This window comes from Lissotriton vulgaris, chromosome 1_1, assembly GCF_964263255.1.
Source record: "Lissotriton vulgaris chromosome 1_1, aLisVul1.2, whole genome shotgun sequence".
NCBI lineage: Eukaryota > Metazoa > Chordata > Amphibia > Caudata > Salamandridae > Lissotriton > Lissotriton vulgaris.
Genome location: NC_141685.1, coordinates 742,897,876 through 743,042,054, shown reverse-complemented (window position 1 = coordinate 743,042,054; position 144,179 = coordinate 742,897,876).

Genomic DNA, 144,179 nt, shown 5'->3' with positions numbered 1-144,179 from the left:
ATATGGGAGATACAGTACTTTTACACCTTGTAACCATCATTGTCTTATGTAAACATTTCCTATGATTTGATTTACATAGTTGTATGATTCATTTTCTGTGTACAAAATGTGAGTATGATGTAAATCGCATTGTCGCCCAACACTCGGACACATAGCGCTATAAAAGAAATTAAATAAGAAAATAAATTATGCCTGTCCCCTACATACAGGGGTTGAACAGAGTCAAAAAGCTGCTTTGAAAGTGGAGTGGTGTAATACTTGCTCTGCATTCCTGCGAGCAAGCAAAGCGAGTATGCCTAACTTCAAGGAAGGTTCATGGTGTGTCTCCCCCTAAAAAACTATTTAAATAGGAGGTTAAATATTGTACTTTAGGTTTAAATCTTTTTATTGAATCAGCTGCCAGAACAGCTATGTGCATTGCAAAAAAGGCTCTGCATGTGGGTTACGCAGAACCCAAAGATAAACATTTAGCACCGATAATAACAAGCAAAGTTAGACGTAAAATTAATAAGAACTCTCCCACCCCCCCTTCCCCATCCACTCCCTGTTAGGTATAGTGTTGCGTCGTGAGGCGTCGCTGCTATAACGGATCCTGACGGGTAGTCGAATCTATGAAGTAAATCATAACAGGTAGAGATATCTGGGGCATATCAGTTCCTGAAATTCTTAGCCTAGGAGAGACAAGAATGGCTGCCAGAGCTCGCTAAACATCGAGCCTTTCCCTGCCAGTGTGAGTGAGATCTTTTCCATCCCTAGTATGTGCCACAGCCTCTGCAGCCAACCTGTGTGTGGGGGTTCCTCCAATGTAGTAGTATGTTCTGTGTGGCTGTACCCAAGGCTATTGTTATCTATTGCCCTCTTCTGGACTTTAGAGGATGTGTGAGGGGATTCAGGACGCCCAAGAGAACATAAGCTGGAAACCTAGGGAGCTTTGTGTCGAGGTGTTTGTCAATTTCATCTTGGATTTGAGACCAGAAATGTTGTAAGTGCTCGCAGTCCCAAAGGAGATGGACCAACTTTCTCTTTTTCCCACACCCTCTCCAACAGTCTGCGCTGTGCCTGGGGTCCACCTGGTGTAGTCGTTCAGGGGTGTAGTATCAATAGGATGCTAATTCGGTTAGTGTTTCTGTGAGACCCATATGGTTCTTGGTATATCGCACCCTGTAGTATACCCCTTCACCTTTTTTGCTGCTAAGTTCTCGGCTATAATCCCTCTCCCAGCGTGCACGGCCTGCATTGTATATGTTGTGCATGTATCGAGTGAGTAGCATTTTATATAGGTCCGAGAGCAATTTCTTGTTTGAGGACTGTGTAACCAGCCCCCGTTCATAAGGGGTAAGATGTTTTTGCGCCTGCGGCCTAATGTCCCGGTGTAATGGCCAATGTCTTAGCTGCAAATATTGCAGCCTCTTGGACTCAGGGAGGCCATAATCAGATCTAAGCTGGGTGAAGGGGATGATGACTTCCACATCAAATAAATGGCCCGCGCACGACATTCAGAGGCTCTACATTGTGTAAAAACTTCTTGCCTATCCCAGGGCTGAAGTCGGGATTGTCGAAAAGTGGGGTATGGGGGGAGGGGAAGGTAGTCTGTCCATGTATGCTACTGGTCTGGTCCCATGTAGATAATGTGGTGCGGGTGATATGTGAGGTGTAAAGATTGGGTGGTCTCCGTGATTTCTTAAGGAAGGGGATCTTCATAAGAGAGGTGCACAGCACTGCTCCGTCCTGGAATAGCCAGTGCTTCTCAGATTCAGTGCGGCTCCATTCGACAGCAATTGTGCAGCTTTATAGTAGAGTGTGATGTCTGGAATCCCCAGTCCCGCTTCGTTAGGTGGCAGAGAGATAACCGTCTTCTCATTCTTGGTTTGCGGCCTTGGCAGATGAAGAGGGAGAGTTCCGACTGTACACGGGGCAGCCAGCCAGTAGGTGTCTGCAAGGGGAGAGTCTGAAAGATGTAGATGATTTTGGGTAGGATAGTCATTTTGATAGCTGCAATGTGCCCCAGCCAGGAAATAGGGTAGTGTTTCCATAGCTGCAAATCTGAGCGGATTTGCGTATGTAGTTTGGCATAATTTACCAACGCTGTGGCCTGTAGCATGGCTGCTAAGTGAATTCCCAGGTCGTTAGACTATTGTATGGGATGCCGGCTTTGGAGGCATGTCTGTGCCTGTGGTGACTTTGACATATTTAAGGCTGTGGATTTTGTGACATTTACTTTGAAACCAGAGGCCTTTGCAAAAGCGTCCAGTTCCCCCAGAAAGGCTCCTAAGGCGGTCTCCGGGTCCGCTAGGGTAACGAGGACGTCGTCCGCATATAAGCTAATAGTGTCGATGTCGCCTCCCAAACGGATGCCTGTGATTTGTGGGTGCCTTCCAACTCACTGCGCCATCGTCTCCATGTATAAGGCAAAGAGCAGGGGCGACAAAGGACACCCCTGTTGTGTGCCTCTACTGATGGGGAACGGAGCTGAGGTGTGTCCGTTAACTCTCACTGAGGCTTTGGGGGAATGGTAGCAATTTAGGATAAGCATCCTCATTCTCTCTCCCAGGTCTATGCGGATCATGGCCTGCACTACGTAGGGCCAGTGGACACGATCGAAGGCCTTCACGGCGTCGATGGTGAGCATCATGTAGTCTCCGGGAATGCGCAACGCCTTCTCTATGAGATGCAGGACCCTCTTGGTGTTGTCACAGGTCTGTCGCTGGGGGATAAACCAGGTCTGATCGGGGTCTATGAGCCCGGGCATATAAGGAGCTAGCTGAGCCGCTAGGATCCCTGTGTAGAGTTTCAGATCGATATTCAGGAAGGAAATCGGCCTATAAGCCTGCATGTAGTCTTATCTTTCCCTGGCTTAGGGATGACCACAATCGCGGCCTGCAGCATAGATGAGGGAATCGCCCCTGGGGACGCAAAGGAATTAAAAAGCCTGGTCAGGGGGGCAGAATTGTTTGTAGAAGGCTGCGGTGTAGCCATCTGGGCCGGAGGATTTAGCTGGCTTAAGTCTTGAAATAGCTGCTATAACTTCCAAAATGTGTATCTCCCTTTCTATATGCTCTGCCTTCCCCGGAGTCAGTGTGGGAAGGCGACCTGCGTCAGGTACGCATCTATGTCCTCCTCCGCCAGCTGCTGCCCGTTATACAAGTGTGCATAAAAGTCTAGAAACGTCTGGGCAATGGCAGCACCATCCGAAATCACTGCCCCCCCTTGGTTCCTAATCTCTTGAACCCCTTGGAGTTGTTGAGCCTCTCTTAATTTATGTGGTAGGAGCCGCCCGCACCTGTCCCCCCCAAAGTAGAAGGAGTGGCGCAAGAGTACTGCAGCATACTCGCCCCATCCCGGTTGATGGCCACCAGCTGTGCCCAGGCTGCTGTCAATTGGCACCAGGTGCGAGGGGCCCCGGTGCGTTGATGCATTTGTTCCAGTTCCCTCACTTTCTGTGTGAGGTCCTCTCATTTTTTTTGCAATCCGCATTATCCGCGGACGATATGGCGATTAGTTCGCCCATGATTACTGCCTTTGGGCCTCCCACCTGGTGGACATGAGCATGTCAGGGTTGTCATTATGTCTTAAATACTCTTCAAGTGCTTTTTGTATCTGGGCAACCACGTCTGCTCGCTGTAGAAGAGTGTCCCATAGACGCCACTGTCGTGCTGGCCGTGGAATGGGTGGTAATGTCAGAGTGGCCACCACCACCACATCGTCCGACAACGCTGCTACTAGAATTTCTAGTGTCTTTGGGATGTCACGGAGCGCCATAGAGCCTATCAAGTAGTCAAGGCGCGCATAGGTTTTATGGGTGCTAGAGTAGTAGGAGTATTCTCGGAGCTGCGGGTGAAAGCATCTTCAAAGATCTACGAGGCCTAAGTCATCTAACCGAGCCAACCCAGCGTGGGACAGAGCGCCAACCTGACCTGTGCATTGGGCAGCCCTATCTAGGTTGTTGTCGAATACCAAATTAAAGTCGGCCCCTAGAAAAATTTTCCGCTCCGTCGTCGCAGTAGCCTCAGTCAGCGCAGCATGCAAGAACCGTTCCTGTCCTCCATTGGGTGCATATATGGACCCTATGACTAGAGCGTGTCCCCTATTGTGAACTGGTACGTAAGCAGCCTGCCCTTGTTTTCTGCCACCTTTTGTGTCACCTTCCCTTTGAATGTCCAGGAGACTAAGATCGCTACCCCTGCTGTCTTTGAGAGCATCGACAAGAAGAATTGTGTAAGGAACATGTGGGACCTGAGTCGATGACAATCTTTCGGGAGAAGGTGCCTCTCTTGAAGGAGGCAAATATCAGTGCCAGAACTCTCCAAATAGGAAAGGATTGCCCGGCGTTTGATGGGGTTATTAAGCCTTCTCACATTAAGCGTGAGATCTTTGAGTGTGTTAAGCGGCATTTAGGACGTAAGGCCCGCCATGCAGTGGAGGATCCTGGAATAAAAACCGGCACTTATTGGTTATTGTGCAACTATAAGATGCACCTAATATACCCATGGCGTGGCTACAGAGATCGGGGGATAGTGGATGGGGAACTCCAAAAACGATAGAGAAAAGCAAAAACCCCTATAATGATTGAAGCAACGGGCACCAAAAACAGTTTGAGAATCATAGTTCAGTCCATCATCCATAGACGATCGGCAGTGTGTCTTCATGGGAGCCATGATGAGGCCGAGGTCGTCCCCCTGCCCCTCTCGCCAGCCGCCCCAGTGGCAAAGTTAGGAAAAATCGGTGAACCATATGCCAATCACGGGGTCTGCGTCTTTGCCAGGGCCTCTGGCAGGGCATCCAACACCGCTTGTTGCCCTTTTGAGATTTCCGTAGGATCGGGTCTTTTGGTGCAGCAATGCCATCTGTGTTGCCGCCAGCGTGGTTGTATGTATCCTGGCTCATGAGAGGGGCTGCCACTACCCTCTTCGTCATCCAGGATGTCGACACTTAAGAACTGGCTTGCCTCAGAGAGGGAGCGGGGTTGTTAGAGCTTGCCATCCAGTCGGAAAATGAGTCGAAATGGGTGACCCCAATTGTATGAGATCTTGCGCTGGCATAGATGTGCAGTAATAGGCCGGAAGGTCTTCCGCTTCTGCAGGGTGAGTGCAGCTAGGTCCTGGCACAGAACAGGGTTTTGGTTGCGGAATGTAGTCAGATGCATCAGTCTGGCTCTGTGGAGAATCTCCTCCTTATTGCGAAAGTCTTGGATGAATTCTAGTATGTCCGATGGGGAAGCTTTGTCGGAGCGTGGCAGACCCACCCTGTGTGCCCTGTCTAATGTCCTCGAGATGTGTTTGCAGGTCCACTTGCTGATCGTGAATGCAAATAACCTCTTGCTTTAGGGCCGTTTCTCAGTTTCCCTACCGTCACTTTTATCTTCCAACGCTGCAACTCTCTCGCCAGTGCCATCCACATCCCCGCGTTTGTCCTTAATTTCAGAGGTGAGGTCGCGTTTGACCATTTGAAAATCGTCCAGGACGGCTGTAAATAGGGACTCAAGGACAGCCTGTTTCACTGGTTCCTCTTTGGGTTCATCCATCTGAGAGGAGGAGGCATCTCCCAATGATGAGGAGTCCGCTGTGGCACCAACCTGGGCACGTGCAAAGAGCACCTTTAGCATTTTGTTTTTCTTCCCTTGGGTAGTGGACATATTTTTCCCTTGCAGAATGGAATGTGCAGTGATAGGTCAGGGCCGATCAGTGCCCGCTATTGGATCCCCCAAGCTATAACGTGGAGGCGTGGAGACTCCACGTGGCGTCTCTCTGAGTGTATGACACGCTGCTGCTTTCCTGCCCCATCTTTACCTGCCTCTACTCGCGTTTGGGAATCCCAGTGCGGGTCCTGGCGAGATCAGTATGTTGCAGTGAAATGCTGATAGGCTACAGCGACCTCTCTTGTGTACCTCTTCACGTTGGCAGGCACCAACTGCTGTAGGGGTCCCTGCTGAGGGTTGCCAGGTGGTGCCTCTCCTCTGGGCCCCCAGTCTCTGCCTCCCAAAGCGCCCATGCACCTCATGGCCAAGGGTTATGGAGCCTCACCCCTGGTAAGGGTGGTGGTATGTGGTGGCTGGCTGAATGCTACGTTGATCCAGCCCCGCTGATGGGTCTCAGACCCACGTTCCTCTTATTTGGTGGTCGCCCAATTCCAGTGGAAGGGCTGCAAGCCAGTGCTCCCCAAGACTCCAATCCGGCACCAGGGCAGAGCGGGGGGCCACACGGTACACCCAAAAGCTGCACCCGTGCCTAGCCAGGCTGCTTCCATAGGCCCACGGGCCCCACCCTCGGCGGCCTCCTCTAATGGCGGCCACATTCTAGAACACCTGGTCTCAGCCGTGGACTTCTACATGGATGGGCAGCTGTCCTATCAATGCCAGGTGTGTCCAACAGATGGGAGAACCACCGCAGTGCTGCAGGTTGCCCCACCTGGGTGCTACAGAGGCTATTAAGACCGGGCACACCACGGCCGGCGTCTGGTCTGCTGGGTAACCCCAATCGCACTGTGCTCAAATGCCCGCACTCCCCTCTCTCCTATGCGGAGTCATCCCTCGTACCCTCCACCTTGAAGCCAGTAGGGGGGATGCGACCTGGGTCGTGTATGTAGTGGCCGCTCTCCGGGCTCCCAGGGATGTTCTGCTGAGCCAATCCGACTCACGTTACCCACTCCTTGCGCCAATCATGCACTGCGTGACCCTCCTGTTGCCCTTCACTTGCCTGCAATGTCCTGACTTGAGAAAGCCTCCGGTAGCTGTGCCCGGTCCCGACCGTTCCCCCGGACCCAGGCCTGCAGCAGGGCTGCTGAACAAAATGGTGGGTGCGTCTCCTTCAAAAGTCTTCTCGGCAGGGTCCTGCGGCTGCAGGGCCTCGCCCGGGGCACTCCCAATTCCACTCTCCGCCTCCTTGCAATTGCTTGGCCGACAAAGTTGCCAGCGGCTGCCTCTCTTGACTTCCTCAGGGGTCTGGGCCTCCCCTGCACGCAGCGCCGGTGGCTTCAGCATTTGCTTTGATAGGCCGCAGCCCTGAGGTTGGGAGCGCGGTCCTGCCGCCGTTCTCTGCAGTGAATGGCGACACTTTTGAGCGGCAACCGGATGCCTCCCGGGTCCTGGAAGTAGCCTCTTCCCTGGGGCACCTTCCCCCAAAATTCCGGTTGCTGTAGATGGCCCGAGGCCGGTGGTTTGGCGGGCTGCCGACGGGAGACACAGATAGGCACGTCCTATCTCGCCGCCATCTTGGCCACGCCCCAAATATTGTACCTTAAAGCAGAATTTCCACATAAACTTGCTCAAAAACCATTGTCTCTCAAAGTGCACTTACTAAATACTGAAGTACTTTAAAAGTGTCAATGAAAAAGTTTGACTCCCATTTAATTAAAAATGTGCAGAGTTTGCTGCCCCTATATGTTAATAATTATCTCCATGTCTCTGGGCTACAATTATTTTGATAAAAGTTATTCCCATATGCCATTGGCACTCTGTTAATGCCAAGAATTACATACAGTATGCCAGTGGCACATTGTTGCCATTGACTGCATCCATATATTTGTGATGGGTGACCCAAAGATCAAATTTACCAGTAGAATGTCAAGGCCAGAATTTTGTTGTGGTTGCTTACGTCCCTCGCCTAATATGCCATTGTTGTCCTGAGTAATGTCTACAATGATCTTGAGTATGGTAGCACCAGCATTTTGCTATAGGTGTCCCTTATGCCACTAATGATCTCCATTATGCCAGGGGCCAGCTTTTTACCACTGGCGTCCTATAGACCACAAAGTACCTCTAGTGTGCCAGCAACAGCATTTTGCGCTGGGTCCTGCATTCCATATGCCAAGAATTACCTCCAATAAACCAGTGCCTGCCTTTTGCCATAGTTTCCTTGTACCAAGAATTATGCCTAGTATGTCAGCACTAGCATTTTGCCACAGCTGTTCCATATGCCAAGAATTAAGCTTGTGTGCCTGCATGTTACCTAAGTACATCACATAGCAAGAATTACCGCCTTCACTCTTCTTCATTCTCACTTATTCAGTCACTCTAGCTCACACTCACTTGCACTCACTTTAACTCACTCTCTAATTCAAACTTAGTCTCAATTATTCCCACTCCCTTTTACTCACTCAATCCTACTTAGTTACACTATCACTCATATAAACAGCACACTTACACCCTCACACAACATTTCACAGGGTTTTCTTTCACTTACTTACCTTAAACTACCTGACCTGCTGTGCTTCAGATAATGGTATTGGATAAACTCTCAGGCAGGTGCACAGCTTCTTCCAGCCTCTAGAACTGAGTCACAAAGTTGGAGTCTGCACAGTGATGCATAGGTTCCAGCTGTCAGTTTCTTGCTTTTTTACCTCATCTTGTCATAAGGTACGTGGCTAGAAGGTCGCGGGCGTGCACCAGCGCTGCCGATGATGTTTTAATCTTTATTTCAGCTGACTACTAGCTGATTGCTTTTAAATAATTTGTCACTGCTATACTTTGTGTTATGTTCTTCAGCGCCCGCTCCACCCATCGACTCACAGTAACTTCTTACCTCATTCTCTTCGCTCTCGACCCCGGTCCGCCCCGGCAGTGTGCCGTTTGCGCGGAGGGTCCCTGCACGAGCGCCACTTCCGGTTCTGCACCACTTCCGCCCCGCCTCTCCACCGTGCAGGTGAGCGGTCTAGTGGTTGCAGGGCTCTTGGCTATATCTTGCTTCCAAACTCGGCCCGCAGGTTGACATACATGGCTAGAAGGTCGCGGGCGTGCACCAGCGCTGCCGATGATGTTTTAATCTTTATTTCAGCTGACTACTAGCTGATTGCTTTTAAATAATTTGTCATTGCTATACTTTGTGTTATGTTCTTGAGCGCCCGCTCCACCCATTGACTCACGGTAACTTCTTACCTCATTCTCTTCGCTCTCGACCCCGGTCCGCCCCGGCAGTGTGCCGTTTGCGCGGAGGGTCCCTGCACGAGCGCCACTTCCGGTTCTGCACCACTTCCGCCCTGCCTCTCCACCATGCAGGTGAGCGGTCTAGTGGTTCACGTCAGTCAGTATAAATGGTGACCTGGAGGAAGCGCAGCGGACGAGCGCAGCAGGAGCGCCGACTTCGCGCCGAAGTCGCGCACAAGTCAAGTCCGTGTGCGCCCGTCCGCGGCCGACCGAGGCCCGGGGCCATGCATGCTGCTAGTCGCATTACTTACTCCTCTCATGATCTTCGTTCTGTGCATCCCTGCGCCCCCCTCGCTCCTCACATAGTTGCCATCGCACAGAAATGTGGCATACTGTCTTCCCTTCCTTCTAACACCCCCCTGGCTCCTCTCCTAGTCACTTCCTCCCTCAACAACGCCGCCCCCACATCTACCAGGACCAGCTCCTCTGGTGTTCGTCCTATTTCAATAGTTTATCTTAACACCCGCTCCCTCCCAAAACATCAACTTGATGTATTTCAACTCCTGGATAGTGGCAACATTGACATCCTGCTCCTCGCAGAAACCTGGCTCCATGGGGACTCCTGTCCTGACTAAGGGTGGGCGTAAAATCCGTTTCGCGGGCGAATTTGCGGATTTTCTGCGATTTTGCGATCCGCGAATATCGCGAAATCGCAGTAAAATCCCCGAATCAGCGGGGACGAATTTTCAGCCAAGCAAGGGTTACAGCAGCAGGTGCAAAAGTTGAACCTAATTTCTTTGTAACCTTTTACAAAAGGGTTACAAACAAATTAACTTCAACTTGGACACCTGCTGCTAATTGCTTCCTGGCGTCTCGTTATCTACTTGCAACTATTCTCTGACCCTGCTCTGACCCTTGAAGCAGGGTCAGAGAATAGTTACAAGTAGGCAACGCGGAACCTGTCCAAGGAATTAAACCTCACCAGGAAGCACTTACAGGTATAAAAAACAGGAAGACGGGAGAGGAAGGCAAATACACCCATTTTTAGTTGTCAGGAGGGGTTAAACTAAAAGAGACCTTTACAGCACAATTTTCATATGCATTTTGCTAAAAATAAAAAGCTGTATGTTCTGTAGGGGCAACTCAGGAATCTGGCCCTTCAGAGATCCGGCCTCTCTTTCTTTTTCTCGTTCTCTCTCTCCCTCTCTCTTTCCCTCTCTTTCTCTCTCTTTCTATCTATCAATCTATCTATCTATCTATCTATCTATCTATCTATCTATCTATCTATCTACCTATCTATCTATCTCTCTCTCCCTCTCCCATAAATGACTGCATGGGTAACTTCGCTATGCATGCGGCTCGGGAAGACGCAAAAAGCCCCGCGAACACGCAAAAAACCCTGCGAACACGCAAAAAACCCCATGAACACGCGAAAAAACAAAAATCCGCAAATTCGCACAAATTCGTGAATTTTGTGGATCGCGAATTCGCAAATCCGCAAATTCGCGGATCGCGAATTCGCAAAATTTGCCCATGCTTAGTCCCGACATTCTGCCCGCTATACCCACGGGTTACTATATCCTTCATTCTAACAGGACTTCTGGTAGACCTGGCGGTGGAGTTGCTTCCCTAACAACCACTCCTATATTAAACTCTGACATTCTTACGTTGAAACTCACATCTCCTATACACTCTTTCATCTGTGTCTTAGTGTACCGTCCCCCCGTCAATATGCCCTCCTTCCCATCCCTGTTTGGCGATCTCATTTCTCAGATGGCCATTAATTCTGCCAGGGTCTTGATCATCGGCGATTTCAATTACTGGCCACTAGACCCCCATGAATCCACCCCCTCACTTGAATTCACCGACCTATTACTCGGTCTTAATTTTTCACAACATATCTCTGTTGCAACTCACAATAAGGGCCATACCCTGAACCAGGTATGGACCACCAACATGGATATCTCCTCTCCCCTGGTTTACCCCTGCACCTGGTCTGATCACTTCTTTATTTCTTTTTCTCTAAAACTCTCAGTACCTACCCGTTCCCCTTTAGCTTCCAATTTCTCAGCACGCAATTGGAAGCATGCCGACATTTCCCTCTTCCATTTGACCCTTGCTTCCACACTCCCCTCTGACCACTCTGATTTGAATTCTCAAACTGCCACACTGGACCAATGGCTGTCCCAAGCCAGCGATGTGGTCGCCCCTGTTAAAACCATTAAATTTAAACGCCCTCACGACGCCCAGCGTTGGTTTACTGACCAATTGAAGGCTGACAAATTACTTCTCCGACAGGCTGAGCGCCGTTGGAGGTGAAATTATGATCCCTCACTAAAGTCCACGCATCTAAAACAAAAGAGATTTTTTCCATCGTGGCTGAACTCTCCCTCCCTGATCGTGTCACGCCTCAGCCTCAACCCTCGCAGGCTTTGTGCGACTCCCTAAACTCTTTTTTTATCGATAAAATTTCCACGATTAAAAATAACATTCCCCCCACCACCATGTCTCAGGTCAGCGCCCTCCCTTCTCCGAATCCTCATTCCCTGCATGAATTTCCCCCTATTTCCCTGGATACTTTTCTTTCATTACTTCAGGCTGTCGGTTCTGGCTCCCCTAACGACTGCTGCCCTCCCCAAATCCTAAGAGATGCCTTCATGGCCTGCCCCGGCCCTCCTCTTGACCTTCTAAATCGTTCACTCTCTACAGGCTCTGTCCCCGATGCTTTCAAAAGAGCTGTGGTAGTACCTATTTTAAAAAAACCCGGTTCTGACCCTGCGGTCCTAGGTAACTACCGACCTATCTCCCTCCTCCCCTATCTGGGGAAGGTCTTGGAGACTTACGTCACTCGGTGCCTGAGCACCTTCATCGAGGAAACTCATTTCCTTGACGACCAACAGGCAGGTTTCAGACCGGCCCACTCCACGGAGGCAGTGGTGGTAACGGTTATGGATACACTGAGACAGGGGGCTGATAAGAACTTGGCCCAGGCCCTGGTGCTATTAGATCTCTCGGCCGCCTTTGACGCGGTCGATCATGACATCCTGATCGACCGTATCAGAAATGCGGGCATCTCGGGCCCGGCCCTGTCTTGGATTGTGTCCTTCCATCAACGCCGCTCCCAATCTGTACAACTATCCACCTTCTCTGCTCCCCAAATTTCACTTTCCTGCGGTGTTCCCCAGGGTTCTGCCTTGTCCCCTCTTTTGTTTAATCTTTATATGCAGCCCCTTCTAGTTTCTCTTCGTCACTCCTCTGTTACCATCTTTAACTATGCAGATGATCTGCAACTCATCTTTCCCATCGACCCCACCCCTCTCTCTTGCTCCAATTTCCAATCCACTATGCTTACCATCTACGAGTGGATGAACTTCAGCCAGCTGAAGCTCAACCCTAGCAAGACAGAGCTGGTTCTGATCGGTGGGCTTTTGCATCCTTGGACTCCCAACTTCTGGCCCCCTGCCCTCGGCTCCCCTCCCTGTCCAGTTAACTCTGTGAAGAGCCTAGGAGTCATTATTTCTAGTGACCTCTAGATGCGGCCGCATATCAACGCTGTTACCTCGGCCTGCTTCTATCATCTCCGCAGAATCGGGAAGATCTGAAGGTTTTTATCACCAGAGGCTCTTACCCTTGTCATCATGGCCCTGGTCACCTCACGTCTAGACTATGCCAACTGTCTATACGTGGGGATTCCTGCATACCATCTCCACCGACTTCAACTGGTGCAAAACCAGGCAGCCAGACTAATTTTTCAGCAGCCCAAATACCTACCTGTCACGCCGATGCTGAAAACTCTACACTGGCTCCCGGTTGCGCAACGTTGCATCTTCAAAATGGGATGCACCATTTTCAAATCTCTATCTGCCTCTGCCCCCGCCTTTATTTCTCTCAGCCTGCACCCCCACGTCCCCTCTCGACACCTCAGATCTACTGCTCACAACCTCTTGATCACTCCCAGGTTCAAACGTAAGAAGCACGGTGGTGCCTGATTCTCTTTTCTTGCTCCGTCAACCTGGAACTCTTTTCCTCTCTCCATCCGGCTTACCCCTGACTATACTGCTTTCCGTAAATCCTTGAAAACTTACCTGTTTCGTCTTGCTCACGACTAGCTGCTTCTATTCCCCTGTGCCCTTCTCCCACTTGTCTTTGAGCGCCAAGAAACCAATTGGTGTATGTGCGCGGTACTAAATACCTTTAACATAACATAACATAACATAACATAACATAAGGTAGGGTGCGGTGAATGAAGGTCTTGCCAACCCCTCTCCCCGGTGCGGTGAATGAGACTCTTGCTAACACCTCTCCTGTGATGAGATGGGAGAGGTTGAGCCGACAGCAGGACTGATGGGTAACCCTGTGCACGGTAGGGATTACCACAACAGCGCCCAAAGCTACCTGTTCCAGTGACACTACAGCGTGCCACTAATGGGGAGATCTTGAGGCCTGGCAGGATCCAGAGGCCAAGGCGAGGGCTTTTCCAGTCCTGGGCAATCTCGCTGATCACTGTTCGAGGTGCCCCTATGCGCATTTGCCAGCCATGATTTACTGCCTCCGGCCGCAGCAAGGGTGGGCATATATTTTATTATACTGGTGAATAATAGGTTACTATTAATTACTGGCATTAAAAAAGGGGTCGAAACAAGGGCGAGCGCCACTGAAAATAACAGGTTATATTCTATAAAATCTGTTTTTAGTGAATCGAGAGGAGGAAGTTCAGGGCAGCTTTTTCTCTTCCACTTGTCATTGCAAGTTCTTTTTCCCAGGGATTCTGACCTAACCCCTTTTGCCCCTTTGATTTGTACTAGATTTCTGATTGAGGTTATAGTCAGAGTTAAGGACCTAGTTGATTAAGAGCAGGATTCCTACAACCTGGTACAAGGCGTTGAGACTGAAATAAGTATTCAGTTTTTACATCTGCAGTGTCTCCAATCTTCACCAATGCTACTGACCCTTCAAACTTAAAAATGCTTAATGTGCCACAAATTTCTCCAAAAATAAGCCTACTGATGCTAAGAAATGTTTTGTGAAAAGTTGCGCTTCTTAAAAGTGGGCCACTTTTTTGGGGCTGCAAGGGCCTATTTTTGGTCCCAATCTGACCCTGGTGGGCAGTACACTATGCGAAATGCAGCATTTTAGCTTGTGATTTAAGCCACGCCCTTAATTACATTGGCCACGCCCCTATGGGAGACCCCCCAGTTTTTTAATCCCACTTACAGTCCTGCGCCTACTGCTTGGTTAGTATCCCATCAGATCAGTGCATCAGGGGACTGTGGAACAGAGACTAGTCACTGATCCACCAGGGCCCCCCGCATCCCACTCTCCGTTCAGTCAGTATTCGTGGGTGCTCTGCCCCCGCAGCAAGCGAGAGCACCGTCCAGAGTTCCATTATGTGTGGGGGTGCGTGGAGACCCTCATTAACCGTTTTTCCCACATTGAGCTATTCGACCCACTTTCTAATTAGATCTGGTTTTCATTAGTGTTTAGTGCAAACTTTAAGCTTTTGGTCGCAAACCCTTTTTTAGCCCTACAAATAATAGCTACCAGTTACGAAGCAAGCAATTCTGTTATCACCCGTCACTAATAACTTATGCATGCTCCTTCTCAAATCAATGGTACACAAATTACCAAGTAAATGAAAAACGGTCGACATCCCCTGACATCCGAATCAGCAACCAGTAACAGCTTTAAAACAACATGCCAGGCCGTCATAATTAAATCACTGTAAAAAGTAAACATTAAACATACCTGCAGCAAGTGCATCAACCAATCAAGCTACCTTAAAATCCTAATATGGTTTCGGTGTCTTTACACAGGTCGATGAGAGATAGCTGACTTGGATTCGACATTTAATGACATTCGGCGGTGGTTGGGCGGGAATTGTTTTCGTTCAGGTGAATCGCTGCAAGTGTACACATTTATGTAAACTGGCTCAGAGTCATAACGCATTAGAGCCCCGTCCTCCCCCACGCCCAGCGGGGCATTTGGTTCAATCTCGACGCTAAATCCATATTTGAGAACTGGGTCTAAGAGGCCTGTCTACTGCGGAGAGTGCCGAGCCTAATTAGCAGCTCTTGGCAACATCATCAATGGCATAATTCTCCGGGCGTCACTTCCGTGTCACGGCCATTGAAACGCTAATTGCCGCGATTAGCCCACCCCCGGAAGGTGCGCGCACCTCGCTGCCGATGACAGCGTGGCAGGAGAGAAAGGGAGCTTTTTAATTAAAATGTTCCGAGCTTCTTTCTTTATCTGTTTAAATGATATTTATCATTTTTTCACGAAACGCAGCAAGTCAATTTGCTGCGCTGCCTTAAAGGGAATGGACAGGAATGCGCCCCATTAAACATCATATGATGCATTCAGTGGTCGAAGTGGGTGAAAAAAAGTATGGGAACTGTGGGCAGAGACTCAGGGGGCGGGAATAAGCAGAGGATTGGATTAGTGGGCGGAGTCAGAGGTGTGGCTAGAAACAGCAAAACATACCAATTTTTTGTACGTTTGGCATTTCACTGACCAGCTACAGCTTATAACGCAATTTAATTCAAACAATCGATAAACATATTTATTTGAGGTTTAATATATAAGTTGTTTAATGGAGCAAAAGTTACTAAACAACGTGAATTGTGTTGCTGTGAAATGGAAGGCCGTGTGCAAAGGTTGACTGGTCACCTTTCTCACCACTGCATTTGCATGTTACATGGGGATTAATGAGGCAAAAGTTTTCCAGAGACTGTTAGTATGTGTAAAAATGTGACTGGGAGCTATGTCTGAATTCACAGGATGCTGAGTCAGGCCAGGATTCGAAGGAGGGAGTTTATTTTTCGCAGACAACCGAAGAGCAGAGGCACACGGATCTAAGAGAATACCTCATAGTACCACAATTTCAGTCAGAGGAAGCAGCTGGCAGTGACATGTGGAGAAGTGTGGCTCAGGGGTTAGAGGCGGCAGACCCGGAAGCTGAGATCGGCCCTGGACCAGGGTTCAATTCCCCGCCTCGGTGGGTCTTGGGCTCAAAAATTCCACGGACTCGATAATTCTCGCTCCGGTGCCTTCTCGACTCAAGGGTTCACACTCTGCGACTCTGGGCAATAGCTTGCTTAATCTCCACAACGGCCCCTCGCGGCGGGATGCCTGGCTTTCACCTTGTGGATACCCTGCCGGGGTTATCTCACAGGGGAATACTAGGACGGGTTCCCTAAGCAAGCGCCGGGAAACCCTTTGTGGGTAGCTGTGCGCTATATAAGCTCAAATACATTTACATTTACATCACCACGGTATGCACCAGTGTGTGACGAGGGTTGGGCTGGTTGTTGTTAAAACGATCGTTGGAACGATATGAGCCCGCGGTCTTTTCGGCGGCGTGCCCCCGAGAAACGTCCCAGCGGACCTTTCTAAAGAGGGAAAGGGTGGGACTTCCTGCAGAGCAGCTGCACCCCTCGACTCTGTGGGGCTGTGCCTGGAAGGAGGCAAGCATAGTGGGAGGTGGGCGACGTATAGGCATTGTGCCCTCACATGAAGCGTGTGCCTTAATGCTGAAACGGTTGCAAACTGTGGACGTAACACAGTTAATTTCATATCTTCACGTACCACTGAGTCACATGTAGCTTGTCTGTCTGTGACAAGACAACATAAGGCCATTGCCGAGAGCACACCCACTAGGAGAGCATCAAATTACATTAAGCCTTTCAAATGAGGTCACAATTCTGAAGGGGTGGTGGGCAGGTCGGCAGAATATAAAGGCATGTGTACACACACGCGCGCACACACACACTCTCCCCACCACCCCATCCTCCCACAAACCCCCCAACACTCCCATGCGAGGCTGATCTTGAATATACTACATTAGTTGTATTGGGGAGTCTGTAATACACACGCATTTATGACACCTCAATCTAATGATACGAGCTATACAATACGTTGCAAATATTATTTTGAGCTATGAAGCCCTTGGTAGCCTTTGATGATACATTTTCACTTGGTGATCTTGCAAAAATGGGATGATCAGTGTTGATGCTATTGGGTGCCTCCGGGTCCCTCACCCCAGTGTAGGTGTTAGAGAGGAACAAGTGACTGGCTTGGTCCGTGCAAGTGATTGCAGGCACCCTCGACGTGACCCCATTAAGGTCGCAGCCACAGAACTAGGAAACACTGGAGTAGATGACCATTTCTGGATGGTCACTGCCGGACAACAAATATAGGTTGACTGTAAGATAATTAGGGTGTGTGGAAAAATAGAGCTTTGTAAAAGATACTCTTATTTTCTGCATTCATTATTATCTGGTCATTGCATACACCAGGCCCTGATTGCTGTCTGTTCGGAACATTACCAAACCCAGGAAAGAGAATTAATAATGAGTGAAGGAAAGCCATAGCCTCCAGAGAAACACATTTGGATTAATAAGAAAGAATGGTCTAAGGCAGCGGTTCGTAACCTTTTGACTTCTCTGGAACCAACCGAATCGACCCAGGCCTAAGCAATATCCACGCTGTGAACCGCCATGACATACACAAAAATACAGAAATAGATATAAATCAAACAACAACAGAAATTATTACCTACGTATTTCTTTCACGTCATCCTTTTGTGATCAGTTTCTATCACATGTTCAAGCGTGTTCACTCCCTGCATACATTAGTGGCAATTAAAGCACCAGTATAAATGAACTCATACATTTAGAGCATATATTAAAAGCATATAATCACTGCATGTTCAGTGATGCTGCATTCCTAGTACTAGTTTCCTTTACATTGTCCTGCGAGAGGCAGAAGTAAATAGACCAATAGTGCATATGCAGTACACACCTCTTATCACTATGTGCTCAGAAGAGAGGTATTAAACACTACAAAAAATATTACAAAAATATGCAACCAAAGCAGCTCTGCCCAAGCCAAAATAGCAACTGAGTGCACGCAATTTACTACAGGAATTAATAAGTACCATTCAGATCACTTAAAGGTTGAATCATACATCGTCAGCCACCAATTACTGCATGTTCGCTGGGATCAGTGTCTTTCTCCTGTTCACCCACATTCACACCTCATTCATTGACTATATAATGCCAGGAGGGTGCTGAAGAAGAAACACATGCAGGAGAACACTGATCACGAGTTCATGTTCAGAGGAGATCTAGGACGTGCGCAGCCCAAGACATTTAAAACAAGCATTTGCAATGCAATAGGTCTCACATTTACGCGAGTTTAAGCTATTGGCATTGTAAATGGCAATGCCTTTTATTTAAGTGTTAAAAACGAAAACAAAAATAAAAGTCATTGTCATATGCAATGTCAATAGCTCAAACTCATGTAAATTGCATTGCATTGCAAATGCTTGTCTTCTTTCCCAGTTTTAAATAGTGCGAACTTGATCCTGAAGGATATCAGAGCGCTTTACAATTTGAGGCAAAGGTAACAAATCAGAACATTAGTCTGACATTGGGAATCTAATGGGCATTGAATGAACTAATAGCATTGAAGTGAAATAAAGAAAACATGTTTTCCGTAACGCGGCAGGGGTTGACAGAAAAAATGAGAAAGCGTTTTTGATTCTTTTTCTACCCACTGCCTACATTGTGCTTCACTCACAAGTCAGAGGATGCCCGTGGTCAGTTGCCCCTTCATATCAAAGATTTTGCAATAGAGTAATCTCTTCTGACGCTTTATGTATTTGCTTTTTCCTTTCTTGGTAATTTATTGTTCTTCTACACCTCTTCCCCAGCAAGATTCAAGTGACGAAACAGGCCCCGACGCACCAGAAAAGCCACTTCCTGAATTTGTAGAAAAACTGAGAACATTTCTGGAAATGCTAAATCGCAAAGGTTGCTGTGTCCATGCGTAAAACACTAGCCCCACTTATGCTGCCACACCTCCGTGTCTGTTTGTTTGTACTGCAAAAATGTAGAAAACACGCAGTGGGGAATCATCGTGCAGGCATGGTTGGTGACCCCAAGATTGGTAGTTTCTTCAGTCCTATCGACTTTTGAAATATTTTAATATTTATTTTCGTAATAATTTATTGTATTGCTTTTGCTGTGAGACTTGCAGTTAAGGACAAAGTGGTTGAAATGCTGGCATGGCACTTCCTCTCCCTGATCAGCTGACACTGCACTTTTCAAACACAGCGAATCCTTCGGTTCTTGTAACGTAAATGAAAATATTAACTTATTTACATTTAATTACAAACCTGAAGGAAAGCCTGGGTTTGGACACCAACGTATCCTCCTGGGTCCTTTCAAGTCAGCTGTGATGGATTAGCGGCACCTTCCAGTCTGCCAGGACAATGGGGCTTCCGTCCTGCACCCCTTGAAATCGGGCCAACGATTCCTGATGTGACCATTGTATTGGTCACGCAGTGGGGGCAGGCAGCATCCTCACAAAATGAGGTGTGAATCACGGGTTCACAGCAGGGCCATCAGAGGTAGCCGTTTTCGCGCTATGGCGCACTGATGGCCCGTTCAGTTTCACTTTGCAGACCCCTAGACACAGAGGGGAAGGGGAGGAGGTCGGGGGCACTGTAGAGGCCTTCGTCGATGTGCACGTTACACCACACAGACAGAAAAATAAAGTTCCAGGTACGCTTTTTTAAAAACTAGAAGTAGGGGAACGGACTAGCATCATTTTTAAAAGTAGGGGCACGCCGTGCCCTTCCGTTCCCGCCCACTTCTAACACTGGATGCATTCCTGTCCTTTCCTAGAAATATATCACTTTTGGCTGCCTAGTGCCAACACAGGCTGCCTTGCATCATAGTGCAAGGGTGCCTGCGTTGTAGCCAGGAGAGTTTTTTTTGCAGAAAGAGACACATTCCTGAACATAAACAACCCTGAGAGGCATTTTCCTCTTTCTATGTGTGCTGTTCAAAAAACGAGGAGAAATAAAGATATTTCTCCTCAGACCTAGGAATGCGTCAAAATGCTACGCCTCCCCAGGTGAGGCGTAGCATTTTGACGCATTCCTAGGTCTACCAGTAATGGAAAAGTTGGGAATGCGCCAAAATCCATAGGTGAATGCGTGGGAGCACCCACGCTCCACCCATGGAACGCCTCCCTGGGGCAGAGTAACGCAAAGCAGCGATTTGCACTGCCTTGCATTACACTAGATTTATAAAGCTATTCAGGGCCACGTAAGCCGGCCTTGAGTAACTTGATAAATCTCACATAAGCTTTGTGTTGCCCTTGCGACCCCTTGAGCAAAACCTTGATAAATTTGGCCCTAAGAGCGCAGAGCCGAGATCTCAATCAGCCATTTAATTAGATGCCTATGGACAGAGTACAAGCTGGGAGGTCCTAGGAACCTGCATGTGGAGTGTGAGGATACAAAAATCAGAACTGTGCAAGAAGGCAACACAGCAATTCATTACATTTAAACCAGGGCTTTAAGTGGGCTGGTAATCATTAAAATTGGATATTTAAATGGGTCGCTTTTGGGCCCTATATTCATGTCCTTAACTATAATAGCAAAAACATTGATTGATTTCAGAGCAATGAATGTAATGTTTTTAATAAAGATAATCCATGTCAGAGAATTAATTGTTGTTTACATTTCATATGCTTTACTTAATCTTCCATATCTGAATGAGTGTTAGCTGTAACCCAATCCTTGGCCTTTCTGCAAAGTGCACAGAGCAATGGTAAATATCCCAGTTGCAATTATGATTCTGTGCAAATGTTTGAGAAGGAGGTACACTGTTGTCAAAACATCGACAAGTCGAAAGTAAAAGAAAATACAACGCCCTCAAGTGAGTGGGTGTGTTGTGTCTTTGTAGGCTGGTAAAATGAAGGAAATGTTTGGTAGTGTATTCAGGAGATAGTAAAAAGAGGGAGCTGAGGTGGAAAGACGCAAGGTGTAAGGTATGTAGACAGACAAGATGTGGAGATAAAAATGGCGTACATGTCTAAGACAGTGTGAACATAATGGGAGTGCCTCAGGCACTCTTAAGACCACGACTCCTTCCACAGGTCTCAGTAATGTTTAATGCACAGTCTCACAATTTCATAAATGAAATATTTTAAATATTAATTATTCACAACAAAATCATTATTGTTACTTTTTTATATTTAAATAGCTAACAGCCATTCACAAAGCCAATAGTCTTGGCTGTTTTAGGAGTATGCCAGTTGTCGTGTTACACATGGCACGCAATGGGGATAACAGAAATTCCCTTTACATGTTTAAGCAACGCCCTTCATTACACAGGCCACACCCCTTTTGGAGACAAACCCTCCCTACACATTTTTCATCACGCTTAATGTGCCGTTTAAAGTCCACAAACCAAAGATGTCAGATTTGTTGGCGTGAGGTCTCAAGATTAAATTATAACAGAAAAAATATGTTTTGCCCAACCAAGAGATGTAGGAGTCATGGCATGACTAGCCATGATCATGGCTTGCTTCAAAGGCAGATACCAGGTGAAGTACCAGGCCCAGGAATGAGGGGAGGAAATCATGCCTTTCATATTTGGGACTTCAGCAGACGAAGTCAAGCCAATAAATTGACAGGGAGAGCCGATCTAAAGTCGAGCCAAGGGTCTGACTTGACTCTAAGAGCCTGTGCACTTGACGATCCGTGAAAATATTAAGGATGCTAATCATGCAACAAACCTCATGTGAAAATATGATAAAGCCTATTCAAAATTCAAAAAAGTTCTTTAACTTGCAGAATCTTTTCACCTTAGTACACAAGATTGTATCACTGCATTAAGAGGTATTTAATAAAAGTGAACATTTTCAAACATGAAATTAGAAACATTCCCCCTCTCCCACAATGCCACTAGCAAAGAAAGAGGCAGGTCAGTTGTCATATGCCCTATAATTGTGACCTAGGATAAGATGTAAAAAGCTATTTTGAGGTTGCAAATGGCCAGGATCTGTGAATTGGCCCATTTGCGACTGCAAAAAAAGCAGTTTTTGATGTACAAAGGGCAATTAGTGATTCAGTAACCTATTACCAAATCGCAGGTTGGGTTTGCACCTCTGTATTAGGAAGGTGTGTGCGTAGGGCGTCACTCGCTAATACCGAATCGCAATTGTATGTGTGAATGTTTTGCAACCAAAATGCACCTACTTCAAGTGGATGGTAACCCATTTGAAAATGGGAAGGAGTCCCCAAGGGACTGCTTCCCCTTTATGAATGTTTGTAAAAACATTCACCACTCTTAAAAAATGAAAAGAAAACCTCAAATTTTTCTTTTTGAAACACATCCCGTTTTCCTCTATGGAAAGCTGCAGCATTTAAAAAAGACCAAACTTTATTGAAAAGCAATCACAGGCATTGTGGTCTGCTAAGCCCAGCAGGCCAACATCCCAGCAAATTTCTCAATTCCCCAATGAGTCGCAAACTGAGACCTACCTTATGAATATTAATAAGGTAGGTCTGTTTGGGACCCACTGGGAATCGCAGACTGTGTTAAACACACATTTGCACATGGGTGTTTGTGATTACCAAATAGCAAATCGCAAAAAATTCGCTATTTAGTAATCGCAAACACTTTCCTAGGCACATCTGGCACTTAGATGCTTATACATGGAGCAACACTATATTCTATTAAATTAAGCACACGCTAGTTTTTTTGTACAGGAAACATCTTGAGCCCCTGCGTTTGAAAGTGCTTTTATAAATGATGGAGAAGAAAAAAGTGAAGGGTGAAATTAAATTTGCCTATGATCACGCAGTTTTCTTAAGTGGGGAAATTGGGATTGGCCTCAGATTGTCTGGTTTCACATTATACAACTCAGCGACTAGATACGCTTTTCTCCAGACTGTTGTACATAAAAGGTCACTGCTTTGCTTTTAATTCCAGGTGCATATGTAAGAACATGATGTCAGGCAGAAGCCACATGAAGGCTTGGCTAGATTTGAGGTCGAGGGAACAAGAGGACCTTGAGCTGAGCCAGAGATCTGGCCCAAGCTTTCAGTGCAGATTTGAGCATAATTTCAGATGCACACGACAGGCAGTGAGTGGTTGATGGGTGTGAGAAGTCTGCAATTATTTAATATTTAAAGTTCCTCCTAAGACTCTGTTATATCACTGTTATATTCCCTCTACCCAGCGCCAAAAGGGCTACGGAGATTGAACTCATGAAAATCTCCTGGATGAAAAAAACATGCAGACCATGTATTCCTATAAAAAGACATTCTACTTTTACTCAACAAGGAAATTACAAAAACAGTGGCCAACACCAGTGTTTAAAATAACTGTAGCGAGGAGTTGATAGACGCCTTGAATGAAACTAGCTTTAAAACCCACATCTCCTTTTTTGCTTGCTATATAATTAACGGGCCAGTGTTAAACCCACTTTGGTAGATGATAGCTGCTCACTTTGCTATATGATAGCTGACAAGCCTGTAATGATGCTACCGGGCACTGGCCATTTTTCCAGTAGACTGACAGGATAGGGGGTGGTTTCACTGCTAGTGGGGGCCTGTTTTGTTGCTAGCTTCCTGCCTTAGGGGGTGGTAAATAAACAATGCAAATCAATGATTTTAAAGCATGCTACTGAACCATTTGTTTTTGCATTTGGGTGGTTCCTATCATGAGCATAGCTAACAGATTCTTTTTTTTGTAACAGCTTTATTTATGAGTCCAAAACAGAAATACAAGATCAAATGTTAAAGTAGTATCATAACAGGAGAATTGGCTAGTACACTGGAGAAAAGAATAAAAGCTATTTTTTTGGAGGTTTTATGTGGAATGGGGGAGGGATTGGGGAAAGGAAGGGGAGAGAGGGTCAACAATTCTAACACTTTAAAATATAAGAAAATTGCATGTTACATTGCAAATTACAAAGGAATGTAAGTAAACCATTGATCAAGTAAAACTGAACATTATAACCACTTGGATGATAAAGAAAGAGAACAGAGAGAACAGGATTTAAGGGGGTTTAACATTTTCAGAATTTTGGGAAGAATAACGTTTTAAAACAATCTGATCTAAGTAAGTAGTGAGGGAGTGACCAAAATAGATCTCTATTAACTGTTGGCTTAGAGGAGAAGGCAAAGCTATATCAAGTCTATGAAAGTGGCAAAGATTATTCCATCAGTATTTTTTTGATAGATTAGTAAGAGTTTTCCAATTGAAAGCAATTTGTTGAAAGGTTAAAGCGAGCATGAGGTGAAACAGGCCATGATTATGTAAGGGTATAGATATGGAGTCAGAGAGGCTTCCAGCAAACAGGAGAGGTATGGAATAAGAAGTAGAAATGTTAAACACACAAGAGATATAAGACCAAATGTTCCCCAAAAAACTGGAGACTGAAGGACAGAGTAAAAGACGGTGCCTACAATTAGCATCAGAGGAGTCCCAAGTCCAACAGTTATGGTCAGTAATAGAATAAAAACAAGCTATGGAAGCAGGGGTAAGATAAAGTCTATGATAAAGGAAAAACATAGATTGAGTGAGAGAAGCAGAGCGGGAGATTTTTAAAGACCTGTATCAGAATTTATCCCAGAAGATGATAGTCCATTCGCATCGCAGATCAGATTCCTAGGAAAGTTCCAATTTAGACTTATCTCGGCCTGGATTGGGGGCTAAGAAATATTTATATATAAGAGAGGCTTTTGGTAAAGAAGAGAGTAATTTGAGCAGGGGATTTTGGGATTCAGCGAGAGATGAAGGGGGGAGAGAATAAGATACATCAAGAATATTTGCCATAAGAATGGTAAACTTCTGTAAGAAGGCGCGAGGCCAATCGAATAAGGTTTGACATTGGGGAAAAGAACATGGTGAGAGTCCGTTAAAGAGGTGTTTGTCTCAAACGATGCCTTTCAATCTCCATTCTTTCTAGAAAATGGGTCTATTATTGATGAGAATCATAGAATTATACCAAATAGAAGAGTTCAAAAAGGATTCGCAAGAGAGGTGTTTAGGAGAAACTAAAGGTTTCAGAAGGGAACAAGTATGCCTAAACAAGGGAAGAGATGTTAGAGAAGTTTTAACAGAGAAATTCATAACTTCCTTAAGAGAGAAGGGTAATAATAACGTTTGTTCAATGGAAAGCCAGAGGGGAGAAAAAGGAGAGGAATCGGGTAGAAGCAATTTGAAAGCTTGACGAAGAGAAAAAGATTTGTGGTAAAGACAAAAATCAGGGAAGTTCACACCACCATTAGATTTTGTCTTACGAAGAAGAGAGAGGGCAATTCTAGCTTTCTTATTGTTCCAAAGAAACTTTGAAAGGCTGGATTCAATGTGTTTAAAGTAGAGGGCAGGAATGTGAACAGGAAGCAAAGAAAGTATATAAATTAAGATGGGGCAATCATCATTTTAATTGAATGTAACTGGCCCCACCAAAAAAGAAAAAGAGGGTTTAAAGAAGAGAGTAATTTATCAATACGAGAAAGAACTGTAGACATGTTTAATTTGATAGAGGAGGCAACTGAATTGGAAAGGCATATACCTGAGTATTTAATTTTAGAATTATTCCAAGCAAAACTGGTGGAAGAAACGGAATGGGAAAGACAACATTTTGTAAGGGGGAGAATTTCTGTTTTGTCTGAATTGATTTTATAACCAGAAACCTGTGAAAAAGAGTCGAACTCATGTAATAAAGGGGGAATGGAGTTTTCAGGTGCAGAGATAAATAAAAGTATATCATCCGCATAAGCAGAACATTTTAGTTGATGGTCACCATAAGAAAAACCAGAGATAGAGTCCTTGTTACCAATAGAAGACAAAAAGGGTTCAAGAGCTAGGATAAAAAGAAGAGGGGATAAAGGGCATCCTTGACAACTCCTCGTTGAAGAGGAAAATAGGATGAGATTTGGCCATTAACTAATACTGAAGCTCTGGGGCAGAATATAATAGAGAGATAAGTGAGATTAATTTGGGACCAAAACCGTGCCATTGTAATGAGGCAAATAGGAAGGACCAGTCCACTCTATCAAAAGCCTTCTCTGCATAAACTGAAATGGCTGCTAAGGAAGTGGAAAGGGAGGGAATTTTATTTAAAACATTGAGGAAAAGATGAAATTTATGGGAGGTGTGTCTACCTTATAGCTAACAGATATTAGAGAAATTCTTGCCCCACCCCCACCTTGAGAACCGTGCTCTTTGCCAGTAGCGGCCTCTCCGCTAAAGCGGAGGAGCATCGCCCCACTGCTTCAGCTGCAAGCTGAATACAACAAATAAAATGATAATAACATTTCTTATTATCATTTTGTTTTTTGTATTCAGCTTCCAGCTGAAATCAGGCAGGCGGGGCTGGGCTCCCAGGGTTGCAGCGGGAGGAGTAGTGGCAGCACCTAAAGTGCGCATGATGCTTTGGCTGGGCGTCTCGGGACAGCCAAAGCATCAGGCGCCCTCTGCATGTTCTCCACGAAGGCTGTACTACTCTGACCAATCACAACACTGTTAAGGCAGTGTTGTGATTGGTCAGGAGAGTCTGGGTGGCTGTGTGCTTCCTGCTGAGAGGAGGATGGATAAAGAAGAGGAGGTGGCCGGTGATTGGCGGCAAAGAGGTTAGTCCATTTTTTAAAATGATTGCCTCCTCCCTCTGTACCCTTGCCCCCCCCCCCCCTGCCCTACCACCCCTGATCGGTAGCAGGCGCTACTGCTCCTAGCGAACAAAGAGGAAAACTGTACAGAACAACAATTCGTTTTTTGCATCATACAACCCAAACTGATGTATTTCAAGGTCCTCTCATGCAATGAAGTAGAAAAAGGAAACACTGGGAAAAAACAAATAGCCTGGAATCACTCTATGTTGTCAAGAGGAAGCTGGGATAAAAGCAAGGTTTTTGTGCAATTCTGCCATTACATAGTTAGCTCATTATCTCTCCAGTTTTAGTTCAAGTTTTAATTCTTTGTGTTTAAATCTGTGAGGCACTAAATCAGTACATTGTGTTAAATACATGCAAGCTATGCTTTTTTCATAAGGATTGATAGTGGTAGTGCTTCGGGAGGCAGATGTTTTGATGCAGAAGCTAAAATTAAATCCTGAGCACTCACCCTTCCTCAAGCATTGCTACCATATGCTCCACAGAACGAAAATTCTTTATTCATTGTCATCCAGTTTGTAATTAATTCATCCACTCACTAGTCACTATCCATCTATTCATTCATTCATTGAACCATGCAGCCCTGTCGCCAATCTCCATCCATTAAAAAATCTAACAAGGTTCGATAATGAACAATATGCCAATACATCCCACAGCATTCCACAAGTAAGGTATTGCTTATGTGCACAGAGGGGTCCACTGTTGCCCCTGTTATTTCCTCTGGCACTGAAACCCTTGGCATGCTTGATGAGACCAGGTGAGACTGATAGGCTGTGCATAATCTGATACATGTTGCGACAAGGTCTCTCTATATGCAGATGACCTTCTTTTATACATAATTCAGACGATATCCACTCGATTGCTGCTGGAAATGCTGGAGAACGTTGGTCGCCGCTAAGGTCTAAGGTTCAATTAGCAAAAATCACAGCTTTTCTCAATTGAGAAAACAAGGACCATATTTCAGGTGGGATTGACGGTTTCATTTACAGAATTAAGATACATACGTAATGTAATGTAATGTGTCTTGTAAAGCGCACTGCTTCCCTGAGGTGTCGTGGCGCTGTAGACCGCTGGGGAACCCGTCCTGGCTATCCCTGTGAGATGGTCCCTACTGGGTATCTTCAAGGTGAAACCAGGCATCCCCGGCGAATGTGGGGGGCCGTTGTAGAGATGAGGCAAGCTAATGCCCAGAGTTGCCGAGTGTGATCCCTGGTTAGAGTAGGCACCGAGGCGAGAATTATCGAGTCCGCTGACCCTTGCCGCGTCGGGAATTGAACCCTGGTCCCGGGCCGTTCTCTGCTTCCGGGTCTGCCGCCCCTAACCAGTGAGCCACACCACTCCACAATACGTGTCTACAAAACAGACATAATAGAGGTCGCCAAAGCCAATTATATAATGCTGTTTTCTGTTGTGGGTCAGTTAGCTCTTAATAAAATGGACACATTACCCAAATACCCCTACACATTACAAAATTATCCCCACTATTTACCAGGTACTATGCTTAGGAAATATCTCCAAGAAGCTTATGAATTTCATCTGGGGGGAGGGCGGCCAACACTAGGTGGTCTTTGCCAAGTGTTGTAAATCGACTTATGGTGTCAGCCATGGCAGACGTGGGTCCCGTGCTCTCTAAGCCACTGTAGTCAAGCTATCCTGGCTGAAGACGGCTGATAGCCAGAAACCGGTCCTAGGATGCTTGATTCCGCTCCAGGGAAGACATGGCTTGGCAGTTTGGTCTAGACTGTTTCCATGAGGCACAGGGTCAAGACCGATTTGCATATGGCCATGTCTGAACTGGGGTGGCTTGGTGAGCAAAATAACGATGGATTAAACCCAGATCTGTGACTGGGGGTGAATGTTTTGCCATTGTGCAACATTTCGTCCATCATCTTGTGTGTTATGGTATTTTAGAGTGGAACCTGCTAGTAATTAATGACTGTATATATGGATTGTTGGCTAGAGAGATGGGCCATGGGGAACAACTCACCTTTCTATCATTTATATGGAGGAAAACCACCATCTATTTTGCCCCATCCATGTCAACTATGCGGTATGGAGGGCCTCTCCGAGATAAATAGATTAGGAACGGAGACTCACAAAAGAAACACCACTATGACTGGGCTCCAGGCTACTGTAGATGGCAGTGCAGGTAGGCTTTGAGGGCACGGGATTACGACACTGTGCACTCAAAATGGTTGATTTGTTAGGGACTTGGCGCTCTCAAGAAAATAACACACTATTTTACATTGATCCTATCCTAAATGTGGTGCCTAGAAAAGCGGGGAAGATTAACCCCACTCCCCCAAAACTGCTCAGAAAGATCAGAGAACCAACACTCCACCCTCAAGCACATGCTACTCAGTAGATGAAAGTAAAATAATTGAATGTGCATGAACAACATTCGTAATTGAATGTTTCTCATGTGTTTGAAGTACAAGGGCGTACCCCACAACTTCACCAGGGCTTAAAAACAGAAAATTGATCCCCAATGTATGCTACATCATGCACTCATATATCTTAACACCCATAATGGGGTTACATTTTGTGTCCATAATAACATTCTATTTACTGTGACTGTATAGTGGAAACCCATGCTCAAGTCTCATCAAAGTATAAAATATAGTACATATCCTGTTTGTATCATGTGCATATCAACAATCATCATTTATTACATTTTAATGCACCCCACATGACATAGTGAAATCTCCTTCATTGAGACTATAAGAAGCATCGCAAGCCTCACCAGGCCCGGATTGGGAAGGCGGGCATTCGGGCATTGGTCGATGGGCCGGTGCCCCAGGGTCACCTGTGGGTCGTATTTTTATGCCCTCTGTAAACTGGCCCAAAAGACTGACTTTATTTTTCAGTCCCCGCCAGGCCACTTTAATGTCCCGCCAGTATCTAGGTCACTCCCCTGCTGTGCTGTAAATTGAAGGTTGGGGCCAGGTGTTCCTTTAGACTTTGGGGCATTCTCACCTTGGCGCCCTGCCTCTCTTGCCCTTCGAGAAGCAGTGTTATCCCCCGCCGGGCCATCACTTTTTCAGCCATGGCAGGTGCAGGAAGGGTGGGTTGTATGCAGGGAACTCACGGGGCAGTTTTTTGGGGAAATTCTCACCTCCTCCCCCTCACTCCTTTGAGCAGCAGCAATGTGCTGTTGACACCTCCCTTGCCAGGTGAATGTCCTGAGGCTATAATGGGCTGGGGAGGGGGTGAGTAAAAGTGGCCTCCATAGCAGCCAGCTATTGTGACCTCATCCCCAGTGTCTGTTAGGACTTGTTGAGGAAAAGGAGAGGGTTGCATAACATTGCGCTATGGTCAGAGTTGCAGACCTTGAAACTAGGTTTGAGTCCCAGCGTCAGCTCAACATCCGGTGATTCTGGGCAAATCACTTAATCTCTATACCGAAAATGAATTTGATCTTGTGTAATGTAACTGGTGCTCATGTACATTGCTCCAATGACTTTGGGCCGAGTTCACACTATACAAAATCTATAACAAAAAAACCCTGCCCAATTCCAGTGAGACTAAACAGATGGTGATCCATGAAAAGGATGATCAGGAAATATGGGCCACTTTTTTTTTAGAGTGCCAGGGCCTAATTGTGATCCCAATCCGACTCTGAGCCTCACCAATCTTTCACATGAATGCACCAACCTGTGCAACACCCAGCGACGGCTCGTGGAGGGAGTTACGGTGGGGCAGGAGGGTGGGGAGGGGGAGGGGCAGGGTGGAGGTTGCTAAAAACCGGCATATGGATAATTGCAGGTAAGTAAACAATTTAATTAATAAAACGAATTTCGTAGTGCGCCTTGCATCGCAAAATGCAATGCAGTGCGAGCTACGAAATTCGTTTTATTAAGTAAATTGTTTACTTACCTGCAATTATCCATATGCCGGTTTTTAGCAACCTCCACCCTGCCCCTCCCCCTCCCCACCCTCCTGCCCCACCGTAACTCCCTCCACGAGCCGTCGCTGGCAACACCAAATAAACCGCAAGTGAGAATTCACATGCATCACACTTTAAATACCTGTCCGGTCAAAGGCAGGTGTCCTGAATATCTCCTGTAAGCAGACCATAAAATCCATATGACAACCATGTACTCTAGTTTCTAAAATATGAATCCCCTTTTCCATCAAATTACAGCCTACCTGTACTTGCGGTTCTACTTCCGACCCGGATCAAAATAAAAGGTTATCACTCTCTGACGTGTCCTAAATACATATGAAAAAAGCATTTGCAATGCAATAAATCTCGCATTTACGCAGGTTTGAGCTATTTACATTGTAAATGACAATGCCTTTTATTTATGTTTTGGGTTTAAAACATAAATAAAAGGCATTGTCATTTATCCACTTAACCGCTGCTACAATTCCGCCGCGGTGCGGTGATTTTACTGAGTGGGTGGGGCCGCGTCGGCCAACGGATGTGCCAAGCACTACGGAGGTAGTGTTCGCGACGGCCGTTGGCCGACGGGCGCATGGAAGGGGTTAAAATACGAATAGGTTAAACTCTCGAAAATGCAAGACCTATTGCATTGCAATAAAGGGCTTTCTCGACTATTTGTTAGATTGTAAATATCAGAGGAAGAGACCGGCCTGCAACATCTTCAAAAGAGTGATAAATAGTGCAGTGAAAAAGATGTGAAAGTGTTGTAAATTACACAGACACAAAGTGTGAAGTGAGAGTTACATATGATCCAAGCTATAAACACTAACAAAGTGCCCTAACACCTTTCGCTCTGTGATTACACTGTTGCGGTTCAGGAGGAAGAGCGGGGGGTTGAGTCTATTTCCTGCCCTCTTCGTGATTTGAGTGTGCAGTTTGGCATTGTGAAATGTCATTGCTATCTTTGGCCTAATAAAAGACACTCGAGACGTAGTAGGGCACTGGCTCCACCACCTGGTGCCGGGCAGGCTGTGCTTTTTGGCAGGCATGGAGGGAGGGAAGGATGGTCTTGGCTGCAGCTCTGGTCTCCTACAGTGCCCCTGCTAATTCTAGTGAGCGAGATGCGCTGAGGTGATGGTATTGGTGGTGGTGGTATTGGTATTGGTGTATTGGTGGTGGTGGTATTAGTGGTGGTGCTATTGGTGGTGCTGGTATTGGTATTGGTGGTGGTGATGGTATTGGTGGTGGTGGCATTGGTGGTGGTGGTATTGATGGTGGTGGTATTGGTGGTGGTGGTATTAGTATTGGTAGTGGTATTGGTGATGGTGGTTCTGGTATTGGTGGTGTTGGTATTGTTGGTGGTATTGGTATTGGAGGGGTGGTATTGGTAGTGGTATTGGTGGCGGTATTGATGGTTGGGTATTGGTGGTGATATTAATGGTGTTGGTGCAATGGGTGGCGAAATTGGTGGTGGTGGTATTGTTGGTATTGATGGTGGTGGTATTGGTATTGGTGGTGGCATTGGTATTGGTACTGGTGGTGGTGGATTTGATATTGATGGTGGTATAGGTGGTGGTGTGGTGGTATTGGTGATGGTTGTGGTATTGGTATTGGTTGTGGTGGTGGAGGTATTGGTGGTGGTGGTATTGGTGGTGGTACAGGTGGTGGTGGTTGTATTGGTGGTGTTGATATTGTTGGTGGTGGTATTGGTGCTTGTAGTATTGGTAGTGGTGGTGGTATTGGAGGTGGTATTGGGGGTGGTGGTTTTGGTGGTGGTGGTATTGATGGTGGTGGTGATGTTTGTGGTGGTGGTATTGGTTGTGGTTATATTGGTGGTGGTGGTATTAGTGGTGGTGTTGGTGGTGGTGTTATTGGTGGTGGTGGTATTGGTATTGGTGGTGATGGTATTGGTGGTGGTGGTGATATTGGTGGTGGTGGTATTAGTGGTGGTATTGGTATTGGTGGTGGTGGTATTGATGGCGGTGGTGTTGGCAGTGGTATTGGTGGTGATGGTGGTATTGGTGGTGGTGGTGGTATTGGTGGTGTGGTATTGGTGGTGGTATTGTGGTGGTGGTGGTATTGGTGTGGTATTATTGGTGGTGGTATTGGTGGTGATGGTATTGCTGGTGGTGGTATTGGTGGTGGTTGTATTGAGGGTGGTGGTATTGGTGGTAGAACTTTTGGTGATGATGGTGGTACTGGTGGTGGTGCTATAGGTGGTGGCAGTATTGGTGGTGCTGGTGGTATTGGTGGTCTTGATGGTGGTGGTGTTGGTGATGGTGGTATTGGTGGTGGTGGTATTGGTGGTGGTGGTATTGGCTGTGGTGGTAGTGGTGGTGGTATTGGCACTGGTGGTGGTATTGGTGGTTGTGGTATTGGTGGTGGTGGTTTTGGTGGTAGTGGTATTGGTGGTTGTGGTATTGGTGGTGGTGGTTTTGGTGTTAGTGGTGTTGGTGGTGGTGGTGTTGTGGTGGTGGTATTTGTATTGGTAGTGGTGTTGATGGTGTTGGCATTGGTGGTGGTGGTATTGGCAGTGGTGGTGGTATTGGTGGTGATATTGGTGGAGGTGGTGGTATTGGTGGTGGTGGTATTGGTATTTGTGGTGGTATTGGTGATGGTATTGGTGGTGGTGGTGGTATTAGTGGTGGTATTGGTGGTGTATGCTATTGGTGGGGATATTGGTGGTGGTATTTCTAGCGGTGGTATTGGTGGTGACATTGGTGGTGGTGGTGTTAGTGGTATTGGTGATGGTTTTGGTAGTGTTTATGGTTGTGTTTCTTAGTCGTGGTATTGGTGGTGGTGGTATTGGCAGTGGTGGTGGTAATGGTGGTGGTATTGGTTGTGGTATTGGTGGTGGAGGTATTGGTGGAGGTGGTGGTATTGATGGTAGTGGAATTGGTGTCTGTGGTGGTATTGGTGGTGGTGTTGTGTTGTTGTTACTAAACAGGCTTTTGTACAGCCGTCAGGTGGCTTTAGTATAGATGACATGTAACACAGATGTGCTGTTGTCAGCTTCAGCCCATTAGAACACGATTATGTGCTACCTTAAATTCGCATCACTTAACTCAAGAATCATTTCTAAATCTATTTTACTTTGGGGGGTTGAAACAGACATGGGATATTGCTTGGTTAAAGTGATTGAAAGCAGGTGCCCGTGTTGCGGGGCGGCCATGCTGCTTAAAAAAACACAAGTGGTTTCAGCTGAAGCAGCGCATGTCCAGCATGCAGTAAGAGAAACCCAATGAAGTAAATAGTGCTCACAGATTATATAACAGGTCCGTGCAACAACTGAAGTGAAAGGGCCAGTCGCCATGGAAGTGTAAAAATGAGGACAAGGCCGTACTAAGGAGGGACTAACGAGCCTATTAACGAATCAGAAGGCAGCATTTACGAAAAAGAATGACACAAGCCAATGAAAGACATGGGAGGGGAGTGGGCGCAACTTCTCTCCTATACTCTACTACAGCATTCTCGCAGATCGAGCAGTGCATGCGCCCTGCCGCTAGGCACGGCCTAAAAAGGGAAACCCTCCTGTAATGCTAATTTTATTATGTCTCCTGTATATCCAAGCACACTAGTATTAGCATGATCAATATGTGTCACTCACCAACATTTTCTAAATCTATTTCATCCATAATTGTATAACAATCCAACATGAGCTCTTCTGTCAAAAGAGGTTTCTCTCCAGTAAATAGAAATCCTCCCTTTTAGATGCATATAAATTAAATGGAATCATCTCAGCCTAGAGAATCAGCAGAACACAAATAAGCGTTTCCTCGCATACCAATGGAAAACCAATTTGGACCTCAACTTCATAGATGTTGGAATTGACATTGGCTGAATGAAACAGAATGTAGAACACTGTAGAACAAAATGTTTTTTACAGCCTTTAGTCGGGTCTTGAACTCCAAAATGAATATTCAAAAGTCACTTATTCTTAAAATCAATATCTTGCAGGGATGCATGGCTGTCCTGGAGAACACTTTTCCTCTCTCCTATGGGCACACAACTGTGTGTAATACTTTGGACTTAAGATATGTCCTTCTACAGAGAAGGCGGCAGAGCCCAATACACCAACTTTGTTTCCAGCTCTCAGTGACATACATTCCTGGTAATCGGGCAGCCTGTGAAGGGTGGGCATTATCGCAGCGGTCAAGATGACCCTCTTACCCAAAATCATCCAGGCCATGATGACACTTCCCCTACAAACCTTCTCCAAAGCCCCTAAGCAAACTGCAACAACTTCATATGAGGTTAGGATAAAAACCCACATGGCAAGAAAAAGGACTTACCTACCAATGACTGAGGGAGGCTGGGGCATTCCTAATCTCTCCAATTACTACTTAGTAGCTCAACTATGATATCTGCTGGAACAGAACAGGCGGGCCTTTGAATAAGAGTGTTTTTTTATTGACCATACTTTAGCAGGGGTACACATATGGAAAATACCATGGCTACCTTAGAAACACAGACCCTTGGATGTCTATTCCTCTATAATTATCAGAGCTGCAATGGAGGCTTGGGACAGAGTCTCTATCTCCAAGGCTTGAACTCTTATCCCTCATCACTCACCCTTATCCTTGCCAACTCAACTTTCACCTACACAGCTACGGTGATGAGTATCTAGCCTGGCTGAAGGATAACTGTAAATGAATTGGTAAGCTTTATGACCACAATGCACTAATGACCTTCAAGCAAATCAAAACTAAATATGAGGTCCCTGAGACAGAGAGATGGAGATATATCCACATTAGACACCAAGTGACCCATACCATATGATCCAACGTCATGCCAGCAGACCCATTGCACCTATTGAGAAATGGCTGGTCTACAGGATGATAAACAATGGTATCTGAATTCTACAGGTTCCTTAGCCAAGCTTCCCATGTCATCAATCCTCTGTACAAAGCTGATGGGAAACTGAGCTGGAGGCACTTTCTCCAATAAAGAATGGTCAAGCATGCTCTACAGAACCCGCACCTCTACCTTCTGTGCACCAGGGAAGGAAATAATGTTAAAAACGCCTCGCTACCTGCACCCTCATGCACGCAATTCAAACATGCAGAGGCCCACTTCTACCATGTTACATAGGATTGCCTCGTTATTCAGAGATATTGGGTAAAAATGTGTGCAGAGATCTTGGCGGTGCTGGGAGAGGATGTAGTAGTTCTCAAGAAAAGCCCTACATGGTATTGTGGAGGACTATGCTGGATTAACGGGTACCGCAATGGGATAATTCTAACCATGCGTGACATCACAGGTGTTGGCACTCCCCCTGCATTAGCGGGCCGAGGGTGGGTAGGGATGGATTGGTGTACCAAACTTGAGAAGTAAATGTATAAGTCTAGAGTTATGGTACTGTGAAACGGTATGGGGAAAATAGTTACATCAATATCAATCAATCAATCAATCAATCAAGACACTTATAAAGCACACTACATACCCGTTAGGGTCTCAAGGCGCTGTGGGGGTGGAGGGAGGAGGGGTGCTGCTACTGATCGAAGAGCCAGGTCTTGAGGAGTCTTCCGAAGGCCAATAGGCCAATAGGTCTTGGATCTGCCGTAGTTTTGTGGGGAAGGTGTTCCGTGTCTTGGCGGCGAGGTGGGAGAAGGATCTGCCGCCAGCGGTCGTTCTTCTGATGCGAGGGACTGTGGCGAGGGTGAGGCCTGCGGAGCGGAGCTGGTGGGTGGGGGTGTAGAAGCTGAGTCGTCTGTTGAGGTATGGCCTGGACTGTATAGGGCTGTGAAATGCCTACACCAAAATGTTGTGCTACTTACTGACGATGGTCTGATATTTTTCAATTTGTTTTATAAGATGGAAAAATTAAGTAGAATTTTCAGTACAATAAAAAAATTACCCACCACAGGAATTATATGCTTGTGCTGGTGGCAAAATGGAAGCCCTCTGCCTCTGAGGAATGTTGGCGTAATTGTGGGGATCTCTGACACACTGACCCACCTCGCATGGATATGCCCCAAACTTAGAAGATACTGGGAAACAGTATTAAAGCACATACACAAAATCTACCATGTGGAAATACTGTTTCCCTAGTTACATCCTCATTGTGCTCCTGAACAACCAAACCTACCGACTGCGTTCCAACAAAGGTAAAGTGATCACACTCACACTCTGCACAGCTAAGCAACTCATCACGGCCAGGTGGGGTATATACAATATTCCAGGCCATGTAGATTGGCTACAAAACACACGATGTGGGATCTTCCTGGAATGGAGAAAATAACGCCAACATTGGAGAAAGAACAACATATATTTGATAAAATGTGGGGTCTTACCTAACATTCTTATCATGAGAATTCAAAGAACTTGCTTGCTCCAACTACCTGTGAGTGCTGAGACTCACAGCAAATGACACCTCCCTCTAGCCACTTTTCAGCAGATACTAGTCTAGCTTGACCTGAAGACTTACCTGAGTGACCTTAACACTATGGTGGCGCTACCTTTATTTGCTGTACCTCTTGGTGGGCGATTCTGACACTCACTGTTCACCACTTGTTCTTTTTCCGTACCTTAAATCTCCTACCTCCAATACACCCGCTCTTTCCTCCCATCCTACCCTTTGACATTACCATCTATTTCATGCACACCGGCCAATGGATCCAGGTGGGTGTTTGGTTTTATTTTTGGTTTTAGGAAATAAACAGATTTTAACCATAAAACCCACCTGCACAGAGTGGGAGCTTGGATCATATACAAGGGAGAAGGAGTCAGGATCAGGATAATTTTTGTCTGGGACTTGAAAGAGGCCAGACAATCATTGATGTAATCCTCTTTAACTACATGTTACAACATTTTTAAAGTGCTAATAGCAGACCACAAAGTAGCAGGCAATCAGAGCTCTTGGCCACAAGTTGACTGGACTAGAATCAACCTATACTCTGAAGAACTATTTTGTTCACAAATCCAAGTGAACATGTAGAAGAGTCTTTGGAATTGTGTGAAGCTAAGGGGCCCGGAAACTGAGGCAGGGCTCCCAGGGATCATATATCAATAGGAACATCGCATCCTTTTCTTCCTCTCCTTCAGGAGCATACTGGGTAATCTAGGAAATGGGGAGATAGCATTTTCACAGTCACTGCTCCAAAGAAGGGACAGCATATCCTCTTTCCATAGCTATAGGCGGGACCATAGAGGAGAGACTGTCCAGCCCTGTATTAACGTATGGCATAAAAATGCCCATCATTGGGTTTTTTGTGTTGTTGACAAATGTCCTGAAAAATCCAAATATTGAGACTGAAGGTGTCTGATGACAGAAGCACCCTTCTACATGGCCCCAATCTTTCATTCTACCACTCCAGAAGACATTCTGCTGATAATGACATTTGATATCAAGTGGGTTAGGTTTGTCAAACTGATACACCTGCATTCCAGCAGATATATTCATTCTTCACCTGATCTTGATCACAACAGCTTGACCTGGTAGGATCAGACAAGTGATAAGAAAGCCTAGTGAATGGCCATCAGTTCATCTCAGGCGAGGCATAATGAAACTCTGCTAAAGACCACATGCTGTGAACTGAATGACATCCCAGGTGACACACTCAGCTGGCATCTGTGGAAGAACAAGAGCTAACTGTGGCCGCATCCTGTAAAAGGCAGGGGTCTAGCTGGAAAGAAAATGGCGACTGAGAGATCAAATGGAAGTGAGGAAGGAAACTACTTGTCTTCAGGCTTCCTTCTCCTCCTGGACACGATCGCTGCATGATTTTAGCTTACAGAGCCGGCTGAAAGTGAGAAGTTTTGAGATGCTGGAGAATTGGAAATTACAGGCTCATAATGCATGTTAAAATCAGCAATGTATTGGGTATACAGTGGCTTTATGCTGCAAGCAGTGATCCAGTTCTGTGCATGTCATTATGGATCACTTTATCTCTCCAAGACTTCTGGTTGTAGTACAGCCATGGATTCTGCTGGGTTACTACATGAGATCAAAACAATAACTACTATATTTACTTGAAGCTTAGCCATGCCATCCTCTGGAAAGGACAGAAAAACAAGCAGTTAGGGTAATGGGTGATGTGGTGGCTATACAGAGTGCTTTAAACTGGGCATACCGGTAGGCACTGACCACTTGCACTTCTTTAATTAGAAAGAGAGAGTGCCAGCACTTCTCAGCGCCTGGTGCAGCACTTTTAATGAGCGCACATCGGCACTTTTCGGTTCCAAACAGGCGATCGGGAATGCTGAGTCCCGGTTATAGCTAAAGAAGGAGAGCAGGCTAGAGGTAAAGAAATATTAATTAGTTTTATTAATAAGGGAATAGATGAATGCAGAAGGGGACGGTAAATAATTAAAATAAACAGAGTAATTAAAGCTAAGTAATTATTAAGAATCACAAAGAATAACAAGGGAGACAAAACGTTCTTAGGAAAGGTGAATATTTATTTCGCTTCATTTGAAAATGTAATAATGGTGTTTGTAAGTACAAAATTAAATTCTAGACAATTAAACTGAATATTAAATTCTAAAGAATGAAACTGAATCGTGTGACTATTAAGAAATAAAAAAGAACAATAAAGCTGAAGTTATTTCTAAATTGAATGTGAAATGAGTTTCTATTCTTCCCGGAAACCATAAGCTGTTACCAGGAGAATTACAGTGATTGTATTCTTTGTTTTATGCTCGTTGCTGCCCTATGCTTCGTGGGAGTCAAACCACATTGATATAGTTATGTCACTGTTTATTTTACAAGTTCATGAAGACTGCACCAACTATTTTCACTCCTAAAACAATCCAGCAGACTGTTTTTTTAAAAGATACAACACACTTCATATTTAAAAAGTAAAACACAACTGCACACATAACTTATGACAACTAACTTGTAAAACCACAATTTCAGGCTTTTCCCTGATCGTTGAAGCTGTGTGGGTCACCTAGAAGTATCAAATGTGAAACTGTAAACGTTCTATGTAGTTGAGGTCATGTTTTTCCTGCAATCCCAGGATACCTGTGTTTTTGATGCAGCGCTACTCCGGAAATAATTTCTAACACCATAACACCTTTCCCTGAAGTACAAAATCATACATAGACTCGACAGTGGGGCCCATGACACCTCGAGTCACTCACAAAATACTTCCATCCTACTTCATGGATCGGTGAAATGCAAAGGAGCGCTGCTGTATCATAGTGGAGTGTCTAAACTAAAACTGGATATTTACACTATTTACACCTGCAGTTTAAATGAGATCACCATGGTTTTATCAACAAACATTTATTTGACGGATCTGCTAGTAAAAATTAGGCGTAGGAAAACTCAAGACCAGCTTAATTCTCCATTTATCTAATTTTTATTAAGAGCAAATTCAGCATGTCTAAAAAATTATTCACTTTTCTCTATTTTTCTTTATTTCAAAAACGACATTTAAAGAATAAGAATTTATTTCAGACAATTAATTTAATTTATTTCAGTAATTTTAATTTAGAAATGGAAGTATTAGCAAAAGACAGATAGTTCCCAAACTCATTTTCTCCTATTTCCCTAACTTCCCTGACTAATAGCCTCACCTAAAGTTCAGATCTCATTCAGAAGAAATAGAAAATTATTCAAAGTCTTACATCCCAGGAAAATCAGCATTCCGACAGCATCTCTTGAGGAAATCGCCGAGAAGTTTTTTCTTCAATAAAATCAGCAATTTTTATACCCTTTTCACTAGCTCTATATAAAAGTGTAACTTTCAGTCTAAATCGAGTTCTGATTGGACAATTTTGGGGTGGATGAGCATCACCTCATCATCATAATATTAATTTTCCTTCCGTCTGCAAGTTTCTAATGGGTCCATTATTTGGCCCAAGTCCGGCCTAGTCCTGTTCTCCATTCGCAACTTTGCTGAATATTTTCACGTTCTGAATCATTGTGCTCATCATTTTGGCAGCCATCTATACTTCCAGGCCACTTTGTCCTTGAACCGTCGTCACTCCAGGCACAAGCAGCTTGCATTCGGACTCAGATTATGCTCGCGCATGCGTACTTCTTTTATGGCCACAATAATCGAGTGACTTCATTTTCTTTTAGGCCTCACGAGTAAAAAATGGGAACTATCAAAGAAAAAAACACAAATGAACGGTAATTTAAGAATTTTAGCCCTTCTGTTTACCCCCCCCCCTTTCTAAGGATTTCCCTATTAGTAGTTACCTAGCGAAATAGCCACATTTAAGCATGATATACTCACTTATCCTCGCGTTTTGCGACAAAATACGTAAACAAAAATCACATTTATGCTGCATTCTGTTATCTTAAGGCTGCTTATTAGTTTAGGACATGACAGAACCACAAAATTAGTTAAGTATGATTGCAACATAAGCATAATTAGTTTCCCACGTCTGTCTGTGTAGGTGCAACTTTTATTCTAAGTTGATTAAATTCATGTGTCACTCAGTTAGTTAAAATTATGATTATGGAAGTATGGTTTCACAAGGGTACACAACATTTTGATTCTCCACCTTGCTCCATCATTTTCAGTGCAGACATTGCAGTACATACTAGTTGTTGTCCAATTATTTTGGTGCCCGTGACCCAGGTGGGACCAGGCTAATCAGCAACCAGTGATCCATGCAGAAGGTGGTATCCTAAATCTTTAGAGGCTTATAACTTTTCCACCCTTTGTCAGTGAAAAGGACATTAAATGGAAGTTTGCTGCCGGAAAACATGGCTAGTTTAGTATAAGTAATGACCTAATGTGTAGAAAAGTGATAAAGACAATGGCCCTTCTTGGCTAAGCCAAAAAGGCTGCGACACCCAAATCTTTCGGGCAAGTCACGGAGCAGTTTAGACAAATTACTTGTTATTTACAAAAAAAATGTTTTCTTCCCCATACACCAGAGAGAGAACACACATACTTATTTTTAGAGACAAAATATTGCTTTTACATTCCAATAGGTAAAACATATAAATACAAACAATATATCAATTAATGGTTGCTTTAACAGGGTGCAGAGAAACGTGCTCATGTGTAGAGTGAGTGAGTGAGGGAAAAAATGTTAGAGAGAAAAGTATGGAAACAACAAATTCATAACTATTTTAGGGATACTGGCTGGTATAACCTTCAGAACAGTAAACCAGTGTGCGTTGGCCTGTTTACACAACAATTTTCTCTTTTTCATCAATGTCCGTATTGAAAGACAGTGCCCATATGTTCAGAATGCACCATCCAAAAAGGGGGGACTGATACAATGTAATTCAGCCCATAAATATAGTGGTGTTGACGTTTCGACCTGACTTAGGCATAGAGGGTAGGTTCAGACCTCCTCATGCTGGTCTTCTTCAGGACAAATAGATATATGTGGCAACCGTGTGTAGCGCCCACAGTGGCAGACTAGGACTAGAAGGGACATCAGGACCATCCTGTGTCTTTATCAGAGTATACTAAGGTCCTTTGGCATGTTGTGGGTTACCCCATTAGTTTGCAATGCTAATGTGTAGAAAGGCAATAAATATCTCAGGCCCTGGATAAGGTAACATCACAGGTTCAACAGAGGTGGATCATGGTGGGGAGAGCTCTTTATGTTGGCAGGGTTTAGGATGGATTCTCAGGAAACTTTATAGTGTGAGTTCACAGGGGACCATGAAAGATCAGTCTACGAGATCCATTGAACATTCAAGCTACTGCGTAGCCAGGCAGAGTCAAGAGATACTTCATTGTGTCTCGAGGACAGGTCAGGCGTTTTGGCCAAAGAAGCTGTTGATGGGCCTGTGTTCATACCATGCTGCGTGGAAGTTGGTGGATGTCAGTGATGGGCAGAGTGGGGTATCTGACAAGTAAAAGAAACATGGCTATTTGCGGAGGGTGAGCATGCTCACCAGACACAGTCACAAATCCAGGAGGGTCACCTCCAATTTCTGGGTACATTTCTAAACAGTCCTCCTATGGCCTGGTGAGGTCCAGGGAAGTTTTTGTGGCATTTCAGTCAGCTGCTCTGGAATCTTAGAAAAAATGAGGCGTCCAATGCAAGCAAGACAGCATCAGCTTGGAACACTGCCAAGCCTTAGTAGAGTTCTAAACTTGGGAAGAATGGCAGCAAACAGATGCAAAGTCAGGGAAGGTACCAGGGCTCGCATCAATCCGGTCAAGGCATATGTTTATTGTGACCTATTGGTATTGGGCAGCGTAAGCTTACATTCAAAACTCATGGTATTTGGGAAGCAGCCAATGCCATTCAGTTGAAGTTCATCCTGTTGTTTTGCAATCCCAATATAACAGGGAAGGATAGGTTCGGGAGCTTTTTGCTACTTTGCAGATGTGGTTGAGCACATCAGGACTGCCTTGGTCCTTCCATTCATTGAAGGGCCTGGGGCTATGTGTTTTAGAGAGAATCAAGTATGCAAACAAGGAATCTATTCCAACATGAAAAGGGCACAATGTTGCAAATTACCTCATCATCGACTACTTGATGTGCACAATGTCAGACCTTAACCCACTGAACATGGCTTAAAAATCGTCCATGGATGTGGCTAGCAGCCGACGATGGCGGCAGCAAACTAGAGAGGCTCCCGTAGCAAGGCAGCTTCCCGCATCAATCCGCATGCCTATCCGCTCCAAAACGAACCCAGAAGGGGTGTCCCGGGCCCGGTGACCGAACGGCACTTGGAGGAAAAGTTTGGGAGCATTGATGCCCCGGGGACGAGAAAAAACGTCGACCTCTGTCTGTGGCCTGGCGGCGTGAGTGCAGCCGCGGTGGCTGGGTTGGAACCTGCCCGGACGGAAGTGGAGCCTTAAACCGGAAGTGCCCGCAGCGAGCGTAGACCAACGACAACGGCGTGGAAAGCCTGCAGATCCTTGCAGATCGAATAAGGTTTGAAATATCGCTCCATCGTCAAGCCTCTACAGTGGATGACGGCGGCACTGGGTACAACTGAAGTCTGCAAAGTAAGTGCGTAGTAGCCGCCATTTTACATCCCATCCGCCGCTGTGGGCACGAACTTTCTCGCCGGAGGGACCGGACGACCTACTTGGGACTAACTCCCGAGTAACTAGTGCATCTAGTGTACAGAGTGTGGAACTGACGGTGGGAAGTTCAATAACCAGGAGGACGGGGCGCCGCTGAAGCTCGGGCGACCCTACGAACCATCCGTTCCGGCCAATCCCCCAGCAGAGGGCCGCGGCTGGCTGAACGCACCAACGTGACATTATGGCGGGCAAAGGGCTCAGAAACAACTCCACTCAGGCTAAGCTTGATAAATTTGCTTATGACAAACAATCACTCTCCCAGCCGGAGCAGCGCAAATCCATAGGCAAAGGCTCGGAAGGAGACGGTGTGAAGAAGGCTACCCTGGAGGACGTCTTACACGCCTTGGCCCAGGTACAAGCAACGGTGGGTGCAACCGCAACCGAAGTGACCCTGATACGGGCGGACCTCCAGAAGATGAGCGAAAGAGTGAAGCAGGTGGAGGTGGTAGCTAAATCATTGGTGGAGGATGTCTCGGATCTGCAGGTCGCAATGGAGAAATTGCAGGCCGACAACAAACTGCTCAAGGAAAAGCTGGAGGATCATGAAGGTCGTTCCCGGCGGAACAACGTCCGCATTTTGGGGGTCCCGGTATCTGAAACCACAGGAGCCATGGACTTATATGTGGAAGACTTGATAAAGAACCAACTAGCCCCTAAAGGCCTTTCAAACTTCTTCACCGTGGAGCGGGCCCATTGGGTCCCTGGGGGAACACCGAAGCCAGGGGCCTTACCGCGCCCGATCCTAGCGAGACTTTTTAACTTTCGGGATCGTGATACCATCCTCCAGGCGGCCAGAGTGGCACCAGCCATTCAAATTCAAAACTCGCGAATATCCTTTTTCCCGGACTATACAGCGGAGGTAACAAGACGGAGAAGGACCTTTTTAGAGGTGAAAAAGACACTGCGTGAACAGGAATTGCCATACTCTATGCTGTTTCCGGCCCGGTTACGGGTGGTTGCCGATAAGAAAGTTTGGTTTTTCGATTCCCCCGAGGCAGCGAGAGACTGGCTTGAAGGATGGCGCACAGTGGAATGCAAATCCGACAGACTGCGACACAGACAACGGAACGATAGCCAGCCTGGCTCACAGACTTCAGTGGGGAGAAGCGCGAGTATATCATCGACATTGGAACTGTCTAGGGCAGCTGGGGGAAAATAATGTCATCGGCCAGTGAATTGTTGAGACAATGACTCCCAGACACACTTTTTGCTTATATAGGTCGTTATTGGACGCCGGCCTGGGTACTCCGAGGGCAGCAAGGGAGCCGCCTGCCTGGGGAGACACTCTCCCCCAATGTGCAAGTACTCTGTTTGTGGGATGGGTTAAGCGCTCTGCTCAGTTGGGGAGGCGGGCAGTTGAAGGTCCGTTAAGCAGGGAGGCAGCGAGGGAATGGGGGGGGGTTGTGGTTTCTTTGTTGGAAATTCACTAAATCGGTCAGAAACTGGTGCTTCCAGTGTGTGTGGGGTAACCCGAAAGGTATACCTACAAGTACGATTAATCCTTTGTAGATTATTTGAACCTGGATGTGTGATTCAAAATGGCGGCTGACCAACTAGTTGGCACTGGGAATGCTGGGTCACGATCGGGTGGTTCCTCCCTTAGAATACTTTCATGGAATGTGCGGGGACTGGGAGATAAGGTGAAATGCGGCCTGGTATTAAATGCGCTGAAGAGGCACAAACCCCAATTAGTGCTCTTACAGGAGACACACTTGACAGGAGGGGCCACTAAGGCCTTAGATAGGAGAGGGTACAAGATGATGGTGCACTCAGAGTTTTCATCGGGCTCAAGGGGGACTGGTATTTTGATTAAAAAATCCTCGCACTTCATTCCACTGAGTACGAAAACTGATAGTCAGGGCTGCTTCGCAGCATTGCAGGGGCAATGGGACGGTCGCCCTCTGACTGTGGTCTCGGTATATATCCCAGCATCCCTTCATTCAATCATGCTTCCAGCCTTGGTGACTTTCTGTTATCTCTCCCCGAGAGTGATGTAATTTTGGGTGGGGATTTTAATGCAGCGGTAGATCTACAGCTTGATAAGTTTCCAGCGACAGCTTCTCCTGGGGGGCCCTCTCGGTTTCAACGATTCCTGACAGCAATGGGATTAGTAGATATATGGCGTCACGTCCATCCCCAGGACAAACAGTAAACGTTCCATTCCACAGTCCACAAGAGCCTTTCCCGGATAGACTACTTCCTGGCCTTAGGTGAAGGATTACAGCGCGTAGATACTGCAGACATACACCCTCGAGGCGTTTCAGACCATTCCCCGATCACTCGAACTATCTCCACCCAGGCTAAATCACGTACCCGCATATACCCCATACAAGCATCATATCTCAAAATCCCGAAAATTAGGAAAACCCTCCAGAAGGCTACAACGCAATATTTTGATGAAAATGTGGCTACTGTGACCTCCTCTGAGGTGCTATGGGAGGCCTACAAGACAGTATTAAGAGGGCAAGCTATAAGCTCTATTGCGGTGCATAAGAAGGAACAGACGGCTGAACAATCTAAGCTTGAGCTAGCACTACGTGAAGCAACAACTCTACATGAGGCTAACCCTTCAGAAGACACGGCACATACCCTAGCACTACGTCAGCGGTTATACACAGAACACACTCGCCTCGCGGTGCAGGGGCACATCACTGATACACAGAATCGGATATATGATGTAGGCGATAAGGCGGGACGGATGTTGGCCTGGCTTGATAAAAGGGGGGGTAGCTCCCGAGGGATTCAACAGGTGAAAGACAGTAATGGTGTGACGCAAACTAACCCTGAATTGATAGTGGAGGCACTGGCGGCACATTTTGAACAAGTGTATACTCCAGAGAGGGAGGTGACTGCGGTCATGGCACAGAATGCCCTGAGTGGAATGGAAATCCCAGTATTACAACCAGAGGCAATTGCCGACCTAGATGTGGCCATCACTTGTGATGAACTACAGCTTGCCATACGAGCGCTCAAACCTGGAAAAGCACTCGGGCCGAACGGCATCCCAGTGGAATGGTACCAGTCCCGGTCCGAGGACCTTAGTCCATACCTGCTGGATATGTATGAGGAATGCCGAGAGAAGGGGGTGCTTCCACTAGATCAGAGAACGGCCCCTATAGTAGCAATACCCAAGCCCGGAAAACCACAGGAAGAGTGTTCCTCATATCGCCCCATCTCCTTACTAAACGCAGAAGGCAAAATCCTGGCTAAACTCCTGGCTAACCGGTTGATGGCTCATCTTCCTGATCTTATCCATCCAGATCAATCAGGATTTATGCCCCATAGGAACACAGCACTAAATCTTTGTAGGGTACATGGGGTGCTGGCGAGGGCAGACCTGATCCAGGACAGCGCAGTCATACTGGCCCTGGATGCGAAAATGGCATTTGACTTGGTGGAATGGAACTACCTTTTCGAGGTGCTGTCATGCATGGGCTTCGGCCCAAACTTTATATCATGGGTTAAATTGTTGTACGCGGAGCCGATGGCACACGTGGTGGCAAATGGCCCCATTTCACGTACGTTTTCGCTGGGGAGAGGCACCCGACAAGGCTGCCCCCTATCTCCTTTGCTCTTTGCAATAGCCCTAGAGCCACTGGCTAACCTAATAAGGCAAACACCCTTACTTAAAGGGATACAATGGAAGGAGGGTTGGGAAGACCGACTGTCACTCTATGCAGATGACATGCTGGTATACTTAACAGACCCCGAACGAGGCGTGCCGGCACTTTTGAATCTGTGTGACGAGCACGGCAAAATTTCGGGTTATACAATCAATTGGAACAAATCGGAGCTCTATGTACTGAAAGGCCAGACCCCGACGCTCGGCCCGGACTGTCCCCTGAGACTGGCTGGTTCCTCGTTCAAATATTTAGGGATCCATGTCACACGGGACCCACTGGAACACATGCAACTGAATCTGGCGCCACCACTGGAACGACTTAAGCAAGACGTTAAATTCTGGGCGGGGTTACCATTGACAATGCTGGGAAAGGCAGCGTTATATAAAATGATGTCCTTGCCCCGCTCTCTGTATATCCTAGATAACACACCCTTTTCGGTGGCACCAGGGTACTTTAAAAAGGTGGCAGCAGCTGTCTCTGGGCTACTGTGGTGTAACCGTCCGGCACGCATAGCACAGATCAAACTACAAAGAGGCTGGTATGATGGGGGCATTGCATTGCCGAATCTGCACCTATATTACTGGGCAGCGCAGCTTAAGCCCATTAATCATTGGATACATGCCTCACAATCTGATCCAGCTTTTCAAACAGATAGGGCGCAGCTAGGTATCAACAACATTCTTGCCCCACTCTATGACCGACGTAGACTAAGACCCCTAACGGGGCCTACCAAACTCACGGTGGAACTGTGGCATGTGGCGACGGCAGCACTGGGCTGGAAGGGGAAAATGACCAAACTCACCCCGCTCTGGGACGCACGTGCATTAGGAAACCTGAGATACAGTAAGGGCTTCTCTCACTGGGACTCCATTGGAATATCCACGGTGGGTGACATGTGGGAGCGGGGCGAAGTCATTTCATTCACCCGCCTGAGGGAATTGTACGACCTGGAGCCACACAAGTCGTACCGCTACGTTCAAATACGCCATGCTCTGCTTGCAGCCATCCCCACCTGGTCGACCCTACCAGAGTCCTCACCGTCGGAGGATCGCCTCCTCACTGATTTTATGATAGAAAGGGCAACATCACTGACTTATCGCAAACTCATGAACAACTTGCCTGACCCGCTGGCGCCCCTGAAGGAAAGATGGGAACGGGAAGTAGACGCCCTAGATGAACATGAATGGAATGAGGCATTGGCGTCACCAAAAGAGGTAGGCATCTCAGCTAGGCTGAGACTTGTCCAGCTTAAGGTCCTACTTAGGGTATATTATACAAGAACACTCCTACATCGCATCCACAGAATACAACGCCCTTTCTGTCTACGTGGCTGTGGGGAGAAGGGTGTCTTTTTCCACACACTTTGGGATTGCCCAGGCATACAAAATTACTGGCGTCAATTATTGCGCACTGTATCGCAGACCCTGCAGACCTCGCTCCTCCCAGAACCAAGGCGCTGTCTTTTAAATGTGTGGGAACCAACTGACATATCCAGACATGGCCAGCTCTGGTTGACATTGGGCATGATCGTGGCAAAAAGGGATATTGCTCAGCGCTGGGGGGCGGCAGAACTACCAACGAAGTCGCAGTGGTGCATGAATATGGACAAGATAATGGTAACTGAGAGGGCGGTATATTTAAGCCGTGCGTGCTCGGGTAAATGGAATAATGTATGGTCCCCATGGAATGTGTATCGTGGTGAAATATGTGACCCTCTGCCAGAGGATGACCAGATGGAGTCAGATGATGAGGGGGGGTAGACTGAGGGGAGAGAGGGGGTATGGGAAGTGCCACACGAATGCGGAAGGAGATGGGGGTATTGTCCTCCTCCACTTCGGTTAGGGACTCCAGACAATAGATAACAACATATATTGACATATGAATCTTCAGTACAGCTAAACTGCACTAATAATTTTATTTTTTGACCGAAATGTGATTTCCTGATTGTTCTTTTTGTTATTTTCATAAAAAACAAAAAACAAAACCTCACCTAACTTGCAATGTGATATTGAATGTACACCTTCACTCTATTCTGTGATGTGCCTTTTTCTGATAGCAGCGTAACTACACTGTGGACTTCTTTTTTAACTTGGCTATCACGGCTCATTTAATAGCGGCCAGCCCCTCGGGGTTGTAGGCAAACTGCTGTGTAATTGTATGAAGGTATAATAAAGGTTTTAAAAAATAAATAAATAAAAAAAAATCGTCCATGTTTTCTTAGTCCTAAAACAAAGTAGATTCTTCCAAGTTCTAATATTTGGATAAGTACACTTACAGACAAATTGTGCTTTTGCATTTCTTTCTTGGGTTACCGAGATGGACATCTCTGCAGCCTGTGGAGAGGTAGATGTTTGCAACATTTGCACAACACAATCATTTTGATACTTGCAATGAGAAGTTTATCTGCGTATCATACATTTCAATCAGAGACACTCAATGATGGCGCAATAAGAGGAAGCCGCATAGAGATAAGGAACATCATTTCCAATCCTTGCTTTTGGAGAAATAATAAGGACTGTAGCCACCCTTGTGCTTACATTTAGATGAGACAATCACAATGGAAAGCCAGCCTATATCATCCTTAGTGGAATGACCCAAGAATAAATAAAAAAGGATAGAGTTACATTGATTGGTTATTTTGGGTTTGGATGCTGGTGTAAACGGAGATATTTATTTGGAGAAGTTGCCTGTGAAAAAACAGTAAAATCCAGGAATTGAACTGGAGACCTCACAGCCTTTGTCCAAACCTACAACCATCTTGCATACCCACTATCATGCATGCCATCATCCATGCACGTCGAACTCTAAATGCAAAGCTTCACCCCTTGGTTCTACAGAATGCCCTGCGTGCGGTCTCTGACCATCGACAGAGGTTTCCAAACCGCCCTCTGTATCTACAAATCAGTTCAGAGTGATGGCTGCTAAGTTCAGAGGGAAGAACAAGAGGAGTGTTGAGGGCAGAGGGATTGCACAGTAGATCTCTGGCTCATCCCAAGCAGTTAACACATGTCTGAGCATATGGTGGCCCTCTGCCTTCACCAAACTGGACATCCAGGCCTAAAAATGGTGGAGGTGGCGTGTGAAATAATGAATGTGTACGGGTGCTGCACTCTGCTTGACCTTTTTTATATGTTTGTACGATACGTGTGCAGTGTTAGATTAGTGCCTGCTCACTGTTGTATAACTAAGTGCTACGTCAGACACGGAGGTGGCGTGTGGCCACAGTCTAAACATACAAAATAAATTACATAAAATGTAGGAAACTACTCAAGACTGTTCTGTTTTAACCTAGCGTTCTGTTTTGCTTCTTGCAGCTGTCCCTAGCGCCGAGAAACCCCTTCAGGGGTGATCTGTGCACAATATCAAATTAAATTATCTTAACATAACAAACCCAGTACCAGAACCCTGTTAAGAAATACCAAAACGGTTACCTGACAAACAGAAGAACCCTGCTGAGTAGCATTACTTCTGTCCACCGAATGAATAGCAGCCCTGCTGCCAAGTCCATGTACTGCTCCAGCAAAGCATCTGCACTAGCTTTCAGAAGTTTGTGCCAGCCATCATTAGAAGGGTCAGCACTGTCTCACTGAAATCATAGCAGCCCTGGTCAGAAGGGCCAGTACTTCCACATTAAAATTATGACTGCACTTAGAGGTGTCGCAGACTGGTTCAATGAACCAACAGCAGCCTGCTGAGCAGTGGTGGCTCTTCCGCTAAGGTAGAATAAATGATAATAACGTAATGATATTATCATTTTATTTTGTCCTCCTGCTGCGGAAGCTTTGCGTGAGGGGGCAGGGCTGGGCTTCAGAGCAGGGGTGGAGTGGTGGAACACTCCGAAGTGTGCAATGACTGTTTGGCTGGCCCTCTAGGATGCCCAAAACAGTAATGCACACTTTCCCTGTTCTCCATTTGGGCTGCATTACAGCCTGTGTGGAGAACATGCCCACCCCTCCAGCCCCTGGATGAGCACCGTGCCACTGAGCTCAGACCAATCACAACGCTGCATTGCAGAGGTATGATTATCAGGGGAGCCTGGCTGAGCTTCCTGTTCTTGAAGTAGGATGCAGGAGAGCAGGAGCAGAAATGTGGGACCCGGTGACAAGGTAAGCGTTTATTTAAAAAAATTTTTTTTACATTGCATTCCATCAAGGCCATAATATTTTAAGGAAGACTGCATTGTCCCATTTGTGTTCCCGTTAGTTTCTGGCGATGGAAGCTAGTAGTACTTTTGTTAAAATGCAAATTCAAAATCATATGTACCTTTAAATTAAGACCCCCAGTTTCTATTTCCTGATTATGTACTTCGCTGGCACCACAACATTTTAATTGTTGATTAATGGCCTTACAGCTTACCGTTTTGATGCCTAGCTCATTGTAAAATATAGTCCCTACTATGCTTACAAAACCTGCAGACAATACCTGCCTACTGTTTCTACTCACCATATCTACAATACTTAACCTACTTTACCTATCCGAACTTACCTACAATAAATAACTTACTACACCTACCATACCTAGTCTAACATATGTAACCCCCATATATATTTATCATAACTTACATACTTACTGACTGCTTACTATACTCACCAACCTGCCATACATAACCTACCACCTATAACATATTTATCATACTTGGCCAACTATAATTTTCATACTTAACCCACCATCACCTCTGCAGTGCATATATCGTATGCCTGCCCTGAGGTGGCAGTTTCATACAAAAAGGTCAAGTTACAGAAAGCATTTTTGTATAGCTCAAATGACCATTGGTAACAGACTAAGACTCTTTAGTCTGCATCGGAAAAGTGCTCTTGTTACGTTAAAGGGTATTTGTAAAGCGCACCGCTACTCAGGAAGAGTGTCCCAGCGCTAATGAACCTCGAAGATGGACTGTTGCTATCCCTGAAGGGGAAAAACCTTAAGGTTGTTGCTGGAACAGCCAGATTTTCAGTAGCTTCCTAAAGGTAAGTAGATCCTACACCTGTCTAAGTGTTACCAGCAGGAGGTTCCAGACTCGGGCAACCTAAACTTGGAAAGAGCAGTCTCCAGTACGGGTGCAGTAAAACTTAGGGATAACTGCCTAATGCTGAGAAGATGACCTCTGGGTTCTGCAGGGGACATATTGTGTGACTCTCCTTCTAAGATAGTGTGCGCCAGTACCTTGTAAAGCCTTAAAAACCAAAACCATGGCATTAAAGTAGATTCTTTTTCGAACGGGAAGCCAATGCAAAGCCTTCAGGTGAGGTGAGATCTGAGCTCTCGGTACAAGCATGAGGAGCACCTGTAGTCTGTTCAGTAAGTACTGCGAGAGGTCTAGGTATAGGACATTCACATAGTCCTACCTTGAGACAATGGGGGCTTGGACCACGGTCTTCCTGTGGGTGAGGCAGGAGGGGGAGAAATTTCTTGAGCATCCGCAGGAGATCAAAACAAGATCTTGCGACTGACTGGATTTGGGCTTTCATGGACAGGGTATCATCCAACTTAACAACCAGGTTCTTCACTGTGTTAACCGATTCGAGGGGAGGTGACATAGCTGGTGGCCACCATTGTTTCCACTCGCACAGAGATGGGGAGCCGAAGAAAATTATCTCCAATTTCTCTGGGTTACATTTAAGTTGATTCTCTCTGAGCCATGTGAAAACCCCAGTCAGGCATTTATTGATCTTCTCCCTTACCTCTTCAGAACATGTGAATGCCACAACTCCTTTATAAATAGTGAGGCATACTGGCTTTGTCAGAGCTTGTTTAGAGAGGCAGTTATTAGCCCGTAAGTGCTGGCACTCTCCCACATAAAGTATAGCAGCCCGTGGGTATTCTAGGGACATAACAATGGGCGGACCCCTTTATCCTCATGCCCCAAACAGCAAAAGCAGTCCAGACCCTCAAAGCCATTGAAACTGCACATACACCTTCTAATGTATTTTGTGTGGCAGTAACGCCATGAGCCACTGGACCATATTTTGTAGGGGAAGCCTTCATTTTTAGGTCGAGCCCAGGCAGAGCATGTGCTGCTCTGCGAGCCATGCTGAATTTGGTATATGGGCGTTCGTGGACTTTGGACATGCCCACCACTTTTGGTTGGTTAGTTGGGCTGCTTTTTTAAATTTCTCTTCTCTGGTTGGTGAACATTGTGCATCTGTCCCACCTTTCGGTGCTTGGTTCCCTCCCAGCGGACATCACCAATTGATTAAGCAGGGGAAAATTTTGCGAATTCGCAATTCGCAAATTTGCGGATTTGTGAATTCGCGATCCGCAAAATTCGTGAATTTGTGCGAATTTGCAGATTTTTTTTGCTTGTTCGTGGGGCGATTTGCGTGTTCGTGGGGTGCTTTGCGTGTTCGCGGGGCGCTTTGCGTGTTCGCTGTTTTTTTTTGTGCTCGTTGTTGTGCTCTTCTGCCCTCTGCCCCACTCGTTTTTGTGCCATTTTGCCCTCTGCTCCACTCGTTTTTGTGCTCTTCTGCCCTCTGCCCCACTCGTTTTTGTGCCATTCTGCCCTCTGCCCCACTCGTTTTTGTGCCCTTCTGCCCTCTGCCACACTCGTCGTTGTGCCCTTCTGCCCTCTGCCCCTCTCCTGTTTTATTTTAGAATGGCGCCGGCAAGCTGCCAGCACCATTCTAAAATAGTTACTAAGTTAGCTTCATCAGGAAGCACTAATAGATAAAATAAAGCAGGTGCTCGAATTCAGTTAAACTCGAGCACCTGCTTCTATTAGTGCTTCCTGTTGAAGCTAACTTAGTAACTATTTCAGAATGGCGCTGGCAGCTTGCCGGTGCCATTTTAAAATAGTTACAAGCTTGAAGCTTGAACTTTTGCCCCCGGATCCGTTCCGCTCGCGGATTCGCGGATTTTCGGCAAATTTGCGGGAGTTCGCGGATTGCGAATTTGCAGAAAATCCGCAAAATCCGCGAGCGGAACGGACTTTGCGCCCATGCTTACAATTGATTCTTTTTGTTGGCCAGCTCTGGCCATCTCTTGACTGCTCACTCGCACATGCTTAACCTTCCGGTTCCACCCAAATGCAGCATCCGTCCATGTTGTTATTTGGACGGGGAACATTTAGGCCATTTTCTACAGGCCAGTGGCGTGCTGAAGAATATCATGGGAGTCCGGAGATAAGATCAAGATTAAACAAGCATTTGCAAAGCAATAGTTCTCACATTACTGAAAGTTTGACCTATTGGAGTTGCAAATAATAATGCAATGCCAATAGCTCAAACTTTCAGTAATGCGAGACCGATTGCATTGCAAATGCTTGTTTTGTTATTCTGCTGTGTGTTTAATAGGGTAAAAAAGTAAACCAAACAGAGAAGGAGCAGAAACGTGTGCTGGTGAGCCAGGCAATGCAAACATGCAACCAACATGTAGAAAATGTAATTCTTTGCAAGCTGTGTCCAGTAGGTGTAGAGCAGCTGCCCACTCGTAGAGAAATAACGTATCTTCTCCCAAAGAACTCTTCTTACGAATTGAAAAATTTTGCAACTACACACTATTGCAAAGCTGTATGCTTTCACTAAAATCATGTTGCAAAGGTAAACGTACAGAGAAAAGTTTTGCATACATCTGTTTTAATGGGTTTGATTTGGTCGACAATTATTTCTCAGTGTGGCGAACATTATCTTGGAGTGCACAGAAAAACATTGCATGGAAGAAGTACAAATTACTTCAGGAAACCTATTGAGTGGCGGAAAAACAAGATCATTCACAAATGGTTGGACATGGGCGGACAAGTTACAAACTCCTTCATAAGCTTGTTTGAAGGCGTATAATTCAGCTCCTTCCCCAAAATTCACACAACGCGACATAAACATATTTTAATGTACTTTAATGAGTACTTCATGAACGTGGTCCTCTGTTCAGGAGCAATAAATTCTTAATGCATTTCAATAAAATATGCTCCTTCAACATTTATTGAGACTTTCAGACAATATTAAAGCAATGCATCAGGTTTTTCTAGTACAAGAGTGCCACGCAATATAAAGTCCTCTCTAATAAATACAAAAAGTTTCAAGATTCCTGGGACTTTTACCTTGGTTTTCAAAGTAACCTTGAAACAAAGTACTGTTTCCCCACTTGTGGGCATGTAGAATGTGAAAGAACCCCACACACACGGACTCATTATAAGTACACCAAATTTTGGACCGTTAATACTCCCCTTCCTCAAACAGTAACTACAGGGTGTAGAAAATGCTGCGAGTTTCAATACGTATTCTTTCCCCAGAAACCTGGAATTTCCAGGCAGATGAGTATTACAAGACCCCTTTCCCTCAGATCATTCCAATGGGTCCCTAGATTTTCACTCACAGCTTTAAAGTAGGGGATAAATGCACCCAGTCCATGGTGTTACCATGAATCTAATAATTCTAATGAAGCCAATAACACTTGTTGTCTACCACTATGCTATAGTACCCAGATAGTTACAAGAAGCTGCACTTTCTTTTCTGTTTAAATCAACATCAGAGGATGCACAATTATTGAGTGTTCGCATTCTCTAAAGTACTACCAGCAAGCAATCTGATAACACAGTTTGTTATTTCACAGAGTCAAGCCCATTCTTTTGAAACCATGCATCATTTAGTGTGGAGGGGCAATTGGAGATTTATAGATGTAGTGTCATGCGATTTGTTATGAATGAATACATTTAGCTCCTTAGAGACTCCGTAGAGGTGTGACGTAGGTGTCAAAGTGCAATACCATCAAAGCTTGTTTAAGAATGGTGAGTCCACAGTTCAAGCAGCAGAATAAAGATGTGTAATACTAAGCTCTGTGTGTGGTGTGGTCATTAGTGGCTACCCAGGCTGGAAAGATGCAATAATTGGTGATGAGGATCGGTTAAGTAACCCGAAGAACGACGATGCTCTCCCAGAGAGTTAGCCGTGGTCCAAGCAAACTGCTTGTGCATGCCAAGTGTGTCGCTGTCAAAGAACAGAATTGGCGCTACATGCATGTAGAGTCAAAGCACAACTCCAGCACTGTAAAGCAGGTGAAGACAATGGAAGCATTTCAGAGAATCTATACATCGAGGGTTGAGAACCTGCTGGTCAAGTCATACATAGAGGTACCATGCTGCCATGCAAGGTAAAGTTATACATTATATAGAGCTACACTGCAAAAGTTGGTTACATATTGATACAGGAAAAAGTGCTGGCTGACAGAATAAGTAATAAAGAAGTATATTATTGTTGCACTTACCAGAGCCTCGATAAGCAGATATTGATGACCTCAGTACCAAGTGAGGAGACCCAAGAAGAAGTACGAGGTCTGTGCTTACTGAGCTGCCCAATACCTGAAGTGGCCCACCACCCAAAATGCAAGGTGACGGCTCAGACCAACTCCAGAGGTCTCCAACAAGTGAAAGGCTTTGATGGAGGTCAAAGTGGAGGTCACCTCTTCCCTGATTGTCCATGATGACTTTGAGGCCAGTCCATCACATGTCCTCAGAAAGAGAACGAATGACACGGGCTCAAATGGACAGCCGTCAGAAGCAGAAAGAGCTCCACCCTCAAGGTCAGCCACTCTCATAACTAGTTACCATGCTGCTGCCTTTCTGAAACCACCACCACCTTTTGATACTGCCAAAAAGCTAAATATTGGCGATAGATGGACTGCTTGGGTAGAGAAATTTGATGACTTCATTGGTGCACTTGAGGAATTTGATAACAGAAAGATTATCAAGTATCTCAATAATCTTGCTGGTAATGGTGTGAAAGAAGTCTTAAAGAAAATGCTGCAACTTGACCAAGAAATTACATATTGTCAAAGTAAAGAAACGCTGAATCTTAAATTCAATTCAGTACCAAACGTTGATTACAAAAGATGCATTTTCAGTCAAGAACGCCAAAAAGTTGGTGTAAGCATTGATGACTTTGTGGAGAGGCTCAACACGCTCATCAAACAATGTAAGTTCAATTAATTTGATAAGCAAGCTGTGCGACTTAGAGCTACTGATGGATGCTTGTCAGATTAATTCAGATGACAAATGCTGAGAGAAACTCTTAGGCTGGAGTGAGTGCTGATGGCTGCTGGAGCTGAGGAGTGTGCAGAAAGACAAGCTGCTGACATGGAGGCTGAGGCGCCCATATTGAATCAATCATGAGTATAAAAGTAAGCCAAAGAAAAAAAACTGTTGGACACAAAGGGATGTTTACACTTAAAAAGAAGTTATGTTTTAGTTGTGAATTTTCAATTCTTCACAAAGATAAATGGCAAGCCATTGGACAGATATGTAAAGGCTGTGGGAAAAAGAACCATTTGTGACAGGTCGTAAAGCGAAGGAAAAAGTAAGGACGTCAGAGTGCAAAGACACAATGGCCAACAGAACATTCCAGAAGCAATGTTCAACGCACACCCAGAAGGCCAAGTGGCAACATTAATTGAGGTAAATTGACACTTAATGAAGTCGATCATATGCTAAATCATCGTAAAACAGTTTGTCTGCCTCAATAGCGAGTGAAAGTGAGGAAGATGGTTGCACCATGTCGATGTTTACCTCAAGAGAAACATGCACGTCGGACTGGCTGCATTTGAGGAAAAATGCCAGTCAAAGAAAAGTCAACAATAAAAGGTGTGCAGCTGTAATGCACTCAAGAATCTGGTTTAAACAACGTAATCAATTAAATACATTCAAAACATAAATTAAAACAATTAAGTGTGCACCAGGTTAGAGGCCCTGCAAGCCATCTGAGTCGAAAATATAGAAAATATCCCAGATAACGATCTGGGGATGCCCGGTGCACTACTAGGGTGTCGCCAAAGGCGTTACTACAAAATTATTCAACAATTTATCCAATGTTTCAAATAACAACTTATAGAATGTTAACCACAGAAGACACCCTAGTAGTCAAAGAAAAGTCGACATGCCAAAGCACCAAAGTCATGCAAACAATGTCCCGAAATTACATTGAAAATAAATTATTGCTCGATACCTTTCATTATTGACAATGGTGCATGGATAAGCATAATGCAAAAGAGAAATACAATTAATTATCTCCATTGCCCCTGACTTACGCCATCAAAATCCAAAGTGGTCTGCACCGACACCTATAAAAAGTCAAGGTTCATTTGTTGCAACACTGAAAAAAGAATTTGAAGGAGCAAGCACCCATCCATGTGCATCAAGGTACAGTGGCAAATGCATGTCTGCTCAGTTTCAGTACCACTGCTGATATGGGACTGATTTCTGATAATTACAACAAGACTGTTCAACACAAAATATTAAGTACATTTCCTCCATTGTTTCATGGTTTGGGAAAGCTTAAGACCATGAAAGTAAAGTTACATACTAATGAAGATGTCCGTCCTGTTGCTCAGAGACATAGAAGGATTGCTTTTCATTTACAAGACGCTGTTGAAAAAGAGCTTGAATAGTTACCTAAGCATGACATTATTGAGCCTTTAACTGTTCGGATGCCATGGGTTTCTTCCATAGTGGTAGTGTCCAAAAAGGACAGTGAAGGGGCTGCATGCATATGCGTTGATATGCATCAAGCAAACAAGACAATTGAGCGAGAATGACATCCAGTTCCACACATTGCTGACATGATACCACAATTACATGGTGCAAAGGTTTTCTTTCACCTTGATTTCCATAAAGTTTATTATTACAGGTATATTACAACCTTTTCTGCACATGTTGTCACAAGACAAAGTTAAAGTTCTTTGACCATATCTTTTCAGATGGGGGTATGACACCTGAACCTCCCAAAGTGTAATTCCTGTCAAATGCTGATCCCCCACAAAATGTCTTGGTATGGCCAGTTACTGTTCAAGATGCATACAAGGCTTTGCTACTACAAGTGCTCCCTTACAAGAGTTAACAAAAAATGTTTCATTCAATTGGTCGCAAGAATGTGTGAGAAGTTTCAAGAAAATCAAACAAGCCATTAAAACTGCTGCTGAAATAGCCTAATTCAATCCAAAGCTTTAGACAGAGGTTGTTGTTGACACTAGCCCAGTCAGGTTAGGCGTTATCCTCGCATAACACAATGGACACCCTCATGCTCGAAGGCTATTCTAGCATATGCCAGTAGAAGTTGGTCCCAAACAGAACATGCTTACTCACAACCTGAGAAAGAAAGTTTGCCCATTCTATGGGCTTGTGAAAATTTACATGTATTCCTGTATGGAAAGCCTTTTACTCCTCCTCGCATTGAACAATGTAGACTACGATTACAAGAGTACAATTATACTATTGTGCATCGTCCAGAGAAGGATCAACACCCAGCGGATTACTTTTCTAGTGTGCTTATACAAGGTCAAAGTACTCCATCCAAGATGGCTGAAGCCTACATCAGTCGTGAAACCAACACACTTGACTTCTCACCAGTGATGGTGAATACCAAAAGTAGAAAAACATTAAAGATGAACTGTCTATAATTCCGGAAGGCATGATACTGCGAGGGTGGAGAATTCTTATTCCGGAGAGGTTGAGACTGAAAATAATTGAAGTGGCTCACGAAGGACATTGTGGTTTTGTTGCCACCAAAAGAGCTCTCTGAGGTCAAGTCTGGTTTCCATATTTAGATGAGAGGTTTGAAAAGGAACTCAAGGCCTGTCATCTATGCCACTCCCTTCCTAAAAACATTCCTCAACATCCACACACCATGTCAGAACATCCTGAGCATGCATAGGAGAAAACAGCCATCGGTTTCTTTGATCCACTTGATATTGGACATCTTGTGATGGTATTTGTGGATGTGTACTCACATTTTCTAATAATAGAGGATCTCTCCTTCAAAACTCATGAGTAAGTAATTGAGAGACTAGATGGCATCTTTGCAACATGGAGCATTCCAGCCAATTTTAAATCTGATAATGGCCCACTGTTTAACAGGTGATAATTTAAGGATTTCCTAGAGCATCTGAACATAAAGCATCAGAAGAGTACACCTCTGTGGCCGCAGGCCAACGGACTTGTCGAACATTTTATAAGTACACTAAAGAAAGTAGCCCTGGGACTTTGATGTTTGGGAAAGCAATAACAACCAAGTTAACTCAATGGACCAACAAAAGATAAGGAAGTGAGAATACATCTTGGATGAGGAACTTTGGTTAACAAGGAAAAAATGAAAGGCTATGCCGACAAGAGGCGACATGTGAAGAACAGTTAGTATGAGACAGGAGATCTAGTGATCCCGACATATGCGAAGGAAGAAATCTGATGCTCCATATGATACTGAACCTTTCCACTTTGTGCCAACCAAGGGACATATGGTGACTTCCCAGCATCCTGGAAAGTGTGTTACCAGAGACTGTTCTCACTTTCAGCATTTGAGTAATCGGTCTTCTGATGAGATGGTAAAGTAAAGACTGAACCTGAAACCCAGTGACTGTTCTTACTTCCTCACCATCTGTGAAAATCTCTGACAGTGAAGATTACCATTCAGAGCTTCCAGTAACCAGATCAGGTCAATTAATTAAAGCACCAAGAAGTTTGATTGAAGTGATGTGCTCATTTGAAAAAAATAGCATTTTTTTATTTGACCGGGGGGATGTAGTGTGTCGTAATGTTTCATGACAGAACCCTTTTGGCTCCTTACCAACTCGTGGGGCTGTGATGTAGGTGGCAGAGCGCAATGCCATGAAAACTTATTTTAGAATGTTGAGTTTGCAGTTATACGCAGTAGAATAAAGACGTGTAATACTAAGCTCTATGTGTGGTGAGGTCAGTAGCGGGTACCCAGACTGGGAAGACACTACAACCATGATCAAGGCAACAGAGCCAAGAAATAGTTATACACTTAAACACAGTCCTCCGCTTACAACCCATGAACTGCAAACACTGCAATCAGCAAACTTCTTGCAATATACAGATAAGCTAAATAAAAGGGCTGACCTATGACTGGCTGTGGCATTATATGGTTATATACTTCAATATATAACAGTTAGGGCACACCATAATACTAAAATCATAATACACAGTGGTCAGCAACAAATTGCAACATATACCTCTTAAATTCACATACAATATATCTGCTATGATGGTTATCCATCACCAGCAATGTACAGTCAAAACTATGCAGCCATTGCCAAATTAACAGGTAAGGAATAACTGAAGAGGTTTTTTACACATTGCTGGAAGATTTGGAGGACTTTAATATAGTCCACCACTGCAGTTCCCAAATATTGGTACAATCTGATAACTTCTTTACATCTCACAAAGACACTGAGATTTGATTTGATTTGATTTGATTAGATTTATCCATTTATAGAGCGCGCAAATGCCGAGGGCGTCTTGGCGCTGTGACAGACATCAAGGATCTTGGACGGGCAGCCTAGCGTATCACGGTAAAGAGCCATGTTTTCACTGCTTTTCTAAAGGAGCCCAGAAACGGACTATTTTTTTATGGTGAGTGCCAACAAGTTCCAAGCCCTAGCTGTGTGCAAAAGAAAACTTCTTCCACCCCATCTGGCCCGTCTAAATTTCGGAACCCTGATTAATTTTGATTGAGATATGAGATGATAATAAAAATACCCATCCCAACAGATCTATCCAAATTCTCTCTCCCTCTTACCATGCCAGCTAAGGAACACAACTGTACACAAAGTCTCAGTCTGGACAATCCACTGCAGTAACTAGCTATGCAGACTATATAAAATGAAATAGTATAAAGCGACCTGTAGAGTTGTTCAAAGCTACCAGCATACCGAAACTATAAAACTGTGTCTTTCTCACACACTTCTTCATTCAACCCACTACTACGTGCTCTGTTCCATAAAATGACGACTGTACCTCGGTGGTCATTACACACAACATGGAAACACTTCCCACATAGAATTAAAGAAAAGGCAACATCCATCCAACCACACACCCTACACTGTGCAGCTTGCTACTCATGCAGACAAGCAGTTCAGTGTCTCACTTAGGGGTAGTAAGTGCTATATAATGCTGCAATGCAGTGCAATACAATACAAGGCATGCAGGGAGTAGGAGTCGGAGTAGGAGTCTGGTGGAGGAAAGGATGAGTTTTAAGTCTCCCTTTGCAACAGAGTATTAAGGTTATAATTATGAGAGTCGGCGAGAGTCCCAGTATCTGTGAATAAAAGATGGAACTATTAAATGTAGTGAAGTCTCCAGGCAGTAACTCTGGAGTCTTATAAGGGTAAGAGTTCCCACGGCTTTAGTAAGCCCATCAGTGAGGTCAGATGTTCGGAGTGCCGAGGCACTAAACTAGGTTTCCCATTGATCGGTGGGAAAACCAATAGGAGCCCTGATGAAGTTCTCCCATGGAGAACGAAACGCGTTGGCTGGAATCTAAAGTGTTGATATTGACTGAATAATAAAGAAATGTTGTAAATCTTACTTTTGTAATCTGGACTTTATCATTCCGCGCACGCCCATCAAATTGTAACAGGAGGATCTGGAGCACAAAGGCATCAATAGACGGTTGATGCCAGGGCTTTCTGCGCGGACCTGTACATATATCAAAACTGGCGGGAGGTGCAGAAAACTGTAGTCAACCATCTTTTCTTGTTTTCACAATTAATGATAATGGGTTTACAGTAAGGGGTTAAAGGTAAGGAGGTGGGATAGAGGTAAGGAGTTTTGGGGAGGGGTGGGCTAAATGTTTCGTTCCACCAGCGGAATTGGTGTAATTTTGGTCTCTCCACTATACTCTATAATGTAGAGTTCTGGTCAAATTTCCTAATCTCCTTGTGGCAGAATTTTTTTCCAGCGAAGCTCCAGAAAATGCAAGCTAGAGAGCATGAGCGAGTTTTGGTATCCCCTAGCGTGATTTCCTAATGTGGGTGATTGTGGTCAAAGGTATGCCATTAGAGAAGATTTGCTACCCTCAATCAGATTTTGTACTCAAGCCGCAGCAAAATCAAATTGAATGACCACTCGCTCTTGCGCAATGCATAGTGCCGTTCACACAGACTTTCAGCACTGCTAGCGCAACCGGCTCTAAAGTGCAGCGTGAACTACATATTTCTCACTTGTTGGTGGAACTCCACAGAATATCACAGAATTTTTATGTAACTCTACATAATTCCACACAGTGAAACTCTGTGAGTTCATCCCACCCCTATTTGAGGTAGGTGGTAGTGAGTAAAGGATACAGGGTAAATGATAAGAGGCTACATTTAAGGGGTTCACTATAAGGGTAACGATTAGGTAGTAATGGGGAAATGATAAGGAAATAAGAGGCTAAGGATGGAAAGCTAAGGGTTTAACGGTAAGGAGGTAAGATTAAGGGTTAAGGGTGATGTGTTAGGAATTTGGAATGGGCACCTACTTCCTTTAAATATCTGGGGCAGCTTGAACTTTTTTAAGGTAATCTGGGTGGGGCCTTGAGAGCCTTGCTGACAACTGTGTTCTCCTGGCGCACGCTGAAGTTGCCGACTATGGCCAGGGTGGCACTATCGAAGATGGTGATGTTACCGCGGCTCCTTAATTTCTTTGTTAATTTACCAGTGGTTGTTCCAAGAAGCTTGTTTAGGATACTGGACGGGCTCCTGAGAGACCTGGTGTGGGGCGGGGGATGCAATAGAGTTTCCCTGCAGACTTCGCGACTCCCGCTGGCGGGAGAGGGATTGTCGGTTCCTGATTTTGAAGCCTACTATTTGGTGGCACAGATGCAGTTGCTGGCCAGGTGGCTTGAGGGGAGAGGCCTCGAAACGCTGTTGCTGCCAGCTGGTGCAGTGCGAATGGTTTTGATTCCTAGAATGCTTAACCATCAACAGAGAATTAAACCAATGGACGTGTTACTTTCAGTGGCGATGGGGTGCTGGGACAGATGTACAATGTGTTCCAAGGATACACCGCTTTATGCGCCAGGCATCCCCCCACCTGTACTCCCACAGGTGGGAATGGGTCCCACTCTTCCACAAAGACAACTAATAGGCTGGGAAGACATAGTAATACAGACTAAGGGCGACCTCTATCATGAAGGTGACCTCCTACAGTTGGAAGGTTTTTGGGAATATCACGAGCTCCGCTCAGGTCACTTCTTAAATTATCGTAAATTCCGTGGAGCCCTAGTGGAACTGTGGGGGCCGGAGGTGACTGAACTGATCACCCAGGCTACCCTCCAGGTCATGGTAACGTTAGGATTGGCAGGACATCTAGTGAAGTGGCTGTACCAAGCTATACTGGAGACCACGTATCGACCCCTGCCACACCTGCAGAGCAAATGGGAGACTGACATAAATAGGCAGCTTACTGAGAAGGAATGGGGAAAAGTATTAGGTAGTCCCAAAAAAGTATCCAGGAATGCGGCTTTTAAATTTATCCAATTTAAAATGCTTCAAAGAGCCTACCTGACCCCTCATAAGTTACATGTAGTATATGGGAGTGATACCCAGGCCTGTGCCAGATGCTCACTGGGAGATGCTGACTTTGATCACTTGGGTTTGGGCCTGTCCTCCACTAGCTGGCTATTGGCCGGAGATTGTTAATATACTTAACAGAATGTTATCACAAACTCTGGTATGTTGTCCGGAGGTCTGCCTTGTGGGACTCTTTCCGAAACCTAAGGCCAAAAAACATAGTCATTCATTCATAGATCTGGCCTTTCTCTTAGCCAAACGTAGATTGGTGCTTAGATGGAAGTCAAAGCAACCCCCACTAGTAGTACGTTGGGAACAAGATGTTACTTGTTGAGATAGAGCAGAAGAGCAGGCCTTGATTAGAGAAGAAAAGGTCATGAAAGGGTGTAATCCATTAGCTGAACCCTGGGCGGAACTAGTGAAGGCGTAGGACACGCGACACACTTCTGAGGTGACCATGCATTCGATCCCCACCGACTATGGCGGGTGAGCGTAGCCACCTACGTCATGGGGGTGGGGTGGCTGAGTGGCCAATATATTACGGTCCCTCAGACATCCGACTCATGTACCGGATGTAGTTCTGGCTGACTTGGGGAGTGGCTGTCTAGGTCACCCCTGGTTCCCCTCTCTCTCCTTCCGGATGGGGGGCTTCCTCCCGGACCCCTAAGTAGCAGCATTTAACTGATGACTAATCTCTGAGCTCCTGGTTGACCACTAGTGGTTTTCTTTTTGTTATAGTTCACTGTTTTGTTTTATAACACATGAAGACAAGGAATTTGTGCTATTGGTTTTCTTTATTTCTTACTATGGTTTCTATACTAGTCTGCATAATCACTGATAGTGTAGCCTAGGTAATAGGGTCCAATAGTCTCCATGTATTGCATGCTCTGATAGAATGGTACAGTTAATAACCCGACGACTCCCCAGGGTTTCTTTATTTCCTCTGGTGAGCGAGTAATTTGCTTTCCGTCTCAACCCGACAGAGATTGCTGGGCCGGATTTAAGCCACATTACTGATTTGTTATTTCTTACATTGGTTACAAATGATGTGTATGCTATACAGTGACTAATTAACTGATAACCTTATGTAATATGTTGATCTCACTATTGAACTCTAACTGTGTTGAGAGTTTCGTATACGAGTGTTATATGAATACCAATAAAAATGATTTTTTATTTTTAAATAGTGATGTGTTAGGGACTAAGATAGAGGATTAAGCATAAAGGGTATGGAGTTAAATGTAAGGTGCCATAGGTATGAGAAAGTAAAGGTGTAAGGTAAGAGGCTATGGCAAGTAATTATGAGAAACAAGAAAGGTTTAAGATGTTAAGAGGGAGACGTTATGGTTATAGGTAACCGTAAGAGGTTACAGGTAAGGTTAAGTAAAGGGATTAACCTCATCCATACTGGTGACGAGCTGAGCTCGTCATGGAGTACAGTTCAGCTGTACTCATGACGAGCTGAGCTTGTCACGGCCGTTGGAACGTTCGCACGCGGGGGTAATTACCCCGCTGTGCTCAACATTCTAACAAGCATTGGAAATGCAATAGGTCTCGCAGCATTAGAGTTAGTGCTTTTAGAACTGTTTATGGGTTTTTTTTGTAAATCTTTAGCATTTTTGTTTCCTGTAGCCAATGCTAAAGAATTACAAATAAAAAAAGCCATAAACAATTCTAAAAGCTCTAACTCAAATGAGGGTGAGGAGTTGAGGGTGAGTGAGGGTGAGTGAGGGTGAGGGTGAGTGAGGGTGAGGGGTTGAGGGTGAGGGTGAGTGAGGGTGAGTGAGGGTGAGTGAGGGTGAGTGTGGGTGAGTGAGGGTGAGTGAGGGTGAGGGGTTGAGGGTGAGGTGTTGAGGGTGAGTGAGGGTGAGGGTGAGTGAGGGTGAGGGTGAGTGAGGTGTTGAGGGTGAGTGAGGGTGAGGGTGAGTGAGGGGTTTTGGGTGAGTGAGGGTGAGGGGGGTAGTTGAGGCTGAGTGAGGGTGAGTCAGAGTGAGGGTGAGTGAGGGGTTGAAGGTGAGGGGTTGAGGGTGAGTGAGGGTGAGGGGTTGAGGGTGAGTGAGGGTGAGTGAGGGTGAGGGGTTGAGGGTGAGTGAGGATGAGTGAGAGTGAGGGTGAGTGAGGGGTTGAGGGTGAGGGGTTGAGGGTGAGTGAGGGGTTGAGGGTGAGTGAGGGGTTGAGGGTGAGTGAGGGGTTGAGGGGGAGGGGTCGAGGGGGAGGGGTTGAGGGTGAGTGAGGGTGAGTGAGTGAGAGTGAGGGGTTGAGGGTGAGTGAGTGAGGGTGAGGGGTTGAGGGTGGGTGAGTGAGGGTGAGGGTTTGAGGGTGAGGGGTTGAGGGTGAGTGAGTGAGGGTGAGGGGTTGAGGGTGAGGGGTTGAGGGTGAGTGAGGTTGAGGGTAGTTGAGTGAGGATGAGTGAGAGTGAGGGTGAGTGAGGGGTTGAGGGTGAGGGGTTGAGGGTGGGTGAGTGAGTGAGGGTGAGGGGTTGAGGGTGAGTGAGGGTGAGGGTGAGTGAGGGTGAGGGGTTGAGGGTGAGTGAGGATGAGTGAGAGTGAGGGTGAGTGAGGGGTTGAGGGTGAGGGGTTGAGGGTGAGTGAGGGGTTGAGGGTGACTGAGGGTGAGTGAGGGTGAGGGTGAGGGGTTGAGGGGGAGGGGTTGAGGGGGAGGGGTTGAGGGTGAGTGAGTGAGGGTGAGGGGTTGAGGGTGAGTGAGGGTGAGTGAGGGTGAGTGAGGGTGAGGGGTTGAGGGTGAGTGAGGATGGGTGAGAGTGAGGGTGAGTGAGGGGTTGAGGGTGAGGGGTTGAGGGTGAGGGGTTGAGGGTGAGTGAGGGTGAGGGTGAGTGAGGGTGAGGGTGAGTGAGGGTGAGTGAGGGTGAGTGAGGGTGAGTGAGGGTGGGTGAGGGGTTGAGGGTGAGTGAGGATGAGTGAGAGTGAGGGTGAGTGAGGGGTTGAGGGTGAGTGAGGGGTTGAGGGTGAGTGAGGGGTTGAGGGTGAGTGAGGAGTTGAGGGTGAGTGATGGTCAGGGTGAGTGAGGGTGAGGGTGGGTGAGGGGTTGAGGGTGAGGGGTTGAGGGTGAGTGAGGGGTTGAGGGTGAGTGAGGGTGAGTGAGGGGGAGGGTGAGGGGTTGAGGGGGAGGGGTCGAGGGGGAGGGGTTGAGGGTGAGTGAGGGTGAGTGAGTGAGGGTGAGGGGTTGAGGGTGAGTGAGTGAGGGTGAGGGGTTGAGGGTGGGTGAGTGAGGGTGAGGGGTTGAGGGTGAGGGGTTGAGGGTGAGTGAGTGAGGGTGAGGGGTTGAGGGTGAGTGAGGTTGAGGGTGGTTGAGTGAGGATGAGTGAGAGTGAGGGTGAGTGAGGGGTTGAGGGTGAGTGAGTGAGGGTGAGGGGTTGAGGGTGAGTGAGGGTGAGGGGTTGAGGGTGAGGGTGAGTGAGGGTGAGTGAGGGTGAGTGAGGGTGAGTGAGGGTGAGTGAGGGTGAGTGAGGGTGAGTGTGGGTGAGTGAGGGTGAGTGAGGGTGAGGGGTTGAGGGTGAGGTGTTGAGGGTGAGTGAGGGTGAGGGTGAGTGAGGGTGAGTGAGGGTGAGGGTGAGTGAGGTGTTGAGGGTGAGTGAGGGTGAGGGTGAGTGAGGGGGTTTGGGTGAGTGAGGGGGAGTAGTTGAGGCTGAGTGAGGGTGAGTCAGAGTGAGGGTGAGTGAGGGGTTGAAGGTGAGGGGTTGAGGGTGAGTGAGGGTGAGGGGTTGAGGGTGAGTGAGGGTGAGGGTGAGTGAGGGTGAGGGGTTGAGGGTGAGTGAGGATGAGTGAGAGTGAGGGTGAGTGAGGGGTTGAGGGTGAGGGGTTGAGGGTGAGTGAGGGGTTGAGGGTGAGTGAGGGGTTGAGGGTGAGTGAGGGGTTGAGGGTGAGTGAGGGGTTGAGGGGTCGAGGGGGAGGGGTTGAGGGTGAGTGAGGGTGAGTGAGTGAGAGTGAGGGGTTGAGGGTGAGTGAGTGAGGGTGAGGGGTTGAGGGTGGGTGAGTGAGGGTGAGGGTTTGAGGGTGAGGGGTTGAGGGTGAGTGAGTGAGGGTGAGGGGTTGAGGGTGAGGGGTTGAGGGTGAGTGAGGTTGAGGGTGGTTGAGTGAGGATGAGTGAGAGTGAGGGTGAGTGAGGGGTTGAGGGTGAGGGGTTGAGGGTGAGTGAGTGAGGGTAAGGGGTTGAGGGTGAGTGAGGGTGAGGGTGAGTGAGGGTGAGGGGTTGAGGGTGAGTGAGGATGAGTGAGAGTGAGGGTGAGTGAGGGGTTGAGGGTGAGGGGTTGAGGGTGAGTGAGGGGTTGAGGGTGAGTGAGGGTGAGTGAGGGTGAGGGTGAGGGGTTGAGGGGGAGGGGTTGAGGGGGAGGGGTTGAGGGTGAGTGAGTGAGGGTGAGGGGTTGAGGGTGAGTGAGGGTGAGTGAGGGTGAGTGAGGGTGAGGGGTTGAGAGTGAGTGAGGATGAGTGAGAGTGAGGGTGAGTGAGGGGTTGAGGGTGAGGGGTTGAGGGTGAGGGGTTGAGGGTGAGTGAGGGTGAGGGTGAGTGAGGGTGAGTGAGGGTGGGTGAGGGGTTGAGGGTGAGTGAGGATGAGTGAGAGTGAGGGTGAGTGAGGGGTTGAGGGTGAGTGAGGGGTTGAGGGTGAGTGAGGGGTTGAGGGTGAGTGAGGGGTTGAGGGTGAGTGATGGTCAGGGTGAGTGAGGGTGAGGGTGGGTGAGGGGTTGAGGGTGAGTGAGGGGTTGAGGGTGAGTGAGGGTGAGTGAGGGTGAGGGTGAGGGGTTGAGGGGGAGGGGTCGAGGGGGAGGGGTTGAGGGTGAGTGAGGGTGAGTGAGTGAGGGTGAGGGGTTGAGGGTGAGTGAGTGAGGGTGAGGGGTTGAGGGTGGGTGAGTGAGGGTGAGGGGTTGAGGGTGAGGGGCTGAGGGTGAGTGAGTGAGGGTGAGGGGTTGAGGGTGAGGGGTTGAGGGTGAGTGAGGTTGAGGGTGGTTGAGTGAGGATGAGTGAGAGTGAGGGTGAGTGAGGGGTTGAGGGTGAGGGGTTGAGGGTGAGTGAGTGAGGGTGAGGGGTTGAGGGTGAGTGAGGGTGAGGGGTTGAGGGTGAGTGAGGATGAGTGAGAGTGAGGATGAGTGAGAGTGAGGGTGAGTGAGGGGTTGAGGGTGAGGGGTTGAGGGTGAGTGAGGGTGAGGGTGAGTGAGGGTGAGGGGTTGAGGGTGAGTGAGGGTGAGTGAGGGTGAGTGAGGGTGAGGGGTTGAGGGTGAGTGAGGATGAGTGAGAGTGAGGGTGAGAGAGGTTGAGGGTGAGTGAGGGGTTGAGGGTGAGTGATGGTCAGGGTGAGTGAGGGTGAGGGTGGGTGAGGGGTTGAGGGTGAGTGAGGGTGAGTTTGAGGGGTTGAGGGTGAGTGAGGGGGAGTAGTTGAGGCTGAGTGAGGGTGAGTGAGAGTGAGGGTGAGTGAGGGGTTGAGGGTGAGGGGTTGAGGGTGAGTGAGTGAGGGTGAGGGGTTGAGGGTGAGTGAGGGTGAGGGTGAGGGGTTGAGGGTGAGTGAGGGTGAGGGTGAGTGAGGGTGAGGGGTTGAGGGTGAGTGAGGGTGAGGGGTTGAGGGTGAGTGAGGATGAGTGAGAGTGAGGGTGAGTGAGGGGTTGAGGGTGAGTGAGGGGTTGAGGGTGAGTACTGCAATAATGGTAAATGCTGGTATTATCTGTGAAGGCCTTTTGAAATATACACAAGTTAGGATTTACTCCTTGGTAGTCCCACATTTGGAATTCAGGTAAAATGAGTAACAATAAAGCAAAATAATTTGGGAAGGTTCACCAAAAATTAGTCAAGTGGGGAAGCCAGGACTCGAGCCCAGATTTCCTTTCACTGGCCAATGTTGCCTCGCTCCAGTTTACACTTCAAAATAATTGCCACCTGGGGTATCTTACAAGAGCTAAATTAGAACACTGCATTAAATGAAGTTGACTTTAAAAATGCATGTTGTTGTATCTTTGCCTTTAATTCTAACATTCTCTGTTAAGAATGTTATTCTGTCATGATTGAGAATGTGTGTGTGGGAAGCTATGACCAGTTGAAGCTGCCGTTTGACTGTGGCCACATGCCTCTCCGATGGTTGTGAATAAAGCTACTTTAATTCACTTGAACAGGATCTTCGTTTTATTACTGGCGATGCAGGACGCCCATCGGAAAAGAATCCGACGTGCAGGAAGTCATTTTGGATAACTTACATGGATTGGAAGTGGGTCAGTGTACTTTGTGACTTTTAGGATTCCTTCAAATATTTATTGACTGTGTAGCTGAATTCCGGCTGAAGTTAACAGTATAGCAACATTTATTTACCTTATTTTAGCAAGGTAAAAGTGTTTGTGAGAAGTGCTTACTGTTGTTTGTTTAGTGTTTCGCTGGTAGCATCTTTTAAAAATCCTATTGTGCGCGTGTGGAAGCAACGTGGACAGAGGCGCGAGAGGCTCAAGCTTGAAACAATGTGTCGTACGTGACATTCTATTGTGCGCGTGTAAAGGCAGCGCGAACAGAGGCGTGTGAGGCACAAGCTGGAAACAATGTGCTGTACGTGACTGGAATCCTGTAGGAAGCGTATAAAGACAGCGCGAGGAGAGGCGCGTGAAGCGCGAGACGAGAACACTCTGCTGTGTGTGTGATTTGAACACCGTCGGATGAGATGTCACCGGACGTGTGAGACGCTGGAGCACACCACGTTAAGAGCACCGTGAAAGGAGCCTACATAATCAGCGCTATTTAGAAGGAAACGTTAAAACAAGTTCTTCTAAAATTCACTCATTGCTCCAGATCGCAAGGAATGAGTGCGGCACGGAGGGAAGAGAGGGGAGGGGGTAGGAGAAATGCGACACGGCGGGAAGGGGAGGGGGCGGAGCGGGTTAAATTAAACTAACAAGACGGACGGAGGAGAGGGGAGGGGGGAGGAGAAATGCGACACGGCGGGAAGGGGAGGGGGCGGAGCGGGTAAACCAAGACGGACGTGCACGCGCTTTTAAGCTCAATGCGCATGCGCATTGAGCTTAAAAGTCACGGGCACTTCAAGGAATCGCCACGATTCCTTGCAGTGGATAAAGAGTGGATAAGTCCCAATACTCTCGCTTGCTCGATGCGCATGCGCATCGACAGGCGAGACCTAAAAATGGGTGCGACCGTGATGTCATGAGGGCAGCTCCTCCAGCTCGTCTCCAGCATGGGGGCGCTGCGGCGGTCCCCCCCCCCCCCCGCACAGCGGGGGGAAAACACCCCGCAGCGAAGGGGTTAAGAGTAAAAGGTTCTGGTAAGGAGTAGATGAGTAAGGATAAGGGTTATGGTTAAGAATAAGGGTACATGGTTGCAGAAAGGGGTTAAGGGATAGTGGTATAAGAATGAGGGGCTTAGGAAAGAGTAAAAAGGTAAGGTCAAGGGTTATGGTTAAGGAAAAAATCATTAGGGGTATGTAAAAAATTGCGAGCTAGTGATGATGAAACAGTACAATGAGGCAGATATGGTAAACTAGTAAAAGCTGCAAGGATATAGAAGACAAACTAACAGCAGGTTCGGAATTAAAATATACCTTTTACTCAGCACTTTGTCATGTTGACCTTTGATTAATCGTCATGTGAGGTTACAAGCACTGCTAGGCAAGCATTGGCAAATCCAATAGACTGAATTTTTAATAGTGATCGTGGATGTTAGTTTATGAGTCAGTTTAAGTTTGCCTAGTCAAGCATGATACTGTCTCTGTGTCTTGAGCATTGCATGCAAGTATATGAGTATCTGCATGTGTTTTGTGTTAGCACATTCAACCACATACAACAATAACATACGTCCTTTATACCAAAGAACACATAATGAACTTTAGTAAGTGCTACTGGCATTCCCAGTTTTTGTTTGAAGATGCATGTGTATTGTGCATTCCAAAACTAGTTCGACACAGTGGCGGCTCCTCCGCTATGGCGGAGGAGTATCGCCCCATTGCCTAGCTAAAAGCCAGCAAACAAAACAGAAAATGATGCTCTAACATCGTTTTATTTTTATTTTGCCAGCTTGTGTATGGGTGGCGGGGCATGGGTGGGTGGAGGAGGAGTGCTTGTGCAGTCCCTAAGTAATCATGTATGTTTGGCTAGCCATCTTAGGCCATTTTAGGCAGACCAAAATATACATGCGCACTTAGGTTTGTCCAGCCCTGCTAAATTTAGCAGCCAGGCTGGAGAAACCCCCACAGACTCCCTGGTCTGAGCAGGGCTTATTTTCAGCCTGCTCAGACCAATCCCTGCGTGGCTCGGCAGTACAGGGATTGGCTGGGAATCTGTTCCAGGAAGAGGCCAGCAGGAGCGATGCGACGTGGGAGGCGGCCGGCAGCTTCAGGTACATTTTTTAAAATTATTATTAACCCGGCCCATGTTGCCCCCTCACCTGCGCTCGCTCTCCCACCCCTCCACACTCCTCCCACTTGCCTTACCCCCTTTTGTTAGTGGCGGACGCCACTGGTTCGATAGAATGGTACCAGTTTTCATGTGAACACAACGCCATGGTCTTAACTATGAATTTCCAAATGCGTGCCTGGAATTTTAAAAATAAAATGTATAGATAGCTGGAAAGTGTAAAACGTTGATGACGCATTCTTTTAATTGGTATATTTTTCTAAAAGGTCCAAAGGTCTGTCCTCTAAAATGTCTAAAATCAGAATGCACAGGCACATGCTGAGCGCACATATTAGGTGGGCACAAAGAAAAACAGCAGAGCGATGAAAAGTCCTCATTATTTGTAATAAAAATATTACTCGCTTTTGGTGCCAAGGTTCGAAATTCTCGAGTAGTGAAACGGCCTGCATGTTAAAGTTATATAGATTACCTTAATGCTACTGTTAAAGGGCCACTCCATTCTTAAAATAACACTTCTTTTAATCAGACGTTGATATATGATTGCAGCAGCGGTCTAAGTGCATTAAAAAAAGTATGGAAACTGTGATGCTGTGCGCAAATGGAAGCTGAGTGAGTGAGTGTGGGGGCGAAGTCAAAGGCATGGCTGAAAAAAATTCTATAACTTTTTCCGTTTTTCACCTTAAAGTAACCACATATAAAATAACACACAGTTTAAATAAAAAGTAAATACAAGTTAATCAGTGGGAAATGCACTATTGTACACTGTGAAACTACTATTAAAAAATGTACTGCAGAGGTCTGTGTCTGCAAACCAGAGAGCCAAGGAATTTAATCCTAGTTGGCGCAGTGGAGAACAGTGACTCTATATGTTTAGCGCTATGAGGTCTCGGTCTGTGACAGAAAGCACTGTACATATGTAAAGCATTGAATTAAACTTGCATTACACACAGCAGAAATGGGTACTACAAAATGTGCAAACATTTTACGATAAAAAAGGCTTACAAAATATAGATTATAGTAATCCCCGCAATTGTTTTTATAACTGTCCTTTAAAAGCACACACTTCAAGCTCAGCTGGTAACTCGCTTGCACAGCCACTCCAAAAAAATGTGTTATCAGGAAGCTTCAAGTGATTCCATCAGTTAAAGCCAATATTGGCTTCCAAGCACTGTTTACATTTGCAGTTTGACCAGTTGCGCACATTTACATTTCTTTCAGATAAGGAGACACCATGGCAAGAAGGCTTGTTTAGTTGTCTGCTTTGCCCTCGTTTCGCAGTACAGGCGGGCCCCCTGCATTACACTTAAGGTGAAGCTTTTAAAACCTTAGAATTACCCGTTCCGGGGCGGTTATCCTTTCCCAAAAAGTAGGGGAACTGTTGTTCTTATGTTAATAAAGTATGTTGACTTTGTGCCCCTCAGATCCTGTCCACTTCGACCACTGGATTACAGTGGTCTAAAAGAGACAGAGCTTGCATTAAAGACTATTATGCATATATTTAAAGGTTACAAACCTCTGAAATTGCCCATATCCATAACTCTTCCCCCAGCCAACTAAATCACAAAGAAACATTTTGAGTGCATTTAACGTGGTGGCCTTTTTCATTAATGTAAGTTTTAGCTCAGAGTTTCTGGGCCTCTATGTTTATATATTGTAACTGAACAACATTTCAAAGTAACAACCATTCTCCTGAATACATTTAGTTGAATGTACATTATCTTCATGCCCCACAACCTAAAAGCTAATCAAATTATTTGATTATGGTGAGCTATGCAATCTTAACTCCCCTCATTCCTGGTGACCAGATCCAGATTGAGGAACCACAAGCAGCCCTGGCAAAAATGCTCAAACCAGCTCTACTCCCCTTGTGTCCTTGTGCAATCTCTCTCTTTCCATCTCTCTCCTTCCTTCTCTCCTCTCTCTCTTCTACCTGTGTGATCGCTTTCTATCTACCCTCCTTCTCTATTCCTCTCTTTGTCTCTCTCACTCTCTCTTGAAACCTCCATGTGCCTGCTGTAATTAACCTGAGAAGATGGTGGAAGTGACCCAGGGCTTTCAAACTGGTCTCTAAGGCATGCACTTCAATTCAGCAAAGTGCCAGGGGTAGCAGAAGTGACATCAAATGCCCTTTAACCTGACAGCATCACAGGATGTGACATCACATATCCTTTTAGGTGATGATATCACATGACCTTTGTCCCTGATGGTATCACAGAAGTGACATCCCTAACGAAAATCTACACTAATGCAAGATCATTTCCACATTAAAAAAGAAAATAGTAACTAAATCAGACAAAAGAGCTGCTTAGTTGCTGCTCAAACATTACAAACAGAGCTGGGTAGATATATTATGAGTACATTAAGAACCTTGTCAGGTCCAGATGTAAAATATTTGAAAGTGACCTTATGCCTAAATAAAAACAGAAGTGCCTGATTAGAACTGGCATGTCAAAGTGAAATCTAAAATGTCTGGGATTAACCGTCATATGCCCAACTCTTACCCAAGCTCTGAAAGCATTATAAATTAATATCTCCGTAAACGAGACAATCACAAAAATGCTCAGAAATGCATTAAATTCCCAGGCACAACATTCGTATACCGAGACACAATCATCTCACTTGGTCTTACATCATGAATTACATTCACATTATTGAGACAGTCAGAGAGCTGTTATAATGCACAGCTATTTTATCATATACAACCTTTGAGATTTCTCGCAAGGCACCTCAATCCTGACATACATAATGCATTAGTTCACCAGTGACAAACAAAGATAAAACCCTGTGATATCGTAATAGAAATGTCTAATGAATCTATGGGAGAGAACTACAAATAATTCTGCAATCCTTTCAGTGCTATCGAACCAAAATTATAAAATACAAAATATGTAAAAAACTCAAAACATTAGGGCAAGTGTCACTAATTACTAGACATCAAAATCAGATTCAGTAAAAAAGAATAATATTTATTTAATTCCTCCCTTCGGGTTACACTCTAAATATAAAGTTTATAGTTAAAAACATAGTATATCATCATCACAGTATTGCAACAAGTTATAAAATAAGTTAAAAAACAGTCAACGCGGCGTTTCGGTGTTTGCTAATCTTATCACCTTCATCAGGACAAAGACATTATCGTTGTGAAATCTAAAAGTAAAAACAACATTTTAGATGCCTATGTAATAAAGTGACACAATTCATTTTGTTATAAAATAGATCCCCTGCCCTTCGATCCTAGTGGCCCATAACTCATGCTTATCTTTGGTACTGGCACACAAATATTTTAACCTTTCTAAAACCCTGCTATTCATGATAATTTTTTAATCACTGTCCGTTAATACGTGACTTATTTTAATCAAGGTTGTAAACTTGAAATCTCGAGTATATTTCTCGTGTCTAATTTATTTTAGAGAAATTACACCGAGGCCATAGATACCTTATAGAAATCTCGTCGGAATTTGATTCGTCAATTTCTAAATTCCGCCGTCTGATTTCTTATGACTCGTTCTGTCTTGAGCCTTATTAAAAATGAAAACCTCTATTAGATCTTATTTATGGGGCGATAAGTTATTTTTCCTCATACATTTGGCTTGATTACCTTAAGGATAGGTTTATAATATCAGTTCGGCACAATGGAAGCACCGTAAATGATTGTAGATATGTTTGCAGACTTATAAGGTGCTCTTTTTTTCAATGAGAGTCACTAGTGGGATACACAAGCATGTTTGACTTTATAATACTGACAATTTTGTTTTGAATATTTAATTATGAGCCACCCCCTATAGGCTTTACTCACCCCCTGTTTTTTGGTCGTTTGCGGATGAATTAGGTTTTGGGGTGCAATTGCATCTCCTGGAATAGAAAAATATGTGGATACAATAAGATTTAATTCCCTGGAGTTGAAATATCCTTCTATTTCCTTCTATTTCCGTCTCATAGACATAGTCTCTCCCTATTATATTTCCGCTATGTAAAAAAATATATAATAAAAGAAAATGCTTCTCTGCTGATCTTGCATTTTTTTAGTTAAAACATAACAAAATCCCATTATCCAATGTGTTCAAACACCGTATTATATGCTCCTCTATATGAATTCGCTATCCAGTTATAAGGGGGCTTTAGCGGAAATGCAATCCGAAATCTCGGTATAGGGTTCCTGTTGTTCTCGTGCTAGGTAGTTTTTTACACTGACCCTCTCGCCAGCGTTATAATGTTGTGGCTTATCTGATCATTTTGACTTAATTTTGGTCAAAAAAGGATGGATACCATTACACCAGATTGAATTTAGCGCTTTCAAAAGCTAATGTCTTCCAGCCAGAAAACAACGTACTGATCTATAAGCTAAAACGGCATCCCTGTGCATAGCGTAGCACGGGGACTAACGATCCATCAATACCTTTTGATCGCGTTCCGGCCTCCCTGTTCCAACGTCCCGGGTCGATTTTCCGTATTTTTACCCATGTGCGGCATCTTGCCTAAATACGGACGCTGCTAGGCTTGACCCGGAACTAGTTGTTCCATCGTCTTTAAATTGCCTTAAAACTCATCCACTCGATGTTTATTCATATTTATTTTAATATGTAATCTAAAGGTACGTTAGTTAAACTTACCTACTCTATATTTTTAGTGTCATTTTGATCTAATCCGTCCAGTTGACCCGGAAGTAGTTGTCATTTCTTTATGATCGACTGGAGTTTAAACGATTTTATGTATCTAAATATTCCCGTACTATCTCAGTTATTCCTAATGATGGGGATTGAAAGTATAACATTTGCACAAAAGTTTAAGCCAAAGCGGCACCCTCAATTTGCCGATTTTGCCGGATGCGTTTTGTTAATGAGATTTTGGGGCGGCCATCTTAGACTAGTGCTAATGTGCCCCCGGTATACACTAGATTTTTAAATTTGTCGTATTATTACCGTTATATTTTAAGCATTCCGTTATTATATTCTATTTATTCCTGGTAATGGGATATCCACTATTACCAAAGGATTAAGACTATGCGGCACCCTCAATTTGCCGATATTGCCGGATGCGATCTCCTAATGAGATTAACGGCGGCCATCCTAGACTAGTATAAGTGTACTCATGAACCACACTAGATTCATGAACTAACGTGTTTTCAATCATCATTGTTATAATTATGTGTATTCAACAAACAGATTGCTGATCTATCGATCTCAACATGATTATGTTGTCTTAATAACAATATGAGAGGGATTGCCTTATGGTTCTCTTTCGCCTACCTTATCTTTGTGGTGTGTTACATATGGTTTGATGATCAACCTCCTGTGCCAATACATCTATAAAACAATTAGAGTTTCCAGGTTAGCATTTTTCTATGGTCTCCAAATACTGAGACCTAGGCCCACATGCATCAACAATGCCATTTGTGATTTCTTATTAGCGAAAAATAAGGATTTGCTAATAAGGAATATCAAAAGCCTATGCATGAAGAAATTGCTAAAAAAATTGCGATTTCTTAATATTCCATAATTGCGACTCGCAAATTGCGAGTCGCAATTAAGGAATACCTCCCCATTCATTCCTATGGGCCTAGAGACCCATAGGAATGAATGGGAAGACATTCTCAATTTGCGAATCGCAATTAGCGAATCGCAAATTGAGAATGCAATTTCAAGGGTGCAGGGGTGTACAAAGGACACCCTGTTGCACCCCTGAAATTGATCTGTGCACATATGTTGCGCGCACACATGCCCTTAGGGCATGTGTGTGCGCACCATGAAACTTTGAAAAATGCGCAAAAGTGCATTTTTCAAAGTTTTTGCAAATTACCATGAAGTTGAACTTCATGGTACTATGCTACTCCTATTAGCGAAATCGCTAATTTTTTTACTTTGATGCATTGCATTTAAGGAATCTCAATTTGGGATTCCTTAAATGCAATCGCAAATTAAGGAATCTCAATTTAGCATTTGGGATTATGCATCCCAAATGCAAAAATACCGGTCGCAAAGGGGCAGATTCTGAGAATCTGCCCGTTTGCGACCGGTTTTTGGCTTGATGCATGTGGCTGCTAATGATTTCGTACACTCCTGCCATGGACACAGTATATATGTAGTAAAGTAATTCGATTTCATTAGAGTTTTCAGAGTGTGCCCTGCAATTTGATTAGCAGTGAACCCTGGAATTACAGTACCAAAACACCAGAGCAATTCGATTTTGATCTGCATCATGCACTAATATATAAGGACAAAAAGATCGCTTATTATATTCTTGCCTTCCCCAACTATCGTCCACTCATACCAGCTGGTAAGGGATGGCTCTCAGTACAAGCCTCTTTCAGCGATTGACACAACTCTACTGTCGATTGTCGCATCAATCGTACAGGGACTCAACCGGAACTCTCAATCATCCGGTTGAGTCCCTGTACGATTGATGCGACAATCGACAGCAGAGTTGTCTCAATCGCTGAAAGAGGCTTGTACTTAGAGCCATCCCTTACCAGCTGGTATGAGAGGACGTGGCTGGATAAGGTTCCCAAGGCGATGATGTCCAACACTGGTGCAGTGACCGAGTGGTGAGCCCTGACGAATCTGCCATAAAGTACAAAAGGCAGTGAAACATGTTGGCTACAGGTATTGGTATGCGATATTAAGCTACCAGCCTTTTTATTTCACCAGTACACACCAGATTTAGGAATAAAGCTGTGCCAGTGGTGTGTCTGTTGATTTTAATCACTGATCGTGTCACATCAGGGAGCGATTCCATGAGCTCTTTGTTTTGCACCTATCTCTCTTATCAACACGTATGGTTTATTATGGACACTCTTTTTCTTTATCTTTCTTTGAAAAGGAACGACAACCGATGATGAGAAAGGGACTGTAAATCGGCAACATCTGCCAGATGCCCCAAGGGTTGTTCGCCCGTGAGGAGTCATTCTTTTTCGCCACACATTTATTTTTTGCATTGCTTTCATTTCAAGTGTGGGTGGATGTACTGTCTCAGTGGAGCAGACATCAGTGGATGTGTCGAGTTGAATTTGCCCGGAATCTCCTTTTTCAGATACAAACAATGGTTTGATTTGGACGGTTTAGGCATAGATATAGCATACCCAGCTACACATAGAGGAGGTGCAAGACTGGATTTAGATAGTATATCTTTCCAGGACACAGTAGTTTGACGCTTATTAGATGAATGCTAACCAATGTCCAGGGTACAGGGGTTCTTGATTTTTATGGTGCCTATTGTGCAGTCAGATTTACAGAACAGAAATGAATTGGAGTGCAGCAAAGAAAATACTAAATCAAGATCATTAGCAAAACTAGGCATCCCTCCACCAGTCGCATCCAGGAAACCAAATAGCCCACCATCCAAAACCTCTGGGGCCAGCATTCCTCAGCCACCAGAAATTCTGGCAGGAGTAGCCAGGCATCTACTGTCCTCTTACACATTGTGTGGTGGAACCCCGGGTAATTGTGTGCAGTCAGGTTAGAGAACAGAGGCCTCGCCCACAAAAGGTGCCCTTGTGCTCAAGTGCATGGTAAACACTACAGCACTTGGAGAAGTTAGGACCCCCAATCCCCTACTTCTGTAAATAGCCTCTCTCCTGTGGAGCATATCGAGCATCTCTGTCATCTAACCACTTTTTTCCTCTAAGGAATCCATCTTCTCTAAAGTACCCCTCTCCTCTAAAGCTCTTCACTCCCCTTGAAGCACCCTTCTTCTGTTTAGCACCCATCTCTGTAAAGCACCACTCTTGTCTAAAGCACCCTTTCCAGTGCAGGGTCCTCTCCCCTGATGGCATCCCACTCCTGTAAAGTGCACCATCTGTAAAGTACACATCCTGTGAAGAACATTCCCTGTAAACAACTGCTCTTGTTTAAAGCACATCTCTTTTGTAAAAAATAATAAAAAGAAACCTCTATTTGGTAAAGCACCTCTGTTTTATGCAGCAATCTTGTCCAGAAAAGAAGTTCACTCATTAAACTGGATTAAAATGACCCCTCACACGCCCTCTGAGAGCCTTCCTAGTCGTTGCAGTTTTGTAACAAATGCACCTGTCCGTGTGATGAACTGATGTTGCAGAACTGGAGAGGGGACTGGGACGTGGTGTAAGGCTTTGCAAATTAAATAAGTACTGGGGTTAGAATTGTTGCTATACTAGTTTTATTTCAGCAGCGAATTTATAGGCTAATATCGGTTAAAAAAATGAAATCCAATTTACTGTCTTTCATTACTTCGCTTCTAGTGCTCCTATTGCCTTTTCCCTGCAGCACAACACAGAGAATTTCTAGAGAATTCGTTTAACAAGCACAAGACGTTAGCTAAAATACATTTTTAGAGCAGACTCTCCTCCCTCCGCCACCACCCTCTGTCCCCTACGGTTTCCCCACCCCTTCCGAGCATTAGACAATCTGCAAACTGCAATGCCCATTTGTAGCAAAGGCGGAGGAGGGTGTTTGATTTATGGTACTGCCAGCAGCAGGGGGCAATCCATTCCAGCACTGAAGCTGAACAGGGGTGTAAGCCCTGTTTACCTTCTGCATATAATAATGTGCAGCACCTCTGCATCCTCTGAGGCCAGGGGTCGCAAGGGGAGTGCCAGGGGTTGCAGTTGTGACCCCTGGTGACCCCGAAATTACATCCATGCTCTAATTGCCTCAGCCCACCTGGGAAGGGCCCAGTGGATTAAGAGGCCTGTCCGGCCCTGCTCATGAAGGTTTGTTGCGGGTGGAAATGTCAACAGCTCTTTTATTGGTCATGCATTCACTGTGGACATCATACCCCTGAAGCAATAGCATGTTTGGGGTCTAGTTGATTTGTGATTGTTTATATTCTCTTTGCGCACCAATAACTTTTTTCACCATTCAATGCAATGTGCCTTCACCTGAAGCACCATTTGATAAACTTTTATGGTAGTTTAGATATATGTTGTTTGTCATTTTGTCATGTCCATAATACCATATTTTTTACTCATACAATGTATGGGTCATTTATTGACATAAAGGGTTAATATAGCACTTTTTGAGGCTCTTCAAATCATTATACTTAGCCTCATAAGTGCTGCGCCCAGTCCAACGGCCGACGGCACCACTACCTCGGGAGTGCTGCCGTCGGCCGTTTCAACTGCACCTGCGCAATGGAACGTTCAGCACTGGAGCTGGACGTTCCATAGCTGCTAAGGTGTTAACTGAATCCTAAGGACCACACTTTTGTTTGAAATGTATGCTTACTCACGTGCCTAAGTTTATTAGGTTGCCCATTGTTCTTTGGTTGGCCCTTATGCGTAGGCATAGGCAGAAATAAGGCACATGTTCAGTTCAATAGACCTCTACTCATGTGGTGTACTTCATAATTCAGTGCAACAGCTCATATCCAAATTGGAATTTTTAAAGAAACAGGCAGTTTTGCAGAACTCAATCTGCATGTCTAGTACATCTAGCTCAGTCTTCCCCGTTAGAGTTACCAGCTTACATTGCTGTGGTCGTGTGGTGCTGGCTGGTGATTGTTGGCCTGGCTGAAACTTTCAGAGCCAGCTCCATTGACATGTTACAGCAGTGGTGGCATCACTCAGAGCTTGGGCAGCTGCTGGGCAGGAGTGGTCGGTGGGCATCTGTCCTAGCAGATGCAACATCTGATCTGGGATCTGAGAGGTGCTCATTGCAGACATGTGCCACTCCCAGGCCAGGATAAAAATGGGTGCCTATCTAGCACCTGCAGTATTATGCCTGGTTCAGGCTTCCACCGAAACCAAGTTTCTCTGCTGGATTGGCTAGGTGTTGGGCAGCAACAGCATTGGCTGTTCGCTTGTTTCAGAGGTGCAGGACGACACCTGGTTCATTGATTTTGTATGTGGTCCACTGTGGAGGCCGCAATAGGACACCTGGAGATCTATTGTGGCACGATTCAGTTCTTACTTCAGCTGCAAAGGACAGTTAGTAACATCTGGGTGTTCTGCATGTAGGTAACACAGCTGGATTCTCCTCCTGGACAGTCTTTTCTTCTACAGCACCTGTCACTTTCCGTCCATCCCTGAGCAGGCAGGCAGACTTGTAGTTGATAGGCAGACCTTCAGCGTCTTCATCAAGTTGTGCAGGCTTCAGATGATGCCATCCCCACCACTGGGGGCTCGCTGTCATGGAGGCACCAGCTCTGGTCACCCAGCAGTACTTCAAGTGCTCAGCAGAGCACTCCGTTCCTTGGTCATGAAGGTGACTCTGAAACAAAGTGAGCGGTGTGGATTCCACTCTTACTGTTCTGCACAAGTTACATGCTTCCAGACAGGTACAGCACCTTCACAGAACTCAGTACCTCAATTTCCTCCTGACTGCCACCCCCTACACATGCAGACCCAAAAATGCATTTTAAGGCTTTTGGGGGAAGATAATGATAAACAGAAACAACACTTTCTCTGTCCTGCAACCGTTAACACCACCAACAAAAGGAATTGCCATGGAGGCCAAGTTGTCGATGAATGCACAAGTGGATAAGGTAGCCAAATCAAGCTTTCTTACAATGAATATGCTACTACACATCTTCCTGCAACTAGGATATCCCCATAAGGTTCAAGCTGCCATCTCTCCTGTCCGATCAAACCTGGATCACTCTAATGATGTATATCATGGCTTTCCTTTATCAAAAGGTAGATTATAGAGAATTCAGAATGCTGTTGCTAGACTACTCCGCCATGTAAAGCCACAAACACACATATCCCCTTCCTTGATGGCTCTACACTGGTTACTACTAGTCACAAGATTCACCTTCAAGTTGCTTTGCACTACCTGCAAAGCAATACATGGCAACGGACTACTCGTCATCAGGAACAAAATCACCAAATACATACAAGAAAGGAACATCTGATCAAGATGGCTTCCTGCCTGAGATGGCTTCCTGCCTCAGATGGCTTCCTGCCTCAGAGTTCCTACATACAAGAACAAAACCATGGGTGGAACATCTTCCTCTGTTCAATCAGCCAAACTCTGGAATTCCTTACTCACAAACATAAAATCCACTGACAACTGTCTCAGCTTCAGAAGATTAATTAAGAGATCCGAAACAATGTACTAAAACGTTAAGCTTTAGACATTAAAAGCTCTGCTGTATATTTTGTGTGTGTGTCCCTGTGTGTGCATGTGTGGGTGTGTAATTAGAAACAGAAAGACCAACATGGGGATGTGCATTTATGCTTGTATGGCGATATATGGGTCTATAAATCTTACAGTGATGGCACTTATCTGTATGTGTATGCCAGCATATGCATGTATTTATATGCATAATATGTATGTATGTATCTTTCTATGAATGTATATATGAAGTATGCAGATGCACAGGGAAATATTCTGTGTGTATCCATATTAATATGTATAATGCTTTTATATGTTAATGTTATATATATGTGTGTGTATATATATATATATATATATATATATATATATATATATATATATATATATATATATATATATATATATATATATATATATATATATATATATATATATAGATATAGATATAGATATAGATATAGATATAGATATAGATATATGTATACAAATAATATTTTGCCAACAATGTAGTCGGTCAGTAGTGCACATTTTGCACAGCAGGTGCTGGTGTTGAGGTTGGACAGTCACTCGCATATATTAATCACCAAGAATAATTTCACCACACTCCAAGGCAATTGTATTGCTCAAGTTTCATTTATTTGCATCAGTGCAAGTTTCACCACAACCACCACTAACGAGTTTCAACCCAAACGGGTCTTGCTCACGGTATCCTTAATTTAGAGCACTGCATGACAGCACCATTCATGCATGCATGAGTTATGAGAGCACAAGCCTTTCCCTGTGCTCAAATACCCCTTACCAGTTGGTTATTTTCGGCCAGAGAGCATAGAAAAGAACTTTTTTTTCTGGCTATCAGGAATTCACCATGTGCTGCTGTTGGCCTGATAACTTTTTCGATCTCTCAATTCCATTTTGCTTGCTCCTGTTCGTCCTTTGAATTGGAGAAGTTATGACAATTAAAGAACATAGTGCAGTTGACCCACATAATCTCTGTGTTTCTTGCTTAGAAAAGCCAGTGTAACCCTGTGCAGTGTGCGCTGGGCACCTCTGTTGGTAAAATGCCCATCTGGAACTGCCTGGCTTACAGGCAGAACAAGGTTAGCACTGTCCTGGAGAAGACATAGTATTTAATAAAAAGATAGAACAGTTTAGAAGTGGCTACAGAGGACTGGCCTCTGGGCACAGTCTCAAGGGCCATTCTTGTCCGTGGGGTACGGAAACCCTATGTTGTGATCAGGTAACTCACTGCCTTATGCAAGTTGTGCAAGTAACCATGTGAAAGGTGAAAGGTGAAAGGCCCAGGCCATTTTACTATTTCCCCTAAGCAAGATGCACGTTTTCAGCTCAATCCACTTTTCAATGACCAGGGAAGGAGGGCGAGGGGCTGGAAGTCTTCGGGGAGGACAATCTCATAAGCTTCAAAGTCTGCACTGTTGGGTCATTCTCAGACCCCTTTCTCAGCACAGCATCCCCAAGACACTGAAGAATTTGAAGACTTGAGCCAACCTTTGGGTGTAGTACTGCTCACCTCTTGCAAAGCGACATCGGGCAAGCTCCCGCCTCCAAAATGGAAGAGCTCTGATCCTGTTCAGAACAGGTTGCCTTTGAGATTTTCAGTGGGTCAGTGAGGAATGATCAGAAAATACAGCCTTACTGTAATAATACGTAATAAACACTCCCAGTTTCATAAATGTGATTTATACTTTAAAATATTTTCTAATTACAGTCAGAGAAGAGACATTCGTGACCTACAGTACCTACTGCATATAGCATATATTAAAAATGCTAATATGCTTTTCGATTAGTCACAAAGTCTTTGCAGCAACTCCCTTTGCACAGTTAATCAACCAAATCTATTACTAGTCATACATAAGTAATTGAATAATGCCTTGCCTGAAAAATTACAACATGTACAGTAACCTCAGAGGAGGTGGTGGAAATATATACAATTATATATAAATGATTGGAAAATAAACCTGGAAGCTAAAATGGATTCAGTGGCACAACTATGGACTTTAGTAACGGCTGTGAAATCATTGGGATCAAAAGGAATATGTGTTAAAAGATTATGTATGTATTATTGCTTTTACATTTGTTTCTTTGCTGGAATGCTAAATGGATGCATTGTAATATTACTAGGGACCATCACACAGATTTGGGAAAAAGAAAATGCAGCCAGTGAGTATCTTGATGGAGATGGTGTATCCATATTCATGCAGAAAATGTACAGCAATGACGTAAGTGTGGAATGCCATCAACTTACCATAAGCATCAGCATCGATGCGTCAGATTTCTTGCACCTCACGCAAATGACCTAATGATGCTGGGGATGCATTGTATTCACAATGCTGTGCCCCATGGTTTGAGAAGGCGTAGGGATTTTGACGCAATCAAGTCGTAGAGTGATGCAGTGAAAAAATGTCACTGCATCAGTTGTATGTTTTTCTACTTTAGAATGCCTACCCTGCATACATTATACCTGGTGCGGATATAATGTTGCACAACCCTCTACAAACTGACGCATTGGGCCCAGTTTGTAAATATGGAGCAGTGTGTAGCACTGATTGCAACACCACTGCACCAAAAAAAAGAAGATGCTGCGGTGGTGCTAGCTCCTTGCAAATATGCCCCATGAAGTGGGAGTTTTGTGCCTTCAATGAAATCAGGCTTACTGTGAACTCTGTCCAGAAGTCTTACTGTAAGTCTTTCACAATGAGAATTAATAAGAAATGACTGCAGCACCAGCAAAACCAGTAAAGCTCCATACAGCGCCTGCTTTGCGTCATAAATTAGCCTTAGATTTTGAGTTCCCCAAGGGTAAGGTCTACAGAAAATTTGAGAAAAAGACGCCACAGGGAATAAGGAAATCCTTCCCCAAGCTGTATAAGAAACTACAGCAGTTGCACACATAAGCCTGGAAGCTCTAGATGATGGGGAAGTGGAGACTGAAAATGGGTCTGCAAAGCTCAGACCAATGGTATCAGGAACTGGTTTCACTTCTGGGCTTTAATGGCAATGTCCATTATAAGGACAGGAATCATGGTAGATGACGCATGGCAACAGTGGTTGATGGGGTCCCTCTGCTTTTGTCTAAGTTCAAACTCTTTGGCATTCCCACTCATTGGATGTGATTTCCACTTTCTTAGTCCCTCTTAGGCAGGGCTCTGGCCCCTCCCTCCTTTTCTCTGGTTTCTACAGTCCTGTGATTCACCATTTAGTGTTCCTCCCTCTCCTTGTCCCATTGCCAAAGATTCACAGACCAAAGCCTCGCTTGACCAATATTTCCCATTTGTTCAGTTTTCTGGCGGCTTCTTGGTAGCTTGGGAGTTAACTACAGCATTTTCTCTATCTAACCCTGGTAAGCACCATTCTTGGTGATGGGTCTTTGAGAGGAGAATGGCAATTACAGATTTGATTTTAATATGCTCAATGCCTTCTAAAATAGAAACTCAAATATCTGGTAACTCCTTGTGAACATTAGGTGACGTTCTGAGACATATTGTCATAAGAACTGCACCTCTCTCCCTCTCTCTCTCCTCCCCTTTACCACAGTGCTATCTGGTACCGCTTTCCTTAGGCTTATCTCTTCATGCTAAGGGTATGTGGTCTATGGTAGGGTTTCACAGCTCCTGAGAAACCACGACCAGCATGGAATAGTGATAGTTTGCCTAGCCCAAATCATAGTTGTGCTCATGCAGTTGGATGTGAATCCACTATAGGTAATCGTTCAACTGACATTCATGACTATTTAAGCACAGACAGTCAAGAGAAGGCAGATTGTTAGACTGCATTACCAAGTTGGTGTCTTGATCTTCTACAATTTCTCAGACCATCGGCACCACCAACAAACCTCATGTCTCCGCTACTTCAGAAAATATCTCACTAGAGGATGGTGAAACGAAAGGAGTTGGCAGCGCAGAACTTTGTGGCAGTACAGGAATGGCCTAGCCAGTGAAAAACTCTAGTGATACTTAATACCTTCCCTGCTTTCCTGGCTCAGTGTAATCTCCGTTTCATAGTTTACCCACAATCGTTTACGATTGATCAACCCGAATTTGCTTTTATCTTATCAAATTATGAGATGCTGCAGCCTGGGCTACCCCTCTGATCCTCATTCAACATCTTTGTCTTCAGAATTATAGGTTGCTTCTAAAAGATTTTAAGACTACCTTTACTAAGAGACAGGTTAAATAGGATTATATGAGGTTGCTAACCATTGAACAGGGCCTTCAAGATATGGTCTATATATGTCTATTTAAACAATTGTTGGCTTAGGTCCCTTGACAAGTAATGTATTATTCATTCAAGAAATGCACCGATTAGTTCAACCAAATTATTTAAATATGCACAGCAAAGATGCATCACATGGGGTGTTCCATAAGTGAAAAGCAGGGCAAAGCTCATGATGATGAAGTCATAACACAACAAACTAACAACATGTAATACACAGATGAGGGTTTGAAAGTAATTTCAATATATTCAATAGGGCAAACAGTCTGCTCCATATTCTGTTCTTCAACAATCAACATCCATCAAGCTCCTAATTTACTTCAGTGTCGACATTCCAAACCGTATATGTAATATTTTGAAGCCGGGTCTTCATGATGATAAGGGAAGGGGATGCACCTTAAACAATAAAAACAGCAAAGAGTATGCAGTAGATGGTAGTGTTTCTAGTGTTTCCTTCTACGGTACCCTAAAAAGAAAGGTATACTTCCTCTCTCAATACCATTAAATGTGTTGCCTTCTTGCTGGTAGGTGAACAGGAAAGTGATTTTTTCGCTGCTATGCCTTTTTCCCAAGAATGCTAAGCCCTTTTTTGGCTATTTAGGGTAGTTCATGCTCAGGTCCCCATAATTGTTCTTTCACATAAGGTATCCACGCCAAATATGATCCTTTTTTCCAACATACTGGGAATTCCATAGGTACTCAGGGTTTGTGGATATACCTTGAGGGGACTATGAAACTATCCAAAACATAGCAACATTTAGTATTTGTGGCGATAAATAGGAAACAAAAGTGCTTTAAAAAAGTGTGTATTTTTTTCCTGAAAATGGTATCACCAAAAGGTTTCCTGTGCTACTGTCACCATGCTCCCAGCTATCAGGAATATGCAGAGCTGAGCCAAAAAACACTTTTTTTTTACCATGGTTTTGGCATTTGTCTATGAGGTAGCCCGATTTCCTAGTTTTTGTGCTTTCAACCTACTTCTAGTTTGTGATGGAAACCGGGGTAAAGCCCATGGGTGATCCAAAAAGCTATACATTTCCAGAAAGTAAATAAAATTCTAAATTGAGCAAGGGTAGATCCATCATGGTGTTCCAAAATATTGTCATGATGGCCGATTTGCAAAAGCAATACACCACTTCCTCCACTAGACCCTCCTGGTTGTAGGTATGTATAGCATTTGTAGGTTCTCCAGGAACCTCAGGCACTCCGATCCAACAAATTAACTGCACCTTAAAATGGTTTGCCATTGTGTACCGGGTATAGAGCAAACCATATGGTAAAATATAAAGAGTGAAAAATTGCTATCATGGAAACCTATGTATTTCTGAAATAGACACCGGATACAGAGTTAATGGGCATCTGTTATTTGTACATATCTGAAAATGTGAGAACCCATACTTCCATGTGATTGAGAGGTTATTTCTCAAAATGTCTTCTTTCTTACACAGTGCCTTATGTTTGAAAGGCACAAATGCAGAGAAATACAACTCGTAATAAAACATTTTCTACTATTTTGTTTTCTCAGATGTCTTCTGATAGAAAATGGTATCTCACTTGTATGAGTAGGCCTAGTGCCCATGACAGACACTAAACCCAAGCCCAAACACCACATGGACACATCACATTTGTTCAACTGTAAATTGGCATTTATTTAGATGTGGGTAGCTGTCAATATAGGGTCCTAGCTCAGTAGGCACCTAGGGAAACCTAGCAAACCTGTACATTTTTGGGAATTAGATACACAGGGGAATCCAGGGTGGGATGACTGGTGTGGTTTCCACCAGTTTTCCTACCCAGAAACATTTACAAATCTCAAGCTTTGACTGAGAAACACACTTTCTCTTCACATTTCTATGAGGAAAACTTCTGGAATCTGTGGGGAGCCACAAATGTCTTACCACCTAGCATTACCCCAAGTATCCTGATAAAAATGGCACCACACTTATGTGAGTAGTACTAGTGTAAACGGCAGGAAAAGCCCCAAAACACAACATGGACACATCACATTTTTCTAATGAAAACTGACCCTTTTTTTGCAATGCAGCTAGCTGTGGATTTTGGCACTAGCTCAGCCGGCACCCAGGGGAACCTACCAAACCTGCACTTTTTTTAAAACTAGACACCTGTGGAAATGCAATATGGGGGGACTTGTGTGGCTTTCACCTGGTGTTTTTACCCAGAAAGTTTCAAACCTCAAACTTTGACTAAAAAAACACATTTTCCTCATGTTTCTGTGATGGAAAGTTCTGTAATCACCACTAATTTCCTACCACCTATCAATTCCCCACATCTCCTGATAATAAAAAAGGTACCTCACTTGTGTGGGATTTCCTGCTTCAGATGCCAGGACATGCTAGAGCCATCTTCAGCACCTCACCACTAGTATGGAGGATTGCCCCAGCACGACAATAGCATGCACGGGGTTAAGAAAACCTCATATTATATTTGGGTCACAAAATGGAGTGGGCTACGGTGGAAGCTACTTACCACCTGCTGATGCAGGTATCTGGGTCAATAGACTTCGAAGATTTACTATGGAGGTAATCAAGGCTCCATTACTGAATGAACAGTTGTAAAACATCGTAAAGAGAGCAAAGATTCTCATTTTAAGATTTCAAGTTGAACTTCGCTTAGCGCCATTTAATGCAAGTGCAACCTGTGTCAGATAAATGCAACCTACAGCATGGGGGTACATGATTATAAATATGTATTCTCAAATTAAAAAGGTTTCGGTCCCAACATCTAAATAACAAACATGTTTCAATGGCCGTCCAAACCTTTGTTAATCATTTCAAAAATATAAATAGCTTGACACGCATGGATTCAATTATTGAAGACAGTAAACAGAAGTAACTGAGAGCGTGTAAAAAGGGGATCCATAAGCTGTTTAGGGTAGTGTGACTGGTGCAGCCGCATTGGGCGCTGACAAGTAGAGGTGGATGCTGACCTCAAAGGGGGCACTGTGTTTAGTAACAGCTCATGATTTAAAAACATCTGCTGCAGAGTTACTTGTGCGTTCAGTTTTTGGGCAACATTAAAAATGTCACGATAACTCCTGTAAATGTAAATGTGCAGGAATTTATATAGCGCAAATCACCAAGCGGTTTCTAAACACTTGCTTAGGGAACCCGTCCTGGTATTCCCCTGTGAGATAACCCCAGCAGGGTATCCGCAAGGTGAAAGCCAGGCATCCTGCCGCGAGGGGCTGTTGTGGAGATTAAGCAAGCTATTGCCCAGAGTCGCAGAGTGTGAACCCGTGAATCGAGTAGGCACCGGAGCGAGAATTATCGAGTCCATGGACATTTTAGGACTCAAGACTCCGCCGAGCCGGGAATTGAACCTTGGTCCCGGACTGACCTCTGCTTCCAGGTCTGCCGCCTCTAACCAGTGAGCCACACTTCTCCTTCTATCTCCTGTGATAATGTTCCTTGCTAGATACAGGGATCAGAGTTTTGTCTAGTGCCAGTTTTCACTTGCCTTAAAGTAGCACATAGGTATAATACTCCTGCTGCAAAGAAATCTTACCATGCAGATTACAAATCTGTATTTTATGTGCCTGGCTGAGTGGACTACTGCTTTCGTCGCAGAGATCCTTTTGTCACTGTAGTTCATAAGATACAACCCTAATATAGAACAGTGACTGTTACGAACTGTAATTGAGGAGCTGCATGTAAACTGCAGAAAATTGGTTAGGACCAGCGGATGCTCCTCCACCGCCCCACTGCTCTTTGATCAGTGGAAAAAGGAAAAATAAAATGATAATAGCACTATGTTATTATTTTATTTTTCTGTTATCAGGAAGGTTTACGGGGTTTGGCGGTGTTGTGCTGTCATTACAGCCAGCACGGGAGAAGTGGTTGGAGCACTTAAGTGCGCATTACTGTTTGTCCGGCCATATTGGGTCGGCCAAACAGTCATGCGCACTTTACATATTCTCCACTAGCTGCATTACAGCCTGGCTGGAGAACATGCACAGGCTTAGCGTCCCCGTATGAGAACCGAACCACTGTGCTTAGACCAATCCCGACACTGCTTTCATGGTGCCAGCAGCATCATGATTGGCTTAGGGGAGCCTGTGTATGCTTCCTGCATGAACAGAAGAGGACAGTTGTGAGGTGGCAGCTGGCAGCAAGATAAGTAACCTTTGATTTATTTTGCTATACCACCACCGTCCCCACCCCATCTGTACTACTCGGTGGCCGCCGCCACTGGTTGAGACATTTAGTTTTTTTCCCCTAGTCTTTATCTATTCCAATTTCCTAGTTATCTATTTGCTGCAAAGGGTTTTTTTTTAGTTGATATGCATTCTTATTAGTAAAGTCAGCCTTTAACAGTGCTTTAGAACAAATTAAATGTGTATGAAAGAATATCTATGGAGAGATGAGGGGCTCTTTTGCCGGTGATCATGAGAGAATCCAAGAAGGAGGTAATGAGGTGGGCACCAAGTGTGCTAAAGCAGGCTCTGAAGATCCATTACTGTAAAGATCATGTGGAGGAAAATTCAAGGATACAACAGTGCATGTTAGTATTCAGACACCATAGTTACAAACAACGATTATTCAAAAGCTAAAGGCTGCAAGGAGGAGCAGAAAACAGCATAACTGTGCGAGCCCCATTCACTATTCCGGTCCTGAAATACACGTGTATGAACATCACACAGGGTCAAAAGTCACGTAGAGCTAATAAATGGAGAAAGTCTAATGCAGATGCGCCTAAGCTCTTACCTACTCTCGGCTCGATTGCTTAATGGAGCTGCAAGTAGCACAGCGCCCGACTACACCAGTATATAGCTACGGGAAATAGTCGCTTTTGAGTGATTCTCAATGGTTGTAGAATATCCATGGCATGCCTTATGTAGGCAGAGGATGCACTCTCAAATGGTTTAATAAAGTGATCTATATATTTACACATGAGTTGTAGTACTGACTCACAATGTTAGGGTACACTGTTACCGACCTACATCCATATTTTAGGTCAAATGTAAATTGTTGAAGTGTGTGCATGTATTTTGTTCAAGTCGTTGTACTCTTGGCTGCTTAAAAAACAAGCATTGGCATAGCCAATAGGTCTCGCCTTTGGGACCTTAGTAGTGTTTCTCCATGCAACAGTTAATGTTGTTGCACCAAGGATATTGTGCTGGATCACTAAACACTTATAAGGTCCCAAAGGGGAGACCTATTGGCTATGCCAATGCTTGTTCTGACATGTTGTAGTTGAAAACTAAAAAGTTGTAATTAAATTGCGGTTGAAACTCCTTACTTCTCTCTATTGTTATCTGGTTGTTTACATTACTCATGATGTCAAATTAAATTTCTCTGTGTTGCATCCTATCTCAGGCCAAACTGCCAAAGCTGAACAAAGGTTAAGGTTAAGGAAAAAGACCAAACTGATTGGTTCCGTCCTGTTTTTATTGTTGGCACAGACACTCACCAGGAATAAACACTGTGAAGGAAGTGCCAGTCGCCAATTTTAGCGACACCTTCACCAAGTAACACCCTTGTCTTAAAACCACATAATTAGGAAAGTGACCTGAGATTAGACAAACATCGGGCCAGGAGGTGAAAAGCTCTCTGCATAAGAGCCCCAGTTCTTGGGAGTTCGCTGGGTACTGCAGTGCCCACGAAGCGAGGCGCTAGTGTGATAATGAAGCATGACACCTATATGGGTGAGGGCTATTGAATCCTTTACAAAGTTTTCCCCTTGATCAGCCTTGAATTGTGAAGATTGCAGTCCAGCATGGAGCGATGGGTCAATGCATGAGGGTCAATTGGGGGCTGTTTTTTTGTGCGGTGTAGTAGCTAATTTTTGGACAGTTTTGCAGTTTGTGTCTTTACCAAAGACCTCTCTGGTGGCCTCAGTTCCATTTCAATAGAGGGCTGGCCTCCTGGGGAAGTATGAACTGCTTGTGGTTGTGTATTTCCTTCCGGGTGGGCGCATTGAGCACAGGTAGGGTGGGGATGGCTGAGCTACCTTGTCCGACACCAAAAGCAGGGGCCAGGCGCAATGCGTATAGTATTGCGCGAGTAAAAGGGACAAGTATCATACCTTTGACATGCTTCATTAAATCTCTGATGTGTCCCTAGAGGAAGAAAAGTATCTCAGTGATCAGTACTAGTTGACAGGAAGCCCATTGAGTAGTAGAGTGAAATAGTGAGTGTTAGCGGAAATGAGCCAGAAGCTAATAGAGCTAGACAGGGGACTGATGTAGACAAAATAAACTAATGCCTAAAGCGACCGCCATCTTAGAGATGGTAATTACAGTTAAACAAATGCATGAAGCGTACCAATGCCTGTTTGATGCTGCACAAATTATAACGTAACCTAGAGAAATGCGAATATATACTCATTGTAAAGGTCCATATGGGCTAAAGAAAAACAGACTAATACATACAACAGGAAATTAATGTGTGCAATAAGTAAGAAAAGCAACATTGTGTACATTAAATGAAATTTAAAAAAATTTAAACGTGAGTTGTGAGCACGCGCACCACCGGAAAAAAGTGCTTGCACGTCCTGCGCGCATGTGCGCGTTCTAGCAAGCTGGTGGCCGCCAAAGTAGCGCTTTTTGAAGCAGCTACTAAATGTCTCTCTGGACAGCGCATGCACGCTGACTCAGCGAGACCTAAAAAAATCAGCCTTTAGGCCCTCTGACAGTCAAGTCCTAAATTAAGTAAGCTTTCTCTTATGCGGGATCTTTTGTCAATTTGGTGTAATGTTTCCCTACTAAATACTGCTCTTGGATTTCTCTTATGTTGTTCTTGATGTGCTGTACCACAATCATTAAACCAATAAGACAGCAGCTCCTGCCTTCTGCCAAGGCTTTCTAAAGATACAAAAGATTCTCTGGTGCTGATGGTAAACCTCCCTATAAACTTGAATTAACTGATTGATTTAGTGCTGAAGGATGAATTTCTTTTTTTTTTTAACAAATTTTATTTGCATTTGGGAATCAACAATACATTCTCATGTCATTTCTTGTTCACATATGTTCCTATGTAGCATTTCAATTTAACATTCCCTGTCTGCTCAGGTGGGGTTCCATCCATACATCTTATTTTGTGATATGCTTCAACTAACCATGCTGTTTCAGTTGTACATCACCCTCATTCAGTGTGGTGCAAAGGCATAATTTGTACAAAGAATGCCACAATTTGTTCAGACTAATTCTAAAGAAGTCCTACATCTCCCCCTTAGATATCAGGAGAGGAGGTCATGCAGCTTGCTAAATTGAGAAGAACCCTAACTTCTGAAGAAAGAGCGAAAAGACAAGAACTGTATTTTTACTCTGGACGAACCCGACACTTTTTACTTAACTGGCCAAAGAAAATAGAAAACTCCTCCTTGAATAGCAAATCCTAGTACGGATAAAGGGGTTGCCTCTTCTAAGACTCATTACTACATGGCTGCAGAATGAATGCCTACAACTGGTCCTATAGGCCGTGTAATATGACTGTGGAGATTTGGTAATCAGGATGAATAAATCACCTAGTTCATTTTCCAGAGTCTTATGGAAACTTGTAATGGAGACCTTCAGCCACACTGTCACAATAGCAGTATATCTTGATTCTCCGCTTGTATATTAAGTGGGATGAATCATCATTGGGTCTTAGCACCCGAGAGTCCCGTTCTCCATGTGTAATATTATCCTCCACCAGGAGGGAGACTGTCTGGTGTATGACAGTCGTGAGTGGGAAAAGTGCAATAAAATAAAAAAAATCTTCTCTCCTGTGTGGATTGTCTTTATTTTTACAGGGGAGGGATAAGGTTAACCAAGTGGATGGTGCTTATATGAATGCTTTAATGGTCCACTGGACCTGGTGAGATGTCGGTTAACATGGTTCAGCCTATGGTGCCCCTAACGGACGGTTGGCCTTCTTCAGGACCAAAGGATTCAGCTGTCTCTAATGTCAGGAGGCTATGTGCGTAGTAGGGAAAGGTAAGTGAAGTTGCTCACCCATCCATCTTCATCAACTGTTATATTGTTCAGGTGGCTAACAGGAAGTTATAGTCAACAATTTGGCCTATGACTGTGGAGGATAAACAAGGGGGAAGGGTAAAGATAGGGTATAGAGAAAGTTAGTAACTTCATATTTTTTGTGTAGTTTTTTATTCACACAGATTACTATAAGAGGCTTGCCAGGTTTTGAAAATCTAAATAAATCAGCATGAAGTAGAGAGGATTGCTTCCCTCTCTGTATAGAGTTGTGTAACATACTACAGCTGGTAGTAGTGGCCGTCGGGTCAGTGGGCAGAACTAGGCTATAAGTTGCCCGTCAAGTGATTGTATTGGCCGGATTGAGTGTGGCCATGTTGCCTAGTAACAGCTTGCCTGGTGTTAGGGTATGGACTGGATGAGCCATATTAGTTACATACAATGCTTTTATGCCGGTTATTGTATGGGGTGCACTATCATGAATGTATTTTCAGGCAAGTACATTCTTTGGTTGTTTTCTGATCAGCTGATATCTTCAGAGTCCAGAAGTGTGTTTAGAAATGCTGCCTTATGGGTAACGTAGTTTGTTGCAGCGATTTGTGAGTTTTCTAGATAGCGATGGTTAACTACCTCCCTCAGGATTACAGAAGGTGATTTTTAATGTTGCTCTGCATTCAAACTGGGTGCTAATTTTATTGATGAGAATGCACTGGTAACTTATGTAACTAGCCGTACGTATTTGAGTGGTTTGTTTTACTGTGATTCTGGGAATCAGTTGGCTGTGTAAACATGACCCATATATTAACTGATTCAGAAAAGGGGGTGGTGATGAACAGAGTGTCTGAATTAAGCAGACCACTCTTACCCAGTCCAAAGATCAGGGCTCGATCCATCACCGTTATTTAGCTCACTGCACCATCCCAGCTCAGAACCTGGCTATATGCAAATTAGTCTGTCCCTGGCCCAGTGCATCATGGGAACAGGGCAGACCAAACTACCAAGCCAATTCTTCACCAGAAAGGAGACAAGCTTCCGGGGACCGGTTTCTGGCATTTCAGACGTCGTCGGCCCGGCTTGCTTGAATCCTGATGGTGCAGTGAGCAAGGGACTCATGTCTGAGTATACCCTGCCACACCTATAGTGGCCAAAATCGATTCAGAAAAGGGGGTGGTGATGAACTGCACTGGGACAGAAACAGACTAATTTGCATATAGCCAAGTTCTGAACTGGGATGGTGCAGTGAGCTAAAAAACGGTGTTGGATCTAGTCCTGATCTCTTGACTGGGTGAGAGTATTCTGCTTAATTCAGAAACTCTGTCCATCACTACCCCTTGTTGTTAAATATTTTGTCCACCCTATGCGTGGAAGGGTATACTCAGATGTGAGTCCCTTGCTCATTGCACCATCAGGATTCAAGCAAGCCGGGCCGACGACGGCTGAAATGCCAGAAACCGGTCCCCGGAAGCTTGTTTCCTTCCCAGTGTAAGAATTGGCTTGGTAGTTTGGTTTGCCCTGTTCCCATCATGCACTGGGACAGGAACAAACTAATTTGCATATAGCCAGGTTCTGAACTGGGATGGTGCAGTGAGCTAAAAAACGGTGTTGGATCTAGCCCTGATCTCTTGACTGGGTGAGAGTATTCTGCTTAATTCAGAAACTCTGTCCATCACCACCCCTTGTTGCTAAATATTTTGTCCACCCTATGCGTGGAAGGGTATACTCAGATGTGAGTCCCTTGCTCATTGCACCATCAGGATTCAAGCAAGCCGGACCGACGACGGCTGAAATGCCAGAAACCGGTCCCCGGAAGCTTGTTTCCTTCCCAGTGTAAGAATTGGCTTGGTAGTTTGGTTTGCCCTGTTCCCATCATGCACTGGGACAGGAACAGACTAATTTGCATATAGCCAGGTTCTGAACTGGGATGGTGCAGTGAGCTAAAAAACGGTGTTGGATCTAGCCCTGATCTCTTGACTGGGTGAGAGTATTCTGCTTAATTCAGAACCTCTGTCCATCACCACCCCTTGTTTTTCCATATATTAACTGGGCAACAGCCAGCATCTATTTCACTGGCTCTTTTTGTAAATGTCAATATTTCCTGATGAAGGGTCTGTGCAAAGTCATGTACGACTTTGGCAACATACTCAAATCTCTCCAGAATATCAGTCTTACAGAGACCATTAAGAAATTTTTTATGAAAAAAAAGTGAATACTTTGTCTTGATACAGACTCTATCTGGTGTGTTTGGAGGGGTAGTTTGGTCAGGCCTTGACCGGACGCCCATGCCGATTGAAAGCTCACCTGTAGGCTTTGGATCTACATGAGCCATGAAAAATGGCAGTGCCAGGCCATCAATGCTGTGGAGCTCTTAGAGATTTTGAAGTATCCGTATCTGTCTAAATGTTCTGTAGGACATCAGCCACATATTTTCCAAATAGGGTGAGACCATTGAAAGGCAAATAGAGGATTTTTCCCTTGACCTCAGGGTAGTACTCTGTAGACTCAGCCATCCCTGGCATGTTAATACCGCTGCTCTTGCCAACTTATGGAAGCCTGCATTGGGAAATCCACTGCAGCATCAATAATTGCAGCAGAAAGCATTGTTCCTTCCTTGTCATCACCCTTGCAACTTCCATCTTGTCATCCGGGATGAGATCTAAATGTTACAAGATGTCATTCCACAGATGAGGATCAAAGGGGCCCAAAAGCATTGGCAGCTTTGATGGATGCTGTTGGTATTGAACCAAGGGCCAGATGTAGGTCAGTGTTTAGCAGTCGCAAACGGGAAATCCGCCCTTTTGCCACAGCTAAATATGTCTGTGGAATGCACAAACCCTTTTTTTGTGTGTTGCAACCTATTACGGTGGTGTTTTGCACTATTTCTCAAGGTGTTGAACTACCGCCTGAACAATAGCCAGAAATCCTCATTAATTTGAGGCCTTTATGCTAGATGTAGTCCAGGATAGGTATGGATTGTGTGGTTTTGTGCAACTGTTAAAATCAAAAGAATATCATCAAGAAAGCGTTGTTGCTCCACTGAAGCCATTAGGAGATTGAATATTTTAGCCACTCTCTCCATTAGAACATGAAACCCAGCTATATTGTCTGGAGAGGAATCTCGTTTGGTGGGTGATTTATCGCCTTCCTTGGGTAAGACGTAATTATCCCTTTTCGCATCATTTCTGCCACCTCTCTGTGGGAATTTACCTTCTTCATCCAAACCCGAATAAACAGAATCTGATGAGTCTTCATCCCACATGTCTTTTGGAGCTGGTGGAACCAGTGGCTGCTTGACTTCTCTGGGAGTCGTGTCCATCGGAGGTGGTGGTGGAGGAGAAGGTGGAGGTGGTGGAGAAGGTTAAGTAGCTACTGAGGTTAGGGCAGACATAGGTTGCTCTGTAGTTTGTATAGGAAGTAGGCTTTGAAAAGTGCCCATAAATTGTTGCAAAGTTGACAAAAATGTGACAGACACTTGCATGACCTATGATTGTCTATCAGAACAGGGAAGTCCATAAAAGTGAGGAGGGTTGTCAAGTACTGAGGTCTCGGGTTGATACTCTTAGTCCTGATAATATTTATTCTCATATAGGGCTTCGTCCTCATATTCCGGGACATAACGCACATCCAGTTGAGCAGGTCTGTAGGCAGCCTCTGAGGCGCCTTGATCGCTGAGGTCTGTCTCCAACTCTAGAGTCCACATCTGGCTAGGTAGGCTTGCAATCACACTAATGGATAAAATATAGCTTGCTTAGAAAAATCTGCCATTGACAGTGTCAACATCGACGAGCTGGCTGGTCTTATTCTTGGTCATTTTATCGATGTCTATGGTGCCATTGTTGACGTTAATGGTGTTGCCATTGATGTTGGTGGTGTCTTTGTCAAGCGTATCATCGAAAGCAGAAGGAGGGACATCCTTTGAGTGGTGGTCTAAGGTCTCGTTGTCGGCAATGGTTGCACTGTTGATGGTGCTGCCATCATCAACATTGTCGTCGACAATGATCTCTTCATGGTTGTCGATGAGGCTTATCGCATTGATGGCAGTCGGGATGCAAGCGATGGCAATGTTTTATTCTTCAGTGCTGTGAGTGGCCGTATAGACACGACATCATAGGAACTGGATATTTATGCTGTTTCTTGCACATGTTTGAGGTCCTCCTTCCTGGAGTGTTTTACAGAGAAAACACAATTTTGTTCCTGTGAGGCAGTAGCTGCAAAACATACAGTAGCAACTTCCTCTTCCTGTCCTTCAGGATTTATATGGCAAAGTCTGACATATGTCACAGTGCAAAGCTTTGTGTGCAGGGTAAAGGCACTAAATACAATGCTCATGTGGATCATCAGTATAGTTTTTTTTAACCACAGATAGAGCAGGATATGAAAAGAGATTTGGAAAGTGATTTCATCTCTTTTTCAGTGATGATGACTGTTGGTGACAGAGTAGAGGTGTCCCTGGTCCAGAAAGTAGAGGTTAGCAAGAGGATTTATCCTAGAACAATGTTAGAGTACACTGTTTCCCAGAATGAAAAAAGGATAAGGTCACCAAGCAGTTAGAGCAGAGGTGTTCTTAGGGGCTCACTCACATACAATGTGTAGTAGAAATCTGAGTTATGGTGGCCACTGGGGAAGAGCTAACACTTCCACCTCACTGGATAAAGTCCAGATTGTTTCAAATGAGGTGGATGTACTGCTAAGCAAATACTGTTGATAAGACCTACAGCTATTTTAGCGCTGTTTACTGCTTCTGATTACTGATATTTAAGATCACTGGGTATCCCACGACAGATGTGGAATTATTCAAACATGTGAGCATTTGAAAGATTAGATGCAGAGAACTTTCCCTGAGGACACAAGAGTAGGAAAATCCAACAAAGCCCCTTGTGGCTCCATCCCACCAATAACTGTGACCAACCCTCTTCTGGCTCCTGAAACAACCACAGCCACAAAAAATACTGTGCAGCCAGGACAGGCCACACCCGTGGTCCCCCACTCAAGGTCACAGTGTGATTTGGAAAGGGATGGAACAAGACCTGCTGCAGGGTTGGAGGTTCAGAGTGTGGGCAAGAAAGTCAAACAATGAGTAAAGACCTGATGGGTGCAGCTGCACAACAGGAGGGCCAGCCAGGCCAGATTATTCAAGAGCTAATGCCCAAAACAATATCCTTGAGCATCAACTGAGTATGCATATTCTACATTCTGGAGTGGTGCAGGATAGCTTCCCAATAATGAGTGCTGTTTATCTACTGCTTTCAATTATCAAGCAACATCTGCTGCCATCACTGTCCGAGAAACATCTCTAGCTGGCAGCATCACAGAAAGGGCAGTACTACTACTCAACCGAACTACCTGTCACCTTCCACCCCCACTCCCCCATTTCCCCTCAGGCTACTTCAGTGGTCCTTAGAAGGGATCATCCTTCCTCTGGGTGAAGACACCAGCAAAGAACCTACCAGCAAGAGTTGTAAAAAGCGATGTTGTAAAATGAACATATGCTTAATTCTCCTCATCTATCTGATGATCACACATTTCCCACCTGCTCATAGACTGTGTATAAAAAGTATCTTTTGGCCAATCTGAACTTCTCATTCAACATGCTAGTTACCTCATTTTCTGATAATTTACAAAATGTATTTGAGATATACATCATTGTTAATATCAATGACAGCGAATATATCCCGTGTAGAACAAAGAACAGAGTTGAAAAATATGCAGAAATTGTGAGTAGTCAAATGACAATTTTAATCAGTTAAAAGAATGATGAGAGGATGTTTCCTAACAGCTAGGGCGGTCGACTCTAATCTGGGGAAACGGGTTAGAGTCTCGGCAATGACGCTGAACATCCTGTGATTCTGGGCAAATCACTTAATCTCCCTGTGCCGACTAAAAAATGAATGTGTCCTTGTGTAACACAACTGGTGCTCATGTAAAGCGCTCTGATATCTGATACCTTCAGGGCAAGTTCACGCTATGTAAAACGACAAAATTAAATGTAAGTCACAAAAAAGGCACCGTGAGTGCCAGTGCAAAACAAACTTGGTGTTCCTTCATAAGTGATACACACGTGATAAACGTGATCCTTGTATGTATCAAAATAACAAGAACAACACAGCACACAAATACTAACTATATATTTAAAGGTGGGTCTGCAGTATAATCACTTGAAGATTTTTTGATCCTCAACAAATACCAGGATCATCATCAGGACTCTAATATCTACCATGAGACTTTTAGCAGGCACTGAGAACCTTGATAACTGCCCATCAGACATCCATGGATAAAGAGTGTGTCAGTATAGCCTTAATGGGTGGCAGAAGCAAGGGGTCTGTCACTTGGGGCTGTTTTTGAGGGATTGTGGGTGGAATCACCATGAGGCAGGCAGAGGCCAGGCTGGACTGAAACAGGCTGCCGGAGCTATGAAGTCCAGTTAGCCAAAGCAGGAGCAATGTCCGATGAATGCAACCATTCAATATATCCAGGCACAAAAGACACATTTCAGGATCACAAACAGTAATAGTCAAACTAATACACACCCTTGAACAAACAGAAATGTTGTGGCTCTAAACAATACTTTAGCTCTTTCAATGCTGATTATGGAACCCCTCCGTCATCAGCTGCGGTGGCGCTGTGCTGATGACGGAGCGGTTCCGTCATGGCCCGCTCGGCATGTCTGCGCGGCGCACATTCCGCGCCTGCGCTGGGCGTTCCATTGAGCGGGCGGGGCCATGACGGAACCGCTCCGTCATGAGCACAGCCCAACCGCGGCTGGTGACGGAGCGGTTCCGTCACGAGCATGCACCTGCCGTGCGGCCGCCCCGCCCCCTTAGCGCTGCGACGGAATAGCCGCCTCAGCGATGTGGTTAACGCAAATGTAGCAGAATCCAAAAACCCAGCAAGGAAGAAAGACGCGTCAACAATGTGTACAGACGCTCATGCAAAAATAGACCATAGAGTGGCGGCTGGTGATATTTGAAAGTAGTGAGGCGTAATACCTGCCAAGAGTGCACTACTTTTGTTTCAAGATTTGCATCACTCATACTCACTCGCTCTCCCATTTACTCTCTTCCCCTCATTCACTCTAACTCACATCCTCTCATTTACTCATTCCCACTCATACTACTCCCACTCTCTGTTACATTCACACAAACGTACTCATACTTACTGGTTCTCATTCTCACTTACGAACACACTCACACTGCCCCTTTCACAGGAGCTGATTATGTGCCTGGGTGGAACTGCACCTGCTGCACCATTGATAATGACACCCCTGACTCACTTCCACTCCCTCTCACAATCTCTAATCACTCACTTCTACTAACAGACTCACACACCTTCACTCGCTACTTCATACTCACTTTCACTTATTCATGCACAATCATACTCAGATTTTCACTTTCTTCCACTCTCATTGCCACTCACAAACACACTCGCACACACAATTTCAATCAATCCGATTGACTTTCAATCACTCACAAACACATACAAACATGGACAGAGGAACAGCATTTTCTTTTTATTTACCGTGCTTCCCTTGCAGCAAAGCAGGAATCCGGTGCTGGACATTGGAAGCAGCAAGCCATGATTCACATCAAGGAGCCAGCCAGAAAAGCCAGGGCAGGTTTGGAAAGGGAAAGACCCACCTCAGTTCATCCCACAGCATTTTTTTTAATGTAATGTAAAAATAATGTATTAATTTTAGTGAGCTGCATGCTAAATTTCCAAATTATATATATTTTTAAATGAAAATAAATATATGTATTTAGTTCCACACAATAAAAAGTATTTCAAATGTTTTTTTTAAACTTTTTTAAATTTCTGTCAAACTTGACAGAGATAACACACCATACTGTGTAACTCTATTGTTTAGAGTGAGGGCTGCATAGTTGTTATTGACAAAAGAAACCAAATGTATGATGGATGCTTCCGTCGCTGACATACTTTTGGTCCCTATGCTTACAATGATGGTCTTTTTAAAAGGTTCAAACAAGGAGGATGCCTGACATATCTTCCATTGACGATGGACAAGTAAACAAAAGCTTTACACACCTTTTTCAAGAACTGTTGTCCCTCACTGGTTAAACGGGTACCTGAATGATGGAATCGGGGGTCCGTTATGTTAGTGTCCATTGATGGAAAATTCCTCAAATTGAATGTTTCAAGGCCATTGGGTCACATGCCTCCTAACCACCATTTTTGTTAATATGACACGGTACTATGATCACAATGTGGCAGGTGTAACATAGTAAAGGTATCAAGTACCCTCTGGCCACGATTTTGATTTCGACACACAGGATATTTCACCACAAATGTGGTGTATTCATTTTGCCAGAGAAAATAGTTATGCCACTTTCTTTTGAGTTGGGTGGAATGTGAAGTTTCCAGCAACAGCACCTTTGCCAAACGCACAGCTTGCTCATGTCAAATGCAGGACCTGGGCACAGCCCGTCACAGTAGTGTCCCCTGCATAGATGAACACAAAAAATACTATCCTGTAAGGCTGGAACCTGCACCTGGCTTTGGCATGGGCATCCTGGGCATATGCCCAGGGCGCCAAAAATATAGAGAGGCATATTGAGGTACAGCCTTGGTGCCTCAAAGCAAATCATGTTTTTTCATTAAAGCAGGGAGGGGCTGCACAATTGATTGTTGCCCTTGGCGCTTCCTGAGCAAAGACCTGCCCTGGCTGTGGAATAAGCTTGCCAACAGCTGAGCAAGCAGGGTGCTACCGTTGGAAAGATATGAGCCCACCCAACTTTATAGGGCGCGCCAGTTTGTTGAATAAGGTATTTCATCAGGTTTGTGATCGGCTACTCTGTCTATCAAAATTGAAATCAGCCTGTGCATACTCTTGCACAGAGTAAGGACTATTATGCAGACACAGATATGACTTAAAGTGCCTCGTGTACTAATACTCTAAATACGATATCGTAAATTGCGAATAATAAGGATTTGCATTTTGCGATGTCTTATTTACAATGTACTAAAATGTATTTGTTGAAGTGGTCACAATTTGCTCATCGAATTCTGCCAAATGCATTAGTATTTTGCGAACCAACCTATGTATTAATAGGTTGGTTTACAAAATACCAAACTGTAGTCAAAATTCGACCTACTTTATTATTATGCATGAAGGAGGTCTCAACTTGGAACCTACTAGGATTGCCTGGAGTCACAGGCATGGGGGCCTGTTGGGGTCCACAGACCACTATGTCCGTGATTGCTTTTAAATAAAGCAGTCTTTTTATCGTTTATAATGCAGCCCATTCTCCCAAAAAGAAAACAGGATGCGTTTAAAAAAAAAAACTTTTCAAAAAATTTCTTTATGAACAGGCAGTGGTCCGCCTGTTCCTAAAATGTTTTGTCCACATTCACAAAGGAGAATGTCTCACCTAGGGATCCCCTTTTTGTTTGCGATTGTTTTACCACCTCCTTTGAGGAGGTGGAGGAGGTGGTAAAATATTAATGTTTTGTGACTAGATTTTTTTTGCACAACATTGATACATAACTTAAGGAATTAGAGTTTGGAAGGGACGTCCTTTACACACCACTTCAATTGCTGATTCAGTATTTACTCGCAATCCCAAATTAATTCGGTAACGTGTTACTGAATCACAGTTTGGGTTTTGTACGTTTGAAAATGGCATTCTGCAGTTGAAAAGGCTCCGATTTGACCCCTGCAACCTTAAAATTGTTTTGTACATGAGGCTGAGTATTCTGTAATTTGATGGTGGCACATTAGGTAAACATTTAATGTGTCACTTATATAGAGTCTGGGTGACGGGATACCCCATCACAAGCATGGAGAACATCCCGCCTGCTGCATTACAAGTGTCATAGGATACAATGCGCTTGTAATATTGCGCACAGGGTATCGCGTCAGCTAAATTTTAAGTAAAGCCCCTGGTATCATTATAAATGTTTTTGTAATTTTCTACAATAATTCTGATTCATTGGTCAATAATCCAAGCTCAGACTGATATTGTGAAGCTAATTTCACATAACCATACATTTTAGTATTGTTTATTATTTTATTGTTTATTTTATTAAACTTATAATGTGCACAGCTACCCACAATGGGTTTCCCGGCGCTAGGGACAGACTGAAGAAGAACTAGCAGAGTGACATTTCAATAGGAGGAACCTCCGACATTACTGCTGAAAGAGCCAGGTTTTAAGACCCTTGCGAAAACGGAGAAGATTACATTCCGTTTTCAGGGTCACGGGTAGGGCATTCCACATCTTAGGACCCAAATGTGAGAAATAACGACCTCCCATTTTAGCCAGCCTGAATCTGGGAATGGCAAAATCTCCATTTCCAGAGGATCGTAATTCTCGGCTAGGCTTATAAGCCTGAACTAAGCCTTGTAGATATTTGGGAGCTAAGCCATGTTTAATTTTAAAAAGATGACACAGGGCTTTAAATTTATTTCGGCTAGGGATTTTAAGCCAGTGAAGGTCGTGGAGTGCTGGTAGAGCAGAAACTCTCCTTGGAACATTTCGGAGAAGCCGAGCAGCCGCGTTCTGAACAACTTGGAGTTTTTTAGTTGTTTTCTGGTCGGCTCCAAGATAAAGAACGTTACCGTAGTCCAGGCGTGAGATCACAAGTGCCTGGACCACGGTTCTCTGTGTCAAAGAAGGTAGCATCCACAAAATCTTCTGAAGCCATTTCAAGATGACAAAACACATTGAGGCCACCTTCACGGCCTGCTGTTTCATAGTAAGATCCTCATCAATGAGAAACCCGAGGTTGCGTACTACAGCCACGGGCAAAGGGATGGAACCCATATCAGTAGGCCAATGATGGGGGCCCCATAGTTCCTTACCCTTGCCCAATATCACAACCTCGGTCTTGTCACCGTTAAGCTTCAAAAAATTCTCTTCATCCATTCAGAGACTCGAGTCAGACCCACTTTCAGTGCTGAGATGTCATTGCCCTCCTTGTTGGAAAGGGAGAAAATAATTTGGGTATCATCGGCGTAGGAATATAAAGTGAGACCAGCTTCTTCAATGATGGTTGCTAAAGGTCTGACATAGATATTAAATAATAGGGGACTGAGTATTGACCCCTGAGGAACTCCATACGCCGACGAACACATTTTAGAGGAGGCAGAGACAGAAAGACCTGGAAAGTGCGACCACTTAGGAAGGAGGCTAGCCAGGCAAGAGCAGAACCCTCCACTCCCAGGGACCGTAGAGTTTCAATGAGGATGGAATGCGACACAGTGTCAAACGCTGCACTTAGATCAAGTAAAATAAGGGCAGATGTTTCACCATGATCGACACTGTGTCGCAAACTCTCGGTCACCCCCAGTAGAGTGGTTTCAGTAGAATGATGTGCTCTAAAACCTGACTGGGATGGATGTAGAAATCCCGAGCTCTCCACCAAATGGGTTAGTTGAGTGTTAATATGCCTCTCCAGGATCTTAGAAAGAATAGGGAGCAATGAGATAGGCCTGAAGTTGGAAAAGTTGGTTACATCTGCTCCAGCCTTCTTCAACAAAGGGACAATCATGGCATGCTTCCATTCCTTCGGAACAGTGGATTCCAGTAGCGACAGGTTAAGAAGTTGCATTAATACACGGCGTGGGCCGAGGTCCAATTGTTTTAGGAGTTTGGCCGGTAATGGGTCACGTGGAGAGCCAGATTTAATGCTATTAAGGCAGGAAGAGAAGGAGATGTCATCAAACAACAGCCAGTTAGTGAGTTTGATCGAAGAAGAAGGCAGAATCACAGAAGTCAATGCGGGTCCAGATGACAATGTATCATCAGAATCCAAACGGTTAAGTGATTCATAAATGCGTTCTACTTTCTCTATAAAAAATTCTGCAATAGAATTGCATTGAGCCTTGTCTAGAACAGGAAGAGCAGGCGCCTGATCCGCACCCGTTAGTTTTTTCACCACCGTAAAAAGGGTACGTGGACAATTCTGGGAAATCGTGACAGTATTAACAACATGTGCAGCTCTAGCCAATTTACAATGATGATGGTAGTTTTTAAGAGCTTCCTTATAGGCTACTTTACGGGAAGGGGAGTAAAAACGCCTCCACTTCCTTTCAAAAGTTTTACAATTAGATCTCATATGTTTTAAATCGTCAGAGAACCAGGGTGCCGGAGAACGATGAGAAGAGGAAGTCTTAAGGGTCAGAGGGAGAGACTCATCAATAGCTGAGTTTAACCAGGTGGAGACTGCGGTGTTAGACACAGATACAGGTAACTCAATGTCGGGAAGGGTACTCATCAGACGCCGGTTAAAACTAGGTATGTCAAGCTTACTCCATCGGCGAATATACTCCTTCTTATTGCTGTTATGACAGGACGGTAAATTAGTCCGAAAAAGGGAAAAATAAACAGCAAAATGATCTGACCATTCTAGAGGGCGAGCAGAAGAAGGAAATTCATATGGAAGGTTGGAAATGACGGGATCTAATAGATGCCCAGCAACACGAGTAGGCCCCGTGTTACACAAGTGAATATTGAGAGCTTCCAGCTCTGACAGGCACTGTTTGCTAACATTGCATTGACCATCTTCAAAATGAAGGTTTAAGTCGCCAAGAATAGTAAAATTGGCGGCTTTCAGAAGTATAGGAACAATGGTTTCTGCAAAAGATGAAGCCCAGGTGTTAGAATTGCCCGGGGGGGCGCTATATCAGGAGGCCTGACAGAGTGAACTGGGGACTGATAGCTAGTTTAAAAAGTCCAGCTTCACAATCTGATAGAAGGAGGACCTCAACTTTGCATATATAATTGGATTTAAATATTATAGCAATGCCACCCCCTTTACCAGTATCTCTGTCCTTCCTGACTATAGCATATCCGTCAGGAATGGCCATAGCAATATCCGGGCACAGCTTTTGTGAAGCCAAGTTTCAGTAAGAAACAAGGCGTCAGGTTTCTCTTCAGCTATAAAATCGTAGATATTCGCTTTGTGTTTAGGGAGTGACCTACAATTGATGCTCCAAAAATGGAGTTTCTGACAGAAGATGGTAGGCTTAAGTACATCAGATCGTCCTCTAGATTTACCGCTTTTATGTAAACGTTTCATGGAGTTACATAATAACATCTTGCCAGTAGTAAAACCACAGTATGTACAACTAAAGTTATTCATAGGCAGAATGCAGGTAGGGCAGCGTATCTGTGTAGTATGTCTGAGCGCTTTCAACTCCTCACTTGTATAGATGATAGTAGAGCCGGGAGAAGCGCTGGCAGATGTAAATGAAGCAGAGTAGGTAGCTCCTAGGCCCGTCCTGGCATGGACGGGCATAGACGGGCTTACCTCTGGCGCACCTCCGGCGTGCCATGGGCGCGCACGCTGCGCGCTGACGCTGCGCGCCTGCATATCAGCTCTTAAATAGTGTGTGGTGAATGTCCCACCCAAACACTAGCACGCTCCCCAAGATGGCGTCTTGGGAGCGTCACGAGCCCTGGTCCCACACCTAGGATGGCGGACTGGGGGAAAAACAGAGCACGAAGCTCACCAAAGTGGTGAGTGTAATCACAATTAATGTGCAGGCAATGCAAAGATTTTTTTACATAAATGCTGAGCAGTATTCCCAAACAATTAAAGTATTTAAAATCGGGTCGTTTTTAAAAACATTGAATGCCGGTCGGCGCTTCCAGCAGCAGTATTTCCCTTCAGATAAGGAGTAGCGCTAGTATAAGTGAGGATCTGTGTTTTCCATTGTAGACTTGTAGGGGACTTGTAGGGGACATCCAGGTCAAACAAAACAGGCCTACACTACACACAAACACACACATGCAACACACACGCACATACACATACATTTGGTGTGATGGTAGGCCTAAAAGTACATAAACTGTGAAAGTATATACTTACATTTGTAGATGAAGAGCATGGCACAGGAGTATGAACCATGCAGGGGACAGTGTCGTTCCAACCAAAGTTAAATTTATTCGAACAGTATATAGTAACATGTTTATTTAAGAGTCATTCCATGTGATGTAGGTGCATAAATCCCCATATCGTGACCTGTGTGTTGCATGACTATTGTCAATTATGTTAAGCTTAAAGACACTACTGTGTCCACTGTTTATTCATACATGTGTAACGAGTACCTGTAACGTGTCTTCAAAAATTGTTCTGAGTACAACGTACAATCTTTCACATCTGATATTTTCCAAAAATATTTGTGTACTCTTTAGATGTTGGTGGATGCTATACTCCCATCAAAACATGTGAGATATTGTGTCTGCCTTAACAAAAGTGGCTTACAGCCCATGGCAGTTGTAATAAGACAGATGGGACATCTGTCATATTTGTGATGGAGAATCCCATCCAGCAAACTAAAAATCAGAACCAGTGTTTTGGTGTCAAACTACATTAAATATAATGATTCAATGTTAGTTTGACATAAAATGTCAGTTGACATATTTTGCGCTGTCACATTATGTGCCATTTATTCAGACTCTTAACAATGTTTAGAAAGATTCAGGACATGTTTATATTTTGATATTTCTTTCTGTACTCTTTAACTGATGTGGGCATATGTCAGCTTTCAGCTTACTCCAAAGCAAGCAGGGAGATGCAGACTGTCCTTTGGGGGTACACCAGGAGGGACATCCAGACACGGAAGGACCCAGTGGCACTGACAGTGAAGGGGCTGGCTGAGAACCGACATCATCATCTGAGTCAGAGGGCTATTCTCTGGCCAGCATCTTCTGGTGACACTAGAAACATTGGTGCCCACTCCATTGGCACCTTTGTCTGCGACCCCTACCACTACTAGCAGCTTTTCCCTCACTACTGACTCCTAGATACCAAGGAGGTACCCCGGTCGAAGACAGACCTAGGTCTCCTTCAACTTGGACACCTTGCCCCTGCCACCACTCCACCAACCCTGGTGTCCTAGGAGGCCCTACGGATTCTTTTTTTTTTTTTAACTTTATTGCGCATTCAAATAAAGTTACACACAAGGGCCTACAACCACAGGGGCCGGCCGCTAGCCGAAATAGAAGCAAGTGTATCATTATATACCACAGCTCTTCCGCCGACATCCCTGAGGCCCGGCAGCGATTCAGGATGAGATTCGTAGCAACGCAGGATAATGTCTTGACTTATTATTGTTTTTTTTTGTTTATTACAAAAGAAAAAGAAAAGAAAAAACAATTCTCAAGGCAATTGTACATTATACACGAAGTCGTGCTCGTACGGGATGGACCTCCAAGTGCAATGTTGTTTAGACTTATAACTAGTACGAGGGGTCAGGGGGGTCAGCGGGGAAGCCGATGAATAGTAACAAAATTAAACGAGACATGGAATGTAGGATCAGGGGGAAAGGGATATATCTAGATTCTCAACAAAGGGGGGCGTACATATGTTTCCGCGGTAGGCATTCCACTGGTTCCAGACTTTAGTCCACGCCCGAGGTCTTCCCCTAGCCAGATATACAGTCTTTTCTCTAAACATACACCAGTCCATATTTTCCTTTCATACCGATACAGTGGGCGGCCGCCGGGAACCCCACAACTGTGCAATGTCTCTCTTGATGATCATGTTCCCAAGGGTCGCCCACCGAGCGACACTATAATCATTCGGTTCCCACACGTTCAACAGACATCGCCGGGCTTCAGGCAGCAGCGCAACTCCAGTGACCCTCTCCATCACTGCATGCACACGATTCCAGAATGCAACCACCTCCGGGCACTCCCAAATGATATGGAGCAAGGTTCCAATCATTCCACAGCCACGCTTACATAACCCATCAGCAGAATAACCCATACAGACCAAGCGAGGACCAGTGACATACACACGATGGAGAATTTTAAGTTGGACGAGGCGGAGACGGGCGGGAATAGCCACCTCCTTAGGTGAAGATAACGCGGACTGCCAGTCCTCATCGTCCAGTTCCAACCCATCCCCAGTCCAGATCTCCCTGAGACGTACAAGGAGATCCGCCCGATTGTTGATCAACTTCTTGTATATTAATGAAATCATGCTATCAGGCACATGACCATCAAGCACACGATCTTCCAGCGGGGAGGACTCAGGGATATCAACACCAGCAGTGAAGACCGAGGTCAAAGCATGACGAACCTGTGCCTATTTAAAAAACTTCTGTCACTCAACTCGTATTCTGTCTGTAACGTCTCAAAAGTCTTGACTGCACCCTTGGCCCAGAGGTCGCCCACCCTGCTAATACCATTCATGTCCCATTTCTCAAAACCTTTCGTTTTCCAGAGGCATCCCAATCTTTCAGACTCATACAAAGGAGTTGCACGTGTCAGTCGATCCCTCCAACCCAAGGCCACATTCGCATCACGCCAGACTCGTACAGCAATCTTGGTGGGACCTGTTAAGTTCCTCCCTGCCACCTTAGAATAGAACGCCCTATTATAATTTCCACCCGGTAACAGATGCTTATCCATCTCGAATGCTGGGTTTGGGCTGGATACGTATGTTGCATGGTTAATCGCACTCAACTGGGAAGCCCAGTAATACCGCCTGATATCCGGAAGCACCATGCCCCCGTCATACCAGGGGAGGGTTAGCTTAGCAAGGGCAATTTGCGCACGTCCGTCCCAGACCAGCCGCCTCTGCAAGCTCTCCACTTCGCGGAAATAGCTTGCCGGGATAATGTCGAACGAATTCTGGAGCGCGTACAAAAAACGTGGCAGGGACATCATTTTAAAAAGTGCAGCGCAACCGAGCGGTGACAATGGCAGTCTACACCAGCGAATTACGTCAAGTTTCAGCCTTTGGAGAGGGGGAAGCAAATTGCGTTCATAGTGGACGGCGGGGTCCAAAGATATAAAAATCCCCAAATATTTGAATCCCGTCTGTGAGACCTGGATGGGAAATCTACGAGGCAAAGGGGGGAGACCACCCGAAAGCACATAGACACAGGATTTAGTCCAATTAATGACTAAACCTGAGTTCTTTCCGAACGAAGTGAGCACATCGAACAAAACGTTAAGCGATTTTCGGGGGGAGGTAAGGTATAACAGAATATCGTCAGCGTAAAGCTAGACCCGATCCTCAAAATCCGGAGTCCACTGGATACCCTTTATCGAAGGCTCCCATCGCAGCCAAGCAGCCAGTGGCTCCAGAGCAAGCGCAAAAAGTAGGGGGGAGAACGGGCAACCCTGCCGCGTACCCCTCCCAAGGGTAAAATAATCCGATACTCAGCCATTAACGACCACCTGAGCCAGCGGTTTCTCATACAGAAGTTTCACCCACCCGATAAACCCGGAACCGAAACCAAATTTCGCGAGTGCGGCCCAGAGTTACGCTCATTCTATAGTGTCAAAGGCCATCGTGGCGTCTAAAGAAGCCAAAATGGCCGGCTCGTGAAGAGACTCCGCCCTCGCGAGGACGCCATGCAAACGCCGCAGGTTGAGTGCGGTGTTACGATGCGAGATGAAACCAGATTGATCCGGGTGGATCAGGTCACTAATCACCGTGATCAGCCGGTTAGCTAACAATTTAGCTAGGATTTTGGGTTCGGCGTTTAACAGCGAGATGGGCCTGTATGAAGCACAGCGATCCCGAGGCTTCCCCTCCTTAGGAATAACCACGATCGTAGCTAGACGCTGATCACGAGGGAGAGAACAAAGGTCTCGCAACTCCAGGAACATATCTCGGAGATACGGCGCAACTTTATCAGGGCGCAATTTGTATAGTTCAATGGGCAGACCATTGAGGCCCATAGCCTTGCCAGAACGAACGGAATTGCAATCTCGTCCGCCGACAGTGGAGCATCCATTAAGTCTCGGTCAGCCTCCGATAGGCGCGGCAGTGCAATATCACGTAACAACAGATGAGAGTCTTCCTCTGCTCTATCAGAGACCGGAGAGTACACCATACGAAAATAGTCAACAAAACACTCAACAATCTCACTCGGATCTGTCACACACACTCCATCCAGTTTCTCAATCACGGGAACCACACGATTCGCCCTTTCTTTCTTATCGAGCCACGCAATCAATTTACCCGCCTTGTCCCTGACCTCATACAATCTGCCCTGTTGCTCCCTGTTCATTATTTTGGCAGCATCCGTAACCAGGGATCTGTAATCTAGTTGTTTCAGGCCGAGGGAGTGCAGTTTAGCGTGAGTCACGCCAGATTCCAGGTCACTCTCCAGCTCGACTATCTCTGTCTCAAGACGAACAATTTCTTCATTTTTAGTTTTCTTAGCCCCAGCAATTAACGATAGAGCCTGCCCACGAATGACCGTCTTGAAGGCTTCCCACAATGACACAGATGAGGACACAGACCCCACATTTTCATGAAAGTAATGATCCAGGGACTTTATCAAATCAGCACATGTCTTAGGATTGCGAAAATACCAAGGGTTTATGGGAACAACCCGTCCTTCACCACTCACTCTAGTATCCATACAGAGTCACAATGGGGAATGGTCTGAAATGCCCCGGGCAAGGTGTCTGATTTCTCTGATAGAGGGGGACTGTGCCGACGGCATCAGGACGTAATCAAGTCTGGAAAGACTACCATGGGCCCCAGAATGAAAAGTGTATTGCATCTGCTCGGGATGCATCAACCTCCAGCAGTCTACCAGACCAAAAGTCTCCAAAAACCCACTCAGCCATGATTGAGACTTGGTAAGGTCTCTGGGGGTGTGGCGATCTACACTGCCAGAGACAACCGAATTGAAGTCCCCACCCATAACCAAGGAACCTTCGGGAAGTCCCAGCACTACACGTCCAATATCTGAGAAAGTAGAGGTCTGTAGACCCGGCGGGACATATACAGTAATCAGCGAAACAGTCCTACCCTCCCATCTACCGGTGAGGGCGGCGTAGCACCCCCTGTCATCAAGGATTACGTTGTCTATTTCCAAAGGGAGAGAGGACCAAACAAGGATGCCCACGCCCCTAGAGCCAGAGGTGAACCCAGAGTGTTCCATGAGACGGTACCCCCACCTGTTCATGGCGTGACACGTGTTTCCAATCAGATGTGTTTCCTGTAAAAGAACGACATCGGGGGACAGGCGATGCAGGAATTGTAGCACCACTCCCCGTTTTATTCTATCACCCAACCCGTTGACATTCCAAGACATTAGCCTCAACCCACTAATCCCCATCCCACCAAGAAGTGCAGAACCCACCCCACAACGAACACAATAACCGGATCACAGAAAAGAACAATACGTTGCCTTGAGAGAAAATAACCAACACACAAACACTCCCCCCCACCTCCCAACTTGAACCTGTTACAACTCCCCCCACCCTGCACCCCTGCATTAGACTCAAAAGCCACAACAACTTGCAGTGTGCCTGTCACCCTACCATTACACTAATCTACAAAAAGAAACCCGGAGGAGGAAAGAGTCTCGCTTCCCCCACCACTCTAGGGTATGCGACAATAAAATACAACAATATTAGAATGTCGAACCCAGCTGTGAAAAGTCAAATATTCGGAGGTCGGGAACCGCAGTGTCACTCTTGCTCCGGCTTGCCACCCTCGGCACCACCAGGGTGCTCAGTTCGATCCTTCCGGGCAGGCAGAGAATCCAGCCAGTCACTCACACTCTCAGGACGGTCAAAGAAAAACGTCCGGTCCTCGTATTCAACACAAAGTCTGGTAGGAAACAACATAGCATATTTCAGGCCCACGTTTCGCGGTCTTCGCTTCACTCCCTGGAAACCCATCCTTTGCCTTTGAACAAGCTGAGTGAAGTCCGGGTAAAAGCTTACTGTTGTGTTTTCAAACTTTACCGGGCCGCTCACCCTCGAGGCCTGCAGGATAGCGTCTCTGTCCCTGAAATGAAAAAGTCTGGCAATAATAGGCCTCGGAGGGGCACCCGGCTTCGGTTTCCCACCGGGCACACGATGGGCACGCTCCACAGTGAAGAATTTGCTCAGTCCTGTAGGGGCAAGGTGATTTAGGACGAGGTCTTCCACCAGGAGATCTGTTGAAGGATTTTCGAGGTTTTCAGGGACACCAATGATGCGGATGGTGTTGCGTCGTGCCCTATTTTCAAAATCCTCCAGTCGATGAGACATGAGGTCATTGGATGATCTAAGGTTGCCGATTTCAGTTTGTAGTTCCGACACATCGGCCGTAAGGCTAGAAGTCTTCAAATCCAGCGACTGCACTTTTTCATTAGTCTTAGACAAGTCCGCTCTGATCAAGGTGACATCGATGGCAACCGTGTTGATTTTAGGAGCTAGAGCTTCATATTGCTGGCCGATGGTAGCCTTCATGTTGGCAATGGCGCCCATGAGGTCTTGGAGAGACAGTTCGGTCAGCGCAGCCAGGTCTTCCTTGGCTTCCTCCGGAGTACGGCTGGTGCCACCGGGGGATCCTTTAGACTGGGTATAGCGATCCATGATATTATTTTGAATCGGTCCCCCGCGAATAGGCGCCTTGGTTTTCCGCTTCTCGTTGTCGGCCCTGCTAGCCATATTGGAAGATGCGCCCCTGAGGGGTCCGTGAGACCTGGTGAAAATGGCCGTTCGCGGGCAAGTCACCGAAAGTCTACAAAAGTGGGCTCGCGTGGCTGAGGTGACAACGTAGTTCGATACAGAAGCGCTCGGAACCGAAGGCACACAATGAAGAGGCAGAGCCAGGCCAGACCTCTGACAGACCGGTACAGTCCTGCGATCTGATAGAGCCAGGACCCAAAAACGAAACTGAAAGTTGGTTCAGGGCTACTGGGGAAAGCCCCTCAGCCGTTGTTGTTCAACTTCGTCCCGGCGTGCCAGCTTGCCAAGCCCCGGCTTCACCGCGAGGTGGGCCTCAGAAGTTTGGACCGACGTAACTGTGGTTCCCAAGGTCTAAATTGAATTCTTGAAAGAGCAAAAGTGTCAGCAGAGGTTCATCTTCAGTAACCCATCTGCAAAATCAGGATAAAGTCAGGATATGTGCGGAGGGCGGCGAGGGTCTCCGGAGCCCTGTGCTCACGCGGATGCTCGCGTAGCTCCTCCTCCCCTACGGATTCTTAAGAGCCTCTTTGTGGGGAAGAGGTATTGCTGGATGCCACCCACGGTGCCAGTAAACAAATGAAGAGAATACCTGACATCATGGAGGACATAGCTCTGTTATGTTTGCCCAACTGAGGTCTTAACAGCTCTAGTGGCTCATCAGGCACCAGTGGTTGTGGCACCCCTGATCCCATTCCTCCACCCAACCCTATTCCTCCACATGACCCCATTCCTGTACCACAAACTTTCCTCCATCTCCAACAATTCCTCCTCTTGCCCCCAAAACTCACCTTTCTCCAATATATCATGCCCCATGACTTCACCATACTACAAAACATTCCTCCTTAGAAGACCCAGGCCATGTTGATCCTGTCCCTCTCTCCAAAGTTTTAAAGACCCCACCACGTCCCAAACAGTGTGTGCCCAATAGGCGATTTGCCTCACAAGGATAGACAGGCCCAAGAGGAGGAAAGTTTGCAGAATCTTGGGATTCTGAGGCTGCAGCCTTGCTGTTTTTGGAGGTAAGAAAATATAGACTGTGATAGAGCAGCTTAATTCCCCCCCCCCCCCCAGACTTTTAAATATTTTTTTGTTATGGCGTTTATGTTCTTGTAATGCCCAGAGGATGAAAATATAGAGATGTGTACTTAGTTGACAAAATTTTTGTCTGGTCTTTTTATGTTTAAATTGTTTTATAATTTTATAAAAGATACAGTAGGAAAAGAGAATATACATTTTTAAAGTACAATACAGATACTCTCACCTACAACCATTGGCAGGTGAGGCAGAAAGGAACACAAAGGAACAAGTTCTGGAGTAATGCGCTTCAAAAGGAAAATAAATAAAAATTGTAGAAAGGTGAAAAGTGGGCCAGAGGAGGAAGAGTACCGGATGGGCTATCTAGTGAATGCTCTGAGGTACCAAAAACTAAGGGGCCCATTAGGATGGCGGGTGGATCGCCTCCACCGGGCCGGTGGTAGTCACCGCCGGCCCGGCGGGGTGATCCGTCCACCATTCACACATCAAAGACCCCCCGCCATATTATGATGGCTGAGGGGTCCGCAACGGACGGAAAGACCGTCCGCCGCTTTTACGACCGGTCAACAAGTCGACTGGGCAGAAAAGGGTTTAATATGGTGGCAGTGTCTGCAAAACACTGCCAGCCATATTAGAATGTGGGCAGAAACATGCCTTTCCGTGGCGGCATTGCTGCCACAGAAAGGCATGCAGAGTTTTCCTACGGGCCATTAGCAGGCCCCCAGGGACTCTGGGGGGTGGTGGGTGCACATGTGGGGTACCTATGGTACCCACCCTGAAGTTCCATGCACAACATGGCAGGCACAGTGCAGTGCCTGCCACATTGTGCATGGAAGTGCACAACATGCCTTCTTGGCATATCAGCGGGCGGTGCTGAGACTACTGCCCACCGCAATGTCAAGAATGCAGGATGCGTCTGCCAGTGTGGCGGGCGCATCCTATTATTACCAACGGGACCCCCGCACCAATGGCAGGTGGTCCCATTCTACGACAGGATGGCGGGCGGACAAAGTCTGTCCGCCATCCTGACGACCTCCTAAGGCTCTTATACTGATTAATGCTGTTGTAGACTTTTTCTGAGTTGTCTGTCTTTTTGATGAAAAGTTGTAAATTTTATTCTATATCTGATTGCATATTTCACCATGTTGCTTATGTTAACTATTTGATTACATTTCTAGGTATTGTTATTTCCTATGTAATGTAAAATAGAAGATGTAGTGGATTCTTTTTTCATAAGTGTTAATGGTACTAGGAGTAGTGGTGTCCGGGGACAGTGTATGTGGTGTGCACAGTCGGGGTGCTTATAATTTGCTTTAAGGTTATTACTTGGTTGACAAATTGTAAGTATGGCTTCTGATGTAGGGGGTTCACATGAAGTGCATTTCATATATTCAGTGTGCATATAGCTACGTTCCCTACATTATTGCAAGATCTGGTATGTGGGATTGTATTTTGCCCTTGCTTGTAGCTGCAATATTTAAACATCTAACACAGCAGTGAGTGGGTTGTGGTATTATGCATTTAGGGTACATGGTTGGTTTGGATTATTAGGTAGTGTGAGGTAAGTGCATTGACAGGGATGAGATGGAGCCTCGTATTACGTATGTTTTTAATCAAATCACTTCTGTTTATGATCATTACAGGTCTATACATACTTTAGTAAAATATATAAACAGGCTAGTTATAGTGTGTTAGCAATATATGTTTAGGGACCATGTACTTTTTAGAAAATTGTGCAGTAACGTATATATTTGAGGTGCCTGGGTAGTAAAATTGGATTATAAGCATTTTTTATATTGGTTGATAGTGTGGGGGATGTGGACAGACAGGGAGACGGAATATTGTTGATAATAATATGATTTGGTGTACTTAGAGTTAGCTTTAGTGACAATGGAAGATAATATAGCACTTTTAAAAAGTTGTACTTACTCCTTATTGTTTTGTGCATTGTGTTGTTCTTCAACCATACCCAGATAGAGTCCCAGAGCTTTTAGTAGCAAGGAAATGCTTTTTGAGTAGGTTGTGGGGATTAAGTTACGTATCATTTTCTCCTCCAACACATGTGTGCAGGTTAAACCATCATGTTACCGTCAACAGAAATTACACTTTAAATATGGCAGAGGCAGTACTAATTTTCTATCCGCCCTTCCACCACTATTAGGCATAGATGCGGGAAACACCTACAACTTTACACACCAAAATATTACCTCGACAAAAGGGGTGGATGGATTGGAGATGGTGTTAAACCTCAGTTTCTTAGGCAATGTATCCCCGGAATATGGCACCATACAGCATGTCAAAATCCAGTAAATTAAGTAATGATAGACTCAATAATTGAGTACTAGAACAGAAATTTAAATGTTAAAGATTTATCTATGAAATTCAATAAGAAAACTGCCATCATCCCTAATTGCATAGGGAACAGCTCTGGCTCACCCCCAAAATTTGGGGGTCATATACAGTTTTCTTGCATCATTAATTTCTGGAAACTCAATATGTTGTGAACAAAAGAATTATACTTCATCAAATCAGAACATAGTTCCATAAAACATATTGCTTTAAGCACTAGGCACTATCTCACTACATGAATATGTGCTTTGCCCACTCTATGCTAATATAATCTGGACATGCCAGGACAAACTAGTTACAAGAACAACATCAAACAGTTGTGAATGAATGCAGTACAGTGAGCTAGCCGAAGGGCCTTGAACAATGCAACTTTACAGTGTCCATCTTGGAAGGTTTTCTGTGAGAACAACAAGAGCACTGTCAGCAAAAAAAAATAAGCAGGACTGCTTGACAGAATGCTGCAGAATTAATGAACAGTGAACATGCAGGAAGAGACATCCATTTTGAACAAGATGATGTCGAGGCCGAACTGATTCCTAGTTAACATAAGTCCGAAAAACACGCTTTAACAAGACAGAACAAATTTGTTTCAAATGAAATAACGTCATGTCAGTATGTACATGTACATTCGAAAGTGAATCCACATTCTGCATGTTATTAATGATGCACAAAATATAAAATGCACAAAATTTCTAATAAGCTCCCCCTTCTGATTATTCTATAATAACTAAAAAAGGCACAATTCATCTAAAATTTACAATACATTCTGCATATCTTTCTGCTTCCTGCAATTCGGTTCCTCCAGCAGCTCCAGTTAATTATACATTCAATCTTTAGCATCTACCAGCTCAGTTTTGTTTCGCTTTCTCTTAGATGATCCTCCTTTCTCTTTACACCTACAATTTAGGAATAGCAGATCAGAAAATTTGAACAAGAGAAACATGACAATTGCATAAATCAACACAATAATTATATGGGTTAATATTGTTCTAAGCAAACACAAGGAGATGATGGACGGAGTGCTGAAACTTTTCAGACACTCACCCCCAGTCATAGATCTGTGTTGAATCCATCATCATTCTTTAGCTCACTTGGACACCCCAGTTTTCGTCCCAGCCATATGCAAATCAGTCTTGACCCTGTGCCTCATGGAAACAGTCCAGCCCGAACTGCCAGGCACTGTCCTCCTTGGACTGGAAGCAACCATCCTGGGACAGGTTTCGGGGTAACACCCCTCATCAGCAAGGCTAGCTTGAATCTATTGGCAAAGTGAGCAAGGGACCCACATTTGGGCACACTCTGCCAACTTCAGGGCGAACAAAGCAAACACAAGGAGATGATGGCTGGAGCGCTGAAACTTTCCAGACACTCACCCCAGTCACAGATCTGGGTTGAATCCATCATCGTGCTTTAGTTTACTTCTCTTTACCAATGAGATCATGTTAACAATTTTACAGCATTTGCTCTATCATTTTTTTTTTGCCCCAAAACAAAATTCCGGATTGAAAATTAGTATTCATAAACTTTAAAAATAAAAATTATAATACATCTTTTTTCTTTCTTTTTTTTCAGAATATTAAAAATCAAAGTTAAAATCTTTTATTTAGTTCATAATCAAAATGCTTTATTTCTTCACCTGGATTCCTTGCAAAGTACAAAACATATTTCTCCACTGTCATCATTTGTAAAAGTTCAAGGTTGCTCGTAGTCTTCTAACTCATTTTTAAAGATTAATTGGCAACTGTTTTTTTGGACAGTAGATCTCCGTATCTGGCTCTTCAGACACTGTCGCAAGGTGAACCCATTCAGGTGAAGTTGCAATTCTCTTTCTTGTTGGTCTTTTATCAGCAGGTAATTCACTCTCACGGTTCTCTAAATTGATTTCTACAACTTTTGGTTCTTTCTTGATCAATTTTAATCTGTCATTCTCCCAGTTCTTTCTCTTGCAAATTCTTTTCACTGCCTCTAATGTTGCGTCTTCACTTGTGATTACTGCTGAGGCTTCTTCACTCACTGATGAACATGTGCTTTGATCTGCATCAGCAACTCAACTCACTGTAAACTACTTTCTCCCTGTAGGTATTTGCGCTACTCGAATTCTAAGCTGATGCTTTTCATGAGCTAGATGAGTGACTGTTTCTTCCTTCCGCCCCTCGTAAAATCTAGCAGTTCTTCACTCTGATCCTCGATTTGAAACTGGATACTGGTAAATTCAGAAGGATCTTCAACCTCATCAGACAACTTCACCAGTTTCAAAATGTTAAAAGCTTTCTTCAGCCCCCCTGTATCCATCCTGCAAGCTTAAGATTGACTTTGTGAATCAGGTATTGTCACCACTTCTTCATCTGCCATCTTCACTCTCCTCGTGTGAACAACGTGGATCCACTGAGAGACTACAGCACACTGCACAGCAGTGTTAGTCACAAGTATGACCTGTAAAGGACCTTTCACTCGTGCTTCAAGACAGTTTTGGCGAACATGCTTTACTCCACAATTCAGTCACCCAGTTGCAGGGGATGGCACTGGGTTTCCTTTGACAGTGTTGCTGTAAAATGTACCTGACAAGAGACAGATTTCACTACATTAGCCAGACCTTTACAGTAACCTAACACAACATCATCAGTTATTGCTACAAGTGTTGGTATGTAGGCCAATCTCAGGGCTCTTTCCATTAACACTTCATGGAGTGAGAGTCCAGTCTTTTTACCTCGGTAATTCTAATTCTCATGAGAACAAGAGCAACAGCATTGCGATAATTTCAAACTGGTGAATGCACACATTTTAGGCTACTTGTTTTTGATGGTCCCATTCATCTTCTCCACAATGCCAGATGATTGAGGACGATATCTGGAGAGCTGGATAAATCAATTTAAGAATCCCATTCTTAAAATGAGTTCCACCATCTGCCTCAATAGAGGTTCGCAAGCTAAACAATGATATCAATTGGCAACTGTCATATCACCAGATATTTGGGCAGGTTATGGTAGGCCTCAAACCATTTATGGAACAAGCAGACCTTCATGAGAATAAATTAAGTGTAAATTGGCATCCCAATGATGTCTGCTTAGAGTCTTGTAAATGGACCTTCTGATTTTCCCATGTGACTCATAACTACCACAACACTAATTTCCCTTATTATTCCTCCGACAAATTACGATACTTTGGCACAAATCTTCTACAACCTTTCTGAATTTTTAATTGAACCAGTACTTTCTGAAAGCTCTGGTCATTGAGTTTCTCCCTATATGAGTCTGGCAATGTTGCATACTAAAGAGTGCAGTATCTTGCCACCTTGTCAGCATATTTATTTCCCAGTGTGACCAAATATTACTAGCTTTGATTACTTCAATTTCTTTTGGTAGTTGTATTGCTTCCAAAAAATCTAGAATATAGGAACCATTTTTGATGGGAGAGCCAGAGGATTTCATAAAACTCCTTTGTGACCACAACTGTCCAAAATCTTGTACCCCTCCAAATCCATACTAACTGTCTGTATGAAACATCACATTCAATTTCTCTGCAAGAAAACAAGCTTTTGTCAGTACAATCACATCTGTCTCTTGTAGTAGGCGGATATGATGCTTCAACAATTTCAGAAAGGGAACAGACTGCATAGGCAGCTTTCAATGTTTCAAAACATAAAAGAACCATCTAAAAACAAAATCAAACCAGTCATTTTGAGAGGAATTTCTTTGATGCCTGGTTTCATTCTGTAACATTCACACATTCATGTTCTGGTTCATCAATGCCATCATCGTCATCATTTCTGTCTCTGTCTTTATTGCTCTCTGAAACAGGAAGCAGTGTTGCAGGGTTCAGAAAATGACACATTCTGACAGAGATGTTTTCAGTTGCCAGTATAATTTGGTCATACCTACTAAGGCAGCTGTTTGCCATCTGCTTAGTCTTAGTATGGGTCAGTAAAATTATAAATAACTAGGGAGAAAACACAATTAGTATATGTCTCATTATAACTCCTTCACTTTGTTCAGTTGTAATGCAAACAGCTGCAACCTCTTTCAGACAACCTAAAAGAGCAACAGCTCAAAGTCAAGGATTTGGCTTCCTGCAGGTCGCGCTGCGGCCGCGCTGCATTTTAATTACCTGTTTTCTATTTTATTTGTTATCATTTGAATTGTCCCTTGCTTTTAGGCGTTTGCATCTGGGTATAGCCCCTCGCCCTCTTACCTGCATATAAAAGGTTTAAGCACCGCCGTTTGGCGGGTCCGGGTCCCGGGGTTGGATCGGTGGGCGCCATCTTGCCTTGGGCTGGGTAGCTTTTTACACGGGCGCCATCTTGGAGCGTCTCTTCGCTCGTGGTGCCATTCGACGCGCCTATTTAAGGCGGACTTTGACTTTTCCATTTGGTCAAGGATTTGGCTTCCTGCAGGTCGCGCTGCGGCCGCGCTGCATTTTAATTACCTGTTTTCTATTTTATTTGTTATCATTTGAATTGTCCCTTGCTTTTAGGCGTTTGCATCTGGGTATAGCCCCTCGCCCTCTTACCTGCATATAAAAGGTTTAAGCACTGCCGTTTGGCGGGTCCGGGTCCCGGGGTTGGATCGGTGGGCGCCATCTTGCCTTGGGCTGGGTAGCTTTTTACACGGGCGCCATCTTGGAGCGTCTCTTCGCTCGTGGTGCCATTCGACGCGCCTATTTAAGGCGGACTTTGACTTTTCCATTTGGTCAAGGATTTGGCTTCCTGCAGGCCGCGCTGCGGCCGCGCTGCATTTTAATTACCTGTTTTCTATTTTATTTGTTATCATTTGAATTGTCCCTTGCTTTTAGGCGTTTGCATCTGGGTATAGCCCCTCGCCCTCTTACCTGCATATAAAAGGTTTAAGCACCGCCGTTTGGCGCGTCCGGGTCCCGGGGTTGGATCGGTGGGCGCCATCTTGCCTTGGGCTGGGTAGCTTTTTACACGGGCGCCATCTTGGAGCGTCTCTTCGCTCGTGGTGCCATTCGACGCGCCTATTTAAAGTCGTCCTTTCCCGCGCAGCGGGAACGCGCAGTGGGACGCTGTCGCGTAGCCAGAGCCGTGCCTGAGTCCTGCCCGTCTGCGCCCGTCCGCACCAAGGACACGCCGGGCGCGCAGGGCTCAGCGGGCACCCGTTGTTCTTCAGTGGTGGTCGCGGCTCTCTCTGCCATGTTTGTGTACACTAGCGAAACTCTGCGGGACATAGGACGCTCGACTGTAAGTTGCAGCCTTCCTCCTATACACCCTTTAGCTGGCCCTTACCATTGTGAGTGCGGCAGGTGGACTCTTGATCCCCCAACCTCGATCGTACAGGAAAATTTAACTGCAGCTCTTTGCAGCAATCGCCCTGAGCATGCCCTTCGCATCTTCAGTCTTAATTCCAGGTCTCTGGTGCAGCATTATCAGGACGTGTTCGACCTGATACAGGAGGAGGCCCCGGACATCGTGGCCATTACAGAGACGTGGCTGAAGGACGACGATGCGGCTATCATCAATATGGCATTCCCCTCTGATTTTTCTGTCTTTACCTTGAATCGATCTACTAAGGGAGGGGGCATCGCTCTTGCCATGCGTTCCAGCTTCACTTGTAGCTGGTCTGGGCTGACTATTGCGGGGTGTGAAAATGCGGTGTTCAAGATTCTGGTCACCCCACATTTTTCACTCTCGGGGATGGTGGTCTATCGCCCCCCTGGTAGCGATGTGGCGTTTAGAGCTGCCTTCCCTGACGTGGTCAGCTCTCTCGCGGTAGGCTGCCCCAACTTTTCCATCTTGGGAGACCTCAACTTACATTTTGATAATCTCAACATCTCTACGGTTAGCGGTCTTCTTGCTGACTTGGAGGCCCTCCAGCTTGTGCAATTGGTTCGGCAGCCTACTCACACAGGCGGCCATACTTTAGACCCGTTTTTTACAAACTTGGCAGATGCTTCTGTCACGGCCGTTACACCCCTTGGCTGGTCGGACCACTCTTTGGTTGCCATCTGTACCCCCTTGCCGGGAATGATTACTACTCCCCCTGCTAAGTTGGTCGCGAGACGGCATTGGAGTAAATTACGGCTAGAGGACTTACATCGTGTCCTCGCCGCGGAGCCTTTAGAACCTTTGGTAGCTGTTGACACAGGCTACGATAGGTTCTGCTCCTGGATCTCCAAGGCGCTTGACGCCCTTATTCCTATCACCGCTCGTAAGATCAGCTCCAGGGACTCAAGTCCGTGGTACGATGGCGCCTTACGTACACTCAAGGGTAGTTGTCGGCGAGCGGAGAGGGCTTGGCGGAAGGCGTACGATAACGGGAAAAAAGCTATCTATCTCGCCTCCGTCAAAACTTACCATCGGGCTGTTTGCCGAGCGCGGGCAGCCTATTACGCTGCTGAATTCGGTAACAGCTCTAACCCCTCCAAAACTATCTTTAAAGTGATGAAGGATCTTCTAGCAAAGCGAGCCTGTGCCCCGACGACTGGCTCGACCACTCACTGTGAGGCTCTTGCTTTGTTTTTTCGGGAAAAGGTCCAAAACATCTATAAGACGTTCCCTTACACAGGGCCTCCAGTCGAGTCTCCGATTAACACCTATGGAGGCACCTCTTTGCACGTGCTGCCCCCATTGACATCTGAGGGGTTTGACCTCCTGGCTCAGCAGGTTAAATCAGGTTCCCCCGCTGATCCGCTCAGACCGACTCTTTTTAGAGATCAGGCGTTCGTGGGCCGGGCCGTGGTACACTCCTTGATTAATATCTCGTTGGAGTCGGGCACGGTACCCGCTAGCTGGAAGCGGGCGGTGGTTTCTCCCATCTTAAAGAAACCCTCCCTGGATCCAGAGAAACCTGAAAATTATCGGCCTATCTCCTTGCTCCCGTGGCCGACCAAAGTGTTGGAGGCCCATGTCAACAAAGTTCTTTCGGCCCACCTCATCCATGCTAACATCTTGGATCCCACTCAGAATGGGTTCCGTGCTGGGCACAGCACGGAGACCGCCCTTCTCTCCATGGCTGAACATCCTCGCATGGTGATGGATGTGGGGCAGACAGCGGCGCTTGTTTTATTAGATCTGAGCGCCGCGTTTGATACTGTCTCGCATCCCATCCTATTGCATCGCCTGGAGGAGATTGGGCTGAGTGGTTTGGCCCTCCAGTGGTTCCGGTCCTTCCTAGACGATCGTTTCTTTAGCGTTGCCATCCCACCGTTCCAGTCCCAATTCCATCCTTTGAATCAGGGGGTGCCGCAAGGCTCCTCGCTGAGTCCCACGTTGTTTAATCTCTACGTGAGACCGCTGGCTGAGGTCGTCAAGCAATGGGGCATGACCATGGTCTCATATGCCGACGACACTCAGTTAGCGGTTACGATCAGCGGGGATGCTGACCGGGATGCCCCCAGATTTCAGAGCGGACTTAGGGCGGTGGCGAGCTGGATGAAGAACAACTGTCTCCAGCTCAACGCAAAGAAAACGGAGATCATGATCTTCGGTAGGAGGTCGGAACTTTGGGGGGACAGATGGTGGCCAGCGGAGCTGGGGCCGGCCCCCATTCCGGTCACTGAATTAAAGAACCTTGGAGTATGGATGGATCCCTCCCTCAGTTTTGTGTGCCATACGAAGAGAACCGCGGCCTGTTGCTTTGGCATACTACGGTCGCTGCGTCCCGTCTTGAAGTTCTTTGACCATCGCACCAGGCAGCTGATAGTCCAGGCTACAGTGTTATCTCCACTGGACTACGCCAGCTCGCTTCTGGTAGGGGCTAATGCGGCGGAGGTAACCCGCCTCCAACGCGTTCAGAATGCCGCGGCGAGAGCCATTGTTGGCTTTCCCCGAACCTGTTCCGTCTCCGGCACATTGAGATCACTGCACTGGTTGCCTATCAGGGCAAGAATCCAGCTTAAAGTGCTGTGTCTGGCGTTCAAGATTCTGAGGGGTGGGAGTCCTCAAATTCTTGTAAACCTTTTGTCTTGGTATGTGCCTACCCGGTCCCTGAGATCTTTGGGTCAAGCTCTTACTGTGATCCCCCGATACAGGCTGTGTCGGGTCAGCGGCCGCTCTTTTCGGGTCAGAGCGGCCGAGCTTTGGGATTCTCTTCCTGTTGAGATGCGGTTGCTCCCTGATCTTTTAGCTTTCCGTAAAGCTTTAAAAACTTTTTTGTTTGAATAAATTGCCTTTATCTCCTTTTCTGTTATGTTCCCTGTAGGTGTTGCTTATTACTTGCCATGCGCCAGGACGCCCCTTAGCTGGGGCAGCTGTGCGCAATACAAAAGTTCGTAACATAACATAACATAACTGGATCCAACACAGCATATGGAAATGCCAATGGCCTCATAATCCCTCCATGTTTTTGGTTCAAAACTGGCAGGGCATACCCACTCGTTTTATGACAAAAAAAAATAACACCTTATCAGGCATTCTAAGGGCTGGTGCAGTACATACATTTTCTCTTAAATTCCGGAAGACCTTTATGCATTCGTAATCAAATGATACAGGATCCATGTAATCACTGAGTTAACCTTATTAAAGGCTTTGCAGTTAGGACCCACTGATGACAGTAGACAACAAACCCCAGGAACAACCTCACCTCCCTTTGGGTGGTGTGAGCGAATTCATTTTCAGAATTGTAGAAACTTATTTGTTTAAAACTTTCCTTCCGCCTTTTTTAAGCATGGGCGGAAAATCCGTTCCGCTCGCGGATTTTGCGGATTTTCGGTAAATTCGCAATCCGCGAACTCTCGCAAATTTACCGAAAATCCGCAAATTCGCGCGCAGCGTATTTCTTTTCTTGGTGATACAATATTGCGGCGTGCAGCGTTCACTTACTTCAGCGTTTGCCGGGTTGTTTCTATCGATATTTTGCGAGTGCTGCGCCATTTTGGATCTTGCTGCGGGATCCCGCGGGTGTTTGGCGACGCATCGCGAGAGTTCGCAATTGCGAACATGTAGGTGCGGCGGGCAGAAACAATCTCGCACTTGCGAAATTACAAAATTTGCAATTCTGCACAAGAAATCCACTAGCAAGCAGCATAGACCTTCTGAAAATGATGATTTTTATCAGAATAACTCCTCAGGTTGACATTTGCCTGCACTTTTTTGGATTTGAGGCCTTTTGACTTTCTTTGGATTACTTTTGGATTAGAAATTAACTTTCACAAGTAAGTTTGTTTGGGGCATTACAGTTGCTGTTCTGCAGAAAAACGAGTTTTGCAAAACTGAAAGCACTCAGCAGGTGCAAAAGTTCAAACTCATCATTAGTAACCATTCCCTGTAGTGCTTCCTGACTGGGGCCCCTCCAGAGTTCAGTTGCTATTTGCAACAATTCTATGACCCTGCTCTGACCCTCACAGCAGGCTCATAGAATAGCTACAAGTAGGCCACAAAGGTCCTGGAAAAAAAATTGCACTGCAACAGAAAGCAAATTACAGATAAGGAAGCAGGTGCCAGACTGGAATTTTAAAACAGTGACACATTAATAAATCAACCCCAAATTAATTCATGTCAGTTGAAGCAGGGCAGGTGTGCTTGCTTTTCCCCCCCATAATCTACAGTGATGAACCAGAGGGTGGCATTGATGTACCAGAGGGTGGCATGGGTGAAACAGGGTGGCAGTGGTGAAACAGAGGGTGCTGTGAACCTGTGATGATGAACCAGACGTAGAAACAACATAGATGCGACCGTTGCGAGCCGACAAGTAAGTTCGCAATTGCGAACTGGTACAAAACCCTCGCGAACTGGCAGAAACCCTTGCGAACACAAAAAAAAATCTGCTAATTCGCGAGAATTCGCGGATTGCGAGTTTGCAAATACGCAAATTCGCAAACGCCAGATTCGCAAAATTCGCCCATATGAGGACCAAGATAAATCCCCTCTTGTTTACAGTACTGTATCTTTGTGGGTGAAACCTTCTGACCATTGTCAGCAGAATGATTCAGAAGTGTAGTTGTATCTAGTTTACAGTGTTCTTTTCTCTTTGATGCCACCAGCAGGTCATCAATATATTGGACAAGGATTGAGTTACAGGGTAACTGTAGATTCTCCAAATCTTTGATAGATCTGACTACAAATTGAAGGACTTTAAGTATATACTATGGTCTAAACTTAGACTTGGGGTCTAAACTTATACTTCAGCTGTAAAGTTAGACTTCAGGTGTAAAGTTAGACTTTAGGTCTAAAATTAGACTTGAGGTCCAAATTTAGACTTTTGGTCTAACTTTCCCTTTGTGAATTGGATCTGAGAATTCATCATGAGTTTCGATTGCAATACCATCTATTGTGCAATAAATCACATAGTTAATTTTTCAAAGCAAGTCTCTGTCCATAGGTTAGGAGGACTTGAATAAAAAAATACAAACTAATAATTGTTCGCCATGGATCCTATTTTAATTGGATCATCTTTTGTAAGCTAGTTAGCAATCTGTATATTGCTAATGCCCACAACTTGCACTTCTCTTCCCAAGAGGGGTAGGCTTTTTGGAACCCCCACTGTCAGGGCACCTGCCAGGGTGACTACACCAGTCTTTGTGCGGTCTGGTTCTCAGTTGCAACTCCCTGAAGCCATGCGGGGCACCGGTGGTTGCTGGCTCAGCTGGATGTGAAGGCTACAGTCTTGCCAGGTGTTACAGCACATCACTGAACTGCATCTAACCATTGTATGATTTGTTACTGCACAACATTGAACCATTTTGTCTATGTGCCCAGAACTGTGTTCTCATTCTCTTCAAGAAAACAAACTGAGGCTTCTGTAAAACTGTTCCTGAGGACTACATTTCCCAGTCTCTGTGCACTTACGATGGGTGCAACGGCCAACTTGGGTGAAGTGCTTGAATAAAAAGGGCCCCACCCGATTGCTGATGCTTGTTATTCTGGATCCCTGATCAGAGAGAGCGCTCCTGTGACCTTTTCACTCCTCTCCGCATCTTGAAGAATCCTATTGGTCATACAGAGGATGCAGCCTGTGCCCAAGGTAATGAGCGCATAGCGCTCCATTTGATTTTTGTGAAAACAATGCAGGATGACTTGGCAATACCTTCTTCCCTGATGGAAGGCAAACACGTCCTCTGTGATGCACTGTGTAGATCATCAAAGATTATAGTTGTTACTGTTGAAAAGCATAGAAGCACTCCTTTATTGAGTACTAATAAGAGTGAATAAGACTACCTGTTGCTTACTTGAGATTCCTTTATGAGACTGGCGATGTTAGTAAGGTAAAACTAACATACCAGCCAGAGAACTAGTCTGGGACAAGTGTTCTTCTCTTGATATTTAGTACAACTTCAACAGGAAAAAGAAAAACCAAGATTATAAGAGTCCAGATCACAAGAAGTCTATCACGAGAAACTCTGATTGGCAGAAACCCCTATTTGTCTAACACAAAGACTTGAGATGTAGTATGTACGTCAGTGCTAAGTTTGTTGTATAATTGAAGGTGTGATGTAACATATTAATGTGAAGAGATACATTGATGCCAGATAATTCACGAGCAACCTTTATTTCAGTAGGAACAGCTCAATATTGCTAAAGAGGCACATGTCTGTCTATAAAAGGGGATGAAAGAGTGAAGGATAGAAGCTCCCTCTCTCGTATGTTAGTGAATAACTTACAAGTTACACCTTTACAGAAGTATCTTTTCCTTTGATAAAGCATAGGAGTGGAATCAGCCTCCTTCACTTTTTCAGGTCTACTTCCCCGCTCTCCCCTTCACAACACCACCCCTCGCTCAACCCACTCTAAAATTCTGTGCCATAACAGCAAGCATATTTGGAGCTGTCGAGAGGTGGACCATCGAGCTTCACACTGATCCAGAGGAGCATCATTACTAACAGAAAAACACACTCACACATTCTACTCCTACCGGTCAGTCTGAGTACAAAATGGCTACCTGGGATGACGTTTTACAGGCCCTATAGTTAGTACAGCTAGAGTTGGTTATGTCTCAATCTCAGACAGAAGCCTTAAGAGAGAAGGTAGAGAGATTTCAGTAAAAACCTTTTGATGTTAATTTAGGGATGATTGCTTTGGGAACTTCAGCTTGGGCATCGGATGCTTCAAGCTCTACTTGCCTCCTTTGCCCCAGATTTCAGTAGCTGCTCTGACTTCCATTCTGTTAGCAACACCGGAGCATTACTTGGGGATCCCAATAAAGGGCAAGAGTTTCTGACCCAGATCCTGTTGCACTTCTCTTGTCTCCCTGCAGCCTTAAAACCAACCACTCTCGAGCAGCCTTCACTATTATCTATCTCACTGGTGACGTAGTTACCTGTGTAGTGCCTTTAGTATGGAATTTGGATTCTATTCTTCCTGACTGGGATGCGTTTGAAAAAATAATTTGAAAAGATGTTCTATAGATGATCAAGCACACTTAATTCTGACAAAGAATTATTAGAACTTCGCCAAGGAAAGAAAGATTTTTCTCCTCATGGCCTGAGGAGAAAAGGTCAGCTTTTTTATGACAGTCTGAAAGATGACTTAAAAGACATCCTGGCTCAAATCGGCCCACAGTCTAAAAGCTGCACTGATTTAGTAAACCTTACTTTGCACTTAGATCATGTTTCCAAAACAGCTGGAGGCAAGAAATTACGGGAAATAATTTCCCCCCAATTTGATAAACACAAAACGTCTAATTCCAGAATCGAGCATGGCAATGAACCCATGAAAATAGGGTTAGTAAGGTTGGATATTTAAAAAAAAAACACTCTTGAAGACAGAGTGCTTATACGGTGCGAAGAAGGGACATTTTGTAACAGAGTGTCTCACAAAGCCAAAAGGGAAAACTTTTTTAGGATTTGGAAAAAGAGTTGCAATTTCTTCTCATGATCTAGTGGAAAATGAACAAGCTCAGATCTGGGAGAAGGGACAGGTTTAAGTATTTAGCTTGTCCCTTACTTAAAGTGTAGACCTAATGAAGAGTTTTTTTCTCCCATGTAAACATAGAATTAACTTTAGAGACTGATAAGATTCAACATTTTATCGTGGCTATGATAGACTCAGGAGTTACAAGAAACTTTATAGACCACGATATCGCTGAAATGCTGAGAACCCCAAGGCTCTAGAAGAGAATCCCTGAAAATGTGCAGCCAGTAGATGCAAAGGTATTTCCCTCTGGGCCAATCTTGGTGTTCACTGTTCCACTGTTCCTGTGAATCTGGAACATTGATCTGAGCAAGAAAATCATGTAGAGAAAATCCATTTTAATATGATCAATGCACCACAATGTGGTTTTATTTTAGGCATGCCTTGATTGTCCAAGCATAATCCTTTGATTAATTGGAAGGATATGTGCCTTCATTTTCATTCCACTGGGTGTATTGAAAATTGTTTTAGTCAAACACTACAACCACCACAAGACTTAGCTGCCTCCACATTCCAAATTGCTATGGCAGCTGAGAAAGACACATAGTGCTCCCTAGCATGTGTCAGCGTCTGGAAGATGTTTTCAGTGAAGACCAGGGAGGGTGTGTGGGGAGGCAGGGGGCCCTCTCTTGCCATGGACCCTATAACTGTAAAATTGATATGATTCCAGGGACATCCCTTACGAGTTGCCGAATTAATGCCATACCTGGGTACGAAAACAGACATCTCTGAATCTATCTAAAGAAGTACCCTGCAAATGGGTTTCTAAGACTTTCCCTTTCACCAGCTGCTTCGCCTTTGTTTTTTATTCCTCGGTTCACTGTGATCTACTTAGTTGTATAAATTAAGGGGGGAGTGAAGCGGTCCACCCTGAGTGGAATGAGTTTTGGGGACAGTGGACCTCCACCCACTCTTACCTGCGTCCATCATCGTGGGGTAAAAAACACATGTACTGTTGCCACCCCCTCTCCCTGCTCACACCTGCGGTCTTCACGGGGCAGCAAACGCCCTGACCACCACGGGTAGCAAGAGGTCTGGCTATGCCACTCTTAACAGTTGCTACTGCAACTTGTTGGGGAACTTGACTGAGTTTCTTGAACTGCTCTTTATGGGGAGTTCATTCTTTGACTGACTAAATGCTCCATAATCTTGCTCTTTTCCAAGAGAACTCTTTATGGGTTCTTATTTCGGTTAGGACTCGGACTAAGCTAGGGAGTATTTCCTTTATGAAACACACTGTTTATATTATGCTTATTCTAATTAAACTGTTTCTCCATATATCTGTAAAATGACTACTCTGACCAAAAACGACAAACAATACTAATCTCTTATTAAGAAATAAAGTTTTAAAACCATTCCAAATCTCTCATCATTGACTGAACATTAAGTTACTAAAAGTTGATGAATATATTTGAAATGCAATTTATAACAGCTCCATTCTGCCACAGTGGCCAAGATCCGTTGCCTGAAGACGAAAAAAATGCCAAAATGTGCAAAATAGGAGGCTTTTGTAAGAACTATGGGTTTACACTGGTCATCAAATTGCTGTCCCAAATTATGGGTGCTAACACTTGCTCCACATGAGCGCCTCATACTCAGTATTGTCATTCCTCTCATTCCTCGCACTCTCTAAAACAGCACCAGACATAATCTTGTTTATGAATATTTATTAAAGTCCAGTTCCAGTACAGCACCCCCAACAACCTCTCAAGGCCTGATCCAATCCCTCCTCTAACTACGCCTACATAGCATTCACAAAAACACTGGCTGTTACAGCACTCGCACCTTACTGAAACTTCATGCTGTAGCCTCTTCCAGCACAACAGCAGAATGTATTAGACCAGGCTATAGCACTTGCACCTTGTAGAAAATTTAAGCGGGCAGTTTGCATCAAGCTGTTTTACAGTAAACTATTTTATAAGACAACAAAAACACATTTGTTGTTACATCATGTCTTCATAGTAAACTAGCAGTAAAAACTAGCAGCTATATATCATTTGCACCTTATCGAACCTGTATTCTGTTGTTACACGGGAATTATTATTTATAAAATTAAATACCATCCTGCCCCCCAACCACAATTTCACGATGCAATAGATAAGATAGCACTTCCACTCTAATATGTTTTTATAGTAAACCATCAGTAAAATCAGCAGCTGTATACCTCCCGAATGGCATCAGGCACAAATGTTGCAATAATTCAGGATCCCTCTGTTCCACTATTTACAACAGGATATTACACATTTTTATTATCTAGGCTCTACCATTCGCCTACAGTTTTTAATTGACCAACATGTTAGCTAAGGCTTGCACAACATCGCACCTACATTCTTATTGCTCCTATTTTGGTCAACAATTTTGATTGAGAGCTATAGAAAACTAATTGTTTTAATACTTCTGGAGCGTATTTGTTTTATTTACATTTTTTAATATTTTTATTTTTTTCACAATACAAGGTGATGATATACACAATTCAAAAATTTGTTACGGCGTCCCCCCCTTCCCCCGCCCCAAAACCCCTTAATACAGTAAAAACTAAAAACCCGGCAGTGGAGGATCTATCACAAATAATAAATAAATTACAATTTTACCATAAGTAATGAATTCATTAATTTCTTCAGTGGGTCAAAAGAGACTTATCTGTATAATTACATGCTATCATAGCAGAACCACCAGTGACACAAGGACCCAAGAGAGAGAAAAGTGTAGAAAAAGTAGATAATCCTTTAAATAATCCTTTAAATGGCCTGGAAATTCATGTTAACGAGCCACTTCGTTAAGGGCTCCCATATCTCTAGTCCTCTTTTTTGTGCGTGTCTGCCTTTTTTAGCATAAATAGCGCTATCTAATTTACATGTAGCCAGCAGCCGAGCCTGCCATTGTGTAAACGAGGGCGGATTTGGGTCTTTCCAATGTGAGGCCAAGGAAATCCTAAAGACAGTCATTGCAACAAAGAATAAAGCGCCCGCCTTCCTATTAATCGCATCATATAGCCCCAGCATGATAACAATTGGGGTGAGTTGAATGTCTGATGTTAAGACTACCTCCAGGAGTTGTTGCACTTCGTCCAATAAAGTTCTTAGATACGGGCGTGATGCAAACATATGTACCAGGTCTGCAGAATATTCAGAGCATCTAGGACACATTGTTCCCCTGCCGGCTCCCCACTTAGCAATCCTACTAGGACTGATATATAGAAAGAATCCAGTCCTATAAAACTGTGCTTGCAATTTAGATGACAATAGATACTTTTGAGCAAGACTCAGTGTAAGACAAAAGGTGTCAGGGGGGTGTTCAATTTCTGCTGCCACTTTTCATATATCTTTCTAAGATTGTCCGGCATTTGGTTATTTAATATTGTATAAATACAACCAATCCGGGGTGATTTTGGCCCCTGTAATTTATCTATAAAATCTATCCTTGCAAAGCCTACTAATCCTCCCAATTTATGTAGCAAAGCGTCTTTAATGGCATAGTATAAGAAGGTCTGATTATCGTTTAAATTATAATGGGCTTTCAGATCGCTAAACGTCCTCACACCCTCCGATGTCACCAGATCCCCCAGTTTTAAAATATCGGCTCTATACCATTTTTGAAAGGTTGTACTTCCAAAAATAAGTGGCAGGTTTAAGTTGTAATGGCTTAGACTGCCTAGTCCAAAAATTCTACGTATTTTAGAGAAAACCCTGTATGTATTCATTAAAGTTTTGAATCGGACCCGCTTGTAATAGCCAAATTCCAGCTGCCTTCAAAGACCTCCCCTGGCATTTTCCCCTAATAATATAGTATAGGGAGATGCAAGTCCCATGTGATTCGGATCTGGGTGTTCATGCAATAAGTCAGAGAAATATTGCAGGACTGTTGCCCAATAGTATAATTTTAAATTGGGTAGTGCCCAGCCTCCCCTGTCTCTAGGTAGGGAGAGTAGTTTATAAGCCCTTCTCGGTTGTGAATAGGCCCAAATAAATTGAGAAAAGATTTGTTCAAACAGATGACGATTACTATTTTTAAACTCTAACGGAATAGTTCTAAAAAATAAAGTAGCTTAGGTAAAAAAGTCATCTTTATGACATTGCATCTTCCTCCTATGTTTAGATGCAAATTGTCAATTTTTTTGAGTGATTTTTTAGTGTCAGCTGCTAACGGGGTCAAATTTTCCTTTACTATTAAATCTAAATCAGCAACTATGTTGACCCCTAGATATTTCGCCTTTTGCACTACTCTGTTGTCCACCCAATTTATTTTATCATTAAGAATTATCTATGTTTTTGTTTATTGAGTGCGTACCCGGATAGTTTTCCAAATGTTTGAGCCTCTTGTTCCAACATCTTAATGGCAGCTTTAGGTTCCGGGGTGACTACAGCGAGGTCATCGGCATAGGCCATGATCTTCGTATCTATGCCAAACCTCCTTACTGCCGTTATTTCAGAATTGAGTTCTATTTTATTAATGAGCGGGTTAATAAAGAGGGCAAAAAGCAAAGGGGAACAAGGGCACCCCTGTCTTATTCCTCGTGAGATCTCAATCTGTTCCGTCACAGGGCCATTGATTAAGTTTCTGGCTGAAGGGTTCTTATATAGTGCTTGAAGAGCCTGCACTACCTTGGGACCAGAGCCGATCCATCTCATGACGTCCCAAAGGAATTGCCAGGAGACCCGATCAAAAGCTTTTTCAGCATCGAGTAGAATTAATGCGATCGGGTCTCCCACCACCCTGGCAGCGTCAAATTGAGTAATGGTCCTAAAGATGTGCTCTGCAGTACCCTTTTTAGGGATAAACCTGTGTTGCCATTTAGGAACAACAGACTCGATGTTAGTAGAAACTCTGGATGCCATGATTTTGGAAAATATTTTTGAGTCAGTATTTATGAGAGTTATTGGCCTATAGGAGGACATTTCGAGTGGTGATTTATCCTTGTTAGGGAATATTACGATTTTAGCTGAGGACCAGGAGGGAGGAGGAGAAGCACCATTAAAGATGGAGATGACCTCTTCCGTAAAAATATCTTTAATCTGCGATGAAAAATGCTTATAAAACTCGACTGGAATACAGTCCATACCCATGGCTTTGCCATCTGGTAGGCTTGCTAATGCAGTAGCAATCTTTTCCCAAGTTGGGGGGTATTCCATTTGGTCAAGGTTCCCTATGTTGAGTTTATCCATCGGTGTTGTCTCGAGGTATTCCGCAATTTCTACTCCCCTAATCTCTGAGGTTCTAGTATCCTCTTCTGTATAAAGTTTTGCATAAAACTCTCGAAAGGCCTCTTGTATTTTAACAGGGTCATTCGGTACCCCTTCTGAGATTGTATGAATCGAAGAAATTGCATTGGCAGATGACTGCTGCCTAATAGAGAGTGCAAGTTGATGACCAATAAGTTCACCACACTCATATAGTTTCCATCGGACCGATGCCCATTTTACTGCTGTTCTCTCAGCAAATCTCAGCTTTTTCATCTGCAACATCGAGTTGTGCTGCTTCAACTCTTGCTCCCACTTTAACAGCTAATGTTAGTTTCCTTTCTGCTTTTGCCATTTTATCTTGAAGGTGAATCACCTGCGCCTTCTCTCTTTTGTTCCCCCTGATAAAGTACTGGAGCGTTTCCCCCCTAATTCCTGCCTTTAAAGCATCCCACACAATCATTATGGAAGCTGACCCGACATTTATGTTCAAGAACTCCTGGATTCAGCCCTGCATATGCTCTCGATACTTGCACTCATGTAACAGCGCTTTTTCAAAGCTCCATTTACGAATTCGGCCCTTTATGACCCCGTCCCTCTAGGTTTAAAATAAGTGGGTTGTGGTCTGACAAAAATCAGGGTGGAATGTCAATACAACACGACTGGGCCAGAGAAGGAGAAAACAGAAAGTAATCTAGTCTGCTAGAGAGAGATGAGGAGCTGAGAAGAAGGTAAAGCCGTCTTGTTCATGTTTTAGATTGTCCCTTACATCCTTCAATCCATGAGTATTTATTAAGTTTAACATAGCCTGAAAGACCCTTAGCTTCCTGATTCTATATTTCCAAGTTCCATCCTATTTCCACGTACTAGGCAAGTTTAAATTTAAGTCGCCACACAGAATTATAGGAAGTGGCCAATGTGCTAATTCCTCATTTACCCAGTTAATTATACCTGGGTCATATACGTTACTACCGTAAATAGAGCATATAGTAAACGCAAAGTTTGGAAGAAGGAAGCACCCTGCAATTACCCATCTCCCAAGACCATCTGAGTTAACATTAAGAGGCAATTTCTTGTCAACTAAAATTTCAACTCTGGTGACCCTAGCCCCTTGTGAGGTTGCCCCGATTACTTTATACCCTAGTGAGTTCAGCAAATGCTTCTGTGCTCTTCAATATGTGTCTCCTGGAGACAGACAAGGCCAGCAAACGCAATCCCTGTGCTTTTTTTTGCCTTTTTGAAAGGTCATTGAGACCACAGATATTTACTGATACTAATCTAAGTTTGTTTAATCTAAGTTTGTTTAACATGCTCATTATCTAGCCCAAGTTATCTGACCCTGTATAAATACCCAAGTTTTTTTACACATTAAGCTTATAATTTAACCCAATCATACTTTAGTTTCTGATGAGTCCTTCCCCATTCTACTTATATATATCTTTTTTTTCCTTCCTCTCTTTTACCCGTCTTTTTATTCTAAGCTTCCCGTGTCCCATTCAAACAAACAAAAGATCAACTGAAGATCCACTAAAAGTCTGCTAAGAAACTAAGTTTCTCCCAACTGCACACCTTTTGAGTCCCATTCCCTCCCCCCCCCCCCTACGTTCGAGCAGTCAGGAAAACCCTGAACGATAGTTAGCACGTGTGAGTTCCAATCACCAAGCCGCAGTATCCTAAACATTCTATACATGAGTCGACCTATATCTGTTCCCGGGGATCTGCCCTACAAACATACCACAGTGTATGCTGAAAAAAGAAGGATACCAGCTTAATCTATTGATCAATGATAAATGTCAGGAGTCCAGCCTTCATTTCTGACATGAATACCCGCGTAGATCCATCAAGAATGACTTTCAGTCTGGCCGGGTTCATTAGGTAGACTTGAGCACCTTGCTGTTGGAAAGGAGATATTAACTGGCGGTCTCCACTGCGCTCTACAGTTGCATCCGAATAATTTTATGCCACCAGCTTCTTTCTGGGTGTTCGGTCTAGCCTGATCGTATACCAGTTGCCTCAAGATAAAATTCCCAAAGAAGACTAAGAAAACCCTGGGTTACTCAGCTGGTGTTGTCTCACCTCTTCTTGATGTTGAAAGGGAAGTGGTGAGCCCTTTGAATCTCTTGGTCCCAATTCCAGTTAGTTTGTGTAGGGAATGCGTCTCGAATCAATCTAACGATAAACCCCCTAGGGTGATCGCTAACCCTGGGCAAAGTACTACGCTACGCTCGCATAGTTTGCGAAGTCTGCACTACTTTGCACTACGTGAACTGCACGTAACACAGTGCAAACACGCATAGTGTAGCGTAGTGCAGGGGTCATTTTTTGCTTGCTTGCGGTCCTCAACGTCAAGTTGACAACCGTGAGCAAGCAAAATGACATCCCGGCGAGACTGTTTCCTCATTCGCGATCAGGAACATCAAGTTGCCGATCTTGAGCGTGTAAAATAAACCTCCCGGTGAGATTCTCAAAGCGGGGAGGTTAGGTTTCTCATTGCGAGTGGTTGCGTATACTCGCGACCACTCACGATGAGAAACTACCAGTCTGCGTTGAGAAAGCTGCCGCTCGAGTAAAAATCGCTTTGCGATTCTGCCTGGTTCAGTCACTTGACGGACCGGAGGGAGGAAGCCCTGTGCACGGCTCCTCTTTTCCTTCTTTGATTGATAGGCATCCTGAGTTCCACAGTCTAGACCTCAGAGCTCGCATTGGAATTTGCAAGGTACATTCACCATCGTCTTGTTCTCCCCTGGTGAGCTGAGTTAGGGAGAGGGGATTGCTCTGGATATCGAAGCCTGGTAACTGAAGCTCCTCCACTACGGATGCACACTGAGCGCCTTGTGTGCTGAAAGCACGATACACTGAAAATGGTCAATGTGGGAGCTAAACCCCAATTTTCTTATGTACCTCAATATTTTAGGTCACCCCACAATTAAACTCAGAGGCTCAGATCCTTCACCCTTGATCTTGTGATAAAAGTAACCACTCTCCTCAATATTAGGCCCAATAAAATTAGCAGAGTAATAAGCACCTGGGACCACTCAATAACTAAGTTCTAGATCAGGGAAAAGTTAAAGGGTTTTATTACAAAAATCTCAAATTTAATGATATAGAGAGAAATGTAAAATACATACAGTAAGGCTCAGATACAGAGTACACAGTAAATAGTAAAATCGTAAATGGAACAGACAACATTCCTAGATAATGGATTTTCAGGTAAATCTCTGGTTCACCAACAGATTCAAGGTTGTTTTATACATATTTTGGAATAGGTAAAGCAAAAACCGCGAATTCAGAAAAACATGACTAGTAATAACAAATATTGAGCAAATCAGAGTCAAGATCACCACAAATAAATATATAACACTTACTACTTTTTGAAGAAAGGAAAACTACAACAACTTCTACAGCAACAGCGTAGTCTAGAGTTGCACAACAGAATGTGAAACATTTTTCAAAGCCCCATACTCTAGTGAATGCTAGCAGGTCCACATTTGAACTTCTTGCGGAAGTGACTTTGAAACTGATACACATAGAACGTTTCATTCACAATACATGCTCTCTGAGGAGAATGACCGGTGATGTCACAGTGTCCTATGCACTGTGAAGACAGTGGGCAAAGAAGACATGCAGAGGGACATTGATTGGAAGGGTTAATGAGCAGAAGCATGATGAACAGAACACCAAAATAGCATCCATATTAATAATATGTGACTCAACTTCACTACCTTAATAAACACACTTCTAAACACCTAATACAAATTGTGCAACATTATAAATTCATCAGTTAAGAACAGAATCATCATAAAAATCATTAGCATTCAAAAATAATTCGTCACCCGAAAATGCATATTTAGAAAAAGCTGCTAATCCAACGAGGTTCCCTCAACAGGCATGCAAGTGTCCCCACCTTAACAGGGCAAGATCCTTCATGCAGCAACAGGGTTAGAGGCACAGCAAGAACACTGCAGCACTTTCCATACTCGACAACAGCAGCCTAACAATGAGTGGAAAAGCAAGAAGCTACCGTACAAAGGCCTAAGAGCAATTGGGCTCTTTTTTTAATAGCTCTAGTTTCCAGTACCACTGTATCCGGCATTGACTTTACATTACTTCTAAATGAGGCACTCATAGAACAAAAGCTGCAAATAAGTCAACCTGGTGGCTTATCTGTCGCACCCTTGAAGAGATTGGTCGCACGCATCCCAAGATAGTACACCATCATAGTACCATCAAATGCCTCATCCAATCAGGCATAGCAGGTGGCAGTGGAGTTGTAGCTGCACAGTAACTGCTTAATAAATTATAACAAACTATGCATAAATGTGGCCATAGTTTCCACTCAAACTTGTTTCATACACCTTCAGTTATTCAAGCATGCGAGTGGCTGCACACTTCCAGTAGCCATGCCAACCATGTGACCCTTCACTTCCAATAGCCATGCTTCACCCGTCACACTGTATACCATACCTGCTTTGTTAACATCAGTCTATAAGGCTTGCTGGGTGGCCCTTCAATTATGGTTCCGTGCCACAGTAAGTCAGGCACACCAGAAATGCCTTCACTTTCAGTGGCTGTCTTCAAAAGTCACCCTCAAGCATACATACTACTTGATTCACCTTTAGACTATCAGGCATGACAGGTGGCCATCCACTTCCAGTAGTTGTGCTTCAGATAGTAAGCCCTCCATTTCCAGTTCTCATGCTTCTCTCACCTTCACTTCATACAGGACTACCCTATGGCCGTACCTATCCCTACCGATGCCTGCACTTACAGCTAAACGTTCACTATCAACATTATATCCCTTTTCTAATCATTTCTATCATTCTCCCCTCGGCCATGTCATTGTGACGCCTTGCATGGCTGGGGTTCCATGATGCTGTGTCTCCTGCCTGGGCTGGCGGCTGAGCTTGCGGCTACAGAAAATTGACCTGTAAGATCCATGTAGCAGCTGCTGCAACCAAACATAAATTAGTTCATGCCATATTATTATTGGTGCCTTACTCATCCCCTAGGTCCAAGCTGTTGGGGTAGGCAGGTAGTATTTGCTTATCTTTGTGGAAATCCAACAGTAAATTCCAGAAGGGCAGTAAAGGACTTACATGCCTAGCACTTTCCCCAACCTCGAGCTAGGTGTGTATGAGCAAGTCTTTAAAGTGGTTGGATACTGTGGAAGTAGGTGTCATTCCTTCCTTTGCCTTTAGGCAACCCCATCCTTTGCCAGCGCCATTCCTTCCGCAGCCTGAGGCAGTCCTGTCTCCTCAATGACTTCTGTGTGGAAGATGGTCACACCCAGTGTTACCCCCACTAATACGCTGGTCCTTTGATCTCTCCTGTACGGACAGACCAGGGGCATAGTAACTGCCTGTATAACATGGCATCCTGCACAGTTAGTAGGTGAGAAGCAGAATTCTCTAGCAGAAAATTCCACAGAACCAGGCCCAGTGAGAAATGATATGCAACCCAGAAGCTATTGCTTTCATGTCTATTACCTTAGTGATATCTTTGCTAGCAGTGGAGGATGCAGCTTTGGATTCCCAGTCTCTATTAGCCACGTAACAGCAGGTACCATTTTGTGCAAACTTTTATCCTAAAAATCTGTAATGAAGGCGGCGATAGCGATAATGGGTAAATCAGTAGGCGACTGGACAGATTAATCTAAATGAGATGATTCAATCCTCTTAAATTCCTCAACTGTGTCAAGGCAAGGCATAGGCGAAATTTTAAATTACACTAGCATAATTTGCGTAATTCTGGGAATTTTGGGTTACTCTTGTTATGCAAAATGTCCCACTTTTACACCATTACACGTTATGCGTGGTAAAATGCTATTGAGTGCGCGGGAATAAAGAGAAAAGTCACAACACAATTTGCTGTTGGTCACGCCACTTGTTTTTGCATGCTATTTGTTTACCACCAAATGTCTCTGTGTGTATAGTGAAAAAATTACAGAGTTGCATTATGTGTAATTTTGCATAATTTTAACGAAATTTCACATACAACTTAATTTATATCATTGATTTGCCTCATCTCCACTGTAAGCTACTCTTCTCTGCCAGTTCCACAAAGTAAAATGCCAAATAGCACTATTGTCAAAAGCAATGCTGACACTTCACAAGCCAGCTTTGATACCAGACCTAAGAGAACAGGCCACAGTATGAGAAAGCCTTGTAAAGACAAACAAATTGTTTCAAGAAACATGCTCCCCCTCAAAATACCACACATGTTCCCGCCCTACAGGTGTTGGAGGGGGCAGTGGTAAAACTCCTGCATCTTTATTCATAATTCTACATGCAACTACTTTTTAGGACAGAACAACTTGAAGACTGCACACAGTTAACAAACCTAACAAACAGAACACTCTCAGAATATGCTCTTCCGTTAGGGAATAGGCTACCCTGACTTCCCGTGAGCCTACTTCAAATACATCTGGGAAAAGTTTCAAGTACCAACTACACGCTTTTTTAGATCCTTACATTTGAGGAAATACATCAGCACCAATTAATATTTCTGATAGGTGAACAGAAAGACCAGAAACATGGGCAGCACATCCTCTGATTAACTTGAAGGCATCCTCTATTCAATTGTGGACAATTCAGAGGACCAAGAAGTTCTTTCAGACTGGCCACAAGAACAAGAATTATGATGTTCTTCCAAGCTCCCCAGAATGAAGTCTGCCCCATTCCTTGGTTTATATGTTGCAAGAGACACAGAAGACCTCAGCTCAAAAATATGAGTTCTGCAATGAAGTACTTAGAAAATATACAACAAAGAAAGAAGCTGAATGTCTTCTGTATAGTACAGT